A 144,179-nucleotide genomic window follows, 5' to 3' on the forward strand; every position below is an offset into this window, starting at 1 on the left:
TACTTAGCAGTAGCGCGGCTTTAAGAAACACGCTACTACTAATATTGCCTCACCGTTGCCGCCACGCTAGATTTAGTAGTAGCGCGCCCCAGATAATAACGCTACTGTCAACATAATAGTAGTAGCACGTGTTTTTGACCCGCGCTATTGCTAAGTGGGTGTGCACTTATATCGTCTTCGCCCCCGCACGCCCCTCTCTCTCACTCTCTCCCTCTCCACACTCTGTGTCGCCGCCGCCTCCCCTCACTCCCTCCCTCTCCACTCTGTGGCGCCGCCCCGCCCCTTACTCCCTCCCTCTCCCCCTCCTCACTATCTCCCTCTCTACTCTGCGCAGTCGCCCCGCCCCTCACTCCCTACCTCCCCCCTCCTCACTTTCTCCCTCTCCACTCTGCTCCGCCGCCGCCGCAGGTCCTCCCCGGTGACCTTCCCCGCGACCTCGACCCTGACGACCTCGACCCCGGCCCCAACCCCGACCTCAACCCCGGCGACCTTGACCCCTGCCCCGACCCCGACACCGACCCCGGCCTCTGGTGAGACATCCCCACGCCTAGGGTTCTTGCTAGGATTCTTGCTAGGGACTAGATGATGCCCCGAATGTTGTTGCGGGAATATTTGTAATATATATATACATATATATATATATATATATATATATACATATATATATATATATATATATACATATATATATATATATGAGGTGCCATATATATATATTGTGTTTTATTATTTTATATTTGCTTGATGAGGTGTCATACTTGCATGTTGAGAAAAATAGTTTAGTGGACGCTAGCTAAATTTAAATGAGATGATTGTTGTACAAATGATAACTAGAAAGTAAAACATTAAATGATAAGAAAAAATTTCTCATACGAATTTGTCTCGACGTCGAGGATGCTCGGCTCGCATCCTCATTGTCGAGTGGTCGGCGAGAGCCTGCTTGATAGGCGCCAGTCCGGAACTGGGCTCTGACAGGCTGGCACTTGGATGTGCTACCTTTCGGGGCGCGCACCTTGGTGAGGAATTTGGGTCTCGTCATCGACCCGGAGCTTCTTTGGTGGCGGTCGCGTGGGCCACTATCGGTGCGGAGGGAGCCCCCCCCCCCCACAGAGGTGGTACGTCGTCGTGTCAGGGAGGAGGACGAGCACGTCCGTTGCTACATGGTTGCGTTGGATGCCAGGTTCTTCAATACCTGGCAGGTTCTTCAGGGATATCACCCGAACTATGATCCGGTGATGGTTCCTTATCTTTGGGTTGCCACCGCATGCGTCATGAGATGTCAATTGGGTTTGTATTAGTGATATTATATGATAATATTCGAGATGTATTAGTGATATTATCTTTGGGTTGACTTTTGGTTTGTCGTTGCTCCTTGTGTGACTTTCATGTATGTTCTTGATCGAGGAATCCCGACTGTTGTCGTGGGGGGCACTTCCCCCTCTTCTCTTCTTTCGATATATACCTTGGTATAATGCGCAAGGAGATGAGAGGAGAAGCGACCATCATCGGCGGTCGAACTATTAGTGTGAGAAAGTGTCCACCAACATATATACACCACCATATTAGTGTGAGAGAGTGCGCACCAACACACCATGAGATATGAGAGTTATTTAAGTAAAGCCTCGACTAACCGAAAGTCAACCGATATTGAATTAGGTCTATTTGGACATTGTGTATGTTATTGCAGGGAACACCTCCTAGTGCTTAAGTTTTGCCGCAATGTTGATTCATTTCCGTTCTGAATTTTAGGCGCTCAATATGTCTTATTTTAAAAATGATCATGTCGAATTTTTGAACACATGAATGTATGACGATGATAGGATCCCTAAGTGTGAACTATGTGGCGGAGATTACGGTTTGTGCATCAGACCTCACCTGCGAGAGGGCAAATTCTTCACCATCAAGCTTGACGAGAGGGCATGCCTCACCTTACATTGCTAACTAGGCTACTATTATGTTCTTCAACAGAAATTGGCGAATGTTATTGTGCCTCCCTCCGTTGATGCAATAGTCAATGTAACTTGTATAGCTATATCATGATTATGATGTGATGACATGATTTGTGTTGGATGATATGATGCTATTATTATGTGTATGATAATCATATCATAAATTGGCAATATGCTCATCGTAGAATATTGTATAAAATCTGTACAAAAACAACACAAATACGTAGCAAAAAAAATATATAGAAATATAGTAGTAGCGCTCTTTAGCGTTGTACGCGCTTAGTAGTAGCGTCCAACGCCACTGCTAAGTAGCTATAGCAGTAGCACGAGCTGAAGCGCGCTATTGCTAAACGTTAGATGTAGCGCCGTATCAATAGCGCTATTGATAGATCTTAAAACCGCGCTACTACTAGGCTTTTCCTTAGTCGGACTAGTTATAGAGGGTGTTTGTTTTCAGGGACTTATTGGTTTAGGGACTTAAAAAAGTCCCTATAAGTCCCACCTAAACCAAACACAAGGGACTTATTGGGACTTATTGTGGTGATTTGGAACTTATCAAATAAGACTCTCAGGGAGGAGCTTATTGGGACTTATCCCGGGCCGTACCTACCCAGCGTCGCTCCAGGCTCGTTCCCCGCACGCCGCCCCGCCTCTCGGTCCAATCGCCGCCGCCTCCCCGCCTCTCGCCCCGTCGCCGCCCCGCCTCTCGCCCCGTCGCCGCCCCGCCTCGGTTCGTTCTGCCTCGGTTCGCCGCCCCGTCGCCGCCCCGCCTCGGTTCGTTGCAGCGGTGCCTCCAATCGCCGGACATGCCCTCTTCTGAGCCTCGTTGCAGCGGTGCTTATCCTGTGCGTCGTACGCGTTGGCTGATGACGATCCATGTGAGCAAGTGTTTTATTAGGTGTAACATGGACTTATAAGAGCAAGTCTAGTAGAACCCTCAAACCCTCAAACCCTTAAAAATAACCTTTTTTTACAGTTTTCGTCGACAAAACGACGTAGACTAGAACCCTTAAACCCTTAAACCCGTAAAAAAAATTAAAGGTCCAACCCGCAAACCCCTTCCCAGCCTGTAGAAGTAAGAGTTGGGAGGGAAAATTGCCCCCAACCCGCACTCCACTTTCCACCTCGTGTGGGAGGCAGTTGGTTCCCCGCGCGCGCAAGGAAGTTGCCTCGGCCGCCGCCGCCCCGCCTCCCCCCGCGCTCCGGCCGCCGCCCCGCCTCCTCCTGCGCTCCCTCCGCGCCCCGGTCGTCGCGCCCCCGTGCCCGCCCAGGCCGCCATCGCGCCCCGCCCGCCCCGGCCGCCGTCGCGCCCCGCCCCCGCGCCCGCCCCGCCCGCCGTGCCCGCCCCGCCCGCCGCGCCAGCCACCCCGCCCGCCCCGGCCGCCGCCGCGCCCACTGCGCCCGCCCCGCCCGCCGCGCCGGCCGCCCCTTCCCTTCCCTCTCCCTGCCGCAGAAGGAGCTCGTCGCGGCGGCGCCGCAGCAGCAGCAGCACGCGAGCGCCGGGAACCGGCGCGCGCGGTCCTGGCTGTATTCCGATTTTGAGGGTTGGGTTTGAGGGTTCTAGTCTTTGCCCCTGTTTTTCAACCCTTAAAAGTGTCAAAAATGGGCAATTCTCAACCCTTAAAACTGATTTTAGATTTAAGGGTTTGAGGGTTCTACTAGAGATGCTCTAAGTCCCTGTAAACAAACAGGTAGGGCTTCGGGACTTAAAAGTCCCTGTAAACAAACAGGTAGAGACTTATGACTTATAAGTTGGGACTTAAAAAAGTCCTAGGACTTATGAAACAAACAGAGCCATAGATGCATGAAAACTGAGATGGTGTTTGTTTCCAGGGACTTATTTGTTTAGGGACTTAAAAAAGTCCCTATAAGTCCCACCTAATCCAAACACAAGGGACTTATTGGGACTTATTGTGGTGATTTGGGACTTATCAAATAAGACTCTCAGGGAGGAGCTTATTGGGACTTATCCCTGGTCGGACCTACCCCGCGTCGCTCCATGCTCGTTCCCCGCACGTCGCCCGCCTCTCGATCCAATCATCGCCGCCGCCCCGCCTCTCGCCCCGTCGCCGCCCCGCCTCGGTTCGTTCTGCCTTGGTTCGCTGCCCCGTCGCCGCCCCGCCTCGGTTCGTTGCAGCGGTGCCTCCTGTTGGAATTATGCCCTAGAGGCAATAATAAATATATTTATTATTATAATTCCTGTATCAAGATAATCGTTTATTATCCATGCTATAATTGTATTGAATGAAGACTCATTTACATGTGTGGATACATAAACAAAACACTGTCCCTAGCAAGCCTCTAGTTGGCTAGCCAGTTGATCAAAGATAGTCAGTGTCTTCTGATTATGAACATGGTGTTGTTGCTTGATAACTGGATCACGTCATTAGAAGAATCACGTGATGGACTAGACCCAAACTAATAGACATAGCATGTTGATCGTGTCATTTTGTTGCTACTGTTTTCTGCGTGTCAAGTATTTGTTCCTATGACCATGAGATCATATAACTCACTAACACCGGAGGAATACTTTGTGTGTATCAAACGTCGCAACGTAACTGGGTGACTATAAAGATGCTCTACAGGTATCTCCGAAGGTGTTCGTTGAGTTAGTATGGATCAAGACTGGGATTTGTCACTCCGTGTGACGGAGAGGTATCTCGGGGCCCACTCGGTAATACAACATCACACACAAGCCTTGCAAGCAATGTGACTTAGTGTAAGTTACGGGATCTTGTATTACGGAACGAGTAAAGAGACTTGCCGCTAAACGAGATTGAAATAGGTATGCGGATACTGACGATCGAATCTCGGGCAAGTAACATACCGAAGGACAAAGGGAATGACATACGGGATTATATGAATCCTTGGCACTGAGGTTCAAACGATAATATCTTCGTAGAATATGTAGGATCCAATATGGGCATCCAGATCCCGCTATTGGATATTGACCGAGGAGTCTCTCGGGTCATGTCTACATAGTTCTCGAAACCGCAGGGTCTGCACACTTAAGGTTCGACGTTGTTTTATGCGTATTTGAGTTATATGGTTGGTTACCGAATATTGTTCGGAGTCCCGGATGAGATCACGAACGTCACGAGGGTTTCCAGAATGGTCCGGAAACGAAGATTGATATATAGGATGACCTCATTTGATTACCGGACGGTTTTCGGAGTTACCGGGAATGTACCGGGAATGACGAATGGGTTCCGGGAGTTAACCGGGGGAGGGGGGCAACCCACCCCGGGGAAGCCCATAGGCCTTGAGGGTGGCGCTCCAGCCCTTAGTGGGCTGGTGGGACAGCCCAAAAGGGCCCTATGCGCATTGGAAGAAAAATCAAAGAGAAAAAAAAAGAGGAGGTGGGAAAGGAAAGAGGGACTCCACCCACCAAACCAAGTAGGACTCGGTTTGGGGGGGGAGTCCTTCCCCCCTTTGGCTTGGCCGACCCCCTTGGGGCTCCTTGAGCCCCAAGGCAAGGTCCCCCCTCTCCCACCTACATATACGGAGGTTTTAGGGCTGATTTGAGACGACTTTTCCACGGCAGCCCGACCACATACCTCCACGGTTTTTCCTCTAGATCGCGTTTCTGCGGAGCTCGGGCGGAGCCCTGCTGAGACGAGATCATCACCAACCTCCGGAGCACCGTCACGCTGCCGGAGAACTCTTCTACCTCTCCGTCTCTCTTGCTGGATCAAGAAGGCCGAGATCATCGTCGAGCTGTACGTGTGGTGAACGCGGAGGTGCCGTCCGTTCTGGTACTAGATCGTGGGACTGATCGCGGGATTGTTCGCGGGGCGGATCGAGGGACGTGAGGACGTTCCACTACATCAACCGCATTCACTAACGCTTCTGTTGTACGTTCTACAAGGGTACGTAGATCACTCATCCCCTCTCGTAGATGGACATCACCATGATAGGTATTCGTGCGCGTAGGAAAATATTTGTTTCCCATGCGACGTTCCCCAATAGTGGCATCATGAGCTAGGTTCATGCGTAGATGTCTTCTCGAGTAGAACACAAAAGTTTTTGTGGGTGGTGATGTGCGTTTTGCTGCCCTCCTTAGTCTTTTCTTGATTCCGCGGTATTGTTGGATTGAAGCGGCTTGGACCGACATTACTCGTACGCTTACGAGAGACTGGTTTCATCGCTAGAGTAACCCCGTTGCTCAAAAGATGACTGACAAGTGTCGGTTTCTCCAACTTTAGTTGAATCGGATTTGACCGAGGAGGTCCTTGGATGAGGTTAAATAGCAACTCATATATCTCCGTTGTGGTGTTTGCGTAAGTAAGATGCGATCCTACTAGATACCCATGGTCACCACGTAAAACATGCAACAACAAAATTAAAGGACGTCTAACTTGTTTTTGCACGGTATGCTTGTGATGTGATATGGCCAACGATGTGATGTGATATATTGGATGTATGAGATGATCATGTTGTAATAAATAATATTGACTTGCATGTCGATGGTACGGCAACCGGCAGGAGCCATAGGGTTGTCTTTATACTAATGTTTGTGCTTGCAGATGCGTTTACTATTTTGCTAGGATGTAGCTTTAGTAGTAATAGCATGAGTAGCACGACAACCCTGATGGCGACACGTTGATGGAGATCATGGTGTGGCGCCGGTGACAAGAAGATCGTGCCGGTGCTTTGGTGATGGAGATCAAGCAGCACGTGATGATGGCCATATCATGTCACTTATGAATTGCATGTGATGTTAATCCTTTTATGCACCTTATTTTGCTTAGAACGACGGTAGCATTATGAGGTGATCTCTCATTAAAATTTCAAGACGAAATTGTATTCTCCCCGACTGTGCACCGTTGCTACAGTTCGTCGTTTTGAGACACCACGTGATGATCGGGTGTGATAGACTCAACGTTCACATACAACGGGTGCAAAACAGTTGCGCACGCGGAACACTCGGGTTAAGCTTGACGAGCCTAGCATGTGCAGACATGGCCTCGGAACACATGAGACCGAAAGGTCGATCATGAATCATATAGATGATATGATTAGCATAGGGATGCTTACCACTGAAACTATACTCAACTCACGTGATGATCGGACTTGAGCTAGTGTAAGTGGATCATGAACCACTCAAATGACTAGAGAGATGTACTTTTTGAGTGGGAGTTTAGCGTATAATTTGATTAAGTTAAACTCTAATTATTTTGAACATAGTCTAAGTCCACTTTGAATATATTTGTGTTGTAGATCATGGCTCACGCGACAGTCACCCTGAATTTTAATACGTTCCTAGAGAAAGCTAAGTTGAAAGATGATGGAAGCAACTTTGTAGACTGGGCTCGTAATCTTAAGCTAATCTTACAAGCTGGGAAGAAGGATTATGTCCTTGATGCTGCGCTAGGAGATGAACCACCCGCTACGGCTGATCAGGATGTTAAGAACGCTTGGTTAGCACGTAAGGAGGACTACTCAGTAGTTCAATGTGCAGTCTTGTATGGCTTAGAACCGGGACTTCAACGTCGCTTTGAGCGTCATGGAGCATTTGAGATGTTCCAAGAGTTGAAGTTTATCTTTCAGAAGAACACCCGGATCGAGAGGTATGAGACCTCTGATAAATTCTATGCTTGCAAGATGGAGGAGAACTCGTCTATCAGTGAACATGTGCTCAAAATGTCTGGGTACTCAAACCGTCTAGCTGAGCTGGGGATTGAACTGCCGCAAGAGGCTATCACTGACAGAATCCTTCAATCACTGCCGCCAAGCTATAAAGGCTTTGTGTTGAACTACAACATGCAAGGGATGAACAAGTCACCCAGCGAGTTGTTTGCGATGCTGAAAGTCGCAGAGTCTGAACTCCGTAAAGAGCATCAAGTGTTGATGGTGAATAAGACCACTAGTTTCAAGAGAAACGGCAAAGGCAAGAAGGTTATTCAAAGAAGAGCGGCAAGCCTGTTGCCAATCCGACGAAGAAACCCAAAGCTGGACCTAAGCCTGAAACAGAGTGTTACTATTGCAAGGGTATGAGTCACTGGAAGCGCAATTGCCCCAAGTATCTGGCAGATAAGAAAGCGGCCAAAGAAAAATCAGGTATATTTGATATACATGTTATTGATGTGTACTTAACCGGCTCTCGTAGTAGTGCCTGGGTATTCGATACCGGTTCTGTTGCTCATATTTGCAACTCGAAACAGGAACTACGAAATAGACGAAGGCTGGCGAAAGATGAAGTGACGATGCGCGTAGGAAATGGTTCCAAGGTTGATGCAATCGCCGTCGGCACAGTTTCACTTCAGTTACCATCAGGATTAGTTATGAACTTAAATCATTGTTATTTACTGCCTGTATTGAGCATGAACATTATATCTGGATCTTGTTTATTGCGAGACGGTTACTCTTTTAAGTCAGAGAATAATGGTTGTTCTATTTCTATGAGTAACATCTTTTATGGTCATGCACCCAATGTGAGAGGATTGTTCATATTGAATCTTGATAGCGATACACACATACATAACATTGAGACCAAAAGAGTTAGAGTTAACAATGATAGCGCCATATTTTGTGGCACTGCCGCTTAGGTCATATTGGTGTAAAGCGCATGAAGAAACTCCATGCCGATGGACTTTTGGAGTCACTTGACTTTGATTCACTTGACACGTGCGAACCATGCCTCATGGGAAAGATGACTAAAACTCCATTCTCCGTAACAATGGAGCGTGCAAGTGACTTGTTGGAAATCATACATACCGATGTGTGTGGTCCGATAAGCGTAGAGGCACGCGGCGGATATCGTTATTTTCTCACCTTCACTGACGATTTGAGTAGATATGGTTATGTCTACTTAATGAAGCACAAGTCTGAAACATTTGAAAAGTTCAAGCAATTCCAGAGTGAAGTTGAAAATCATAGTAACAAGAAGATCAAGTTCCTACAGTCTGATCGTGTGGGTGAATATCTGAGTTTCGAGTTTGGTGCTCACTTAAGACAATGTGGAATTGTTTCACAGTTGACACCGCCTGGAACACCACAGCGTAATGGTGTGTCCGAACGTCGTAATCGTACTTTATTAGAGATGGTGCGATCTATGATGTCTCTTACTGATTTGCCGTTATCATTTTGGGGTTATGCATTAGAAACAGCTGCATTCACTTTAAATAGGGCACCATCAAAATCCGTTGAGACGACACCATATGAACTGTGGTATGGCAAAAGGCCAAAGTTGTCGTTTCTTAAAGTTTGGAGATGTGATGCTTATGTCAAAAAGCTTCAGCCTGAAAAGCTGGAACCCAAAGCGGAAAAGTGCGTCTTCATAGGTTACCCAAAAGAGACAATTGGGTACACCTTCTATCTCAAATCCGAGGAAAAAGTGTTTGTTGCTAAAAATGGAGCTTTTCTCGAGAAGGAGTTTCTCTCGAGAGAATTGAGTGGGAGGAAGATAGAACTTGACGAGGTTGTCGAACCTCTCATCCCTCTGGATGGTGGCGCAGGGCAAGGGGAAACCTCTGTCGTTGCAACGCCGGTTGAGGAGGAAGTTAATGATGACGATCATGAAACTCCGGTTCAAGTTTCTGTCGAACCACGCAGGTCGACGAGACCACGTGCTGCTCCAGAGTGGTACGGTAATCCCGTCTTATCAATCATGTTGTTGGACAACAATGAACCTGCAAATTATGAAGAAGCAATGGTGGGCCCAGATTCCAACAAATGGCTAGAAGCCATGAAGTCCGAGATATGATCCATGTATGAGAACAAAGTGTGGACTTTGGAGGTACTGCCTGAGGGCCGCAAGGCTATTCAGAACAGATGGATCTTTAAGAGGAAGACGGACGCTGACGGCAATGTGACCGTTTATAAAGCTCGAATTGTGGCAAAGGGTTTTTCACAAGTTCAATGAGTTGACTACGATGAGACATTCTCACCCGTAGCGATGCTTAAGTCCGTCAGAATCATGTTAGCAATAGCTGCATTTTTTGATTATGAAATCTGGCAGATGGATGTCAAAACGGCGTTCCTTAACGGTTTCCTTAAGGAAGAATTGTATATGGTGCAACCCGAAGGTTTTGTCGATCCTAAGAATGCTAACAAGGTGTGCAAGCTCCAGCGATCCATTTATGGACTGGTGCAAGCATCTCGGAGTTGGAACAAACGCTTTGATGAGGTGATCAAAGCATTTGGGTTTATACAAGTGGTTGGAGAATCTTGTATTTACAAGAAAGTGAGTGGGAGCTCTGTGGCGTTTCTAATATTATATGTGGATGACATATTGTTGATTGGAAACAACGTGGAGTTTTTGGAGAGCATAAAGGATTACTTGAATAAAAGTTTCTCTATGAAGGACCTAGGAGAAGCTGCTTACATTCTAGACATTAAGATCTATAGGGATAGATCAAAACGCCTGATAGGACTTTCACAAAGCACATACCTTGAAAAAGTTTTGAAGAGGTTCAAAATGGAACAGTCCAAGAAGGGGTTCTTGCCAGTTTTACAAGGTACGAGATTGAGTAAGACTCAGTGCCCAGCAACTGATGAGGATAGAGAGCATATGCGCTCCGTCCCCTATGCTTCAGCCATAGGCTCTATCATGGATGCAATGTTGTGCACTAGACCGGAGTTAGCCTGGCCATAAGTATGGCAGGTAGGTTCCAGAGTAATCCAGGAGTGGATCACTGGACGGCGGTCAAGAATATCCTAAAGTACCTGAAAAGGACTAAGGAGATGTTTCTCGTGTATGGAGGTGACGAAGAGCTCGCCGTAAAAGGTTACGTCGATGCAAGCTTTGACACAGATCCGGACGACTCTAAGCCGCAAACCGGATACGTATTTATTCTTAATGGGGGTGCGGTAAGCTGGTGCAGTTCCAAGCAAAGCGTCGTAGCAGATTCTACATGTGAAGCGGAGTACATGGCTGCCTCGGAGGCGGCTAAGGAGGGTGTCTGGATGAAGCAATTCATGATAGATCTTGGAGTGGTGCCAAGCGCACTGAATCCAATAACCTTGTTCTGTGACAACACGGGTGCCATTGCCTTAGCAAAGGAACCATGGTTTCACAAGAAGTCCACACACATCAAACGACGCTTCAACCTCATCCGCGACTACGTCGAAGGGGAGGACGTAAATATATGCAAAGTGCACACGGATCTGAATGTAGCAGACCCGCTGACTAAACCTCTTCCACGGGCAAAGCATGATCAACACCAGAACTGTATGGGTGTTAGATTTATTACAATGTAATTCGCATGATGATGTGAGGGCTAGATTATTGACTCTAGTGCAAGTGGGAGACTGTTGGAATTATGCCCTAGAGGCAAAAATAAATATAGTTATTATTATAATTCATGTATCAAGATAATCGTTTATTATCCATGCTATAATTGTATTGAATGAAGACTCATTTACATGTGTGGATACATAGACAAAACACTGTCCCTAGCAAGCCTCTAGTTGGCTAGCCAGTTGATCAAAGATAGTCAGTGTCTTCTGATTATGAACATGGTGTTGTTGCTTGATAACTGGATCACGTCATTAGGAGAATCACGTGATGGACTAGACCCAAACTAATAGACGTAGCATGTTGATCGTGTCTTTTTGTTGCTACTATTTTCTGCGTGTCAAGTATTTGTTCCTATGACCATGAGATCATATAACTCACTAACACCGGAGGAATACTTTGTGTGTATCAAACGTCGCAACGTAACTGGGTGACTATAAAGATGCTCTACAGGTATCTCCGAAGGTGTTCGTTGAGTTAGTATGGATCAAGACTGGGATTTGTCACTCCGTGTGACGGGGAGGTATCTCGGGGCCCACTCGGTAATACAACATCACACACAAGCCTTGCAAGCAATGTGACTTAGTGTAAGTTACGGGATCTTGTATTACGGAACGAGTAAAGAGACTTGCCGGTAAACGAGATTGAAATAGGTATGCGGATACTGACGATCGAATCTCGGGCAAGTAACATACCGAAGGACAAAGGGAATGACATACGGGATTATACGAATCCTTGGCACTGAGGTTCAAACGATAAGATCTTCGTAGAATATGTAGGATCCAATATGGGTATCCAGGTCCCGCTATTGGATATTGACCGAGGAGTCTCTCGGGTCATGTCTACATAGTTCTCAAACCCGCAGGGTCTGCACACTTAAGGTTCGACGTTGTTTTATGCGTATTTGAGTTATATGGTTGGTTACCGAATATTGTTCGGAGTCCCGGATGAGATCATGGACGTCACGAGGGTTTCCGGAATGGTCCGGAAACGAAGATTGATATATAGGATGACCTCATTTGATTACCGGAAGGTTTTCGGAGTTACCGGGAATGACGAATGGGTTCCGGGAGTTAACCGGGGGAGGGGGGGCAACCCACCCCGGGGAAGCCCATAGGCCTTGAGGGTGGCGCTCCAGCCCTTAGTGGGCTGGTGGGACAGCCCAAAAGGGCCCTATGCGCATTGGAAGAAAAATCAAAGAGAAAAAAAGAGGAGGTGGGAAAGGAAAGAGGGACTCCACCCACCAAACCAAGTAGGACTCGGTTTGGGGGGAGTCCTTCCCCCCTTTGGCTTGGCCGACCCCCTTGGGGCTCCTTGAGCCCCAAGGCAAGGTCCCCCCTCTCCCACCTACATATACGGAGGTTTTAGGGCTGATTTGAGACGACTTTTCCACGGCAGCCCGACCACATACCTCCACGGTTTTTCCTCTAGATCGCGTTTCTGCGGAGCTCGGGCAGAGCCCTGCTGAGACGAGATCATCACCAACCTCCGGAGCGCCGTCACGCTGCCGGAGAACTCTTCTACCTCTCTGTCTCTCTTGCTGGATCAAGAAGGCCGAGATCATCGTCGAGCTGTACGTGTGCTGAACGCGGAGGTGCCGTCCGTTCGGTACTAGATCGTGGGACTGATCGCGGGATTGTCCGCGGGGCGGATCGAGGGACGTGAGGACGTTCCACTACATCAACCGCGTTCACTAACGCTTCTGCTGTACGGTCTACAAGGGTACGTAGATCACTCATCCCCTCTCGTAGATGGACATCACCATGATAGGTCTTCGTGCGCGTAGGAAAATTTTTGTTTCCCATGCGACGTTCCCCAACACCTCCAATCGCCGGACAGGCCCTCTCCCGAGCCTCGTTGCAACGGTGCTTATCCTGTGTGCCGTACGCGTTGGTTGATGACGATCCATATGAACAAGTGTATTATTAGGTGCAACATGGACTTATAAGTCCTTGTAAACCAACAGGTAGGGACTCGGGACTTATAAGTCCATGTAAACAAACAAATAGGGACTTATGACTTATAAGTTGGGACTTAAAAAAGTCGTAGGACTTATGAAACAAACAGGGCCTGAAGGTAATATATACTACTAGTGTAAAATAAACAATTTTTTATTTCATAAAACACCTTAAAAATGACCCATATCGCAAACAATACAACCTCCCGTGGATGAAAAATCAAATCCCAAACCCTCGATTCGCTTCCATCCCCAATTCCCAGACCGCATGGACGAGCTCGCCGGCGGCCGCCGCCGCGCCGATTCGTGTGCCCCGCTTCCGCTTCTCCCGGACGACATGCTCGCGGAGATCCTCCTCCGCCTCCCGCCGGAGCCCATCCACCTCTTCCGCGCCTCCTTCGTCTCCAAGCACTGGCGCCACCTCGTCCACGACGCCCGCTTCCTCCGCCGCTTCCGCGAGTTCCACGGTGGGACGCCTCCCGTCCTCGGCTTCTTCAACAACCAGCCGGGGCCTTCCCTCTTCGTCCCCACCTCCGACGGCTTCGCGCCCGCACGCCCGTCCAAGAGGTCCACCGACGGCTGGTGGGCCCTCGACTGCCGCCACGGCCGCGCCCTCCTTGAAAAGATGGGATCCAGAAAGCTCCTCGTCTGGGACCTCGTGACCGGAGACCAGCGCTACCTACGGCATCCCGCGGCCTATCAGGGGATTTACCACGGCACGGTTCTCTGCGCGACCGGCCATGCCCACCACGGCGACTGCCATTCGTGCCCGTTCCTGGTGGTGTACGTGTACAGTCGACGAAGTGATTCTGCCATCTGTGCTTGCGTCTGGTCGTCAGAGACCCGTGTCTGGGGTGAGGTCACCTCGATTGTTATACCATCTCTATCAGTTTATCCCAAATCTCCAGCTCTGGTTGGGAACACGCTCTATTGGCTGCTGCAAAACTCTAGTATCATTGAGTATGATTTGGGTAATCATATCCTGGGTCTAACTGAGGAGTTCCCATACGAAGCTCGCTGTAGTTACCAGGGGAATATTGTCCTCATGCCGACGGAGGATGGACTGCTTGGTTTGGCTGGAGTACAAGGACTCAATCTCCATCTGTGGTCACTGGTGGCGAGTGTTGATGGCCTGCCAACATGGACGCATCAAAGGGTCATTGATCTCAAGAATTTTCTTGCGCCGGAGGTGGTGGCGGGAACCTTTAATTATTTGGTGGAGGCAATTGGCTTTGCTCAAGATGCTGGGGTGATCTTCATTTATGTGCGCTCTAGCGTTTATATGATCCATCTCAAGTCCATGCAGATCGAGGAGGTCTCAGAGAAAGGGGACTATGCCAACATACTTCCTTACACAAGTTTCTATGCTCCAGGTACTTTAATTTGGTTTGCTTTGTAGGTTCTTTTAACTGTGAAGCATATGAGCCATAGTTCATTGCAGATGACAAACTAGATGATGAACTATTCATACTCTCTAGTCTGTACCTACAAATCGTTGTTTCTCACATCCTCCTGGCTTCTGCGGGCTCTCTTAAAGTTTGCTTATTAATTTAACATTCTTATCACTCCTGCACCAATTTACCAACAAGTCATTCGTGTGTGAGTGTAACATAACACTTTAACGGCTAAAAAAAGTGTATATGATGTCCTTGCATTCTTAGTTTCTTACTAGCAAAATGGCCCGTGCGTTGCCACGGAAGAAAAAAAACATAATCTTCAATGATGGTGACCACATTATGTTCACATATCATCGCTTGATTTAGAAATTTTGTGCACAAACGCAAGAAAATGTTTCTTCTTTTAAATTTATTCACAAGTTGAAGCAATCTTTACATTTTCAAAAAATATATATCATGGTTGTCAAAAATCTTGGTAACTCAAAGATTTATTCTGAATTTCAAGAAAAAAAATTAGAAAACATACAATAATAATCCGATCCATCCAACAGATAATTCTTCAAAATTCACACAGGTATATTGTCACAAAGACTTAGAAACATTAATGTTTAACTACATACATTATATCTTTCGTGAACAATTTTACAAATATGGAAACGATTTTAAAGTCGAGAACATTTTTTATAATTTACAAACATTTACTAAAAATCGTAAATATTTTTTATATTTCGAACGGGTTTAAATATTTTCTTTTGAATTGGCCACCAATTCAAGGAAAGACGAACATAACCTTTTATGTTGGAGGATTTTATTTTAAATTCACAAACATTTTTTGAAATGCATGAAGTTTTTCTGAATAAACAAACATTTTTATAAATCAGTAATATATTTATTAAATTCATGGACATTGTTTTGGAATTTGCAAAAAAATATAAAAATCCGGCGCTTTTTTTGAATCCTATTTTTAATTCAAAATAAAAATTTGTCGGCATTTTAATCCAAATTCCTATTTTTTAATATGCAAAAGATTTTGTAATTTTCTAAATTATTTAAATTATAAATAAACAAAAATGGAACGGAAAATTTTAAATAAAAAAAAAGAAACTATGAAAACAGGCATTAGCTATTTTTAAAATTTTAGGACATATTTTGAATTAGAAAGCATTTTGTTAAATGCATTTAATAGTTTTTAATACATGGAATTGTATTTGAGATCATGGACTATTCTTATTGTACAAACATTTTTATAAAGTTGCAAACATTTTAATGTATATGTGAGCATTTTTTACAAAACTCCGAGCAGTTTTTGAAGTCACAAACATTTAATTTTTTAAATATGTTGATTTATAATTTTCAGTTTATTAAAATTATAAAGATTAATTAAAATTCTAAATTATTTAAAATAAAAAAATAAAACAGAACTGAAAATAAATAAATAAACGGAACTAAAAGTAGGTGCCTGTGCATGGGCTGGCCCATACAGTGTGGTGGATATTCTCCCAGCGTGCAGAGCGTAATATAGGAGATTTTTACATGGGCCGGCCCAGTCCAAGATTTTTCGCTTTGTGAAACGTTTTCTATTACTTACCGGTGGCATGGTGGGTAATTTATGCAAACTTTAGGAGTAATTTTCAAAACGGACGACCAGAAACCGAATTTGCTTTATTATTACTAGCAAAATGGCTCGTGCGTTGCCACGGAAGATAAAAACATAATCTCCAATGATGGTGACCACATTATGTTTATATATCATCGCTTGATTTTAAAATTGTATGCACAAATGCAAGAAAATGTTTCTTCTTTTAAATTTATTCACAAGTTGAAGCAATCTTTACATTTTCAAAAAATATATATCATGGTTGTCAAAAATCTTGATAACTCAAAGATTTATTCTGAATTTCAATATTTTTTTAAAAACATACAATAATAATTTGATCCATCCAACATTTAATTCTTCAAAATTCACATAGGTATATTGTCACAAAGACTTAGAAGTATTAATGTTTAACTACATACATTAGATCTTTCGTGAAGAATTTTACAAATATGGAAACAATTTTAAAATCGAGAACATTTTTTACAATTTACAAACATTTACTAAAAATCGTGAATATTTTTTATATTTCGAACGGGTTTAAATATTTTCTTTTGAATTGGCGACCAGTTCAAGAAAAGACGAACATAATTTTTTATGTTGGAGGATTTTATTTTAAATTCACAAACATTTTTTGAAACGCATGAAGTTTTTCTGAATAAACAAACAGTTTTATAAGTCAGTAATATATTTATTAAATTCATGGACATTGTTTTGGAATTTGCAAAAAAAAAAATATAAATCCGGCGCTTTTTTTGAATCCACAAACATTTTATGTTTTCGTCAGCATTTAATTCAAAATTCCTCTTTTTTAATATGCAAAAGTTTTTTGTAATTCTAAATTATTTAAATTAGAAATAAACAAAAATGGAACGGAAAATTTTAAATAAAAAAAAAGAAACTATCAAAACAGGCATTAGCTATTTTTAATATTTTAGGACATTTTGTAAATGCATTAACATATTTTGAATTAGAAAGCATTTTGTTAAATGCCTTTAATAATTTTTAATACATGGAATTGTATTTGAAATCATGGACTTTTCTTATTGTACAAACATTTTATTGTATATGCGATAATTGTTTACATGGTGGGTAATAAATGCAAACTTTAAGGGTAATCTCCATGACGGACGACCAGAAACCGAATTTGCTTTATTATTAGGGAGAGACATGCATATATTTCACCTGATTACTCTTGATCCATACCCAAATCGTACCATTCGTGTGCATCATAATGAAAAATAAATTAGTTCTTTCGTACTGGGAAGAAATCAACTTCTTGATGTTTCACCTGTGATACATTTTTTTTAGAATAATTGCCGGTCATACTTTTAGATCTAAAGAGTTAAATCATGTTAGTTGCTAAAGTTTGGACTTGTAGATTTAGTCAATATGGCTCCATATACAGTTAACAGGAAGAGCATCGCTATTTTGGAGTACCAGTTTATAATTGTTCTGTCCTTGTTGCCTTGCTGTGGTATTGGATGATATAATCTCACGGCTGCATGAGAGTTAATGGATTAAGGTAACCTATTTGACAATGGTATGGATTTCGTTTGTGTTGCATAATATAATGACAACGAATTAGCAAGTCATCGCAAGGCTCGTTTATCTTTCAGTCCAAGCTAGTGGATTCAAATGTCTGGGCGGTGTTTTATGAATCAGTTGAGTCATATTTGGATTCAAGGTGGGGTAACTTTGTTCCACAGAGTAGGAAACATGCCATCCCTTCTTGTATTCCTGTAATCTATTGTGCACATAAAACTTTAGCTTTGTTCGGTAACCCTCCACTCCTCCACTCGGGAGCGGAGCGGGCGGAGCACCATATTAGCCGCTCCCTAAATTAGACCTGCATGCCGCTCCGCTCCGGAGCGGAGCTGCAGAGCGGAGGGAGTCCGAACAGGCTCTTAGTATATATGTATGCTCTGTAGTAATGAAGAAGCTCACAACAAAATAATTCTTAAAATATTTTCTGGTCAAATAAATTACTGAATATCACATCCTTTGTTCTAAGGTAGATGGTCTATAGTGTCTCGATGAATCATTATAATCTTTTGTTGCATGTCATTCCTTGAATACCCCCCTTAATCTCTTAGCAAAGGCAAATGTTTTTTCCAAGGTGAGATATATTACAATGGCTTCATTGGTCTCCATCTCTCATCAGTCGTTACCTTGCCCACATTTGTCATTGGTTTGTTGACTCATTCTTCTCCTAGGAATTACTATTGGTGGTGGAGATGATCAAGCTGAAATGTTGAACAAGAGTTGAGACGATATTGTTTTGTCACATTTGCAGAGATGCTTTGTTAGGTAAGGAGGTGATGTGATGTTTCTCTTGCTGTATTGCTATTGTTTTGCGTGCATGACTTAACACTTTGCAGCCCATATGCTTGGAAATCAATGGGTCGATATACAGAATATAGTCTGAACCTCGAACTATGTGTTTTAGTTATATTTCACTACTCACTAGCACTATACATCTGCTGCTATCTGATCGACCTTATTTGGCTTTCCTCTTGGAGCTATGAAACACTTCCTCCTAGATCTACACACTTCATAGTTCACTGTGCTGATGTGCTACCACCATGCAATTTTATCATGTCAGGCATTTTGTCATCATATTTCTTCAATATTCTTGTGCTGTATATATAGTTCCTAAGTCACGAGCTGGAGTCTGCTTGAGAAAACACAATGTCTGGAAAGATTGAATTCAATCCTTAAAATATGAACCCATGCTCCTGCTGTGTGGCTTGAACAAATTTCAACTTGCGCCAAAAATACAACTAGAAATCAGATGTTTTTCAACCTGCCGTGTCCCTGGTATCTACTCCCTCCGTTCCTAAATATTCCCTCCGTCCCAAAATAAGTGTCTTAAGCTCTAGTACAAAGTTGAGACAGTTATTTTGGGACGGAGGGAGTATAAGTTATTTTAGAGATTCCACTATGAACTACATACGGATGTATATAGACATATTATAGAGTGTAGATTCACCCATTTTGCTCCGTATGTAGTCCGTAGTGGAATATTTAGGAAGACTTATATTTAGGAACGGAGGGAGTATATGATATTACCATAGTCTTATAAGAAATGTATCACCACACATTACTGGTATGCATTCTTTAATCCTGGTAGTAAAGGTTTCTCTCTGGTCAGATGTGCAAAGAGACGTGAGAAAATGTTTAACTGGTAGAAACTGTTTTCCTAGTGATGATTGAACTTACAAATACTGTTTTGTCTGAATTTTGCCCCTCACATCGACTCATTTAATAAGATTGCTTGCTGTGCAGGTGCCTAGGTTATCGGTCCTTTGTCTCTGTGAAGCACAACTTACTCATCTCGGCTGCTCAATCTTTTGCTTGTTGATGCCCTAAATGTTAGGCGCTTAATACGTCTGAATTCTTTCTATGCAAGGAATGGTGCCAATTTTTCTTGTTTAACTAAAATTATATGCTCCGTGGTTCAATGGTTTGAAAATTGTGAACCACTTGATGCTTCAGTCTTTCGGAAGGATTTAGAGTGTCGGGTGCATCTTAAAGGCGCTGTCATTTCACCTTCCTAGATACATCCGCACCTGTTTGAACCACAGGCGAACCAAGCTTTGCCATCTCAGGTTATTTGAGCAGCCTGTGTTGTCTCTAGGCAGGTGCAACTAAGAGTGGAATACTCACGATTAAATATAAGATGCTGGAACTAGCGTTTTGCTGGTACAAATTCCTGAATTTTTCTTTTGATCTCCTGAAGCATGGTTATTCACTCTGATTATCCATGTCTGTCCTCCTGAACTGTCAGGTTAACATCTTTTTGTTGTTTTTTGTTCATTTCAAATCCTTCTTTGTGGTTTTCTTTGATGGAAATTGGTTGCAACTCGAATGGAGATTTGCACAACACACACAATCAATTGATGATGTCAACATGCTTGATCACCATCTGTTCACCAAAAAAGGGATAATCCCACACAAGGCGAAATTGCAACTTGGATATCAAAAGGCTGATACTTATTGCATAGTGTAAAACCTTTTTATTTTTCCTTCTTTTTATCGTTGCTACATGTATGGTTTTCAGCCCGGTTTTTCTCATAAACGGGTCAACTTGTTCAGGTTTTTGGTCCAGTTTTCCTTATTAACTGGATCAATCTCTTGGCATTAGGGGCACTTTGAATAATATATTTGGGTGGAACAAGCACCCCGGTGATTCTAAAAAATATCTATTTAGGTATATAGGATGACAAAATGCAGCGTCGAGACTAAAATCAATATTCTGGCTTCCGGCGATAAGCATTTGGGAGAACTATTTGCAGCTTGATTTTTTTTTCATTTTGGGAGAACTATTTGCAACTTGATCACCACACAAAACCTGCTATTCACAATAGACTAGAACTCCCCTCCCATCTGCCATACCCCATAGCTTCAATTCCTCAAAAAATTGTGATACCAGCGTGATCTCAGAGACACATTGTCATGTGTTACCAAACACTGGCATTTCTTTGCTACCGTAAGCTCCAACAGATCAAAGTAACCACCAAGTCAAAACCTTTACGGCGATCCTTAGAAACTATTTTGTGGGATGTACACCACCAATTCTCCAGCCGATCAGCCACCGTATGGAGGATAACAAGCTGAATGTTAGCTCTTTGGAAGCACCTGAACCATGCCTGCCAAGAGAAAACACGTTGCGGCAGTATGTGATCGACACTGCCACGCTCCTCTTCACAGAGAAACAAGGTGACAGTTCCTCCTGCGGTCCATGTCTCATCCTTCTGTCTGAGGTCCACACTACCACATGAATATCTTGCAAGATAGTGGTGCCCAACAGCGCCAAGTCGCCTTCTCATAGGAGACCCGGATGCCCCCTTCACATAGCATGGCATCAGCAGTTTTCGAGGAGTAAACCCAGTTGGATGCCACCTCCAGATAGCCTCGCCTTCGGTCACCGGCTCCAGGATAACTTCAACCATAATTTGAAGGTGCTTTAGTCTTTTAGCGGGATCTGGAGTGTTGGATGCATTTTGAAGGTGCTGGAGTTTCAGCTTCAGAGATATATCCACGCCTGTTTGAACCAGGAGTAAACCAAGCTTCATCACCTCAGGTTATTTGAGCAGCCTGTCTGTAGACAGGTGCAACTAAGAAGATTGTCCCTTTTTTTATGGAAAACCGGGTGAAACCATCACAACCGCTGAGTGACACATAGATATATCGTGCACAACACTCTAAAGAGGGCATGTTCGAGACATCACACATGCGTCATCGTCGTCACTCCTTCCTTAGAGGCGTCATTGCCATCTTGGAACCTCGATCAAATGACTCCGACTTTGCCACATGTGAACGTTGACTCAATCTGCACTATAGAGGCAGCGTGTAGTTGTATGAAGATCCGCGTCAAACTTAGCCACCTATGACCAATTAGCGAAGCTCCGACTTTTACGGAGAGCTACCAAGGACAAAATCAAGCACAACTGGGGATTTGTCGAATGAGCCACCTGCATCAACCAGTCATCACACACTGTAGGGCCCTCCCATCGCATCTTTGACTTCACAACAATAAATAAATCGAGTCAATCTTGCGGATACATCAGAGAAGAGCTGACTAACTCAACCATTATCGCGTCATCGACATCGCTTCCACCATCATTGTCATAGAAGTCTGGACATCACAACAGCCATCATCCATCGGTGCCGCTAGCCCATGCGGAGCTCCCAAGACAAAGCCCCAAGAAGAAATACAACGTCAAGGTGTCGCCATCGTCCGATCACAGATCAAGAGTTTCCTCGGAAAGGCCCAGATAACCGAATCCGCGTGGGAGGCGTGCGGCCACAAAGCAACGATGCCTTCACGAAGATCAACGTCGTCCGAAACCGCACAGGCCAAACTCCAAAATGAAGCACTAGACCCATCAACAATCGTACAAACACAACGCGAGCCGCTGTGCCATGCCAAGCACCACGCCGACAACATAGTGAGATCGACCAGTTTGTCAACGAGGTCTCTACCGTGTCCTAGATTGTCCACCACAACATGGTGAATCTCTTTCGGTGCTGCCTCGATTCTGAGGTGCCACTTCTCGTGTGCGACTTGATCTCCAACGGCACGCTCGATAGCCTCTTCCATGGCGACCGGGGCCAAATGCTTGCTGACAAGGGACGATCGTATCAGGGTTGCTCTGGAGGCTACAGATGCGCTTGCATGCCTCCACTCATTTGCCGTGATGCCAATCTCCCACAGAGATGTCAAATCGACCAGCATACTCCTGGATGACACTTTCACCACGAAGGTATGTACTTTGGCCCCCTAGGTCCATCTTCATCGACCACACTCACGTGGTCACAATCGTGCAGGGTACATTTGGGTACTTAGACGGTTAGATCCAGAGTACTACTAAACCGGACAACTCACCGAGAAGAGCGATGTCTATAGTTTCGACGTGATACTCGTTGAGCTGCCATGCATATAATGCATGCGCAAGTTGTGGAGGTGGCCAGCCAGCGCGAGATCGACGAGACCGCGTTGGTCCCGGCGATGTGCTTGAGGACTAGAGGAGGACAGAGACCTAATAAGATGAAAGAGGTTGAGCTAAGGCATGCAGTAAGGCTGCAGCTGCTACGAGCTAGGAGGTGACCTACTACTCCTAGAACACACGAACAAGAGTTGCAAAGGCACGACAGGACCAAGCCGTTGTTGTCACCTTGAGTGAAGTCTAGATCTACTTGTGTGGCCATGGCCAAGAACGTTAAGCTTGGCGTCATCGTGATAATCTGTCGTCGCGGGCTCTCACGACGTGCTACTCCATGGAGCAAGAGATGGCGGCTTCATCGGAGTTTCCTCGTTAGATGGTGGGTGTTGTTACGAAGAGGACTTCCCCGTGCGCCGTTTTGTTTATCTAGACTGATGCAACACCTTTATTTTAGTTTGAGGGTATTACCAAATTCAATCCTTGCAACTAGTATGAGTAGTGACTAGTGGAAGATGGTGGATGAATGTGTGCACACATACAGTGTACGAATGTGTGCACACCAGATTGGGTGTAAGAGTCTTATTGACGTTTTCTTTTTACCCTTCAAAATTTAGGTAGCCATCTATGTGTGTACAGATAAATAAATTTCCTGTTAGTTTGTTCTATTTTTTAGCTCATGATGAACTGGAGCGTCTGTCTGGATGGGCATCTTGGCTTCTGCCCAGTGTGGATGTCATACATGAATTAAAAGGTTTAGTTCCACTCTCTGGACGTCAAAGGTCGATATGTCCGAGTGGTTAAGGAGACAGACTCGAAATCTGTTGGGCTTTGCCTGCGCAGGTTCGAATCCTGCTGTCGACGCTTTTTCTCTTTTTATTCTTCTGCGTTGACCATTTTTTTTCTTGCGAAATGACCATTTTTTACTCTACCTGACTACACATTTTGCAGCTTCTACCCCTTCTTTTATTTCTGCGTAATTTTGGTTTCTGTTAGGGGTAAGAGAGAGCTTTGCAATCACTTTGACAAAGGGGTATCAAATGGGATGACATGGCATGGCAAACACTCACTGGCAGATTACGCTAAAAAAAACACTCACTGGAAGGAAGAAATCTCCATGAATTCTGATCATGTGCTACTCGGTTGCTCTCTCTAAGCTCCAATTGCTCGCTTAGCTTTCACATATACCACCCACCGGTTTGATCTATTGACTTCAGGGGCATTGATAGCATCAACAAGTGCAGAGCAATCAGACTCAAGTTTTCAGGTAAGGTCATATCATCTTAATAGGCAGTTACATCGGTACACGGAGCTAGTAACACGAGAAGCTAATCTGAGCCCGCGTGGGAGAACACATATGATGTTCTTCCGGCAAGGACCAATCCTTTCTCATGGTTGTATGCATAGCCTTATCTTTAGCCCATTGGACGACCGCATGATATGCATTCTCAGTTTCAAAACCACAGATGTTGCAAATATCATCGTGTTCCGGAGTACGTTTTCTTTCATTCTCCTTTGTAGGCAGCGAATCAGTTGCAACGTGCCACGAAAAAGATTGCGGATTTTGCGAGGCACGTGGGCTTTCCAGATTATGTTCCAAAGGCTATATTACGAGTTTACGACCTAATTAACAAACCAGCCGTCGAGGATCCTTCTGTTTCTTGAGAGTTTCTTTATGTTGATCCCCAGCCTGTAAGCGCTCCTAACTGTAAGCATGCCATTCTTCTCATGGTTCCATGCTATGTGGTCATCTGAGGGTACCCAAGTGAGTGAGATCTTATATATCATATCAGCATCAATACTATGAAAGAGGGAGTCAATCAAAGTTTGGTTCCAGTCATTTGTTTGAGCAGAGATTAACTGATTCACCCATGTGATTCTGGTTCTGCTCTTAAGCGAGGTGACAGTAAAACCGGCATCTCTAGGTAGCCAGTTGTCCCAAAAATCTGAATACTCCTTCCGTTGCCAATGCGCCAAATGATACCCTTTTTTAACAGCTAGAGGCAAAGTTCAATACCTCTCCAATCTCCACATAGGTGAGGTTTCCGAGCTAAAGACGGTGTCCAGAACTAGAAGGTTTGCCCTAGAGAAATATTTAGACTTAAATACCCTAGCACAAAGACTCTTCGGTCTCTGAATCAATCGCCAGGCTTGTCTCGCTAAGAGGGCTTGGTTAAAATCCCCATAGCTCTGAAACCAATACCCCCATTACCTTTAAGTTTTGTCATATTATCCTACAACATCCAGTGAACTTTGCGATGATCTTTTTGGTCTTCCCACCAAAAATCTCTTATTTGTCTCTCATATTGTTCACATAAGCTAGCAGTCATTTTGAATAAACTAAGTTGTCCTTTACTCCATGTGACATGAATCTTTACTCTCACTTAGTGACCCTCTTCCTAAGTCTCTCCATTATGGGCTGAAAATGTGAATCCTTCATCCGCCCCTCTGGAGTGGGGAGGCCTAATTTTTTTTTGCTCGAAACTGACAGAAGTTATGCCCAAAACCTTCTTCATTTTCTCCTGACTCAAAACCGGGCAAACCTTGCTAAATAGCATAAAATATTTATTTACGTGGACTTCAGAGTAGGCCGGTTCCTTTCTGGAAAATGTTTAGGGCATGCGTCACACTATGGGCTTGATACACATCCGGTTTAAAGAAAAATAAACAGTCGTCAGCAAACAAAAGCTGTGAGATACCCGACCTGCCTCTCGTCACCTTGATAGGGGTAATATTCCCATTTGCACTAAGTGGGCCTACCTGTCTCAAGCATCTCCGACGGGTAAAAGTACTCCAGTAGCTCAGCAGTGAACCTGACTACATATCTTACTGATTTGACACAATTCATCACCCATGAGGTCCATTTCCTGTGAAAACCAAGTTTGGAGAGTGCACCTTCCAGGAATTTTCACTCAATCTGATCACATTCTTTCTTCGGATCCAACTTATTACGCGCAATGAAAACATGTGGTTGGATGGTCTAACGCCCATGAAAATTATTAGCAATACCGACGGTCCAAAGCCTAGATTCAAAATATTAATATATTTTTACGAATCAACATGTGTTTGGATAGTTAGGAGGACACGTTTTCAAAGAAATGATTTTGGTTCAGTGCTACTGGCGGATCCCGTTGGTAACCTCAGGATTTGGCTATGGTGATAATTTCTTCAACCACATTCAATGTTGACCCGATAAATGAAATGTTATCTTCATGCAACATGAATTACATTCGCTGAGGTCTTGAAATCTTCAAATCAAGTTGCTGCATTTGATCAGTCACCGTTCGTTGCTGCTTCCCTTCCATTAGCATTGAGAACCTTGGTCCAGCCATCCAACACCGGAGGGATGGCCAGGGTGATGTCCTTGTCATTGGTCGGTTGTGTGCTCTTTGAGCCATGCATATCTATCCCCTCTCACCAACAATGAGGAGGATAAGATTTTTTGGCGAGACGTAACTTCCGCCTCCGCCTCCGGATCGCTGCTTGGCGATTCCGAGGCGTCCCAGCCGCCGTCCTCCGAGTCCTCTCCTAGCCAGATCCGCTGGCCGCCGCCGTCACCAGCCACCCCGACGGCGGCGGCCGGCCGCCCTTCTCGCGCGCATCCCCATCCTCTCCTCCATCTCCGTCCAGATCCGCCGTCAGGCTCGTCGCGTGTACAGCGATCTGGACTTTGGTTGGATGGTGTGGTTGGAATGACAGCAGGGGGTGACACCAATAAAGCGGTGCCTGGACGGCGGCGCCCGGGGCGGCGGTGGCTTCGGCTACCGGGGCGGCGGCTGCCGGTGGCGACGGGGCTCCCGGGGTGGCGTCGCCTGGTACTGCTGGACGTCATGTGCGCGAAGGTACAACGGTGGTAGCCGATCCGGCACGATCCACCGCGCCAGCGACTGGTTCCAGGTGCCTTCTCCTGGTGCTTGCTGGCCGGATCTAATCCGGTCTTGGCGGTGCCGACGGCGACGGCTAACCCGGGACCATGATGGTGGCGGCGTCCCCTCCGCCGGGGATGACGGGTCTGATGATGGGGAGACATGGTTGCCGGTGAAAACCGAGCCGATGGCGGACGATGGCGGCTTTCTGCGCCGTTACCTTGATGAAGGCTTCGTTCTGTAACTACTGTTGATCCACTCATGCTGCTCCGGGGGAAACCCTAGGATCTGGTTTTCCAGATCGGACGATGGCGGCATTGCGGTGTCGTTCCTCTCTAGGGAGCATCGTTTGTGGAGCAGCGCTGGAAGACGGAGGCAGAAGTGGAGCGTCTTCGTCCTGCACGGAGCTTCGGTGGTGATGTCAGGTCATGCCTGGCCGACAGGTGCTACGCTTTGTCATGCCTGGTCGGCAGGTGCTACGCACAACAGATCTTACTGAGTCTTCGCGTCTGGATGGACGAGCGCAGGGAGGGGGTGCCGTTGGGCGGCGTGGTGGCGTCGACGGATGGCCGGACTGACAAGGATTATGCGGATCTCTATCCTGAAGATGGTTCAACGGTTCGATGATGATGGCGGCTTCTAAAACGTGTGCATGTGGTGTACGCTTTAGGTCTGCTGCACCGGCTGTGAGTTCCGATACGTCATGTGGATGGATCGGAGACGACACCGGATTTAGATATGGGAAGTGGGTGCACTTCACATTATCACGGTTTGTAGGTGTGAGAGGGGGCTTCGGGTGGTTTGATGTATGTTCTTATCAGACCTTTGTTGAATAAGTAATAAAGATGGCTGCATGCATCACTCGATGCAGAGGCCAGGGCTCAGCCACCTTTTCTAAAAAACCAACAATGAGGAATACATGTAAGTGGTCTAGAGCCAAAGTCTTGATAGTGCTAACTGCTAAGCCACGGCGATGTCCATTTGTCGCCTTGAAACTCAAGACAGGCCAGTATTGTCGAAGATGAACCGATTACTCAAGCTTGTCATTGTCAGGAAAGTCATCACTGTCCACCTTGAGAGCTGCATACCAGAAGTGAACCATCTCTTGGAATCAAGATTCTCATTTAGTCCGGATGAAAATACAGGAACTACAGGAATTCCTTTATCACTTTGCTCAGCTGCCAAGTCTGCTAATTAAGTTCAGAATGTATATCTTTAGCGTGAATTGTGATGACCAGTAGCAGTTAATTAAGAATCTTTGCAAACTGCGAGTATTTGGACAACTTATATATGAAACTGAGTTGAGATAGGATTTTTAGGTCCCGGGGGTCGGTACCCCCGGTTATCCTGTACGTCCATTCAGAACATGATACCTAGAGATTTGTGACATTTCCTGTGATAGTGTTTTCCCTAGCAGGCCTAGTGGACAGTAATTCGGAAGGGCCCGTGGGATTCAAGTCTGCACAAACAAGAGGCAGATGGCAGAACTCGATAGTGGTCAATTTTTTGGACACTTCTTGAAATCTTATTTTAAATTGAAGAGATATGCTTCCTTTTTCGGAGAAGTGAGAGAGAACACTTTTTCTAATGAAGTGAGAGAAAACCTTGTGTGTGTGCATGTAGTTTTTTTTGGAAAAGGAGGTTAAACCCCCGGCCTCTGCATCAATCGATGCACGCAGCCATCTTTATTATTTATTTCACAAAGTTCTAACAAGAGTATACATCCATTCACTCAAAGCCATCACTCACACCTATAAACTCGATAATGTGGAGTGCTCTCACTCCACATATCTAAGACCGGTGTTGTTTTCAATCCATCCACATAACGTATCGGGAACAACAGCCGGTGCAGCACACCTAAAACGCACACCTCACACACACGTTTTACAAGCCGCCATCATCATCGAACCACCGATCCATCTTCAGAAAAGAGATCCGCGTCATCCTTGCCAGTCTAATCATCCGTCGACGCCACCACGGCGCCCAACGGCACCACCGTCCTGCGCTCATCCATCAAGATTACGAAGACTCCAGGAGATCTGTCGTGCATAGCACCTGCCAACCAGATTCAGTGTAAGAGTCTTGTTACCTTTCTTTTTATCCCTCAAATTTAGGTAGCCATGAATGTGTGTACAGAAAAATAAATTTCCTGTTAGTTGGCTCATGATGAACTGGAGCGTGTGTTGGGCATCTTGCTGTCTTTCCCGTGTACATTTCAGCACGGGATAAATAGCTTCAGTTTCTTGCATGAACATCGAAAGTCAATATGTCGAGTGGTTAAGGAGACAGACTCGAAATCTGTTGGGCTTTGCCTGCGCAGGTTCGAATCCTGCTGTTGACGCTTTTTGTGTTTCCACTTATTTTTTGTCAGTCCTACACCCAAGGAAAATGCAACGAGAACATGCGATATCTTGTACTCCCTCCATCTTAAATAAATGCAACGAGACAGTTATTTCGATACCGAGGGAATACTCGTCTAACAGACCTTTTTGCTGAAAATTATTAGCAAAAGCGATGGTCAAAAACATAGAATCAAACTATGTTTTTCCATACAAATTGTTTCCTAGTTATTGCAACATAAAAATAAAGACAAGAAAAAAATCATGCAACACAACCTATGTTATAAAAAAACTCCACAACACAACCTTTGTTATAAACGTCTCTATGACAAGATCTTTGTTGCAAAGTAGAGGAATTCTTTAGCCACTAGATTCTGTCAAATTCGACGGCTTGCGAGGCGGCGGATCTTTTGAAAAGATCCGTCTACCGATGCGTAACAGCCCTCGTAGCATTTGGCATGAGACGTAAATATTTACTAAATTTGTGCGTCAAAAAACACCCAAGGCAAGAATATGTCATCTCTCACTTGCTCGATGACCATTTCTTCCGCATCCTTCTCGGGGAACTTCAATGGCAATGCAGCATGAGTCATATTCTCCTCCTCCTTTCAGAATATTCATCAAAAAATATTTGGGGTGAGAATATGCCATCTTGAATTTGCCTCATGACCATTTCTTGCTCATCCTTCTTGGGGAATTTTGAAGGTAGTGTACCACGAGCAGCACATGAGTCATATTCCTCGTCTCCTTTCAAAACTATCTTTCGCAAATTGGGAGATCGCTGCAGCACAGATCTTATGAATGTAAATTGTTGTTGTAGTGACCAAAGCCGACGAATTCTAGCTCTTTTAAAATCAAATTCTTTGTGTCGACGAAATCCACCTCCCACTAAGTCCTTTCGGAGTTGGTCTGATGTCTGCACTCGTCTTTCACTTCACCCTCATTGGATACATGTTCCCATACCTATTGTTGGTGCAAAAAATTGATACACACGCAGTTGGATTTCAGTGTTAAACAACTTGTAGCTAAATTTGTAAAAAAAAACTAAGGCCTCTAAATTTGGAGAACGGAAAAAAGGAAACATAATTTACAATCGCGACACCTCGATATGTAACATCTCGATAGATGGTGCCGCTGTAAGAAAGGCCAACGTCCATAAAATGTCAAATTGAACAAAGATGCCACGCACAAACAACTTCCTTAGCTTGTTGAAAGCTCTGCAGAGTTGCTTCATTTCAGGTTGCATCAAATCTGATCAGAAGATAAACAAATAACAGTGGATAATTGCAAGCACGGAGATGAGGTTAATTATAAAAGGCTTTACAGCTATGCTTAATCAGTCATGGATAAACACATCTATGATATAACCCAGCTAGCTACATATGATAACCAAGGAATGCAAACAAAAATATGACCACTTTGCAAAAATAAACTACAACTTACGTTTTCTCCTTTGAAATCTAATGTGAGAGTATGTATGCATGTGGTTCCATGTAGAAGCTTACTTAATGTAAGTTCACCGTGAGAACATATCGCACCACATGTGAGTTCTAAACTTCTAATTCTCCAAGAGACGGGACGAAACCAAAGGCCAATGGAGTATAGTCATAAAACCAAGCATCCAAATGGAACTTCTCCAATTTCGGAAGGCAGGCCACCTCAAATGTCTCAAAGCGACACTTAGTGAGTTCTAGAATACGAAGATTTGAGTTTGGTGCATCGATCTTAAAGAGAGACTTATCACCAGTATCACTCTGACGGAGGGTTAAGTGCTTCAGTTGCTTGCAACAGTCAAATAGGACATATAGGACATAGTGCATGTCCAATTTATCGAAGCCTACGTTTTGTAGATAGAGCTTCGTGAGGCATCGGGGCACACTCGGGTAGGCACTGAAAAAGACATCTATTTCTTGAGAGCGCCGCAGCATATCCTCCTCACTACAATCCAAAATACCTTTCTCATGAAGGATGGTGAGGTCCAAGTCTTTCAACAAACCACTGTCGATCGCGTCACACACCATTGGGCCAACTTCATACAACAAAGTTTTGTTCAAGTAGGCCTTAAGGTGCAGGCATGAGATGGTGTATTCTCTGTGTCGCTTGACCAAGAAACTTGTGGTTGCTTTGGCTAGAGAGTCACCATTGCTTCTACCACATCCTTGGCCCTGATAGGTTATGGGTGCGGGACAGATAGAAAATCCTTGACATTGATGCTGAGCTCTGACAGCAACCAAGGCAGACGCTTCCACTGTGTCGATAGCGCACTCATCCTCGCCGCCATACGTGGCCCTGCTCTCTTCAAGATAGGCAGTAAAACATCGTCAGTCAACATGCTGAGCCTATCTTCCTTCTACATTTTCTGCAACATATACAAATTTTGGATCCATTATTTAGCTGTCGGATAACTGAATTCAGATATCCCAAAAAGATAGGGGAAATAGCTAGTTACACAATGAAGACAAAATAAATACTCCTTTTCTTTCTTTCTTCATATATGAAGTTCACACAAACTAAAAATTTAAGCATGTCCGTTTATAAGGTTGAAAATCCCGGCCTCTACATCATTATGATCCACACAACCATCATCTGTAAACTGTTAGATTTCCACTCTAGTATGTATGAGTTGGAGCCTGGAGATCTCATCAAAAAAAATTGTATGAGTTAAAGGCCAGCTCCATACCGTACGTATTGTGTAAGAGCATGTTTAGTAGAAACCTCAAACCCTTAAATCTAAAACCAGTTTTAAGGGTTAAGAATTGGTCATTTTTGACACTTTTAAGGGTTGAAAAACAGGGCAAAGACTAGAACCCTCAAACCCAACCCTTATAACGGAATATCCTCTTCCTCTCCGCGATGTCCTCCTTGTAGTCCTTCCACCATTGCAATTGTTCTTGATCCATGTCCTTCTTGGACATCATCATGTGCTCCTTCTCTTCCACCATGAGTTCTTTCCATACCTTTGCCTCTTTCAGCTTGATCATCCTCTCCTCCAAGTCGGCCTTGCCCTTTGCTTCTTCACGCTTTGCTTCAACTTGTGCAAGCTTGACCTCTTTCTTCTTCTCGGTGATAAGAAGCTTCGTCTCCAATGTCTTCGTTGTCAATTCCTCTCTTGCCTTCATCATCTGCTCCATCTTCTCCCTTAGGCTTGACGCCTCTCCTTCCATCTTCACCCTTAGCTTGCCCTTCTTGGTTCCCTCGGGCTTGCCCAAGTTCCTCTCCTCCTCCTCATCTTCACTATCATCCATCCTAAGCATTGCCGACTTCTTGGGTGCGGTCTCTTGATCCCTCAACTTCCACTTGTCAAAGGTTTGAAGAATTGCCCAAGCATGCTTAAATGGGAATGGCTTGCCCTTGGAAGCGGCCATCTCCTTGTACCTCATGCCGGCAGTTGTCTCCTATCAACCACACATAATCATATAAGAACCCACCAATAGCATAGTACACACACAAAATCAAAATAGTGAAGAGATATGTACTCACATAGTCACTCTCCACGGTTCCACTAGGTGGTGCATCCCTCACTTGGTCCATGGCCGCACTCCAACGAGCACAAGCGGGCTTCATCAACTCCCACAGGCCTTGAAGCGACCGGTAAGTGCGAGAGATGAACCCACTATTCTTTGGCTTGATCCTACATTAGTTGTCCTCGATCCTTTGCCAATACCGTTTACCGGTTTGATCGGTGCCGGTGGTTGCATCCATCCCCACAGTTGCCGAAGCACAAACCAAGAGGATATCTTCCGCTTCGGTGTAGTTTGTCGACCGCGCGTGTAGGCGGGAAGCAGCGGTGAATGCCTCCCCCCTATCTCGGCCACCTCCTCGTCGTCATCCCCTTCATCCTCCTCATCTTCCTCCAAGTCGTCACCAACCCTAAAGGGTTCTAGAGGCGGAGCCCCGAGGTCCGCCTCCACGTCTCGGAGGAGGTCCATGAACGAGGATGGGGTTGCCATTTCCTCGAACACCTCGTGCGCGGCGGGAGGAGGTTCGGCGACGGCGGCGGGCGGGGCCGCGGGCTTCTTCTGCGCCGCGAGCTTCTTCCGCGCCGGGGACGAGTCGGCGACCTTGAAGGAAGCCCCTCGTGGCCCACGGGAGGACGCCTTCGGACGGCTCTTCTTGGGGGCGGGCGCGGCGGGGGGGGGGGGGGGGGGGGGGGGGCGGGCGTCGGGGCGATGACGGGGGCCGGGGAGGCGGGAGGAGGCGGTGCGAGGCCCGCCCGCCGCCGCTTGGCCCCGACGTGGGTCGCCGCCACCACGTCGGCCACGGTCGGGTGCAGGGCGGGGGCAGGCACGGCGGCGGGCGCGGCGGCGGGGGAGGCCTCCATGGCGGCGAGGCGGCGGCAGGAGCCGGGAGGCGGGATGAAATCCCTCCCGCGCGAGGATGGAACAGGAGTGCGGGTTGGGGGGAGTTTTTCCTCCCAACCCTCACTTCTACAGGTTGAGAAACAGTTTGAGGGTTGGACCTCTAAATTTTTTTACGGGTTTGAGGGTTTAGGGGTTCTAGTCTACCATTTTGTTTCGACGAAAATTGTAAAAAAAAAGATTTAAGGATTTGAGGGCTCTACTGGACTTGCTCTAATATCAAGAGAAGAGAGGAGACCGGGCTAAGGGAACTTACCTGGCTGTGGCTGTGGGAACTGCTGCTATGAGTGTTATTCGCCTCCATGGCCGGAGATCAATCCGATGAGGCTCCTCTGATTAAGGAGAGTCTTGCAGTACGCTTGACTGTTCGCAGGGGTGACTGATTCCAGTTGAATGATTAGAATTGTCTGTGTACTTCTGTTAGAGGTTATACAAGCTAATATACACGGCAGGAGGAACCGAACTCCCGCTCTACCAGGCACGCAGGCCGTGGGGATCGTCGATCCTACTTCCCAGGAGATGTAACTAACTGAAACAATATACAACCTGTGTACAAATACAGGTTAACAATTCCTCTCCTTGACGAAATTAGTTAAACCCAAGACCGGTAGCAGCAAGCAAAACCGCGCGCTGGCGTTAACTCCCTCGCTTTCTGCTCTGCGGCAGCTCAACACCGTGGGATGTGGAAGAAGAAGGGTGTAGTGTAATGTACAGGAAGGAAGGGGGGAAGACTCCGGCAAGTCGCCATTGTCGTTTGACGGGAACCATCGATGCCCTCTTCTCAGTATCCTCCTTTTTTTTAGAGCGAACTCCTCCGTGTCCTCCTATTTATTTTTGAGAATCTACCTTTTTTAGCAAATTTTGATGCTTCCTGGAGGTGTTGGGCACGCAACGAATAAGAAGCCCAAGCAATCTAAATTACGGCCCAGGCCCAGGTATTAAAAGCCCAGTTGGTCCAGCCTAATTCCAATTAGGCTGCATAGGGTGGAAAGGTAAATCCTACTCCCTCCGTCCTAAAATTCTTGTCTTAGGTTTGTCTAAAAATGGATGTATCTAAATACTAAAATGTAACTAGACATTTTTATATCTAGACAAATCTAAGACAAAAATTTTGGGACGGAGGGAGTATTTAGGACCACACACGCCGGTTATAGGCAATTTTTGCTTAACCAGCGCCTACAGCACTTCCGTGATGGTCCGGCCCATCTAGGGTTTCTGTATGAGTTTAGTCCGTGAACTTTTTTTAAATTGATGATTTATTTTTAAATCGGTGAACTCTTTTAAAGATTGATGATTTTTTTTTAAAACGATGGACTTTTTTCAAAAACGGTGAACATATTTTAAAATTCGTGAACTTTCTTCAAAATCAGTGAACTGTTTTAAAAATTGATGATTTTTTTTTCAAAATCGATAAAAAAAATTATTCTGTGAACTTTTAAAAAATTCATGAACTTACTTTAAAAATCGGTGAACTTCTTATCCTAATCATTATCTGATTAATTGCTTTCTAATCCGATGAACTTTTTTCAATTTCTTTTTCTTAATTTGAACACCGTGTGACGAGCTGCAGGCGCCACAAGCGTGAACCGGCGTGTGGATAACTGCCAGAGGTGTCTCGCTTACTGCGAGGCGTATGCTCATCTCGCAAGGGCTACGTTTCGCTCATACTGATTCCTATTACGAATCGCCTACAGCGCGCCAGCTATTAAGTCGGCGTCATACTGCAGCTGAGCATGAGTATTTTTCTCTGCGGGTTTTTGTTGGTTTTTCAACTGTTTTAGCATTGGTTTTCTTTGCTGCATTTTGTTTCTTTCTCTGGTTTTGTTAATTATTTTCTTTTTCTCATTTTTATAATACATGTCTAGTTTTTTCACAGGCACGGTTATTTTTTTATACAATTAGAATATTTTTATACATATTTAACCTTTTCAGATAATTGATTAAAAAGTTTAATACATATTTTGATGTCTATTTCACACACATTGTATATTTCTTTTATACATCTAATTTTTTAAATATGTGTATACGATTTTTTTATATACATGATTAAAAATCAAATATAAGCTGAAACATTATTTTTTATTGATACGAAATATTCTTCCTAAACTATGCTAACATTTTATTACAGTGTATCAATATTATTTTTAAATGTCACAAGCATATTTTTTATACTTGTGATTTTTCGAAATGTAACCTACCCCCTCTGTAAATTATTGGAAGACATTTTAGACCTGATCTAATATGTCTTATATTAGTTTACAAAGGTAGTAATATTGAAATGTAAAGTACATTTCTAACTTGAATGGTAAGAAACACATATTTTAATTATACAAACATTTTTACAATGTATAACATTTTTTAAAACTATTTGTACATGTTTTTTAAAACACGTGAACATTATTGAAATATGTCGTATTAACTAAAAAAATTTAAATGATACGAAATATTCTTCCTAAACTATGCTAACATTTTATTAAAGTGTATAAATATTATTTTTAAATGGCACAAATATATTTTTTAAACTTATGATGTTTCGAAATGTAACCTACCCCCTCTATAAATTATTGGAAGACATTTTAGACCTGATCTAAAATGTATTATATTAGTTTCAAATAGTAATTTTAAAATGTAATGCACATTTCTTTCTTGAATGGTAAGAAACAAATACTTTAATTATACAAACATTTCATATTGAAATTTAGTGAGGGGTCATCTTGTAATGTTACCTCGTCCTAAGCAAAATAAAAAGCATAATAGGATAAACATCACATGCAAATCCGAATAGTGACATGATATGACCATCATCGTCTTGTGCGTTCGATCTTCATCTTCAAAGCATCGGCATGATCTCCATCGTCACCAGCATGACATCATGATCTACATCACCATCATGTCATTATGTGGTTGTCACACCAACTATTGCTTCTGCAACTATTGCTAACTCATAGCGATAAAGTAAAGCAAATGGCATAAAATAAATTAAAGACAATCTTATGGCTCCTGTCAGTTATCGTACTCATCGATATACAAGTCGTGATAACTACTACAAAACATGATCATTTCATACATCACATATATCATAAACCACACCTACACATATGCAAACTAAGAAGTTAATTTGAGATCAGATTGCATATAAATCAAATAAACTCCCACAAATTACTCCCAAACTAAAACCCATAAATCACCATAATTATAGAGCATTGCACAAGCTAATCTACCAATGAGGGATGTAAGGACAAAGTTGCTAACCTTTGTGAACACTTGGAGAGATGGGTGCCTCAAATCTTGACAGATATTGGCAAAAAATGGACGACGAACTTGGGCTAAGGGGAAGAACAGAGAGGAGAATGGAGAAAACAAAGAAATAGGCTCGGTTTGGACGAAGGGCTTATATAGGGACATCTTTAGTCCCGGTTGGTTATACAAACCGGGACTAAATGACTACCTCTAGTCCCGGTTTGTGATACAAACCAAGACTAAATGGGCTCATGGGGGCCCGAGCCTGACGCCAGCCTGCAACCATACCTTTAGTCCTGGTTTGTATCACAAACTAGGACTATAGGTATAAAATGAACCGGGACTAAAGATGTCCGTGCCCCGACCGCTCCTAGCCGTTGGAACCGGGACTAACAGTCACATTGGTCTCGGACCAAAATCAAACCGGGACTGATGATCCAAACATAAGGTTTGTTTTCTACTAGTGTATGGAATTTATGGAACAATTTATTGGATGGAAAGGACCAAGTTTCGATAAAAATATCAGCCGACTTTTTTAATAGCTATCTGAACACTTTATGGCATGCAAAAAGGCACAACACGGAGAAGATGATCAAAGGTAAAATGGTAAAGGGAGAGGGGTGGTTAGAACGCATGATCAAGGAAACCGCGTCCTTCACACCATGGCCTGCTCCTGCTTTGGGATGGGTCACCCTTTCGGTCGACGGTTCATTCTCCTGAGACAAGACTGTCGGTTCAGGGATGGTCCTCATGAATCCGGATGGAAGCTTGATCTTTGCTGCTTATCGACACCTCTTCTTCTGCAACGATGCCCTTGAAGCGGAACTACAAGCAGTTAGGGAGGGTCTACCACTAGCTTTGGAGCGATCAGACCTTCCCGTGCTAATCCAAACTGATTCTTCGACGGCACTTTCTTCATTTTCCTCAGATATTCTTGAACGATCAACTTATGGTCATTTAGTCACGAAGATTAAGCACCTTTTAGTTGGTAGAGTTTTTCCTATGAAAATTTCTAAAGATCAAATCAGAGTAGCAGATCGCCTAGCGAACCATGGAAGAGTGTAGCACGGCTTGTTTCCTACAGAATTGCCCACCTTGTATCGCTGAGGTTTTGCCAGCTGAGTGTAACTCTGCATCTATGCAATAAGACTCTTGTACCCCGCAAAAAAACATCCACAGAACATGCATGCTTCATTTCAAGTATCATAGCAACTCCAACGGCGCCAACGCGCATTTTGTCTGCTTTTCTTCTATTTTGGGTCGGTGTTTCGGATGGTGTCCGGCCCTGTCCATGTTTTACTGGTCAGCACATCCAACGCACCGACACATTTTCGTTCACATGGTCATTATGGCCATATTTTTTACATACATATCAAATATTGCTTAAAGTTCAAATGACAATCAAATAAAAAAATCTTGTAGTTTCTACAACTAAATAAAGTAGGTGAAATTTGTCCTCCACAGGCCATGGCTTGGACACATCTTCGTTTGAATGGGTTCTTCCCTCATCCTTCTCATAGCTTCCTGATGGCATCGTCGGAACGAAAGGATTCATCGGAATAAATGATAATGACTGACAGACACTTTTCCTATAGTTTTCTTATGTGCTCCTCCATGTGTGGTTTACCTTTGCTCGTGCCCGAGGAGGATCACCACTATGACCGAAGATGATGGGAAAGATAGAAATTGGGGGGGGGGGGGGGGGGGGTCCACCGAATTTGGTCAGACGAAGGTCGGCGGGGTTGCAGAGTGTCGGACAACATGTGGAATGGTCGCGGAAGGGAAGTAACATGGCGGGAGAGAGACGGAGAGAGAGAGTCAATGGAATTTAAAAGTCACTCATGTGTTGTCATCATCACTTTTCTGTGATCCCACTGGCTACATGCAATGCGACCCTAATTTTCTGTGATCCCGCCGCCGCTTCATAACCATCCCATCTGCCTCAAGTCGTCATCCATAATTTATCTCACCGACCAAGTCAACCACTGGATAAGAGAGATGAACCCTTCTAAAGACCTTTTGATGACCACCGCCGTCATGGACCTTTTGATGACCTCCTGACAGGCAGAAGGACACGTAGGCGTAGCTGGCGCTGGTGATGAGCCGCTTCTTTTTGCTCCGGCTGCTGCTCCTACTGGAGCCGGCGCGGGCAGTGAAGCAGCTCCTCATCCGCTGTGACGTGATGTCCATGTTGGGGAGGCGCCTGGCCTCGGCGATCCACACCTCCAGGTCGCCGTAGAGGTGCACTGGCGCTTCGGCGTCGGCGGTAGAGCCTTCCCCCATCGAGCACGATGAAGGAGGACTTGGTGAGGTACATTGCGTCGCCAGTGGGTGGGGTGCGACTGTTCAAAAGGTGGCTTCGTCGAGACGGCAAATGAATCGTCGACGTCGCCTTCCTGGCTGCCATGTTGATCTGGCTGCACGCCTGGGCCGTACTCACTTTGCTTTCGGCAGACAGTACTAAAACACGAAGCACATGTACATTGCCGCGTGCTTTCGTATGCACCAATCTTGTCTACCCGCTTGCGTTTCATGTGGAAATTAACTCAACCTGGGAGAATTGACTCGTATGAGATAGTGTGGCCAATTGCCACAACAGAACTACCCACACTGGGTTCAATTCGCTTACGAAACAGCAACAGCAACACCACACCACAAACGTTTTCGACATTTTTCTTGCCAGGCAGGGCTGCAAGCAAAACGCCCAACCATGGATGAGGTCCTTTGCTAAACAGATAATCAACATCAAGCAGGCAAATACGATCAAACCACCAAGATTGCAAGCGTAAAGTATAGTAGTAGCGCAGCCGCAGCATTCAACGACAAGTTCACATACAGAAAATTTATTGCCGGACATAAAAACCTCAGGACTGACCAAGCTCACGCAGCCATAGGGTCATCATCAGACCGCAGTCAGGAATGGTTTTCGGTAATGTGTGAAGAAAATTCACGAGGGCCACATGCTAACTTTCAGGAGATACTATGACAAGTGGCGATATCAGCCATGAAACGGCAACTAGGTTCAATCAAGACACTCCAAAACTCCACCAAGATTGGACTACACTATTGGTCCAGCCCACAGTGTTTACTTGTCTCCCCCCTGTTGAAAGAAAAGGAGAGAGAGCAACATTAGTATAAAGCAACTACTATTTTTATTTTTATTTTGAAAATTATAAGCAATTACTATTTCATTTCAAAGGGGACATATTTTGCTACTTACATCCTACAAGGGCACAATCACCAAGAGAACATGGAAGCGCATCAACAAATTGTTGATAAATTTACCAACACACAAAAAAATGTAACACTACTGGAATGCAAGCACAGACTCAGCAACAGCTAATAGACCAGACAAGCATGCAAGTTGACGAGTTACTCTCAACCACACCATATTCAGAGCTTGTGTTTAAACCAGTGCTGGCATGAAAATATGTTTGCAATTGCCCAAAATGTTTAAGGGTTAAGAAACTGGCCATAAATAAATGACTTAATATAAACTACCTAATCTATTTATACTATAGAAAGTACATTCTCCCTGCGATGTTTTTAACATATAAACCTGCTACGTGCCTTAAGTTTAGTCGCAAAGTATTCAAGCCACAAATGAGAAGACGTATGTTCTTGGCAGACTAACCAAACTAAAAAATTGTGTTTCAAAAATATAATGATCTGGTAACCCTACCGTAAACTACCATAATGATAGTATACTGGCATCAAGGAGAAATAAAATGAATACATATTGGGGAATTTGGTATCAAACACATGGACATACTGACCATGAATTTTAACCAAACAGCAACAAACTAACAGTACATAAGGACAAAGTGAGAAAGCAATTACTTCAGAATGAGCAGCAACAGTCGCAGCTTTGGCCGACCACTTTGGAGGAGAACCATTGAATATGTATGAGCATTCAGTGAACGCAGCCCCTATCCCCACACCAGCTCCAAGTGCAACTGATGCCCAGCGGGTTGTTGGGCTACCTGTATAAAACAACACAATTCGAACATGTATTAACATTAGATTTGGTGACAGTTACTTCACGAAGTGTAATTTGACTTCTTCTCAAAGTGTTTCTTTCAGGATATGCCAACTCTGAATAATTTATAAGTAAACAAGATTATCAAATTTGAGAATGTTCAAGAGAAAATGTACAATACTTGCTAGGCAAACTCATAATTATGGATTATCAGGTGGAAAAAAAAAACAATTCACATAGCTAAACAACTGTTTTAGTAGTTGGATAAACAACTTCAGATAATCAGCTGGAAAATAGGCAGTACAGAGTAACAAGTTGAACTGTTTACATTTTAAAGAATTTCCAGAAAACAAACTCATTAAAGATACAAGTAAAAGCACTCCATGTTTTTCGACAGAACAGGATAAAGGGAAAAAGTTAGAGATTAGCTGATAATAGTCACGTAGACTCGCTGTTTCAACATAACAGATGTAGCAACTTTGATGATGATCAGATTAAGCAAAACTATCATTTCACAATTTACGTTAGCAAAGATCAAACAAAATCATATGACAGCCCTATCAACTCATGCTTAACAGTTGGAACGAACAGCATCAAAACCAAACTCGGGAATCAGTAGGTCCATGAGTTCACCATCAACCATATTCGTAACAGATCATACGCATCTCACATGTTACACTAAAAATGGAAATTATGCAGATACCCCCCCCCCCCAACACCACTTTTTTGCGCCGGTTCTAAAAAAATGCCCCAGTCGTGCACCCAAAAACTCGTTTTCCGCCGGATTTGGCCAAAGTTTCAGCCGGCCCTCCCGGCCGAACCCAGCGCACTGGGGAGACCGGCGCTATTTTTCCGCATGCAATTGGCCCACAGTCAGCCGCCTTTTCCCTCTCTTTCCTCTCTTTCCACCAACCCCACGCACCCAACGTCCTCTTTCTCTCCTCTTTTTCTCCAAACAACCGGCAGCCTCTCTGCTCTCATGACAGGCGGAGGGAGATAAAATTACTCCACCACGGAGGAGGAGCCAGCAGTCCTCGCCTCCATCTGAATCCACCGCAGCCTCCCGAGCAGAGGAGGAGGAGGAGGCCGGCGCCGGCGGCGGAAGCCATGGAGGAGGAGAAGGGGTTCCAGCCCCACCTGATGGGCGGCAGTGGGAGGATGAGGGGCACGACAGGGGAGAAGGGCCTGCAGAAGCAGAACTCGTGGTCAGGGGCCGTCGCTCGCCGCTGCAGCGCGCGCGGAGCGTCACGGACGACCAGCTCGTGTGGTGGCTGGGGGTGCAACGACTGGAAACTTTTCGCCCCCAGAGCAAAATTAGCGCCGGCAAATCTCAATCCGGCGCAAAAAATCGTCGGGGGGGGGGGGGGGGGGGGGGGGCATAACGGCTGGAGATGCTCTTATGCTTGAGCACTAACAGGAAACATGGTGTCATTTTGAAGAACAGATCAGTATTCAAATCCCCCACAGACCACAATCCCAGTCAGACATAGCATTGTCCTTTATCCAAATTACCAAACACCGGAAAATGGTGACAAGACTGAATTGTTTTGAGAACCAGAATTCACCATAATCGGTCCGAGAGCATGACTACCACCGGGAAAGCATCCTCACACCAACTAAAATCGCACACAAAAATGTCCCTGCCTACCACTCAAAGCCATGACATAACCTATAGCCAGCAATTCAAGCACGTCTTGCTCTTCCGACGCCGGTTGACGAGTGAATTGAAATGAGACTCGGGCCTCTACAGAATACAAACATACAGCAAATGAAACATAAGCAAATTTTTCGCTTACATTCATTGGAATCTCGCAGCACTCAACGGAAATCGCCTAGAGAGACTCAACTCCCGTCAACCTTGGCGTTCCAATAGCACAGGAAACAACCAATCTACCTACCTACCTAAAGCAGGGCATGCGCGTTAGCCCCGTCCCCAAACGATTCCCCCCGGAGGAGCGCGCCCTACCTACCTACGCGGCTAGGGAATCCCGCATCAGATTAGGCCGATCGAGATGGAGCACGAGCATTATGTTGGCGCAACCCTAGATCAACACGGAGGCGCGGCGAACAGATCTCGCGACGCGGCGAAGGGGGATGGGGAGGCGGGGGGAGCTTACGGAAGAGGATGAGGCCCCCGAAGGCGCCGGCGAGGGAGGAGTAGGCGACGCGGCGGATGGAGAGGTCGAGGCAGGCGTCCCACTTGGCATCCAGGTCGTACCGCGGCGGGATCCCGGAGCTGGCGGGCGGGGACGTCTTCGGCGCCGGCGACGGGACCGGGGCCGGGGCCGGGGCGGCGGGTGGCGCGGGCGCCGCGGCGGCGTTCTCGGACGACTCCGCCATGGGAAGGAGGATAGGAAGGGACGAGGGTTTCTCGCGACAATGGGGAGGAGGAGAGGGGGTGGGGTGGGGTGGAGACGCGAATGGGGGAGAGAAAGGCGGAGGAGGGGTGGGGCCGTGGGGGTAGGGGTGGGGTGGTGGAGAGAGGCGACGCGAATGCTTGCCGCTGCGGTCTGGCCTGGATTCGATTTCGATGCGGTGCGGCGGAACGGTCGGGTCGGGTCGGGTCGGGTGCGCCGAGCCAGTCGCTTCCGTGCTTGGAGAGCACGACATTTCAGATACAAGTCCAAGGAGTGAAGTCTGAAACAAAACCATGTGTTTGTAGGCACAGTCGTAAATGAACCTCCACCTTTAAATCCCTGAAGTCCATGCCCTGAACTCTCTAATCCCGGATTTTTTAATCCTTCTGTGCTTATCCAAACGCCAGGATTCCTACATGGCTCGGGAAAGGCTGGGAACAGGCTGATTCAACACCTGCAGGTGGGGTCTCAGACCATTACCTGGTCAAGCTGGACCAGCTCGCCTCTGTTCGTCTTCTACTCCGTCTCTTCCTCTGCACGAACCCCGATGCGCCTCTGTTCCTCCTCCTCTGCGGCAACGGCGATGACCACCTGATGATCGCGGCGACCGTCGGCAACAACTCCGGCAGCAAATAGAAAGGTATGCCTGGTCTATCCCCCTCTCCAATCGCAGGTGTTTTCTTCGTTTCAAACTTGGTTAGGTTTAGGGTTTTTAATGGTGAAGCTGCAGTTTTTGTAGTTCGAAATCAGTGTATTTGTTGGTGATTTTTGTTGAGCAGTATAGTAATCAGTTATGATGCTTGCAATGTAGGTTTTTTTTGGGTGAATCCATGGACCCGACTGAGATGTTGAACGTCAGATTTCATATAAGGGGGCAATTTGTTCGAATTGGTCCTTCTATGGACTATGTTGAAGGAGATGTAGCCTACTCTGTGATTGAGAGAGATAAGTTGTCTTTGCAGGAGGTCAAAGGTTTCCTTGCAGATCATCTGACAGTTAAGGAAATCATGAAGTATTATTTTCTTATGCCCGGCAGAGACTTGATTAATGGGTTGTTGTTTCTACATGATGATGTTAGTTGCATGAGTATGTCGGATCATACAACAGATGGTGGAGTTGCTGATATTTTTGTGGAGTACAATGGGGAACAAGATGAAGTAGAGCAGGAAAGTGGTTCTGACTTTGAGGATGAAATTGAGGAACACATGAACAGTGGAAGTGAAGAAGATATGCCTGGTATCATGACTGCTCAAGAAGAATTTCTAGAGCAAGTGTTTGTCCCCAATGACAATGGTGTTATTACTACAGTCATAAGCAGCCCCTTGAAGAGAAGAAGTTCTGAAATATTAAATCTTTCTCAGATTTCTCGAGTTTGCAATCCTTCCCAGCCTTCAACAATGCCTGCAGATGCAGTTTCAGAAAGAAAAAAAGAAAGAGTAGAAGGAGCAGAAACACTACCTGGAGCAGATATTGCAGCAACACCACCTGGAGCAGATATTGCAGCAACATCACAAGGATCAGAGCAAGCAAAAGAGGAGTCTGATTCAGATGATTCAGAGGATCTTGAGTATATTCCACATACTGATGATAGTGGAGAGGAATCAGAGGTAGTTGAATTAAGAAAGCATGCAAGGAAGTTCACAAAAAAGATGAAAGACTCCAGGAAATGGGTTACTTTAGATGCACCAGGGCCTGTTCCTATTGATTTCATTGCAAAATGTTGAAGAAGTAGTAGAGGAAATAGAGTTTGAGTCCGGTGATGAAGATTATTCCTATGATGAAGATGAGGAGGGGCACTTTGTTAGAAGGAAGAGCAAATACCCTGTATTTGACTCTCACACTGATATTCCACATTTTAGTTTGGGGATGGTTTTCAGAAGCAAAAATCAATTTGTGAAAGCAATTAAGAGATATGGTCTGGCTACAAAAAGAAGCATCAAGTTCTTAAAGTCTGAGGAGGTGAGGGTTAGAGCCAAATGTGCATCCACACCCTGTCTCGAAGATCTCCCAGCAATACACGCAGAAATGCAGATGTTGGGCCATCGTGCCACTGAACGAACCCATGCTGCTCAAACAGAGAAATGAGGAGAAATCAATCACACAAACATCCAAGAACACAGAGGAGGAACAGAGAGCACATACAAGAACACAACCTACCTGAGCTTCTATGCATGCATAATATCTTCTTCCAGGGTTCGCCTCACTCCATGAAATCCACCGCGACGCCTTCCTCCCGCAACGCCTGCAGTAAATCGCCGGCTCGTAATCCATCGGCTGCTCACGATAGGCCACCGGCGACCTGGCCGCAGCGCCCCTCCGTCGAATCCCTCGTGAAGCGGCGGAACCAACGGAGAAGGACGACATAGCCGTCCTCTCTTGCTCGCCCTCTCGCCCCCTCTCGCGCCCTCTCTTGCTCGGAAGAACCCTAGAAATCCCCACATGCGCCCCCTATTAGAAGAAAAGGAGCTGCCCGAGCACAATTCGCAATCCTGGCGCCACGTCAGCAAATCCTGGTATAAAACGAGCTTAAGGATTAAAAAATCCGGGATTAGAGAGTTCAGGGCATGGACTTCAGGGATTTGGAGGTGAGGGTTCATTTGCGACTGTGCCTACAAGCACAGGGTTTGTTTCAGACTTCACTCCAAGTCCAAGTATGCGCCCGTCCGGGTCGGTTTTTTATTTTATTTTGAAAACAGAGTACAAGTCGCTCACATATACAGTACAACCTATCTTTTTTTTTTTGGAGATCAAAAGGGTTTTCTTCCGTCATGATAGAGCCACAATCCTTGAACAAGAGATCCTCAATACATGGATGCCCTCTGCGGAGCCACAGAATTATAGCTCGCTCACAACTTGCCAAGCAATCCCCAACACTATTCTGTGACCTATGAAGTTTTTGCGGAACGAAAAACCCTATCAATCATTAGAGCCTTAATTTCAACCACTGGTTCACCATACACTAAACGATCTAAACTATAACTAGAAAGACAAGATAATGCAGTCATTGAATCTGACTGAACCAACATCGAAAGCTATGTATGTATGCTGTGTAGCTAGCCTAATACCAATCATATCAATAAGCTGCAATTAAATATATATCAATAAGTTGCAAAGATGACCGGCCATCATATCTCTGAAGTATCATCCCCACTGTTGCAGTGCCATCCTCCTCCAAAAAGGAATCATTCACAGACAATGCCAACATATTATTCAGAGGTGCCGGCCACTGTTGCACTTCAGGAATACAATGACATTTTGGTCTTTTCTATACTTCTTTTACTACCATTTTTCCTTTTAACATTTCTTCCGTTGTGAATTACTGAGCATCTAAGATCGCCCTCATGTAGCTTTCTAAAAATTATCCCGACACCTAGACAGGGGCGGCCTCTTTTTCATGTGTGATGTCAACACGAACTTTTCATATGCGCCACACCAGCATCACAATCATGCTACCTGCAATGTCCGAGCAGCTTGCCAAGAGGAGCAGAAGCCAATCCTTGCCAGTGTCAAGCACCTGGTTTTTGTGCGGAATAGGCCAAACACCACTCATCGCATCAGATCATGGCCACATGCAACTAGGGAATGGAATGACCCTTCGAGTTCCCAATCGCAAATGGGACATGATGCCCGAGTCGACAAGTGCCTGTACTGTTTATTTTTTGAGGTGGCCAACACCCGTGACACCACTTTCCAGGCTAAGATTTTCATCTTGAGAGGCCCTATAGTACGCCAAATATTACTCCACAACGGACGCTCCCCGCCTGGGTAAGCGCTGCTAGCGCCCCCACCGAACAATTCCGAGAGACTGAACCGACAACATCATCTTAATAAGATTAAAAAAGTCAACACAGACGTTTTCGTAGTCGACCAAAACGTCTCCTCATACTAAACGCACATCGCCGGTGAAAGTGCGTTATATCGACTAGAGGGGGTGAATAGGAGATTTTTAGAATTTCATCGCTGAGGAAATTTGTTTTGTGGAAATTCCTCATAGATGAATAACTTGCAGCGGAGACAGCAAAGGATCAGGAGTGCAAAATATTACTACAGCAATTTTATCGATGAGGATTATGAAAAACAGTTTGCACAGTACGCAGGCACAGAGTAAGCAGGTGAGGATTAACTAGTGTGGAGAATTTGAGGTTGAGGAAATTCAGAGAAAGTCTTCAGCAAATTTTTCAAACAGAGACAAGGAAAATCTTCAACATACAATATTGAGGAATTTAAAGAGTTAAAGAAATAGAACCCGTATCACAGTGAAGACAGTGGTTGATGACCCAGTTTCAACTGTTGTGACAGTCGTACGTCTGGTTTGGAGCGGCTTGGTATTGAAACCAAAAGACACACAGTCCCGGGACACACAGTCCCTATCGTATTCTCCTTGAGCTAAGGACACACAGTCCTCACCAAACACTCGTGGTAAGTCTTCAGGGCAGACTTTCAAACCCTCAGAAACTCTGTCACACGGCGATCCACAATTGACTGCTAGATCGCTCTAGACCATGACGCCTAACCGTCTGGAGGATGCACAGTCCTCAAAGGTAAGAGGCTTCAGTTCCACACAGGAACAAATTCTTCAGTGATGCTCATCACTTGGTTTGTAGTTTGTGGTTTGGTGTATTTCCTCACTGATGATTTACTCTCGAAGACTCTGAGGAATTTGGGTTGCTCTAAATGACAAGTATTAGTTTCTCGCGGAGCAGACAACCAGCTAATGGTTGTGGGGGGGGGGGGGGCTATTTATATCCTGGGAGCATCCCGACATGATTTGACTTTAATGCCCTCAAATATTATGACCGTTGGTGTGGATAAGATCGGTGAGGTGGCGCTAATTGTGGCAACAGTTGGGACTCTCAACTGTGAGAGTCCTCATGTCTCTCATATTCCTCACTTGAGGCTTTTGTAGTATTAGGCTTGGGTTGAGCATCATCAGGAAATTCATTCCGTAGTGTCACCTTGACCCCCTTTTACAGTACGGTGTTCCTATGACTCAAGAGTGAAGAAAATGAAACAGAAATAATAAATCTTCACGCTTCAAAGTCTTCGAACTGATTTTCTTCAGGACACACCGAATTCCTCATCTTCAATATCTTCATGAGGAATATCAATTTCATCGCAATTTCTTCGCGATCAAAGTCTTCAGCATAAGACCAATTTCTTTAGCCAAAGATATACATTTTTAGGGGTCGATATTCATCGTATAACTCAAGCTCCTCAGCGACTTATAGATCCTGTATACACTCATGAACACATTATATACTTAACCTATAAGTCTTCAAACCACCAAAATCACTAAGGGCACTAGATGCACTTACAACTCGAAAGTCCGGAATAAATCCAGGAAAATGCAAGCATCAATGTCAAGTCTAGGACTTGAATTTTTGTGGGCAATGAATACCATTGTCCTTTTAACCATCCAACCACAATTAGTGTAAGCCGGCCAATTCAAAGGTAAAATCCAATGTAATCTATATGACAGATACCTACAACAATTACGGTGTTGAAGCATTCAAATTACGGTGTAAAACTATAGTAAATTACAGTGTAAACTATCTCATAGATACCTATAAAAAATACATGTTAATGTTGGGTAACGTAGCATAAATTCAAAAAAATTCCTACGCATATTCAGATCTTCCTATGGAGAGACTAGCAACGAGAGAGGGGTGAGTGCATCTTCATACCTTTGAAGATCGCTAAGCGGAAGCGTTGCTAGAACGTGGTTAATGGAGTCGTACTCGTGGCGATTCAGATCGCGGTGTGGTTCCGATCTAGTGCCGAACCACGACACCTCCGTGTTCAACACACATGCAGCCCGGTGACGTCTCCCGCACCTTGATCCAGCAATGAGTAGGGAGAGGTTGGGGAAGATCTCCGGCAGCATGACGGTGTGGTCTCGATGGAGAGACGAGGTCTCCCGACAGGGCTTCACCAAGCACCGGCAGAGAGGAGGAGAAGGAAGAGCAGGGTTGCGCCGAGGGAGAGGAATATTGGTGTCCCCAACAACCCAAAGTGCCCACTATATATAGGGGGAGGGAGGGAATGCGCCCCCTTGAGGGTTTCCCTCTCCTGGGAGGGGCGGCAGCCCTAGATGGGGAGGAGGTGCGTCGGCCAGGAGGGGAGGAGGGGTGGCGCACCCTTCTGATGGGCCTTAGGCCCACCTGCGCTAGGGTTCCCCCCCTCTCCCCTCTTCTTGCGCCATGGGCCTCCTTGTGGGAGGCGCACCAGCCCACTTTGGGCTGGTTGCCCTCCCTCTTTTGGCCCATTCTACCTCTTGGGGCTGGTGGACCCCCGGGCCACTTTCGATGGTCCCGGTGGTCCCGGTATGTTACCGGCGACGCCCGAAACACTTCCGGTGTCCAAAACCATCCGTCCTATATATCAATCTTTACCTCCGGGCCATTCCGGAGCTCCTCGTGATGTCCGGGATCTCATCCGGGACTCCGAACAACTTTTGATAACCTCGTATAACAATTCCCTATAACCATAGCGTAATCAAACCTTAAGTGCGTAGACCCTACGGGTTCGGGAGAAAGGCAGACATGATCGAGACACCTCTCCGCTCAATAACCATCAGCGGGGTCTGGATACCCATGGTGTCTCCCACTTGCTCCACGATGATCTCATCGGATGAACCACGATGTCAAGGATTCAATCAATCCCGTATACAATTCCCTTTATCTGTCGGTATAGAACTTGCCCGAGATTCGATCGTCGGTATACCTATACCTTGTTCAATCTTGTTACCAGTAAGTCTCTTTACTCGTTCCGTAGCACGTCATCGTGTGACTAACTCCTTAGTCACATTGAGCTCATGATGATGTTCTACCGAGTGGGCCCAGAGATACCTCTCCGTCACGCGGAGTGACAAATCCCGATCTCGATTCGTACCAACCCAACAGACACTTTCAGAGGTACCTGTAGTGCACCTTTATAGTCACCCAGTTACGTTGTGACGTTTGATACACCCAAAGCACTCCTACGGTATCCGGGAGTTGCACAACATCACGGTCGAAGGAAAAGACACTTGACATTAGAAAAGCTTTAGCATACGAACAATACGATCTAGTGCTATGCTTAGGATTGGGTCTTATCCATCACATCATTTTTCCAATGATGTGATCCCGTTATCAATGACATCTAATGCCCATGAAAAGGAAATCATGATCATCTATTGACTAACGAGCCAGCCAACTAGAGGCTTGCTAGGGACACATTGTGATCTATTTATTCACACATGTATTACTGTTTCCTGTTAATACAATTATAGCATGAACAATAGACGATTATCATGAACAAGGAAATATGATAATAACCATTTTATTATTGCCTCTAGGGCATATTTTCAACAGTCTCCCACTTGCACTAGAGTCAATAATCGAGTTACATTGTGATGTATCGAACACCCATAGCATTATGGTGTTGATCATGTTTTGCTCGTGGAAGAGGTTTAGTCAACGGGTCTGCAACATTCAGATCCGTATGTACTTTACAAATCTCTATTACTCCACTCTGGACATGGTCCTGGATGGAGTTGTAGCGGCGTTTGATGTGCTTCGTCTTCCAGTGAAACCTGGGCTCCTTGGCTATGGCAATGGCCCCAGTGTTATCGCAGAAGAGTGTCATTGGACCCGACGCGCTTGGAACCACTCCACGGTCGGTGATGAGCTCCTTCATCCAAATTCCTTCATGAGATGCTTCTGAAGCAGCTATGTACTCCGCTTCACATGTAGATGCTGCCATGACTTCTTGCTTGCTGCTGCACCAGCTCACTGCCCCACCATTCAAAACATATACGTATCCGGTCTGTGACTTAGAGTCATCCGGATCTGTGTCGAAGCTAGCGTCGACGTAACCCTTTACGACGAGCTCTTCGTCACCTCCATAAGCGAGAAACATTTCCTTTGTCCTTTTCAGGTACTTAAGGATATTCTTGACCGTTGTCCAGTGTTCCATATCGGAATCACTTTGGTACATCCCTACCAAACTTATGGCAAGGTTTATATCAGGTCTAGTACACAGCATGGCATACATAACAGAGCCTACGGCTGAAGCGTAGGGGACAGAACTCATCTTCTCTCTATCTGCTGCCGTGGTCGGCGACTGAGTCTTACTCAATCTCATACCTTGCAAAACTGGCAAGAACCCTTTCTTTGAGTTTTCCATATTGAACTTCTTCAATATCTTGTCAAGGTATGTACTTTGCGAAAGACCTATGAGGCGTCTCGATCTATCTCTATAGATCTTGATGCCTAATATGTATGCAGCTTCTCCAAGGTCTTTCATTGAAAAACTCTTGTTCAAATAGGCCTTTATGCTCTCCAACATCTCTATATTATTCCCCATCAATAATATGTCATCCACACACAGTATGAGGAAAGCTACAGAGCTCCCACTCACTTTCTTGTACAGACAGGCTTCTCCGTTGCGTTTCGGTGTGTACAAGAAAGTGAGTGGGAGCTCTGTAGCTTTCCTGATACTGTATGTGGATGACATATTATTGATGGGGAATAATATAGAGATGTTGGAGAGCATAAAGGCCTATTTGAACAAGAGTTTTTCAATGAAGGACCTTGGAGAAGCTGCATACATATTAGGCATCAAGATCTATAGAGATAGATCGAGACGCCTCATATATAGGTATTTCACAAAGTACATACCTTGACAAGATATTGAAGAAGTTCAATATGGAAAACTGAAAGAAAGGGTTCTTGCCAGTTTTGCAAGGTATGAGATTGAGTAAGACTAAGTCGCCGACCACGACAGCAGATAGAGAGAAGATGAGTAATTTCCCCTACGCTTCAGCCGTAGGCTCTCTTATGTATGTCGTGTTGTGTACCAGACCTGATATAAACCTTGCCATAAGTCTGGTAGGGAGGTACCAAAGTGATCCCGGTATGGGCCACTGGACAGCGGTCAAGAATATCCTTAAGTACCTGAAGAGGACTAAGGAAATGTTTCTCGTTTATGAGGTGACGAAGAGCTCGTCGTAAAGGGTTACGTCGATGCTAGCTTCGACACAGATCTGGATGACTCTAAGTCACAGACCGGATACGTATATGTTTTGAATGGTGGGGCAGTGAGCTGGTGCAGCAGCAAGCAAGAAGTCGTGGCAGCATCTATATGTGGCTGCCACTTCCGGTGGTCCCGGTACGTTACCGGCGATGCCCGAAACACTTCCCGTGTCCAAAACCATCCGTCCTATATATCAATCTTTACCTCAGGACCATTCCGGAGCTCCTCGTGACGTCCGGGACTCCGAACAACTTTCGATAACCTCGTATAACAATTCCCATTAACCCTAGCGTCATCGAATCTTAAGTGTGTAGACCCTACGGGTTCGGGAGACAGGTAGATATGACCGAGACACCTCTCCGGTCAATAACCATCAGCAGGGTTTGGATACCCATGGTGGCTCCCACTTGCTCCACGATGATCTCATCGGATGAACCACGATGTCAAGGATTCAATCAATCCCGTATACAATTCCCTTTGTTTGTCGGTATAGAACTTGCCCGAGATTCGATCGTCGGTATACCTATACCTTGTTCAATCTCGTTACCGGTAAGTCTCTTTACTCGTTCCATAGCACGTCATCGCGTGACTAACTCCTTAATCACATTGAGCTCATGATGATGTTCTACCGAGTGGGCCCAGAGATACCTCTCCGTCACGCGGAGTGACAAATCCTGATCTCGATTCGTACCAACCCAAAAGACACTTTCGGAGGTACCCGTAGTTCACCTTTATAGTCACCCAGTTACGTTGTGATGTTTGATACACCCAAAGCACTCCTACGGTATCCGGGAGTTGCACAATCTCACGGTCGAAGGAAAAGACACTTGACATTAGAAAAGTTTTAGCATACGAACAAAACGATCTAGTGCTATGCTTAGGATTGGGTCTTGTCCATCACATCATTTTCCCAATGATGTGATCCCGTTATCAATGACATCTAATGTCCATGACCAGGAAACCATGATCATCTATTGACTAACGAGCTAGCCAACTAGAGGCTTGCTAGGGACACATTGTGATATATTTATCCACACATGTATTATTGTTTCCTGTTAATACAATTATAGCATGAACAATAGGCGATTATCATGAACAAGGAAATATGATAATAACCATTTTATTATTGCCTCTAGGGCATATTTCCAACAGTTAAACCATACAAATTATAGTGTAGAAACTTGGAGTACTGCACTTTAAGCCGTACAACAATTCAGACAAAAATCACTGTAATCTATATGAAGCATATAACAATTATAGTTCTGTAGCTTATAAGTTACGGTACACTACCGTGATGAAGCATTTGAAAGTAATTTATCGGACAAAAGCTGAAAGCCTTACAACAATTACAGCGTTGAACCATGCAACAATGCAACAATTACAGTCCTAAAGCATAAAAAAACACAGTGAAAATACGGGTTAGTAAAATTACAGTGCAATTTTAGGCATGTTACAGTGCAGTCTGGGCTAAATTACACTATAACTATAAGGTATATTGCAATGTAATTACAATAAAGAAGCATGGACATTACACTCAAATTATGTGATAAATTATTGTGATTATGAGGAAATAAAACAAGAAAAATCCATTTGACTAACACTACAACAACACTACAGGCCTAGTACACAGAAATTCAAAGAAATTTTGTGGTATATTAGCATGGAAGCAGAGAAACTATACACCTACATCTAACAACATATTTCAAGAGGACTCTAGAACTTCAAGAACTAAGAGTTCCACTATAGCCACTTACGTTGCCAAATTGCCACGAATAGAGCAGAATTTGTATCCCACTATAGCCTTTTTTTCTTTTTTTTCCTCCGGTCCCGGGAGAGCCCGTCTCTGGTCACGGCGTGCCTCGCCCCGGCGTGGTCCGTTCCTGGCTTCGTGTGAAGTGAAGGAGCCACGCTCCGCCCACCCCGATCGCATGCTCCCTGGCGCATTGTGTGCGAGGGTGTGGAGACTTATCCAAAACCCGGATGGATCAAAGGTGAACATCTGGCGGGACCCTTGGATCCCGAGGGCCTGGTCGCGGAGAGTCATTACGCCAAGAAATGGGAACCTACTCGAGAGGGTGAATGGTCTTATTAGCCCCGTTGATGGGAGGTGGGACACACAACTGGTGCGTGACACCTTTCTGCCTGCTGATGCTAATGTTATTCTGAATATTCCACAGAGGGATGGTATGGAGGATTTCATCGTGTGGCACTATGACTCAAAAGGGCTACATTCAGTGAAGATGGCATACAAGTTGCATGTGCAGATTTCAGGGCTGAATAATGATGAGAGGGGCAACACCAGTTCTGGAGGCCAAAGAGACTTAAGGGCGGGCACTGATAGGTTCTGGACGAGAATACGAAAATTGGCATGTCCTGGAAAGATCAAAATGTTTGTCTGGCGACTAGCACATGATTCTCTTGCAGTTCGAGCCAATCTATAAGGAAGGGAATGGTGTTGGAGGAGGAGTGGTGCCCAATGTGTGTGTACGTTCGCGAAGATAGTGCACACCTGTTCATGAAGTGCAAGAAGGTGAAAGAGGTGTGGCGGGACCTGGAACTGGAGGGCACCAGGATGCGGATGGAGAACACGGTCACGGTTGGAGAGGCTTTAAACATCATCTGGGAGCTACCAGAGAGGAAAATTATGGAGGGGCTCCACTTTATGTGGCATTGGTGAAACAACCAGAATAAAAAGTGGAATGAAGAGTAGGTGAAATCTGGGCAGGTGATCGCTCAGGATGCTCGGGCGAGCACAACCGAGTACATGCAGCTGTGGCCGAAGAAGGAGAGGAGAAGGAACACGGAGGAGAAGAAGTGGCAAAGCCCACGACAGGAGAACCTGAAATTCAACGTTGATGTGTCTTTTGTCCCTCAGACAAATACTACGGCGTGGGGTGTCATCGCCCGAAACCATGCAGGGACTATGGTAGCCTGTAAAGGTAAAGCAGGACGAACTTTCAGTGCCTCTGATGCATATGCGGCTGAGCTCTGGGCTATGACCCGTGCCTTTGATCTCGCTTCTGAGCTGGGTGCTTCTAGGGTGAAGATGGAGTCAGACTCCGAGCTGCTTGTCAATGCGGTGAATAGTCCCTGCATGGATTTCTCCAAGCATGCGGTGGTGCTGGACGACCTGAAGATGCATATGCGGACGTGGTTCTTTTTCTGTGAAGTGAAAGCGTGTAGCCGGAAGTGAACATGGCTGCTCATAGTTTACCTAAACTAGGTGTTGCTTGTGATGCTGACTATGATATGTACTGGGAGTATGGTGTTCCGGCACAGGTTGCCTAGTTTGTAAGGGGCGATTTGCACATGTCGTATTAATGCAATTGCATAACTTAAAAAAAACACTGCCGATAGACCACCTCGGCACTACAATCCGCCATGATTGCGTGAACCACCCCCAAGTGTGAGCACCATCTCGCTACCATCCAGATCCGCAGCATACCGTCACCGTCATGAATCATCATCGAAACTATCGGAGGAGAGCCTGCGACAATGTCTCCGGGTCGTTGCCCCGACATCCATCCACTCCACCAACCGAACGAGGAGCAGCCAGCCAGCCACGCAGAACCCCCGGCCAACACGTGCCACCACCGAATCACATGGTTCATTTAGATCATCTCCGAGGTGCACACGCCATCTGGACCGCCCAGCCCAGATGCGCCTTGCCCCGGCGACCACCACACGCTACGACGACGCCCCTAGCCGAACGACCACCAACCCACCGCACCATTGTGCTTATTGCATTTGCAGGGCCAAAACTTTTATTTACAAGAACGATGAATATAAAATGCAATTTTAGTTGAGAACAAAATAAAAGTGTCGATATATCGAATTATGAAAAGATCAAGAAGTTTTAATATTTATGAACTTAGCAAATTTAAGAAGGAATGAAAGAAGACTAGAAAATGCATTTTTTGTTGAGAACAAAATAGAAGTGTCGATATATCGAATTATGAAAAGATCAAGAAGTTTTAATATTTATGAACTTAGCAAATTTAAGAAGGAATGAAAGAAGACTAGAAAATGCATTTTTAGTTGAGAACAAAATAAAAGTGTCGATATATCGAATTATGAAAAGATCAAGAAGTTTTAATATTTATGAACTTAGCAAATTTAAGAAGGAATGAAAGAAGACTAGAAGCTGCATGTTTGTAGTGATCTGGGAAGAATAAAAAGAAAAAAAGCGTCGAAGACTAGAAGCTGCATGTTTGTAGTGATCTGGGAAGAATAAAAACAAAAAGAATCGTCGACAGCAGGATTCGAACCTGCGCAGGCAAAGCCCAACAGATTTCGAGTCTGTCTCCTTAACCACTCGGACATATCGACCTTTCGTGGCTATGGTAGAAAGAAATCGAACTTCTTTACCTGCATCCTTACATCCACACTGGGCAGAAGCAAATATGCCTTATCCAAACAGACGCTGCAGTTCATCATCAGCACCTAAATAATATAGCAAACCAACTGTAAAATTATTTTTCTGTACACATGTTCATGGCTACCTGAATTTTTAGGGGTAAAAAGAAAGGCAACAAGACTCTTACACTGAGTCTGGTGTGGACACTCTTACATTGAATATTAGTGTTCACATTCCTACAATGAATTTGTGCATCAACACATTCTTCCACCATCTACCATTAGTCACTACTCCTACTAGTTACATGGATTGAATTTTGATACCCTCAAACAAAAATCAAGGTGTTGCAACAGTCTAGATAAACAAAACGGCGCTTCTGCATCTAACGAGGAAACTCTGATGAAGATACCATCTCTTGCTCTGAATCTTCTGTAGGCATTCTTACACTGAATTTATCAACACATTCTTCTACCATCCACTACTTACTAGTTGCAGGGATTGAATGATAAAATCAAGGTACCGCGACAATCTAGATAAACAAAACAGGGCGCAGGGGGGAGTCCTCTTCGTAACAAAACCCTCCCACTAACGAGGAAACTCTGATGAAGCCACCATCTCTTGCTCCATGGAGTAGCACCTCGTGACAGCCTGCGACGACGGATTAGCAGCAACGACGCCAAGCTCAACGTTCTTGGCCATGGCCAAAGAAGTAGATCTGGACTTAATTGGAGTTGACAACAACGGCTTGGTCTCGCCGTGCCTTTGTAGCTCTTGTTTGTGTGTTCTAGGAGGTCGTTTCCTAGCTCGTAGCAGCTGCAGCCTTAGCTCCACCTCTTTCATCTTAGGCCTCTGTCCGCCTCTAGTCCTCAAGCACATCGCCGCGACGGACGCGGTCTCGTCGATCTCGCGCTGGCTGGCCTCCTCCACAACTTGAGAATCAATAATATCCATGGCAGTTTCATCTTTTAGCCGTCCAAGGAAGTAATGACACAAGTTCTGTTTCTCACCAAGACTGTCCAGAAAAATTGGCTTCTTCCTTGTCAAGAGCTCGACGAGTATCACGCCGAAACTGTAGACGTCGCTCTTCTCGGTGAGCTGCCCAGTGTAGTAGTACTCTGGGTCTAGGTACCCGAATGTCCCCTGCACGATGGTGACCACGTGAGTCTGGTCGATGGAGATGGACCTGGAGGCGCCGAAGTCCGAGACCTTGGTGGTGAAAGTGTCATCCAGGAGTATGTTGGCAGATTTGACATCCCTGTGGAAGATCGGCATCGCGGCGGACGAGTGGAGGTAGGCAAGCGCCCCTGCAGCCTCTAGAGCAATCCTGATACGATCGTCCCACGTCAGCAAGCATTTGGCACTCGGATCACCATGGAGGAGGTCATGGAGCGTGCCATTGGAGATGAACTCGTACACGAGGAGCGGCACCTCAGACTCGAGGCAGCACCCGAAGAGCTTCACCACATTGCGGTGGATGATCTGGGACAGGATGGACACCTCGTTGACGAACTGGTCGATCTCACTCTGCTCCACCATCTTGGACTTCTTGATGGCCACCACCCGCTGGTCAGATAAAATCCCCTTGTAGACGGTGCCATGGCCTCCGTGCCCGAGTACACGCGTTGGGTCGAAGTTGTTGGTTGCTTTCTCTAGCTCTTCCAAGGAAAATATCCTTGTGCTGTGAGTGACGCTTTCACTGGTTGATGAGATCAGCTGCTCCAGGAGCAGGCCTTTGTTTTTTCTGAAGAACGCCCTTCGGATTTTCCTTTGAGCGCCTCTCTTCAATCTCCTCACTAGTACAATCGCACCCAGTGCAAGGGCTAGCACTCCAAAACCACTGCCAATCCCAGCAGAAATTCCTGCAAGAGTAATTGCAACAGATGAAGATTTGTTTTATTTTCTGACAATGGGAATGCACAAGACAACAAACAGGTAAGGAAGAGTTGGCAGCATACCCAAAATAAGATTTTGCCGCTTATTGAGAGAGCACTGTTTTCCTACTGGATCAAAGAACATGCCATGAGGGCAACAACGGAAGCTTCCTTTCAGGTTATAGCATGTCCCATTACAGTTATTGGGTATCAGGCACTCGTCAATATCTGCAAGCAGAAGGCTAAAATGTAAACTGGAGTGGATGATATCTCATTTTGTACTCCTGTTTGCTTTCTACCTGTTAAACAATCGTTAATATCGGCAAACAACATACATAAAATTGTACAGATAGCATGCCACTCTCATGAAAATTCCATGTTAAAGCTCCATATTTCTGCATACCATAAAAAAGAATACACTAAAATACAAGAGCACATACCTGTGCATCCATTTTCGACATAGGGATTTCCTTCAAAGCCAGGAGAGCACTTGCATCGATAACCAATGTAGAGTTTTCCATGTGTGACACCAATACACTCACTATTCGCGCTGCGGCATCCATATGCACTGTCGTTTCTTGCATTTTCACATGTAAGATTGGCCGCTGACCACCTCCAGACACCATATTCCTCAGATAAATCAGACTTATCCAATCCATATACTAGTTGCTGACCAAAGTATCCAGAGCCACGATAGTATATTGATAGATAATTCATGTTGGCACCTTCAAAATCTGAAAGCTTATTAACATATAGGAGTCCATCATCTAATGAAATATTCGTCACTTCATATTTCACAGGTGGTCTGCCAATAAGAGTGCGATTGGATGCGCAATTCAGTTGAAATCTCCTTGTAGCATAACACCCTGGTTCAAACCCAAAAGGGAAAGGAATGTTTGTGCTGCCGCATGATCTAGAACAGTTCAATTTTGGGGTAGGATTATACCCTGTTTCAGTGAAGAAATATCATCAACCAAACATATGTAATGAGATAACAATCAATGAACAAATAAAGCACTTTATACACCATTTTTTGTTCAGGTTCGTGATTATCATTTCCAGATTCCAGTATGCTCTTCTTTGTTCAGAGAGATTTTCTAGTATGTTCTTAAAACATCTGACAAAAATACTGGATGTGGAAGGAAGGGTGTAGTTAACAAATAAGTAGTGGATTCTTTTGTAAGTACCTTGTTTGCAATCATCAAGAATGTAGGGATTGCCATCATCAGAACTGCCAGAGCAGGAACAGGAGTAGCCTCCATTTGCCACATCCACACAATCGCTACTGCCACAAGCATACCGCGTCCTATCATCCGACCAAGCTTTTGTACAATTGGGTTTATCCGTGATCACAGTCGAGAGGTAAGCAGCAGAGGAAGCACCAACGGTGCTCGCATTTATCTTATCAGACAACAGGTCTGCGATACTAAATATATACGAGCGGAATGTCAAGAAAGCCTTGATGGTGATATTAGCAAAAGGCTGTGGTACCGTCTCGTTGTTCTTCACGATGGTCACCCTAAAGCCTCGGAACGGCACGGAGAACGTGACAGTGCAGCAGCCCATGCCGTTGCAGACCCCTCCTTTCGTCGCTAGGAGCATGCTCGCCATGGAGGCACACTTCACCGTACAGTGGCCGACGAGGTAGCCCGTGTCAGGGTGGTACAGGTAGACCCCAACGCCGCAGCCGAGGAACGCCAGGTAGTTGTAGGTCGCGATGTTGAGGTTCCTCCCTGGAGACTCCCAGGACAGGTTGTAGGTGCCAACACCCGGCACCATGGGGATGGTATACATGATAGAGGCAAGGACAGTTCCTGAAGGGAAGAGGCTGATCACCTGGGTGGTGGTGTTGCCTAGGAAGAGCTTGGGAGGCTTGGTGGTGGCGTCGCAGATGAGGTCGAAGCCTTGCCGGAAGCAGCCTGGCCCGACGCCGAAGGGGTACGAGATGCTCACATCCCCACAGGTTTTGGGGCAGTGTGCGAGGCTAGGTGCTGATGGAGGATCAGGGGCTGCAGATGCCACCTTGATGTTCATGGAAATGGGTGCCAAGCTCCACAACCACACCAGCAAGATCACCAGCCGCATGCTGGCTAACAGAATTCTGTTTGTTGAACCCAAAAGGTGGGAGAGAACAGAGCACCCTCCATGTATTGTATATCATAAGAAGCCAATCACTATCAGAGATGTGATTTGCAGAGCAACCGGAAGGCTTCACGGCTCTCTCCCGTGGGAACCCCGGAAGACTTTCGTGCATATAATAAAGAAAAAGTTGTAGACCGCGCTGTCGTCAACCAAGCGGAGCACGCCATGGCAGATTATTATTATTTTTTGTTCCAAAAAAGACAATACGGAATTCAATTTGGTCATGAATTGGTGGTCTGGGTGCATGCTATACATCAACATCTTGAATACAGGTTTGCTGACTTGTGTGGTCTTGTGCAAGACTTGCTGGCCTCTGTTTTTTCTTGGAACCCCATCATATATGAACTAGTAACAATTTTCATAAGATTCTTGTTAACAGAAAAAATTCATCAATGGAGGACGGAACGCCACCTGTGGTTTGGTGACGCAGGGAACAAGCTTGGGCAATACTCATTTGACTTGTGCTAGTGGTTGACAGCCACTGGATGCACAAGAAAGCAAGATGGAAACGATACCACTGTGAATGGGGCTAAATTGTCGACGCGGCATCAAAGAAATGTAGATACCATGCGTGATTGGTGAATTTGTAAGGTGGAGCATCGATGGACGGAGACATCATACAACAGGCTTGCTGACTTGTATTGTGTGGTCAGTCTATGGCAAGACTTGCTGACCTTGATCTGCTTGGGTGACAGACAGACAGACACATGAAGGTGCACAAGCTTGGGCAAGGCTGTTGTGACCTGTGCTAGTAGTTGACAGATGGTCAATTCAGAAGTAGCAAAGATCGATACGATTGCGAGGGCGGCTAAATGTGGTCAATTCAGAAGCAGCAAAGATGTGTTCATTTTTTATAGAAAAGGAGAATTATCCCCGGTCTCTGCATCAGTATGATGCATACGACCCCTTTATTAAACAAATAAACCAAGTAGAGATCCACATAGTCTCGAAAAAAGAAAAGACCGAAAATAAGATCAAAAGTGCCACAACCGGCAAAATAGGCCTAGATGTCTACTCATCTATCCTATTAGTGGACCACCATCCAAACCGGTTGAAGATATCCCGCGCTACCGTCTCCCATCGGGTAGACCCAGTAACCAAAGGCTCCCTGGTTTTCGCAGAAGTGAGTAAGAACCAAGTATGGATCAATGCCGATGCTCTCTGTAGCACCTGCAAAAAATGTATGTTCGTATGTCTGTTAAATACCATGTCGTTCCTACAGTTCCAAATCGCCCACAAAAGTGCACAGACTCCAATACGAATGTGTCTAGCAATAGTCGAATTAACTCCATCCAGCCACGTTCCAAATAACGTATCGATGCTGTCCGGAGGTGTAATATTAAAGGCTATGCGAACAATCTGCCAAAGAACTTTCGCGAGAGGACATTGGAGAAAGAGGTGTGACACATTTTCCTCATTATCACAGAAGCTACAAGTAGTATTACCTTCCCAATTTCGTTTAGTCAGGTTGTCCCTGGTTAGAATCACCTTCTTGTGTACAAACCACATGAAGACCTTGATTCTTAATGGGACCTTTACTTTTCCAAATGTTTCTGGTAATTGGGATTAAAATGGTATCAATAAGATCGAGATACATTGACTTAACTGTGAAAATCCCACTATTTGTAAGCTTCCAACGCATCCTATCAGGTTCATTAGAGAGTTGTACGTCCATGAGTCTTCTAACTAGGTGAAGCCAATCTGCACATCGGTGTCCTACCAATGCCCTTCGGAAATGTATATTTAGAGGGTTAGATTGGAGTATTGTGGACACATACGCATCCTTGCGCTGTACAATATTATAGAGAGCTGGATATTGAGTGGCTAGAGGCGTCTCCCCCAACCACGAATCCTCCCAGAATCTAGTACCCTCCCCATTTCCGATAATGAATTTTGTTCTATAAAAGAAGGCTGATCTAACTTTCATTAATCCCTTCCAGAACGGTGAGTCATTGGGTCTTACATTTACATGTGCTAGGGTCTTGGAATGTAGGTACTTATTACGCATAATTTGTGTCCAAATTCCTTCTGTCTCTACTGACAGCCTGAACAACCACTTGCTCAGCAGACACCTATTCTTCACCTCTAGATTCTCAATTCCCAGACCACCTTGGTCTTTGGATCTACAGATAGTGTCCCATTTGGCTAACCTGTATTTCTTCTTGTCCCCATCTGCCTGCTAGAAAAATCTAGACCGATAAAAATCCAATCTTCTTCGTACCCCCATCGGTACCTCGAAGAAGGACAGAAGAAACATGGGCATACTCGTGAGAACTGAGTTAATCAAAATTAGTCTACCTCCATAAGAAAGCAGTTTGCCTTTCCAGCAACTTAGCTTTTTCTCAAATCTATCTTCAATACATTTCCACTCACCAGTGGACAACTTTCGATGATGAATAGGAATGCCTAGATAAGTAAAAGGTACACTGCCCATCTCACAACCAAACAATTGCTTATATGTGTTTTGTTCCTCTTGGGCTTTCCCAAAACAAAACAATTCACTCTTATGGAAATTAATTTTTAAGCCAGAAAGTTGTTCAAATAAGCAAAGATGTGTTCATACTTCATACCATACCGTGTGTGATTTGTGAAGTTGTAATTAAGGTGGAGACGCGCCAAGATCGATCATCCTAGCTAGGAAAGATCCAAGAAACTCAAGGAGTCAGTCAGTCACACAGGGCACAGGAGGGCCGTTCCTTGAACACCTACGGGTTCATGATTCACATGGGGGAAATGAGGAAGAAGACACGGTGGGGGCATGGGCTTGGAGAAATTACCTGTGGCGGAGAAGCTGCCGTTGAAGAAGACACGCTGGGGGCGGAGAAGCTGCCGTTGCGGACGGAGGCGATACACCGAGCCGTACCCACCTGTCTGAGGGGAGGCGAGTCGAGCAGAGCAGCCGGAGAGGAGGCGAATAGCTCACCCGGACGCGGTGGCCAGAACCGGGGGAGGAGGGGGAGAGGGGGATCCTCGGCTCGCCGCCGGTGGGCGCCCGCGACCTGCTCGGCGGAATGCGCACGCGCTCTCCCCCTCTCGGTTCCGGCATTTCCTATTTAGCGCCACAGGCGCCAGTTTTTCTCTTTTCTTTTTTTCTTTTTTTACATGCATTTTTTTGTTAACTCGCGTCTGTGGCGTTCGAACTGGCACGCCCATGTAGGCTTTGTAACGCTTTAAAATAAAATTATGAACTTATTTAAATATCGGTGAATTTTTTTCAAATTTCAACGAATACTTTTTAAGATTGATGAACTTGTTTGAATATCGATGAACTTTTTTGAGATTAGATGAACATCTTTTTATAAATGGATGAACTTTTTAGAGATTTATGACCCCTTTTTCCAGTTTAATGAATTTCTTTTTAAAAAAATATGAACAATTCTTTTTCTTATTTTTTCCAGTTTTTTGAACCTTTTTTCCCAGTTTAATGAACTATTTTAATTTTTCCAGTTTAATGAACTATTTAAAAAAAAATATGAACATCTTTGAATTCTGTGAATCATTTTTTTATATTTTTGTGATCTTTTTTTGTTAATTGTTTTTTCACCGAATGTCAACTGGTCAATGGGCCTGGTCCACCAACCTGGTCGAATTTGCCAGTAAATTACAAGCAAAGACCAGCGTGCTAGCGAGCACATAAGCACTTAATAGGCCTCGGCCCGCTTAACACGCGCGTGAGCACCAGGCTCGATAGTTGGCGCCAAAGCTGCTGACTAGGAGGCATTTCTTATTTAGCGACACAGGCGCCAGTTAACGTGCATTTTGGTTAACTCGCGTCTGTGGCGTTCGAACTGGCCGGGCCATCCAGGCTTGTGACGTTTTTTTTCAAAAAATCTATGAACTTATTTGAATTGGTAAAAAATTTCAAATTTCAACAAATACTTTTTCAGATTGATGAACTTGTTTGAATATCGATGAACTTTTTTAAAATTTGATGAACATCTTTTTGAAAATGGATGAAATTTTTAAAGATTTATGCACTTTTTTAATTCAATAATTTTTTTCAAACATACATGAACGTTTTTAATTTTTTATGATTTTGTTTCAAATTTATTGAACTTTTAAAAATTTAATAAACTTTTCCTAAATTGGAAGAACCTTTTTTCATTTTCAATGGTTTTTTCAAATTGATGAACGTCTTTTGAAATTAATGAACTGTTTTTCAAATTCATGAAGTTTTCTTTAAAATTGATGAATTTTTTTTAAATGTACAACCTTTCGTTGAATTCTGTGAGTTTTTATTTTATTTTTGCGATTTCTTTGTTTTTTTTACCGAATGTCAACTGGTCAACGGGTCTGGTCGACCAACCTGGTCAAATTCGCCAATCAATTACTCGCTCCGTTCCTAAATATAAGTCTTTTAGACATTTCACTAATGGGCTACATACGGAGAAAAATGAATGAATTTATACTTTAAAGTATGTCTATATACATCTGTATGTAGTTCTTTCAATGAAGTCTCTTAAAAGACTTATATTTAGGAACGGAGGGAGTACGACCGAAGACATGCGAGCCAGCGAGCACATAAGCGCTTAATGGGCCACTACCCTGTTAACACGCGCGTGAGCGCCAGGCTCGCTAGTTGGCGCCGAAGGCGCTGACTTGGAGGCATTTCCTATTTAGCATCTTAGGCGCCAGTTAACGTGCATTTTGATTATCTGGTGCCTGTGGTGTTCGAACTGGTCGGGCTATCTATGCTTTATGATGCTTTTAAAAAAAATCTACAAACTTATTTGAATATCAGTGAACTTTTTTTAAATTTCAACGAATACTTTTTAAGATTGATGAACTTGTTTGAATATCGGTGAACATTTTTGAAATTTGATTAACATATTTTTGAAAATGGATGAACTTTTTATAGATTTATGAACCTTTTTTTTTCAGTTCAAGGAAATTTTTAAAAAGTACATGATTTTTTTTATGAACTTTTGAAAATTTAGTGAACTTTTCCTAAATTGGATGAACTTTTTTTTATTTACAGTGAACTTTTTTTCAAATTGATGAACTTTTTCGAAATTAATGAACTGTTTTTCAAATTCGTGAAGTTTTCTGTAAAATTTATGAACTTTTTTTAAATGTGCCAACTTTCGTTGAATTTTGTGAGCTTTTTTTATTTTTGCAATCTTTTTTTGTTGATTTTTTTCACCGAATGTGAACTCGTCAACGGGCCTGGTCCACCAACCTGGTCAAATTCGCCAGTCAATTACGAGCGAAGACCAGCGAGCTAGCGAGCACATAAACGTTGGATGGGCCGCGACCCGCTTAACACACGCGTGAGCGTCAGACTCGCTAGTTGGCGCCAAAGGCGATGACTAGGAGTTCCCATCGGCTCCTCCCGTCCATTGGTCGCGACAACCTTTTGGGCCAGATGTGTTTCCAACTGTCCAGGCCCAAAATCTCTCTCAAAAGAAAAGTCGAATTAATTGTTCTAACAAAATCCCCTAAAAAAATTGTTCTAACAGAAAATGTTCTCGATTTTCAAAAAATATGTTCTCCCCCTAAAAAAACTCACTCTAAAAAAATATCCTAAAAGTTTGTGTTGAAAAAAAAGATCAATACTAGTCATAGGATACAAACGATGCCAGGATATAATGGCTGGCTAACTCCTTTTTTGATGGAATAATTTTATTTTATTTTGCATCGATTTCAGATGGAATAATTGACCGACTCTAGTAGTATTACCTTGGTAAGCGAACTGTCAATGTATACTGTACAGTTGTAGGATTGTTTTTTTCTTTTTGGCAAAAAGGTTGTAGCATGTCTGTACAGTCTTCAAAGGCTTGATTAGTCTTGCTGACGAACTCAACTTATTATACAATGAGATTGTTTCCGCTCCTTGAGAGAAAACATATTATGATATGTTTGAACTCTCTGGACAACAAAAGTTGAGAACTAGTGCTGTCATCCAAGAAGATGCAACTGTCAATACATCTCATCATGTGTTTGAATGCTGTCGTTGAGAACTAGTGTTTGTGGCGCCTTTTCGAAGTGGCATTCAACAGCTCACGACCATCCTTGATGGCTCTGGTGAATCTGAAGAAATGTTTGATGGCTCTGATTAGATGCGCGGGCATCGACCTTGATGAGGCGCTTCAAGACTTCCCGGCGGTGCAGACGACTTTCCTTATGTGCTATTTTGGGTTGCGTTTGCGTGTGCATAGGTTCAGGAAGATCGATATCTAGCATGTGATGGACAAGGCGGCTGGGAGGTTGGTTCCTTGGCATTGCAGGTTGATCACATCCGTGGGCCGGGCCACCCTTGTCACGTCCGTTCTCACGACGCAAACCAGACATCATATCACCCACTTGTCCATGTCGGCACCCCGGAGGAGATTAACAAACTTGAGACGGATTTTCTATGGGCCGATAAGGTCGGGGGGGGGGGGGGGGGGGGGGTGTGGGGGGTGCAAGGTTAGTTTTTTTTTATAGAAAAGGAGGCTTAGCCCCGGCCTCTGCATCGGAAGATGCATACGGTCATATATTAAAACAAGCTCAAGTCTCGACCGAGTACAACTGATTCAAGAAAAACTGGAAAAAAGAAATAAAAAAATACAAGACGCCATACGCGTCCAAAACCGGCGATGACAATATATCTAGATGCCTAAAAACCTATCCGATTAATATGACGCCATCCAAACCGGTTGAAGATACCCTGAGCTACCATCTCCCAACAGACACATCCAGTAACCATAGGCTCCCTGGCGTCCACATGGATGAGTAATGACCACGTACGGATCAGTGCGGTAACCCTGAAGATGACCTGCAAGAAGTTAAAATCACGTCGGCGGTTAAAAACTATGTCATTCCTGCAGTTCCAAACGGCCCACAATAATGCACACACTCCCACGCGAATACATTTAATAGTTAAAGTATCAACCCCCTGTAGCCACATCCCAAACAACGTGTTTATGCTATTAGGAGGAGTGATATTGAAAGCAATGTGCAGCGAGCGCCAAACCAACTTTGCCATAGGACAATCAAGAAAGAGGTGCTGAATACTTTCATTATTAGGACAGAAACTGCATCGAAGATGCCCATTCCAATTCCTCTTGGCAAGATTGTCCTTTGTTAAGATAACTCCTTTGTGGACGAACCACATGAAGATCTTAATTCTAAGAGGCACTTTGATCTTCCAAATATGTGCGGATTTTGGAATAGGCGTAGAATCTATGAGATGCAAATACATAGATTTAACCGAAAAAACTCCATTCGTAGTCAGCTTCCACTAAATATGATCGGGTCTGTCAGAAAGGTTGATGTCCATCAACCTTCTGACAAGATGCAGCCAACTAATCCATCTGTCAGCAAGTAGAGACCTACGAAAATGAATATTTAGAGGTGTCTCACGCAATATTGAAGCAACGGACGCTTGTCGACGTTGCGCAATATGGTACAACTGTGGATATTGAATGGATAAAGGCGTCTCCCCTAACCAAGTATCTTCCCAGAATCTAGTCAATTCACCATCTCCTATGATGAACCTGGTTCTGTGGAAGAAAGCGGTCTTTACCCGCATCAAACCCTTCCAGAAAGGAGAGTCTGTAGGACGTGCTATAACCTGAGACAAGGTTTTGTTTTGTAAGTACTTATTCGTCAGAATCTGTACCCACATACCTTCAGACTCCCCGGATAATCTAAACAGCCATCTGCTGAGTAAACATCTGTTTTTGGTCTCTAAATTTTCAATTCCTAAGCCCCCTTGCACCTTAGGTCGACAAATGATATAACATCTAGTAAGCTTGTATTTTGTCTTAACCTCATCACTTTGCCAGAAGAACCGGGATCGATAAAAATCCAATCTTTTCCGCACCCCAACAGGTACTTCAAAAAAGGATAGAAGAAACATAGGCATGCTTGTTAGTACAGAATTAACAAGAACCAGTCTCCCACCATATGATAGAAGCTTGCCTTTCCAGCAACTCAACTTTTTTTCAAAACGATCCTCAATGCATTTCCATTCCTTATTTGAGAGTTTGCGATAGTGAATGGGAATCCCTAAATAAGTGAAAGGTAAATTCCCGCTTTCACAACCAAACAATTGATTGTACGTGTGTTGTTCAATTTTGGCCCTACCAAAACAAAACAATTCACTTTTATTAAAATTAATTTTCAGTCCGGATAACTGCTCAAAAAGGCAAAGGATAAGCTTCAGGTTTCTGGCTTTAACCAAATCATGATCCATAAAAAGAATCGTATCGTCTGCATATTGTAGAATAGAGACACCCCCATCCACAAGACGTGGGACTAGTCCCCCTACGAGGTATTTCTCGTTAGCTCGTTTAATCAAGAGAGCCAACATGTCAGCAACAATGTTAAATAAGACAGAAGACATCGGGTCCCCTTGCCTAAGACCCTTCAGTGTCTGAAAAAAGTGACCAACGTCATCATTCACCTTAACACCAACACTGCCTTTCTTAATAAAACAATCAACATGCTTTCGCCAAAGCTCGGCGAAACCCTTCATGCGTAGGGTTTGCTGCAAAAAGGACCATTTAACTTTGTCATATGCCTTTTCAAAAATCCACTTTGAAAATCACACCATCTAGTTTCTTCGAATGAATTTCATGCAATGTTTCATGCAAGACAACAACCCCTTCTAAGATATTCCGCCCAGGCATGAAAGCTGTTTGCGTAGATTGCACGACAGAATGTGCCATCCTCGTTAGTCTATCAGTTCCCACCTTCGTGAACATCTTGAAGCTAACATTTAGCAAACAAATGGGACGAAATTGCTCAATACGTGTCGCCCCCTCTTTCTTTGGCAGCAACGTAGTGGTACCAAAATTCAAATGAAAGAGTTGTAAGTGACCATCATACAGATCCTGAAACATAGCCATGAGATCATTTTTAATAATGTGCCAACATTTCTTGTAAAACTCAGGCGGAAACCCATCTGGCCCCGGAGCTTTACTGTTCTTCATGTCGCCAATCGCTTCTAGCACCTCTTTCTCTGTGAATGGGGCGGATAAAAACTCATTGTCGGCCTCTCCAACTTGAGGAATATCCGCAACTTGATGCTCATCCATAGTCACATGACTATGATCAGACGCACCAAATAACTTTTTATAATAGTTAGAGATGTATAATTTTAGATTCTCATGACCTACTGTTGTACCCTCATCTTGCTCTAAATGCAGAATTCGCTTTTTCCTATGCTTGCCATTCGCAATCAAGTGAAAAAATTTAGTGTTGTTATCCCCGAGAACTAGAGCCCGTACATTAGCTCGAGAGGCCCATTTCAATTCCTCCTCTCTCAGGAGTACTCGAAGGCGGTGTTCAGCCTCATTCTTCAAGGAACGCTCGTTCTTATCCAGAAGAATAGTCTCAGCCTTACGGTCCAGAGCATCTATAAATTGGATAAGCCTATCCTGCTCATCCTTATAAATCCCGGAGGCATTCTTCGCCCAACCACGGAGGTATTGCCTAAGGTGACGGATTTTGTGCTGCCATCGCTCAACGTTTGATGACCCACCTGACACCTTATTCCATTCCCTAGCAATGACATCTATGAAACCCTCCATTGAGAACCAACTTAACTCAAAGGAGAATCCATATTTGTTACCCACATAGCTTGCATTACCAGAGTCCAATAACAGTGGTGTGTGGTCAGAAATCGTTCTTTGAAGCGCACGCACCGTTACTAGAGGAAATTTCTGTTCCCACTCCGTACTAGAAAGAACCCTGTCCAACTTTTCATAAGTTGGGTTTGGTAGGGAATTAGCCCAGGTAAATTTGCTACCAGAGAGTTCTAACTCCCGTAAATTTAGGCTTTCAATGATAGTATTAAACATAAAAGGCCATCGGCCATCAAAACTATCATTACTTTTTTCATCAGCCCGCCTGATGATGTTGAAATCACCCCCTACCAAAATAGGTAATTTGTCATCACAAATCCTAACTAAATCAGCGAGGAATTCAGATTTAAATTCAGGTTGAGCAGCCCCATACACAACTATAAGAGCCCATTGGAAACCATCCCTCTTGGATGTCATTCTGAATTTAACATCAAAATCTCCGAACACCACTTCATTGACGTGAAGGGTATCACAACGGACTCCAAGTAAAATCCCATCGGATCTTCCTCTTGGAGGCAGACAGTGCCAGTCAAAATCCACCCCTGCTGATATAGAACTCAAAAACTGGGACGTAAAATTATCCCTCCCAGTTTCCAAAAGAGCAATAAAATCAAGCTGATGCTCCATAGTCGCCTCTGCCAGAAATCTTGTTTTAGCCAAGTCACGGAGACCTCTGCTATTCCAAAAAATTCCTCTCATCTATCATCATAAAAAAAATTAGCAGTCTTAAATCGCGCACTCCTTCGAACTGCCAATACTGGATAGACTTTCCGTTTCCAAGGCCTTTTAGTCTTCTCCCCAAATCCTTGATCCATATAACCAGGGATTTGTGAGTCATCCAGCAAGGGCTGCTCCACAACAGCACACTTCTCAGTACTAAACCCTGGTGTAGCGATAGGTTGCACTTCGTCATGACCCCCATCGGACAGATGTTCTTCATCCTCCTCTGGTCCCTCATTTGGGACTAAATTCTCACATAGAGAATTTAAATCTCCCAAAACCGAAATCTCCTTTTCATTCATAGGTTTGAGAGCAGCCATGTTCCTAATGATGTCTAAAGCCCTATCCACCTCTAGGTCAAGCAAATCGTTAATAGATTTCTCCACCTCCTTACTTGTGTTGGAATTATGCCCTAGAGGCAATAATAAATATAGTTATTATTATAATTCCTGTATCAAGATAATCGTTTATTATCCATGCTATAATTGTACTGAATGAAGACTCATTTACATGTGTGGATACATAGACAAAACACCGTCCCTAGCAAGCCTCTAGTTGGCTAGCCAGTTGATCAAAGATAGTCAGTGTCTTCTGATTATAAACAAGGTGTTGTTGCTTGATAACTGGATCACGTCATTAGGAGAATCACGTGATGGACTAGACCCAAACTAATAGACGTAGCATGTTGATCGTGTCATTTTGTTGCTACTGTTTTCTGCGTGTCAAGTATTTATTCCTATGACCATGAGATCATATAACTCACTGACACCGGAGGAATGCTTTGTGTGTATCAAACGTCGCAACGTAACTGGGTGACTATAAAGATGCTCTACAGGTGTCTCCGAAGGTGTTAGTTGAGTTAGTATGGATCAAGACTGGGATTTGTCACTCCGTGTGAACGGAGAGGTATCTCGGGGCCCACTCGGTAATACAACATCACACACAAGCCTTGCAAGCAATGTAACTTAGTGTAAGTTGCGGGATCTTGTATTACGGAACGAGTAAAGAGACTTGTCGGTAAACGAGATTGAAATAGGTATACGGATACTGACGATCGAATCTCGGGCAAGTAACATACCGAAGGACAAAGGGAATGACATACGGGATTATATGAATCCTTGGCACTGAGGTTCAAACGATAAGATCTTCGTAGAATATGTAGGATCCAATATGGGCATCCAGGTCCCGCTATTGGATATTGACCGAGGAGTCTCTCGGGTCATGTCTACATAGTTCTCGAACCCGCAGGGTCTGCACACTTAAGGTTCGACGTTGTTTTATGCGTATTTGAGTTATATGGTTGGTTACCGAATGTTGTTTGGAGTCCCGGATGACATCATGGACGTCACGAGGGTTTCCGGAATAGTCCGGAAACGAAGATTGATATATAGGATGACCTCATTTGATTACCGGGAATGTACCGGGAATGACGAATGGGTTCCGGGAGTTCACCCGGGGGGGGGGGGGGCAACCCACCCCGGGGAAGCCCATAGGCCTTGAGGGTGGCACACCAGCCCTTAGTGGGCTGGTGGGACAGCCCAAAAGGGCTCTATGCGCCAAGAAGAGAAAATCAAGAGAAAAGAAAAAAAAGGAGGAGGTGGGAAGGAAGGGGGACTCCCTCCCACCAAACCAAGTCCAACTCGGTTTGGGGGGGGGAGTCCTCCCCCCTTGGACTCGGCCGACCCCCTTGGGGCTCCTTGAGCCCCAAGGCAAGGTCCCCTCCCTCCCACCTATATATACGGAGGTTTTAGGGCTGATTTGAGACGACTTTTCCACGGCAGCCCGACCACATACCTCCACGGTTTTTCCTCTAGATCGCGTTTCTGCGGAGCTCGGGCGGAGCCCTGCTGAGACAAGGTCATCACCAACCTCCGAAGCGCCGTCACGCTGCCGGAGAACTCTTCTACCTCTCCGTCTCTCTTGCTGGATCAAGAAGGCCGAGATCATCCTCGAGCTGTACGTGTGCTGAACGCGGAGGTGCCGTCCGTTCGGTACTAGATCGTGGGACTGATCGCGGGATTGTTCGCGGGGCGGATCGAGGGACGTGAGGACGTTCCACTACATCAACCGCGTTCACTAACGCTTCTGCTGTACGATCTACAAGGGTACGTAGATCACTCATCCCCTCTCGTAGATGGACATCACCATGATAGGTCTTCGTGCGCGTAGGAAAATTTTTGTTTCCCATGCGACGTTCCCCAACAGTGGCATCATGAGCTAGGTTCATGCGTAGATGTCTTCTCGAGTAGAACACAAAAGTTTTTGTGGGCGGTGATGTGCGTTTTGCTGCCCTCCTTAGTCTTTTCTTGATTCCGCAGTATTGTTGGATTGAAGCGGCTTGGACCGACATTACTCGTACGCTTACGAGAGACTGGTTTCATCGTTACGAGTAACTCCGTTGCTCAAAGATGACTGGCAAGTGTCGGTTTCTCCAACTTTAGTGGAATCGGATTTGACCGAGGAGGTCCTTGGATGAGGTTAAATAGCAACTCATATATCTCCGTTGTGGTGTTTGCGTAAGTAAGATGCGATCCTACTAGATACCCATAGTCACCACGTAAAACATGCAACAACAAAATTAGAGGACGTCTAACTTGTTTTTGCAGGGTATGCTTGTGATGTGATATGGCCAATGATGTGATGTGATATATTGGATGTATGAGATGATCATGTTGTAATAGAAATATCGACTTATACGTCGATGGTACGGCAACCGGCAGGAGCCATAGGGTTGTCTTTATACTAACGTGTGTGCTTGCAGATGCGTTTACTATTTTGCTAGGATGTAGCTTTAGTAGTAATAGCATGAGTAGCACGACAACCCCGATGGCAACACGTTGATGGAGATCATGGTGTAGCGCCGGTGACAAGAAGATCGTGCCGGTGCTTTGGTGATGGAGATCAAGAAGCGCGTGATGATGGCCATATCATGTCACTTATGAATTGCATGTGATGTTAATCCTTTTATGCACCTTATTTTGCTTAGAACGACGGTAGCATTATGAAGTGTTCTCTCACTAAAATTTCAAGACGAAATTGTGTTCTCCCCGACTATGCACCGTTGCTACAGTTCGTCGTTTCGAGACACCACGTGATGATCGGGTGTGATAGACTCAACGTTCACATACGACGGGTGCAAAACAGTTGCGCACGCGGAACACTCGGGTTAAGCTTGACGAGCCTAGCATGTGCAGACATGGCCTCGGAACACATGAGACCGAAAGGTCGATCATGAATCATATAGATGATATGATTAGCATAGGGATGCTTACCACTGAAACTATACTCAACTCAGGTGATGATCGGACTTGAGCTAGTGTAAGTGGATCATGAACCACTCAAATGACTAGAGAGATGTACTTTTTGAGTGGGAGTTTAGCGAATAATTTGATTAAGTTAAACTCTAATTATCTTGAACATAGTCTAAGTCCACTTTGAATATATTTGTGTTGTAGATCATGGCTCACGCGACAGTCATCCTGAATTTTAATACGTTCCTAGAGAAAGCTAAGTTGAAAGATGATGGAAGCAACTTTGTAGACTGGGCTTGTAATCTTAAGCTAATCTTACAAGCTGGGAAGAAGGATTATGTCCTTAATGCTGCGTTAGGAGATGAACCACCCGCTACGGCTGATCAGGATGTTAAGAACGCTTGGTTAGCACATAAGGAGGACTAATCAATAGTTCAATGTGCAGTCTTGTATGGCTTAGAACCGGGACTTCAACGTCGCTTTGAGCGTCATGGAGCATTTGAGATGTTCCAGGAGTTGGAGTTTATCTTTCAGAAGAACGCCCGGATCGAGAGGTATGAGACCTCCGATAAATTCTATGCTTGCAAGATGGAGGAAAACTCATCTGTCAGTGAACATGTGCTCAAAATGTCTGGGTACTGAAACCGTCTAGCTGAGCTGGGGATTGAACTCCCGCAAGAAGCTATCACTGACAGAATCCTTCAATCACTGCCGCCAAGCTATAAAGGCTTTGTGCTGAACTACAACATGCAAGGGATGAACAAGTCTCCCGACGAGTTGTTTGCGATGCTGAAAGTCGCAGAGTCTGAACTCCGTAAAGAGCATCAAGTGTTGATGGTGAATAAGACCACTAGTTTCAAGTGAAACGGCAAAGGCAAGAAGGGCAATTCAAAGAAGAGCGGCAAGCCTGTTGCCAATCCGACGAAGAAACCCAAAGCTGGACCTAAGCCGGAAACGGAGTGTTACTATTGCAAGGGTATGGGTCACTGGAAGCGCAATTGCCCCAAGTATCTGGCAGATAAGAAGGCGGCCAAAGAAAAATCAGGTATATTTGATATACATGTTATTGATGTGTACTTAACCGGCTCTCGTAGTAGTGCCTGGGTATTCGATACCGGTTCTGTTGCTCATATTTGCAACTCGAAACAGGAACTGCGGAATAGGCGAAGGCTGGCGAAAGATGAAGTGACGATGCGCGTAGGAAATGGTTCCAAGGTTGATGCAATCGCCGTCGGCACAGTGTCACTTCAGTTACCGTCAGGATTAGTGATGAACTTAAATCATTGTTATTTAGTGCCTGCGTTGAGCATGAACATTATATCTGGATCTTGTTTATTGCGAGACGGTTACTCTTTTAAGTCAGAGAATAATGGTTGTTCTATTTCTATGAGTAACATCTTTTATGGTCATGCACCGAATGTGAGAGGATTTTTCATATTGAATCTTGATAACGATACGCATATACATAACATTGAGACCAAAAGAGTTAGAGTTAACAATGATAGCGCCATATTTTTGTGGCACTGCCGCTTAGGTCATATTGGTGTAAAGCGCATGAAGAAACTCCTGTTGAAAATATGCCCTAGAGGCAATAATAAAATGGTTATTATCATATTTCCTTGTTCATGATAATCGTCTATCGTTCATGCTATAATTGTATTAACAGGAAACAGTAATACATGTGTGAATGAATAGATCACAATGTGTCCCTAGCAAGCCTCTAGTTGGCTAGTTCGTTAGTCAATAGATGATCATGGTTTCCTGATCATGGACATTGGATGTCATTGATAACGGGATCACATCATTGGGAGAATGATGTGGTGGACAAGACCCAATCCTAAGCCTAGCACTAGATCGTATTGTTCGTATGCTAATGCTTTTTTAATGTCAAGTATCTTTTCCTTCGACCGTGAGATTGTGCAACTCCCGGATACCGTAGGAGTGCTTTGGGTGTATCAAACGTCACAACGTAACTGGGTGACTATAAAGGTGCACTACGGGTACCTCCGAAAGTGTCTGTTGGGTTGGCACGAATCGAGATCGGGATTTGTCACTCCGTGTGACGGAGAGGTATCTCTGGGCCCACTCGGTAGAACATCATCATGAGCTCAATGTGACTAAGGGGTTAGTCACACGATGACGTGCTACGGAATGAGTAAAGAGACTTACCGGTAACGAGATTGAACAAGGTATAGGTATACCGACGATCGAATCTCGGGCAAGTTCTATACCGATAGACAAAGGGAATCGTATACGGGATTGATTGAATCCTTGACATCTTGGTTCATCCGATGAGATCATCGTGGAGCTAGTGGGAGCCACCATGGGTATCCAGACCCCGCTGATGGTTATTGGCCAGAGAGGTGTCTCGGTCATGTCTGCCTGTCTCCCGAACCCGTAGGGTCTACACACTTAAGGTTCGATGACGCTAGGGTTATAGGGAATTGTTATACGAGATTACCGAAAGTTGTTCAGAGTCCCGGATGAGATCCCGGACGTCACGAGGAGCTCCGGAATGGTCCAGAGGTAAATATTGATATATAGGACGGATGGTTTCGGACACCGGAAGTGTTTCGGGCATCACCGGTAACGTACCGGGACCACCGGGACCACCGGAGGTGGTCCCGGGGGACCACCGAAGGGGGGTGACGACCCTGGGAGGCTAGATGGGCTAAGTGGGGAAGGGAACCAGCCCCTAAGTGGGCTGGTGCGCCCCCCACCCAGCCCATGTGCACCAGAAAAAGGGGGAAGGGGGAACCCTAACTGAGGTGGGCCTTAGGCCCACCAGACGGGTGCGCCACCCCTCCCTCCTTGCCCTGGCCGCCACTTCCCCCCATCTGGGAGGGCTGCCGCACCCCCTAGGGTGGGAACCCTAGGGGTGGAACCCCCTCTCCCCTTCCCCTATATATAGTGGGCACTTTTGGCCTTTGGAGGACACGGTTTTCCCTCTCCCTCGACGCAGCCCTGCACTTCTTCCTCCTCCTCTATGCCGGCGCTTGGCGAAGCCCTGCCGGGAGACCTCGTCTCTCCACCAACACCACGCCGTCATGTTGCTGGTCTTCTTCCCCAACCTCTCCCTCCTCCTTGCTGGATCAAGGTGCGGGAGACGTCACCGGGCTGCACGTGTGTTGAACGCGGAGGTGCCGTTGTTCAGCACTAGATCGGAATCGCTGCGAGTACGACTCCATCAACCGCGTTCTAGCAACGCTTCCGCTTAGCGATCTTCAAAGGTACGAAGATGCTCTTACCCCTCTCTCGTTGCTGGTCTCTCCATAGGAAGATCTGAACATGCGTAGGAAATTTTTTGAATTTATGCTATGTTTCCCAACAGTGGCATCCGAGCCAGGTTTTCTATGCGTAGATTCTATGCACGAGTAGAACACAAAAGTTGTGGGCGATGGTTTGTCAATTTGCTTGCCGTTACTAGTCTTGTTCTTTTCCGGCGGTATTGTGGGATGAAGCGGCCCGGACCGACCTTACACGTACGCTTACGTGAGACTGGTTCCACCGACAGACATGCACATCGTGCATAAAGGTGGCTAGCGGGTGTCTGTCTCTCCTACTCTAGTCGGATTGGATTTGATGAAAAGGGTCCTTATGAAGGGTAAATAGCTTTGGCATATCATCGTTGTGGCTGTCACGTAGGTAAGAAGGCGTTCTTGCTAGAAACCCAAATCAGCCACGTAAAACTTGCAACAACAATTAGAGGACGTCTAACTTGTTTTTGCAGGGTTTGACATGTGATGTGATATGGCCAAAGTTGTGATGTTGCATGTATGATGTATGAGATGATCATGTTATTGTAATAGGTTTCACGACTTGCATGTCGATGAGTATGACAACCGGCAGGAGCCATAGGAGTTGTCTTAATTTATTGTATGAGATGCAACGCCATGTGCTTACTATTTTACTTCATTGCTAACGGTTAGCCATAGTAGTAGTGATAGTAGTAGTTGGCGTGACGACTTCACGGAGACACGATGATGGAGATCATGATGATGGAGATCATGGTGTCACGCCGGTGACAATGATGATCATGCGATGCCTGAAGATGGAGATCGAAAGAGCAAAGATGATAATGGCCATATCATGTCACTATATGATTGCATTGTGATGTTCATCATGTTTTACATCTTATTGCTTAAAACGACGGTAGCATAATAAGATGATCCCTCTTAAAATTTCGAGAACGTATTCCCCTAAGTGTGCACCGTTGCGAAGGTTCGTTGTCTCGAAGCACCACGTGATGATCGGGTGTGATAGATTCTAACGTTCACATACAACGGGTGTAAGCCAGATTTACACACGCGAAACACCTAGGTTGACTCGACGAGCTTAGCATGTACAGACATGACCTCGAATACAAGAGACCGAAAGGTCGAACATGAGTCGTATGGTTGAATACGATCAGCATGAAGTTGCTCACCATGGTGACTAGTCCGTCTCACGTGATGATCGGACACGGGTTAGTCAACATGGATCATGTATCACTTAGATGACTAGAGGGATGTCGATTTAAGTGGGAGTTCATACTTAATTTGATTAAATGAACTTAACTGTCATGAACTTAGTCTAAAAGTTGTCTTTATAAATATTGTAGATGTCCAACGTCAACCTCAACTTCAACGCATTCCTAGAGAAAAACAAGCTGAAAGATGATGGTAGCAACTATGCGGACTGGGTTCGCAACCTGAAGCTCATCCTTGAAGCAAGTAAAAAGGCTTATGTCCTTAATGCGCCGCTAGGTGACCCTCCCGCTCCCGCAGCAGCCCAGGACATTCTAAACGTCTGGCAAGCGCGGAGTGATGACTACTCTCTGGTCAGGTGTGGCATGTTATACAGTTTAGAAACGGGGCTCCAAAGACGTTTTGAGCAACACGGGGCATATGAGATGTTCCAAGAGCTGAAGCTAGTTTTTCAAGCTCATGCCCGTGTCGAGAGATATGAAGTCTCCGACAAGTTCTTCAGCTGTAAGATGGAGGAGAACAGTTCTGTTAGTGAGCACATACTCAAAATGTCTGGGTTACACGGTCGTCTAACTTCACTTGGAGTCGAACTTCCGGATGATGCTATCATTGACAGAATCCTCCAGTCTCTCCCACCAAGCTACAAAGGCTTTGTGCTTAACTACAACATGCAAGGGATGGAGAAAACCATTCCCGAGTTGTACTCGATGCTCAAGTCTGCAGAAGTAGAAATCAAGAAGGAGCATCAAGTGTTGATGGTCAACAAGACCACTAGTTTCAAGAAAGGCAGGGGTAAGAAGAACTTCAAGAAAGACGACAAAGCTGTTGCCGCGCCCGGTAAGCCAGATGCCGGGAAGAAGAAAAAGAACGGACCCAAGCCTGAGACTGAGTACTTCTATTGCAAGGGAAAGGGTCACTGGAAGCGGAACTGCCCCAAATACTTAGCGGACAAGAAGGCCGGCAACGTTAAAGGTATATTTGATATACATATTATTGATGTGTACCTTACCAGCGCTCGTAGTAGCTCCTGGGTATTTGATACCGGTGCTGTTGCTCACATTTGCAACTCAAAGCAGGAACTGCGGAATAAGCGGAGACTGGCCAAGGACGAGGTGACGATGCGCGTCGGGAATGGTTCAAAGGTCGATGTGATCGCCGTCGGCACGCTACCTCTACATCTACCGTCGGGATTAGTTTTAAACCTTAATAATTGTTATTTAGTACCAGCTTTAAGCATGAACATTGTATCAGGGTCTTGCTTAATGCGAGACGGCTACTCATTTAAGTCAGAGAATAATGGTTGTTCTATTTATATGAGTGATATGTTTTATGGTCATGCTCCGCTGGTGAATGGTTTATTCTTGATGAATCTCGATTGTGATGTTACACATATTCATAGCGTGAGTACCAAAAGATGCAAAGTTGATAATGATAGTCCCACGTACTTGTGGCACTGCCGCCTTGGTCATATCGGCGTTAAACGCATGAAGAAGCTCCATACTTATGGACTATTAGAGTCTCTTGACTTTGAATCATTTGACACATGCGAACCGTGCCTCATGGGCAAGATGACTAAGACTCCATTCTCAGGAATAATGGAGAGAGCAACCGACTTATTGGAAATAATACATACTGATGTGTGTGGTCCGATGAACGTTGAAGCTCGCGGTGGTTATCGTTATGTTCTCACTCTCACCGATGATTTGAGTAGGTATGGGTATATCTACTTGATGAAGCACAAATCTGAGACGTTTGAAAGGTTCAAGGAATTTCAGAGTGAGGTTGAGAATCAACGTGACAGAAAAATTAAATGTCTACGATCTGATCGTGGAGGAGAATATTTGAGTCACGAGTTTGGCACGCACCTAAGGAAGTGTGGAATCGTTTCACAACTGACGCCGCCTGGCACACCGCAGCGCAACGGAGTGTCTGAACGTCGTAATCGCACTTTATTAGATATGGTACGATCTATGATGTCTCTCACCGACTTACGGCTATCATTTTTGGGATACGCATTAGAAACTGCAGCATTCACTTTAAATAGGGCACCGTCTAAATCCGTTGAGACGACACCGTATGAACTGTGGTTTGGCAAGAAACCTAAGTTGTCGTTTCTTAAAGTTTGGGGCTGCGATGCTTATGTGAAGAAACTTCAACCAGAAAAGCTCGAACCCAAAGCGGAGAAATGCGTATTCATAGGATACCCTAAGGAAACTATTGGGTATACCTTCTATCTTAGATCCGAAGGTAAAACCTTTGTTGCCAAGAACGGATCCTTTCTAGAGAAAGAGTTTCTCTCGAAAGAAGTAAGTGGGAGGAAGGTAGAACTTGATGAGGTAATTACACCCCCTCTCGAACAGGAAAGTAGCGCAGCGCAAGAAGTTGTTCCTGTGGTGCCTACACCGACTGAAGAGGAAGTTAATGATGATGATCATGAAGCTTCGGATCAAGTTACTACTGAACCGCGAAGGTCCACAAGGGTACGCTTCGCATCAGAGTGGTACGGCAACCCTGTAATGGAAATCATGTTGTTAGACAATGGTGAACCTTCGAACTATGAAGAAGCGATGGCGGGCCCGGATTCCAACAAATGGCTTGAGGCCATGAAATCCGAGATAGGATCCATGTATGAGAACAAAGTATGGACTTTGGTGGACTTGCCCGATGACCGGCGAGCCATAGAAAATAAATGGATCTTCAAGAAGAAGACTGATGCAAACGGTAATGTAACCGTTTACAAAGCTCGACTTGTCGCAAAGGGTTTTCGACAGATTCAAGGAGTTGACTACGAAGAGACTTTCTCTCCCGTAGCGAAGCTGAAATCAGTCCGAATCATGTTAGCAATTGCCGCCTTTTATGATTATGAAATTTGGCAAATGGACGTCAAAACGGCGTTCCTTAACGGGAACCTTAAGGAAGAGTTGTATATGATGCAACCAGAAGGTTTTGTCGACCCTAAGGGTGCTAACAAAGTATGCAAGCTCCAGCGCTCCATCTATGGGCTGGTGCAAGCATCTCGGAGTTGGAACATTCGCTTTAATGAAGTGATTAAAGCGTTTGGGTTCATACAGGTTTACGGAGAAGCCTGTCTGTACAAGAAAGTGAGTGGGAGCTCTGTAGCTTTCCTCGTACTATATGTGGATGACATATTATTGATGGGGAATGATATAGAGATGTTGGAGAGCATAAAGGCCTATTTGAACAAGAGTTTTTCAATGAAGGACCTTGGAGAAGCTGCATACATATTAGGCATCAAGATCTATAGAGATAGATCGAGACGCCTCATAGGTCTTTCGCAAAGTACATACCTTGACAAGATACTGAAGAAGTTCAATATGGAAAACTCAAAGAAAGGGTTCTTGCCAGTTTTGCAAGGTATGAGATTGAGTAAGACTCAGTCGCCGACCACGGCAGCAGATAGAGAGAAGATGAGTTCTGTCCCCTACGCTTCAGCCGTGGGCTCTCTGATGTATGCCATGCTGTGTACCAGACCTGATATAAACCTTGCGATAAGCTTGGTAGGGAGGTACCAAAGTAATCCCGGTGCGGAACACTGGACAGCGGTCAAGAATATCCTTAAGTACCTGAAAAGGACTAAGGAAATGTTTCTCGTTTATGGAGGTGACGAAGAGCTCGTCGTAAAGGGTTACGTCGACGCTAGCTTCGACACAGATCCGGATGACTCTAAGTCACAAACCGGATACGTATATGTGTTGAATGGTGGGGCAGTGAGCTGGTGCAGCATCAAGCAAGAAGTCGTGGCAGCATCTACATGTGAAGCGGAGTACATAGCTGCTTCAGAAGCGGCTCATGAAGGAATTTGGATGAAGGAGCTCATCACCGAACTTGGAGTGGTTCCAAGCGCGTCGGGTCCTATGACACTCTTCTGTGATAACACTGGAGCCATTGCCATAGCCAAGGAGCCCAGGTTTCACCGGAAGACGAAGCACATCAAGCGCCGCTACAACTCCATCCAGGACCATGTCCAGAGTGAAGTGATAGATATTTGTAAAGTACACACGGATCTGAATATTGCAGACCCGTTGACTAAACCTCTTCCACGAGCAAAACATGATCAACACCATAATGCTATGGGTGTTCGATACATCACAATGTAACTAGATTATTGACTCTAGTGCAAGTGGGAGACTGTTGGAAATATGCCATAGAGGCAATAATAAAATGGTTATTATCATATTTCCTTGTTCATGATAATCGTCTATCGTTCATGCTATAATTGTATTAACAGGAAACAGTAATACATGTGTGAATGAATAGATCACAATGTGTCCCTAGCAAGCCTCTAGTTGGCTAGCTCGTTAGTCAATAGATGATCATGGTTTCCTGATCATGGACATTGGATGTCATTGATAACGGGATCACATCATTGGGAGAATGATGTGGTGGACAAGACCCAATCCTAAGCCTAGCACTAGATCGTATTGTTCGTATGCTAATGCTTTTTTAATGTCAAGTATCTTTTCCTTCGACCGTGAGATTGTGCAACTCCCGGATACCGTAGGAGTGCTTTGGGTGTATCAAACGTCACAACGTAACTGGGTGACTATAAAGGTGCACTACGGGTACCTCCGAAAGTGTCTGTTGGGTTGGCACGAATCGAGATCGGGATTTGTCACTCCGTGTGACGGAGAGGTATCTCTGGGCCCACTCGGTAGAACATCATCATGAGCTCAATGTGACTAAGGGGTTAGTCACACGATGACGTGCTACGGAACGAGTAAAGAGACTTACCGGTAACGAGATTGAACAAGGTATAGGTATACCGACGATCGAATCTCGGGCAAGTTCTATACCGATAGACAAAGGGAATCGTATACGGGATTGATTGAATCCTTGACATCGTGGTTCATCCGATGAGATCATCGTGGAGCTAGTGGGAGCCACCATGGGTATCCATACCCCGCTGATGGTTATTGGCCAGAGAGGTGTCTCGGTCATGTCTGCCTGTCTCCCGAACCCGTAGGGTCTACACACTTAAGGTTCGATGACGCTAGGGTTATAGGGAATTGTTATACGAGATTACCGAAAGTTGTTCAGAGTCCCGGATGAGATCCTGGACGTCACGAGGAGCTCCGGAATGGTCCGGAGGTAAAGATTGATATATAGGACGGATGGTTTCGGACACCGGAAGTGTTTCGGGCATCACCGGTAACGTACCGGGACCACCGGGACCACCGGAGGTGGTCCCGGGGGACCACCGAAGGGGGGTGACGACCCTGGGAGGCTAGATGGGCTAAGTGGGGAAGGGAACCAGCCCCTAAGTGGGCTGGTGCGCCCCCCACCCAGCCCATGTGCACCAGAAAAAGGGGGAAGGGGGAACCCTGACTGAGGTGGGCCTTAGGCCCACCAGAGGGGTGCGCCACCCCTCCTCCTTGCCCTGGCCGCCACTTCCCCCCATCTGGGAGGGCTGCCGCACCCCCTAGGGTGGGAACCCTAGGGGTGGAACCCCCTCTCCCCTTCCCCTATATATAGTGGGCACTTTTGGCCTTTGGAGGACACGGTTTTCCCTCTCCCTCGGCGCAGCCCTGCACTTCTTCCTCCTCCTCTCTGCCGGCGCTTGGCGAAGCCCTGTCGGGAGACCTCGTCTCTCCACCAACACCACGCCGTCGTGTTGCTGGTCTTCTTCCCCAACCTCTCCCTCCTCCTTGCTGGATCAAGGTGCGGGAGACGTCACCGGGCTGCACGTGTGTTGAACGCGGAGGTGCCGTTGTTCGGCACTAGATCGGAATCGCTGCGAGTATGACTCCATCAACCGCGTTCTAGCAACGCTTCCGCTTAGCGATCTTCAAAGGTACGAAGATGCTCTTACCCCTCTCTCGTTGCTGGTCTCTCCATAGGAAGATCTGAACATGCGTAGGAAATTTTTTGAATTTATGCTACGTTTCCCAACAACTCCATGCTGATGGACTTTTGGAGTCACTTGACTTTGATTCACTTGACACGTGCGAACCGTGCCTCATGGGCAAGATGACTAAGACTCCGTTCTCAGGAACAATGGAGCGTGCAAGTGACTTGTTGGAAATCATACATAGCGATGTGTGTGGTCCGATGAGCGTGGAGGCATGCGGCGGATATCGTTATTTTCTCACCTTCACTGACGATTTAAGTAGATATGGTTATGTCTACTTGATGAAGCACAAGTCTGAAACATTTGAAAAGTTCAAGCAATTTCAGAGTGAAGTGGAAAATTATCGTAACAAGAAGATCAAGTTCCTACGGTCTGATCGTGGGGGTGAATATCTGAGTTTCGAGTTTGGTGCTCACTTGAGACAATGTGGAATTGTTTCACAGTTAACACCGCCTGGAACACCACAGCGTAATGGTGTGTCCGAACGTCGTAATCGTACTCTATTAGAGATGGTGCGATCTATGATGTCTCTTACTGATCTGCCGTTATCATTTTGGGGCTATGCATTAGAAACAGCTGCATTCACTTTAAGTAGGGCACCATCAAAATCCGTTGAGACGACACCATACGAACTGTGGTATGGCAAAAGGCCAAAGTTGTCGTTTCTTAAGGTTTGGGGATGTGATGCTTATGTCAAAAAGCTTCAGCCTGAAAAGCTGGAAGCCAAAGCGGAAAAGTGCGTCTTCATAGGTTACCCAAAAGAGACAGTTGGGTACACCTTCTATCTCAAATCCGAGGGCAAAGTGTTTGTTGCTAAAAACGGAGCTTTTCTCGAGAAGGAGTTTCTCTCGAGAGAATTGAGTGGGAGGAAGATAGAACTTGACGAGGTTGTCGAACCTCTCATCCCTCTGGATGGTGGCGCAGGGCTAGGGGAAACCTCTATCATTGCGACGCCGGTTGAGGAGGAAGTTAATGATGATGATCATGAAACTCCAGTTCAAGTTTCTGTCGAACCACTCAGGTCGACGAGACCACGTGCTGCTCCAGAGTGGTACGGTAATCCCGTCTTATCAATCATGTTGTTAGACAAGAATGAACCTGTGAATTATGAAGAAGCAATGGTGGGCCCAGATTCCAACAAATGGCTGGAAGCCATGAAGTCCGAGATAGGATCCATGTATGAGAACAAAGTGTGGACTTTGGAGGTACTGCCTGAGGGCCGCAAGGCCATTCAGAACAAATGGATCTTTAAGAGGAAGACGGACGCTGACGGCAATGTGACCGTTTATAAAGCTCGACTTGTGGCGAAGGGTTTTTCACAAGTTCAAGGAGTTGACTACGATGAGACATTCTCACCCGTAGCGATGCTTAAGTCTGTCAGAATCATGTTAGCAATAGCTGCATTTTTCGATTACGAGATCTGGCAGATGGATGTAAAAATACCGTTCCTTAACGGTTTCCTTAAGGAAGAGTTGTATATGATACAACCCGAAGGTTTTGTCGATCGTAAAAATGCTAACAAGGTGTGCAAGCTCCAGCGATCCATTTATGGACTGGTGCAAGCATCTCGGAGTTGGAACAAACGCTTTGATGAGGTGATCAAAGCATTTGGGTTTATACAAGTGGTTGGAGAATCTTGTATTTACAAGAAAGTGAGTGGGAGCTCTGTGGCGTTTCTAATATTATATGTGGATGACATATTGCTGATTGGAAACAACGTGGAGTTTTTAGAGAGCGTAAAGGATTACGTAAATAAAAGTTTCTCTATGAAGGACCTAGGAGAAGCTGCTTACATTCTAGGCATTAAGATCTATAGGGATAGATCAAAACGCCTGATAGGACTTTCACAAAGCACATACCTTGATAAAGTTTTGAAGAGGTTCAAAATGGAACAGTCCAAGAAAGGGTTCTTGCCAGTTCTACAAGGTACGAGATTGAGTAAGACTCAGTGCCCAACAACTGATGAAGATAGAGAGCATATGCGCTCCGTCCCCTATGCTTCAGCCATAGGTTCTATCATGTATGCGATGCTGTGCACTAGACCGGATGTTAGCCTGGCCATAAGTATGGCAGGTAGGTTCCAAAGTAATCCAGGAGTGGATCACTGGACAACGGTCAAGAATATCCTGAAGTACCTGAAAAGGACTAAGGAGATGTTTCTCGTGTATGGAGGTGACGAAGAGCTCGCCGTAAAAGGTTACGTCGATGCAAGCTTTGACACAGATCCGGATGACTCTAAGTCGCAAACCGGATACGTATTTATTCTTAATGGGGGTGCAGTAAGCTGGTGCAGTTCCAAGCAAAGCGTCGTAGCAGATTCTACATGTGAAGCGGAGTACATGGCTGCCTCGAAGGCGGCTAAGGAGGGTGTCTGGATGAAGCAGTTCATGACGGATCTTGGAGTGGTGCCAAGCGCACTGAATCAAATAACCTTGTTCTGTGACAACACTGGTGCCATTGCCTTAGCAAAGGAACCACGGTTTCACAAGAAGACCAGACACATCAAACGACGTTTCAACCTCATCCGCGACTACGTCGAGGGAGAGGACGTGAATATATGCAAAGTGCACACGGATCTGAATGTAGCGGACCCGCTGACTAAACCTCTTCCACGGCCAAAGCATGATCAACACCAGAACTGTATGGGTGTTAGATTTATTACAATGTAATTCACATGGTGATGTGAGGGCTAGATTATTGACTCTAGTGCAAGTGGGAGACTGTTGGAATTATGCCCTAGAGGCAAAAATAAATATAGTTATTATTATAATTCCTGTATCAAGATAATCGTTTATTATCCATGCTATAATTGTATTGAATGAAGACTCATTTACATGTGTGGATACATAGACAAAACACCGTCCCTAGCAAGCCTCTAGTTGGCTAGCCAGTTGATCAAAGATAGTCAGTGTCTTTTGATTATAAACAAGGTGTTGTTGCTTGATAACTGGATCACGTCATTAGGAGAATCACGTGATGGACTAGACCCAAACTAATAGACGTAGCATGTTGATCGTGTCATTTTGTTGCTACTGTTTTCTGCGTGTCAAGTATTTATTCCTATGACCATGAGATCATATAACTCACTGACACCGAAGGAATGCTTTGTGTGTATCAAAGTCGCAACGTAACTGGGTGACTATAAAGATGCTCTACAGGTATCTCCGAAGGTGTTAGTTGAGTTAGTATGGATCAAGACTGGGATTTGTCACTCCGTGTGAACGGAGAGGTATCTCGGGGCCCACTCGGTAATACAACATCACACACAAGCCTTGCAAGCAATGTAACTTAGTGTAAGTTGCGGGATCTTGTATTACGGAACGAGTAAAGAGACTTGCCGGTAAACGAGATTGAAATAGGTATACGGATACTGACGATCGAATCTCGGGCAAGTAACATACCGAAGGACAAAGGGAATGACATACGGGATTATATGAATCCTTGGCACTGAGGTTCAAACGATAAGATCTTCGTAGAATATGTAGGATCCAATATGGGTATCCAGGTCCCGCTATTGGATATTGACCGAGGAGTCTCTCGGGTCATGTCTACATAGTTCTCGAACTCGCAGGGTCTGCACACTTAAGGTTCGACGTTGTTTTATGCGTATTTCAGTTATATGGTTGGTTACCGAATGTTGTTCGGAGTCCCGGATGAGATCACGGACGTAACGAGGGTTTCCGGAATAGTCCGGAAACGAAGATTGATATATAGGATGACCTCATTTGATTACCGGAAGGTTTTCGGAGTTACCGGGAATGTACCGGGAATGACGAATGGGTTCCGGGAGTTCACCGGGGGGGGGGGGGCAACCCACCCCGGGGAAGCCCATAGGCCTTGAGGGTGTCACACCAGCCCTTAGTGGGCTGGTGGGACAGCCCAAAAGGGCTCTATGCGCCAAGAAGAGAAAATCAAGAGAAAAGAAAAAAAAGGAGGAGGTGGGAAGGAAGGGGGACTCCCTCCCACCAAACCAAGTCCAAGTCGGTTTGGGGGGGGGAGTCCTCCCCCCTTGGACTCGGCCGACCCCCTTGGGGCTCCTTGAGCCCCAAGGCAAGGTCCCCTCCCTCCCACCTATATATACGGAGGTTTTAGGGCTGATTTGAGACGACTTTTCCACGGCAGCCCGACCACATACCTCCACGGTTTTTCCTCTAGATCGCGTTTTTGCGGAGCTCGGGCGGAGCCCTGCTGAGACAAGGTCATCACCAACCTCCGGAGCGCCGTCACGCTGCCGGAGAACTCTTCTACCTCTCCGTCTCTCTTGCTGGATCAAGAAGGCCGAGATCATCGTCGAGCTGTACGTGTGCTGAACGCGGAGGTGCCGTCCGTTCGGTACTAGATCGTGGGACTGATCGCGGGATTGTTCGCGGGGCGGATCGAGGGACGTGAGGACGTTTCACTACATCAACCGCATTCACTAACGCTTCTGCTGTACGATCTACAAGGGTACGTAGATCACTCGCCCCCTCTCGTAGATGGACATCACCATGATAGGTCTTCGTGCGCGTAGGAAATTTTTTGTTTCCCATGCGACGTTCCCCAACAACTTGTACTTCCCAAAGAAACCCCAATAGAAGTAGCATTTTTAATAATTACAGGAGGCGAAAAATGCGAGATAGAATGTGCCTGGTTGATAGACATACCTGTCGAATCTCAGCACTCCTCATCTTGGCCATGCGCATAGCTCGGCCCAACTGCAAATCATCCACGTCAGGCTGTTCTTGGATCCTTTGACTACACCTCCGATCAGCTGTCATCGGATTAGCAATGCCCCCGAACGCTATGATTTGTTCCTCATAAATACAATCCAGTTTGTCTCGTGAGTCCGGCCTCTCGGCACAACCCACCATCTCTACCTGCAGCGGCGGCACTGGAAGGGTCTGTGGAGGAGGCGAAACCAACAACCCTTTTGGACCCTGCTGGACAACCTCCCTGACCGGTTCAGCAATGCAAACCGCCGCTTCCGCAACAGGAGTAGGCACAACAGCTACATGGGCGCCCCTAGATGCGGCGCTGGTCAGCCTTCCAACACCTGGCAGCACATTCTGCTGCTCCAAACCTGTCGGTACAGGCAAAACGGGCGAAGTCTGCAAACTCTCCACCGGTTTCAAATCAGTAACGATGGCAGTGGTATGAGGCATCTCACGCAGCACATCCCTGGCTAGCACTCCCCCTCCCGAAAGCTCACTTGGCTGCTCCACATCATCATTAGTCAACATAGAATCATGTACAAACACTTCCTGTATTGCAGATTCATTGTTACCACCATGCTTAGCCACATCCTCAGACCGCGCTGCAGCTAGATACTCAGAAAGCGACACAGCCGGCAAAGCAGGCATCAGTTGGTGAGGACACATCTCTACTGTCACCGGAGCAGGCATTGCTGGAGCTTTTCCCAGCGACACAGCCAGCAAAACAAGGCGCCCCCCTTAGTAGCAGCCATCCGGGAGAGCGCCCCCTTAACCGACACCGACGCTGGCTCGAAAGAACCGAACTTGAGTTGAGACATTGGCGGCATAGTGGAATTCACATTCCCTCCACCTTCTTTATTAGATTGATTATTCATCCTATTTGAAAAATTGGAGGGATCATCCTTCCTTTCAGCTTCCTTAGAACCATCCGCGTCGTCACCATCATGCATAGTAACATCTTCATCCGTGGGCGCGTTCTCGAAAAAAGGTGGACTTTCGATCGCAAGTTGAAGTGTGTATCTCATACCAGCGTAAGTCCAAGTAACCTCATCCGGCACCAGATCAATACTCAACACACTAACTAGGATCCTCGCCACTCCTTTGGCACGCATGAACCTCATATCCACCTTCTCAGTCTTGCCAATGAGAGAACCCAAGCTCCAAGTGATCAGAAAATCATTAAGCGCCTTCGAAGGTATTCCAGAAATCTGAACCCAAATCTGAGGCAAAGGAATCCCTACCGGTTCCTCTTTTTTCCAAGCATCAAACTCCAAAACGCAGGATGTGCTAGGAACTCTACACATGCCAAACTTAAGCAAGCGAGCAAGATCCTCCTTGGTAGGAAACACCACTTTGAAGACATTGTCTCGATCAACAAGGGTTCCCACCTAAAAGCTGAAGACAAAAGCTCTCAAAGCTGCTTCACAATCTGTTCAGCAGTCATGGTGCCTCTCGCGACAGTAATCGTCCCAACATAAGATGTATCCGCCATATGAGTAGTAGTAGCACAATTGGGCGACTCAAAAAACATCAACTCTTGGCAACACACTCCATAAATATTCATGCCCGGCATTGGTCCAACTGTAAGCGGGCATTTAGCAGTACCATGTGCTGGCCTGAGACAAATCTCGCAGAGCTCAGCCTTGCACTCAGATACGAAGTGCCCCGTCTCACCACAACGATAACACGTCATCTTTTCTTTCTTGCGAGCCCACTTGGTAGGTCGCTCTCCCCCATCAGGCTTGACAGCAGACAACTTCTCAGCCGGAATAGGCTCATTACCTGTCCCTTGACCAAGGCCCACATCCTTGATGAGCTCCGTCGGCCTTCCATCGGCCTGGGCATCAGACCCCTGAGGCCGACCCACATCGGCCCCTGCTGGAACAGTCACATGCGAAGGGACAGGAGGAGGTGGCTTTCTCCCGCCTCCTCTGCCAGCCCAGTTCGGGCGGCACGCCCCCCTCCTATTAGGAGGCCCCGCCACCCCGGGGACGAATTTGCCCGGCGGTCCAGAGAAACCCCTGCCATTGCCAGAGTTACCGTGCCATGCATAACCGCGGCCTCCTCCCGCGGAAGAAGAACCCCTGTGATGACCGTCACCGTACGCGTCAACCCCGTCGTCTCCCCATCGACCACGCGGCTGCATCCTGTTGATTTCCTGCCTGGCAGCCCCATGGACTTGGAGCGGTCCCTTGACAGGAGGCTTATCCTGTAGCAGCGGCCGAGCCCCCTGACTTGGAGGTTTCTTAGACGATGGCGCTGAGTTCATCTGGCCTTTCCCCGCCATGCCACACCGCTGAGAACGGCCGAAGGATCCACTCGAGCCGCTCGCCCCTTCCCCAGCGATGGAAACCCAGGTTTTGCAACCCTAGGCGCCGGAAGCGGAGATCCATGTCGGCGACGGGATAGGATGAAGAGGAGGTTTGTGGCAACCACCATCATGCTCGGCGACGGGAAGAGGACACCTTTTTGGCACTCCGCATTGCTTGAAGGGGAGAAGCCCAAGGATATTGCGCCTCCATTTTTCAGCTTTCCCCATGAAGAGGGGCCATGGTCCATGACGCGCTACAGGACCATGCTTGGATATAAAGAATCAACACCTCCAATGGTCCAAATGTTTCTCACCTGCAATAATTCTTTGTCCTTTAGGGGAAAATTTAGCAGGTCCACCTCACGGAGGAAGCCCCGGATGACATCTCTTCGAAATTCATGGCTTGGACAATATCTTTCTCGAAACAAACAAAAAGGACGGAAGTCTACTTGGCCTCCTCTCCTACACGACACCCTTCGCTGGTGCAATCGCCATTAGCATGAGACCCCTGGCGTGGAATAATTGGCCGCCTCCAAAATGCATTTTTTTGCTTGGCTTATAATCAAGAGGGTGTCCAAACTGTGGCGTGTGCCAACTTTGCAAGCGAGAGCCTGAGACGGTGACACATCTACTATTTAAGTGCAGGTACTCCCTGAGGGTGTGGCGCGAGATTAAACTTTGAATTGGTATGTATGTGCTGGAGAACGATACTTGGTATGGGATGCTTTCCGTCGAGAGTGGTGGGAGCGAACAGTTCTACATATGGGGCATAGGCGCAAGGCAACGACCCCTCTACTTTTGTCAGTGGTCTGGAAAATTTGAAAAGAGAGGAATGCGAGGATTTTTGGAAGCAAAGCGTCCATGCCCACTAGAGTGGTTGCCTTTATACAAAGTGAAGCGTGGATTTGGATAGTCGCCGGGGTAGAGAAATTGAGTTCGATCATGCCGTGAGAGTAGTCATTTTGATGCAGGCCATCTGTGGAGTAATAATGGACTTCATCACTATGTTTCAAACTCCTTTATTAGTGATTTGCCTCTGTTTTGAAAAAACATATATATCCTTATCGTCTCTATATACAAGGTGTGATGGTTATCTCATTTTATTTTATCTTATCCATACGATTCCATAAAAACATCGGTTCCACCGTCAAGAGAATGTGATGCAAACATAAACGCCCAATAACCGTCACGGCATTATCATGTTGCCTGTGAAATGAAATAGCCCTTCTTCATACTGACGTTGACAAGTAAACACGGTCGGCTGCATCAGTTGTCCAATCCAAACTTGGTGGAGTTTTAGAGTATCACCCTCGAAGTTAGCATGTGTTTTGATAAATAAATTGTAGCAAGGCATATATCTAAGCCAAATATTCTTTGATGTGTGAGTTGTAGGTTTGTATAGAAAAACTATTTTGATGCTATGTTTTGGACGTCTCTGTTGCTAATAATTTTCAGCAAGAAATGGCGGTTCCGACTTAGGCGAGTTATAGACGGCATGTCCTCGCTACGAATAATTTTTGCCGTGGGGTGTAGGATTGGCAACAGAAATCTAGCAAAAACATCACAGAGTTTAGCCCATGGGCGCCTGGATATGTTTTGCGCCATCAAGAAAATTTGTGAATTTGTTCACTGTGAAATATAGGGAGCACTAGTGGGGACAGGGCCTATAGCCCCGGCCTGTAAGGAGCTTTAGTCCCGGTTCACCAACCGGGACTAAAGGGGCGGAACTAAAGGCCTAACCTTTTCGTCCCGGCCCTCTTACACGCCGGGACTAAAGGTGCTCCACGTGGGCGCCTCGTAGCGCCCCAGGGGCAGGCCCTTTAGTCCCGATTCGTTACACGGACCGCGACTAAAGATTTTCAGATTTTGCTGGTTTTTGGATTTTTTTTTGAATGAAATTATTTTTGGGTTTTAGGGTTTTAGGGTTTAGGTGTTCGGGAGATTAGCGTGATGCCTCGTTTGGTGTTCGGGAATTAGTTTTCATATAATTTAAATAGAAATGATTATGCATATATATATATATATATATATATATATATATATATATATATATATATATATATATATATATATATATATATATAAGATTAACTTATCTTACAAGCGATCATATATATACAATTATATGGAGATCTGAATTATCGGGACTAGAGCCCGTATATTCGATTACATGGACGAACATCAGTAATGGCCCTTAGCTACACTAAATCGTCATTTGTCTTCTATTGCTTCCGCCCTCAGAAATCCCGCAAGCTCCTCTGCAACAACAATAGCGCGTTGCTCTGGTAGGACCTTCGTCCTCATGGCCGTGTGCTATATAAGAAGAGGAGATGAATATGAATATCAATCATGATAACAAAGAATGACGGGTAAAAATAGAGGTGTGAATGTCCATTGCTTACGTCGAATCTGTGATCCTTGAACTCAGAGGTAAACGTGCGAATGGTCTCGCAAACATAGTATCCGCATAGATGCGTTCCCCGTGGCCGCTGGTCGCACTTTACGAGAATAGAATATATATAATCAAAATAATAATCTAGCATCATAAATATATTGAAAATTAATAGAAGTATATCATACTACTACTTACCTGAGCCGCTCTAAAGGTCAGCTTCTCAGGAAAGTTACCGGGAGTCACGCACTTGAACCGCTTCCAAACCCTGCCCGACAAGGATAATGATTTGCTAAGTTTTTCATTAATTGATATATCATAAAATCATCAAAAGAGACCGATAGAGCGCAAGAATGATTAAAATTACCCTTGGAGCATGTCCTGCAGGCTTTGGAACTGTTCCAAGGGTCTCGATAATGGGTCGAAGGCATCAACTCTTCCCTTATCAATTTAATGTCCAACAGAATCCAATGGAAGCTGCACATGTATATATATATATATATATATATATATATATATGTGTGTGTGTGTGTGTGTGTGTGTGTGTGTGTGTGTGTGTGTGTGCGCCAGTAACTTATCAATTACACTTATAAGTGAATGGACACAACAGAGTAAAGACCCTCACCTGAAGTTGTATGGAAACAATATGTGGTCACAGAAATTTTGATCTGTTAGAAACCTTAGAAGGTTTTCCTCCGTCTCCTTGGGTTTGTCAGTTAGCGTCGCTATATGTATTTTATCTGGGTCAATAAACCCAATATTTAGGATGCTCTTACTTTTACACTCCAGAATCTTCATTCTGCATAATAGAGTACAAGTTATATATAGACAATGAATTGAAATAACTAAGCAAGTTATATGTAGACAACGAATTGAAAAACTTACAGACAATAGCAACTCATAAACGATTTTTCGAGGGCGTCGCCATTGTACATCTGGAAGAGTTCATCAAAGTCGATATGGATTTCTTCGGAGCGGCCGTAGTACTCCTGTGGGACACTCAGCACGATCATCGTTCTCCCATTCTTTGATTCACTTAAGTACCATTTATGCAAGTAACACATATTTGTTGGGAGATCATCTTTGCTGACCAAAGGCTCTCCCATGACAAACTGTGGCTTAGGGCTACCACAGCCTTGGGTATCCTGTCGTCTTGGGAAGCCAGCAAATCTTCAACCGAGATACCACATTCATCCGCCAACCCCTTTGCTTTTCCAAAAGCTTGCACCTGCACCGGAGGGGGAACATTCTCGGTTAACACCTTGAGGGGTGGGATCGACTGTTTGGCCTGTTGTCCAAGCTGAGGAACGTCTGATTTTTTCTTGCTTGTAGTTGAACTTGATTTGCTCCCACTTGCACTTGCACGTGAGCTGCTCTTTTTCACTTCCTTCTGCAATGTGCGTGTATAGTCATCAGGCTTATAGTGTAAGTCATACTGTGATGGAGTGGTTATGAAGTCTTTTGCCCATGCTATCTGCTTCTCGGTGTATTCCGGGCGGGGCTCGTGTTCCTTCCTTTTCATCTGCGCATCATGCTGTTCCTTTGCTATCCTGGCGTTTTCCTCGGGGGTACGATCATAAGGTCAGATAGGAAGATTAGCATGAGGTACCTCTGGGAGGGGCGTCAGTTTGCGCTTTGGGGAGCTCCGTCGGTTAGAAATCATCGACGGAGCATTCTTGCTGGCACGCTTCCGCTTAGTATCATGTGCGGGCGGCGGCGGAGACGGACGACCCAAGTCCGGCGGCGGTGATCGAGATGGACTCGTGTTGTGCTGGCCGACGTTATGTGGAGGGCTTGGAGGTAATGGAGGTGTAGGTGACCTGCGACGACTCGGAGGCGGTGTTGTCCTTGGGGCCGAGCCTGGAAGCTTGATGTAGTTCTTGTCCCATAGGATGACTCCACCCAGTACTTCTCCGAGTGTCCTCTCATCCTCGGGTCCAGCTATGTCGAGCTCCATATCATTAAACCCCGTCATGATTTCATCCACCCCGACTTTAGCAAAGCCAGCTGGAATCTCACGGCCATGCCAGCGTGCATCAGGGCCAGAAGGTAAAGCTTGTCCGACGGCCACCTTCATGGATATGTTCTTGAATTTCTGATGGAGTTCACATGATGTTGACTCCTTGATTCCATCCACGGGGTAGACGGGACCGCCCTCTATCATTCTTCGTTCATCGTCGGGCGGGGCCTCAGATTCAGCCACGCTGCTTTTTCGCTTAGATGGGGCGCCGGTAATATCAACTGCAGGATCTTCCTCGCGCGGTACTCCTCTAAGATCATCAATCTGCTTCTGTTGCTCGTTAATCCTGGCAAGCAACTGGTTGAACTTGTCATTCTCCTCATCCTGCTGCCGCTTCTTTGCTCTCTCTCGGCTTCTGTAAGTGTCTTGGTCTCTGGCAAACCCAAGCCACCACGGGTAAGAAGGACCGAAGCCTCGCGTTCGTCCTCCATGTTCGTCATTGCCGAGGACCAGTGTGAGCAAATCTTTATCTCTATCTGCAGTGAACTTTCTTTGTCCCTCCTTAATTTCTTTCACTATCCTTTTCTAATTCTCCCTGGGTATCCTAAGATTGTCATTGCAGATGAGGTCCCCTGTTGTTTCGTCGTACGACCCATCATGCGCAAGGAACCAATTTCTTGCTCTCAATTCCAACTCATCACGGAGTGGTTCAGGTACGACGCCTTTATCTATCAGATCTTGCTCTTTCTTATCCCACTTTGGGATGGCAGTCTCATAGCCCCCTGGCCCCAGCTTGTGGTGATATTTCTTCTTGTCGGCATTTATCTTGTTCTTTTCTGATAATGCCTGGGCATCTTCTGACTCCTTGTACTCTTGAAATGCCTTCCAGTGATTCGCCTGCTTGGCTAGATACCCCTCGAATACTGGCACTTTCTGTGTCTTCAGATAGTTTTTCCATAGCTTCTTCTTCCAGCTACGGAACAGTTCGACCATCTCCTTCAGAGTCCACTGCTTGACTTTGGCCCTCAGTTTGTCTGCGGCGTCTTCATTCTCACATTCTGGCAGGTTGAAATGTGACATGAGATCATTCCAAAGATTATCTTTGTACCTTTCCGCGACATAGTCACTATCGGCTGCCCCTTTGCGCTTGTTCCACTCCCGAACGCTGATCGGGACGTGATCCCTAACGAGAACTCCGCATTGCTTCTTGAATGTGTCAGCAGCATTCTTAGGAAGCTTGCGTTCGCCCGTAGGAAATATCACCTCAAATGTGTAATGCGTCCGTGCATCCAACTTTCTAGTCGGGCCTCGTTTCGTAGTTTTGCTCGATGCGGAGGCCTAAGAGGGAGAAACATTTGTCAAATGAATGTATATGTATACAATATAGAGCTATCTCCAATATTTTTCACATATTACAAGTGATTGTCGAACTTCATATGTATAACTCGCCGGACTTCTCCTCTTCACCGGCTTCTCCATCGGTGGAGCTATCACCTTCTCCGTCATTGGACCTATCTCCTGCCCCATTGGCTTCATCTTCGTGTCGCTCGACCTCCATTCCAACGTCCTGGTTTAGATATGACGACGGAGATTCAGCTGGTTCAATGTCGGGGCCGTCTTTGATTATATCTTCGAGAATTTCTTCCTCTTCGAGGTTCCTGATATGTGGATCCATAGTTCTGCAAAAAACGAATTCTCAAAACCTTTGTACCAAAAAAGAATTATTCTATCAGGAACTCCGTTCCAAAACAACTTAAGTCCCGGGTCGTGGCTCCACCCGGGACTCCTAGATTTCTGCATAGTATTCAAAGTAGGAGTACTTTTCCAATTTAAGCATTCAATAAGCAAAACCAAATCGTAAAATAAAGTAGTATTCAAATTAGCATGCATTCAATTATAAGATAATACATCATCACTTTTGTGCGTACATCGTCGAATATTATCACTAATACTCCTCGAATACTATCATACATATAACATCACTAATACATCTAGAACCGTAGCGCCCGATGGGTATCGGCGCGGGCGGTGGACACCCACAGAGAAGGAACCATCACAGGATCATAGCTCCAGTGAGATTCCCGAAGAACCTGCCAGGTATGCTCGAACCTGCCCTCCAACGCAACCATGTAGCAACGGACGTGCTCATCCTCCTCGCTGACACGGTGACGTACCACCTCCGCGGTGTCCGGAAGCCTCGGCACCCTCACTGGCCCACGCGACCGCCACCAAACAAGGATCGGGTCAACGACGGGCTGGCTCCTCACCAATCTACGCCCCCCGGAAGGTAGCACCTCCCAATACCAGCCGGGCGGAGCCCAGTCCCGGACAGGGCTCCTCTGATCAAGCAGGTGTCCTCCGCCGAGTCGACGACGAGGATGCGGGATAGGCATCGTAAAATGAACTAAAAAAATAAACTAGTTCTATTAATTTTCTTGCTAAAAATAAACTATTAACACTTAAGCATATACAATAGCAAAATTAAACTATTAACACTTATTTTCATTTTTCTTCTCCTCCTCTTCTTTTCTTCTCTTCTCCTCCTCTTCTTTTCTTCTTTTTTATACACTATACACTATAGCAAAATTCCTCCTCTCCTTATACACTATACACTATATACACTATACACTTAAGCATATACACTATACAATATACACTTTTTCTTCTTTTCTTTTCCTCCTCTTCTTATTTTCATTTTTCCTAATCTTATTTTCTTATTTTTGTTCATATTTCTTCTTCTTGTAACCCTAACCTAATTCTAAATATTACTAACCCTAATAATCTAGCACAAACCTAATAACAATAGGAATTAAATGACAAAAAAAATCTTTTTCTTTTTCTTCTTTTCTTCTCCTTTTTCTTCCTTTCTTCTCCTTTTTCTTCTTCTCTTCTCCTTTTTCTTCTTTTCTTCTATACTGGCCGGAGTGTTGGGGAGGAGGGGGTGGGGGGCTTATCGGCCGGAGGTGTCGATGGCGCGCGGCGAGGAGGACGGCGAGGCGGCGAGGAGGACGGCGCGGCGGCGAGGAGGACGACCGACGGCGAGGAGGACGGCATGCGGCGGCGAGCAGGACGGCAGGCAGCCTGACGGCGTCGGTTAGTTCGTCGCTGTGCCGCGCCGGGCAGGAGAACGAGAGGAAGAAGAAGACAAATGAACGAATTGGGTTGGAAATTTTCGAAGTCCCGCTTATATTGGTGGATCTTTAGTCCCGGTGCGTGGCTCGAACCGGGACTAAAGACCCCCTTTAGTCCCGGGTGGAGCCACGCCCCGGGACTAAAGGCCTCTTTTCGGGCAGACCAGGAGGCGGGAAGCAGGGGGTCTTTAGTCCCGGTGCGTGGCTCCAGCCGGGACTAAAGGGTGTCTTTAGTCTCGGGGCGTGGCTCCACCCGGGACTAAAGCCCCTCCTCGGCTGCACAATAAGTTTAGTCCCACCTCGCCCAGCGAGGGGGACTAACACTTGTTTATAAGCCCCGTCGCAGCTTCTCCATCGAGCTCCTCTCTAAAGTAGGCTTACGGGCCTAAACTTACTGAAAATTGGAACTATATTCGAAATTGTGGATAAAATTCAATCTGAATTCAAAGTGAATTCAGGTCGAATTTTGTCCATGATTTCTCATATAGTTTCAATTTTCTTCTATTTTCAAAATTAATTATTTTGACTATCCAAACTATTAACTTATTTTGTTATTTTCAATTAAAAACTATGTTTATTAAAAATTCTTTTTGCATATTTGAGAATTTGACAAAACTATGATAATGAAAAGTGCTTCAAATTGAATAAATAATGCAAAACTATTTTTATTTTCATAATTAATAATTTTGACTATCCAAACTATTAACTTATTTTGTTATTTTCAATTAAAAACTATGTTTATTAAAAATTCTTTTTGCATATTTGAGAATTTGACAAAACTATGATAATGAAAAGTGTTTCAAATTGAATAAATAATGCAAAACTATTTTTTATTTTCATAATTAATAATTTTGACTATCCTAACTATTAACTTATTTTGTTATTTTCAATTAAAAACTATGTTTATTAAAAATTCTTTTTGCATATTTGAGAATTTGACAAAACTATGATAATGAAAAGTGTTTCAAATTGAATAAATAATTCAAAACTATTTTTTATTTTCATAATTAATAATTTTGACTATCCTAACTATTATCTATTTTTTTATTTTCAAACCAGAACTCATCTCTTACAAAGGGATTTCATTTTTAATTGACCCTGAAATTGAAAAGCACTACAAATGAACTTTGCAAATGTTGAAAGTTGGCATGCTATCATCATTTCACCCACATAGCATGTGTTAAAAAGTTGAGAGGGCTACGACAAAAACTGGATGCAGTTCGTGTACAAAACTGACAATCTCTCTCGAAGTAGCAGGGTTTCGAACCAGAACTCATCTCTTACAAAGGGATTTCATTTTTTTGAACTTATTTGAACTCCATACTTTTTGTGTGTTCAAAATGCACCATTCAAAGGCACATCACAAAATTTCAACAATTTCTGACTTCATTTCGTATATTTCGTGCATTTACTTATTTTTTTTGAGCTAGTTGACCCTGAAATTGAAAAGCACTACAAATGAACTCTGAAAATGTTGAAAGTTGGCATGCTATCATCATTTCACCCACATAGCATGTGTTAAAAAGTTGAGAGGGCTACGACAAAAACTAGATGCAGTTCGTGTACAAAACTGACAATCTCTCTCGAAGTAGCAGGGTTTCGAACCAGAACTCATCTCTTACAAAGGGATTTCATTTTTTTGAACTTATTTGAACTCCATACTTTTTGTGTGTTCGAAATGCACCATTCAAAGGCACATCACAAAATTTCAACAATTTCTGACTTCATTTCGTATATTTCGTGCATTTACTTATTTTTTTTGAGCTAGTTGACCCTGAAATTGAAAAGCACTACAAATGAACTCTGAAAATGTTGAAAGTTGGCATGCTATCATCATTTCACCCACATAGCATGTGTTAAAAAGTTGAGAGGGCTACGACAAAAACTGGATGTAGTTCGTGTTAAAAAGTTTGAACTTATTTGAACTCCATACTTTTTGTGTGTTCAAAATGCACCATTCAAAGGCACATCACAAAATGGACAATATCTCTCGAAGTAGAAGCGACCCCCACAATAAGAGACGACATTATTCTTCTCTCATATATGGTGGACACTAGCTCACCTGGTTTTTAAAGCATTCAAAAGTAGCAAATGAAGTTAGAAAGGGCTAAACCATTCAAATTTGGAAACTATAATGGCACAAACAGAAACTAGACATATATAAATTGGTCCAAGAAGTACATGATACTAGTCCAAACAGTACATAATAATAGCTACCATAGATATATATACAAGTGTTCGACGTTCAGAACACTACTCGTCTGAATCGTCTGAATCATCTAAATCAGAATGTCCACGTTCCTCGAGGTGACGCTGGCCATAGTTGAGGACTCGAATCTTGCGGTACAACTCGTATGAAACGTATGCATCTTTTGCTGCATACTCAATGTTGATATCATCAAGTGGGCCCTTCTCCCAAAGTTGTGCTGATACTTTGGGAAACTGGTCTTCATATCACCATATGACTCGTCGATCAAGGCAACTGCCATATGAGCCATCGAAGTCGTGTCATGTCGAAGCCTGAATATCGTTTGGAGATCAACGAGGCAACCAGCTGGTATCTCAATACCGAAGCTGTGCCTCATCTTCAGCTTGTCGTTCCTTATGTCAATGGAAGCAAAAGTGATGCCGCTACGAAGGAACTCCATGAGTTTTGGACAATGCTTGTCACTCCTGCAACAGAGACAAATTAAAATGGAACAAATGTTACATACTGCTGCAATAAGGAAACATGTTTCACTACAACTAAAGAGAAACTTATCTTTAGGATTCAAATAGAACATATGCAATGGAACCTAGAGAGATCACTATAGCTATCCAATGGAACCTAGAGAGATCACTAGCTATATGCAATTTTCATGACTATGACATATCATATTGCTATCCAATGGAACCTAGAGAGATCACTAGCTATATTCAATTTTCATAACCTTGGATCAAAGAACACTGCATAAAATTGTATCACTACATCTATGATTTCAATGGAACATATTGAACCAATCAGATTTTTCAGATTATGGAACACTATTCCAATCAGATTGTGTTCCCTTCAACTAATCAAAATTGTTTCACTACAACTATTTGAAGCGAACCAACTATGATTTCAATGGAACATATTAAACACTAGTTGATTCTAATACGATTTTTCAGATTATGGAACACTATTCCAATCAGATTGTGTTCCCTTCAACTAATCAAAATTGTTTCACTACAACTGGAACATATTAAACACTAGTTGATTCTAATACGATTTTTCAGATTATGTAACACTATTCCAATCAGATTGTGCTCCCCTTCAACTAATCAAAATTGTTTCACTACAACTATTTGAAGGGAACCAACTATCATTCCAATGGAACATATTAAACACTAGTTGATTCTAATACGATTTTTCATATTATGGAACACTATTCCAATCAGATTGTGCTCCCCTTCAACTAATCAAAATTGTTTCACTACAACTATTTGAAGGGAACCAACTATGATTCCAATGGAACATATTAAACACTAGTTGATTCTAATACGATTTTTCAGATTATGGAACACTATTCCAATTAGATTGTGCTCCCCTTCAACTAATCAAAATTGTTTCACTACAACTATTTGAAGGGAACCAACTATGATTGAAACAAATAAACTTACAATGTCATTATCTTGGATCAAAGAAAGCCTCAAAACTTACCTCGCCCATTGGAAGATCAAGACATGGCTTGCGAAGCATATTTGGATGACGGCAACACCGCGTTGATCGGCCGTGTACTCCAGATCAAGCCCGAAGAACTTCTCATGATCCGCTGCGTAGTCAAACCATCGTTCCTTCAACTGTTGAAGAAAAAACGGCACCTCCCTGCTCAGGTTCGTGTACACGACACGGAGCTTGGTCGTGCCATGTGCGAGCACCTCACGAAAGATAGTTGGCATGGTGGAAGAAGAGAAGGGAAGAAGAGAGGAGAAGAAGAGAGGAGAAGAACAGAGAGGGCGACGCGAGAGAGAAGAAGAACAGAGAAATGGCGACTGTACGCTTCGGTTCGTGCTTTTCATCGCCCGAAACGACGCGGGATGCAAACCGTTTGGGCCTTTAGTCCCGGCTTGTTCCACCAACCGGGACTAAAGAGGTATACCAAACGGTTGCCATCACTACGACATGCCACGTGTTAGGCCTTTAGTCCCGGGTTGGTCCACCAACCGGGACTAAAGAGGTATACCAACGGTCGCCACCACTACAGCAGGCCACGTGTTAGGCCGTTAGTCCCGGGTTGAGCCACCAGCCGGGACTAAAGAGGTATACCAACGGTCGCCACCACTACGGCAGGCCACGTGTTAGGCCTTTAGTCCCGAGTTGAGCCACCATCCGGGACTAAAGGGGGATACGAACGGTTGCCACCACCACTGCCCGCCGCGTAGCCCTTTAGTCCCGGTTTGGGACACGAACCGGGACTAAAGGCTCCTTACGGACCGGGACTAAAGCCTCGAGGGAGGCATTGAGAATTGGGGCGACGTGGCCGGCCCTTTAGTCCCGGCCCAGAGGCAGGCCGAGACTAAATGGTCCAGGCCAAAGGCCCGTTTTCTACTAGTGGAGGAGACAAGTAAGTGAACACTGTCGGTCAGATGGATCACGTTCACACGTGACACACGTGCGCTAGCTGTTAATTGGCGACACAGATGCTGATATTTTCCTGAAGCTCAAATGCAACTACACTCCAGGATGCTCCAAAACTCCAAATCCAGCTGAAAGCCTGAAACGTTGTTTTGAATCTTAAAAAAAAACAATCACCATTTTCAAACATTCGAATCACAGAACATAGTGTGATATCCTAATAAGATTCTAATCAGTAAAAGATAACTGTGCGCCATCACACGAGCAGAGTACGGAACAACACATACCTAGAAAGTACAATGCACAAACAAAGGTCAATCAGAACTTATTCACTGATTCTCATCAGCAACACATTTCACAGTTTACCGTGCACCATTCCAGTTGGATAACATCTATAGGAATAACTAAAGGCAACATTGCATTATTAATTCGGCACGTTCAGCAAGATGATGCGACATTTGGCAGGACAAGTTTGTTTCAGCCAAAAAAAAAAGTTTGTTTCAGCCACGCCGATCGACCTAACATTTACGGAATCACCAGGCAGAAGATTGAGTGTCTTGCGAGTAACTTGCGTGCCACGGAAACAAAGAACATGAATGACCTAGGTACCTGCATGAGCGAGCAACTTGATCAGCAAAGCCTATTCTGTCTACTCAGGAGGAGCAAATTAAAATTCAAGGGCTTCAAATTATGCATTATGAATATGATGCACACAAATGGTAGATGTCGGGTCTGGATGAAAAGAAACATATATATTATGCAAGTAAAATGCAAGGGCTTCGTAATATCATATAGATTTGTTAGCTGCGAAAGGGTTATCTTCCACTCAGACATGAATGACTTGTTGGTAAAATGGTGCAGACGATAATTTTGACAGGTAAAGGCGGGCGTTTTGCCGTTGCAACTGTACAAAGCTGCTGAAAGCCCAGCCTGGAGGCAAAACAAAAATACAGGGCACACACCTAGCTGAAAAGAAAAAGAAAACGCTAGTGTACCTAAGACCCAACAACCAAATCCCTGCAGACGATAATAATAGTACGTACATCGGTACATGAATAAGCACAATGAACCATGGGCCGGGTTAAGGTAAAGCGTACGTGCAACATTGGGCACAATGGCAATACCTGGAGCATAGAAACTTGAGTAAGGAATTATGTTGGTGCCATAGTACCCTGTCTGTGACACCTCCTCGATCTTCCTGGACTTGAGATGGATCATATAGATCCTAGGGCGCACATAAAAGAAGATCGCCCCAGCTTCTTCAGCAAAACCAACTGCCAGGCAGGTCCGCTCCGGTTCTGGCGCAATATATTTCTTGAGATCTATGACCCTTTGAAGTGTCCATGTTAGGAGCCCATCAATGCCTGTCATCAGTGACCACAAATGCAGACGTCGTCCTTCAAACCCGGCCAAACCAAGACGTCCGTCCTCTGTCCTCATGATGACCATATCAATGCCGCGCCTAGTCACAATGTTTAATGGGAGCTCCTCGGTTCGACCCAACGTACGATTATCCAAATCGTATGTATGATAACACGGTATTCCAGCAGCCAGTAGAGTGTGTTCCCAACTAGTGCTGGCGGCATCGGCTCCATTCTCCCGAATATTTCCATGGAGGTGATCTCACTCCAGACGCCCGTCTCAGACGACCAGACGCACACACAGATAGCAGATTCATCTGGACAGAACACGTACACCACGAGGAATGGGCACGACCGGCAGTCGCGGTGGTCGGTGACGGTGTGGCCGGCCGCGCAGAGAAGCGTACCGTTGTGCTGGTACGAGCTGTCATGGTCCAGGTGGGGCGAGGGCAGGTGGTGCTTGTCGCCGGTCACGAGGTCCCAGACGAGGAGCGTTCCGGATACCAAGCTTTCCAGAAGGGCGCGGCCGTGGCGGCTGTCGTGGGCCCTCCAGTCGGTGTGGGACATCTTGGCAGCGGTGGAGGCCGCGAAGTCGCCGAAGGTGGGGACGAAGAGCGGACGCGGCGGCTGGTCGTTGTTGACGCCGTCGTAGATGGATTTCGGATTGTTGCCGAAGAAGCCGAGGAAGGGAGGCGTCCCACCGTGGAACTCGCGGAAGCGGCGGAGGAAGCTGGCGTCGTTGACTAGGCCGCGCCAGCCCTTGCAGACCAAGGAGGCATAGCAGAGGTTGATGGGCTCCGGCGGGAGGCGCAGGAGGATCTCCAAGAGCAGGTCAACCACGAGCTCCTGGATCTTCATGGGTTTGGGTTTGGGTTTGGAAATTGTCTTATGCACAGTTTCTATGTATTTAGTTGGACAATAGAAAGATATGTTTTGCCGTGGTTAACACCAGCCGGCCTCCTGTCTATTTATATAGAAGCTGCCTTGTACATTACGTACATAGGCTTGTACAACACGTACACAATAATCAGATGAATCGTTGATTGATACAAGTGAACCTAGGATCTTCTATACATGGTAACTACTGATTACATCAGATCATATACTGGATATGCTAGGAGATATTCTCGCTAACATTATCTTTGTAGCAGGTTGAGATTGCGTCGTAATTTCTCCAGCATTATCTTTGTAGCAGGTTTAGTGAAAGCATTTGCCACTTGATCACCGGAGCACACAAAACGGACATCTAATGCTCTTTGCGCCACTTTTTCTCTGGAAGTGGAAATCCACATCAATATGCTTCGTCCTTGCATGAAATACTAGATTTGCACTCAGGTAGGTGGCGTTTAAATTATCACACCATAAAACCGGGGGTCGTGGTAGGGATACTCCCAATTCCTTAGGCAAAAATTGCACCCAAGTAGCTTCAGCTGCACCATTTGCAAGGGCCTTGTATTCTGCCTCGGTACTAGATCGTGACACTGTGGGCTGTTTCCGAGCACTCCATGAAATCGGGTTAGGTCCAAAGAAAACCACAAAAACGCCAGTGGAGCGTCTGTCATCGAGACATCCGGCCCAATCAGCATCCGTGAAGACACTCAGAAGTGTGGAGCTTGACCGACGATGTGAAGTCCAGTCGCCACAGTACCCTTCATATACCTTAGGGGGTGTTTGGTTACAGGGACTTATTAGGGACTTAGAACTTATAAGTCCCATCTGAACCAAACAGGAGGGACTTATAGGGACTTAAAGTGGACATTTGGGACTTATGAAATAAGACTCTCAAGGAGAGTCTTATAGGGACTTATAGTTGTAATATGGTCTTTTAGTCAATGTTAAGTCCTAGGAACCAAACAGGTAGGAACATTTTAGGGACTTAGGACTTATAAGTTGAGACTAAAAAAAGTCTTAGGACTTATGAACCAGGGCCTTAGTATCCGCTTGACAGCTTCCCAATGCACATCAGTGGGCTTGAATAGATATTGACACACCTTGTTTACAACAAATGAAATATCAGAACGAGCGAGTGTGAGATACTGCTACCCTCCAACCATACTCTGATAGCTGAAGGCGTCATCATCGGTAAGTGGAGTGCCAAGGTGTGCTGCCAACTTGTCTGTGACTGACATGGGAGTAGAAACCTCCTTGCAATTCTCCATATGTGCACGATGAAGAAGGTCATTAGCATACTTTTGCTGAGAGAGCACTATTCCCCAGAATTGTAGGTGGCTTCAATTCCAAGGAAGTAAGCAAGACGGCCAAGGTCTTTGATGGGAAAAGACAAAGAGACTGTGCGAAGCAACCGGTCTACTGCTTGGGAACAAGAGACAGCAATGACAATATCATCAACATAGACTAGCATGTAAATGATCACAACTCCTTGCTGAAAAATGAAGAGGGAGGTGTCAGCTTTGGAAGAATGAAACCCAAGTTGTTGGAGCCGATCACTAAGGCGAGAATACCAAGCCCGCGGAAACTGTTTCAACCCGTAAATAGACTTCCGAAGCTTGCAAACATGGTGAGGGTAACGAGAGTCCTCGAAGCCAGGTGGCTGCTGCATATACACGTCCTCATGAAGTACACCATGAAGGAATGCATTGCTGACATCAATTTGCCGCAGACACCACCCCTATGAAACAGCAAGCGAGAGCATAAGACGAACCATAGCTGGTTTAACAACTGGACTAAATGTGTCAAGGTAATCAATACCATATTCCTGAGTAAACCCACGAGCAACCAGTCGAGCCTTGTATTTGTCAAGGGAGCCATCAGGGTGTTGCTTTACTTTGAAAATCCACTTGCAACTGACAATGTTCGTGCCGAAGGGACGTGGGAGGAGCAACCACGTTGCAGTAAGTTGCGGAGCAGAAAACTCCTCCTGCATAGCTGCTTTCCACGCAGGATCAACAAGAGCCTGTCGATGCATGGACGGAGCGGATACACGACACTGAAACTGCGACAGGTTGTACCGGACAGTGCCGTCAGTGCGGACCTTCGGGCAACGGACATTGTTCTGCAGCCCCGTGAGAGCACGCTCGACAGTAGGGGCTGCCGAAGGAGCCGGCGGTGCGGCCGGTGGCGTCGAAGAGGCCGGCGACGTCGAAGAGGCCGGTGGTGCGGCCATCGGAGGAGCCGGCGGCGCGACCGGCGACGTTGGAGGAGCACACCTGAAGCGGAAGCTTGATTTAGTGGGGCGCCCAATCCAGCCCAATCCAACGACCCCACCGGCAACAGCACAGAGTTTGCTGCGCGCGCAAGCCGGCACACCAAATATGCTGCGCGCGATAGAGCTTTTCAGCGCGCGCCCAAAAGTTTTTAGCGCGTGCACTGTTTTGCAGCGTCTATTGAAGCTGTCCGGCGGTCAAAAAACGAATATTTTAACGCGCGGAGCATTTTTTGGACGCCTGTTGGGCGCATGCACGTGGGACGTGTCTTGTACGTAAATTGTAGATGGACGCTGCTCCTCTGAACCTGCACCTGTAGGACAAGCTTCAGGAAACAAAAAAGACAGATTGTAGTGTCACGTCCAAGATGCGACCCTATCCTCAATTTGGCACGAGGGCCTCGTCATGGATAGAAGCGCATCTCGTCGTGTCGCAAGAATGGATATCGTTACAAGTACATGTACTGAAAAAAATAGTTATATAAAGAGTTGGCTTACACTCGCCACAAGCTACATCAGAGTCACATCAGTACATTACATAATCATTAAGAGTAAGAGCAGGGTCCGACTACGGACGAAAACAAACGACAAAAGAAGAACGACGTCCATCCTTGCTATCCCAGGCTGCCGGCCTGGAACCCATCCTAGATCGATGAAGTAGAAGAAGAAGAAGAAGCAACTCCAAATGAACAATCAACGCGCTCGCGTCAAGTAACCTCTACCTGTACCTGCAACTGGTGTTGTAGTAATCTGTGAGCCACAGGGGACTCAGCAATCTCATTTCCAAAGGTATCAAGACTAGCAAAGCTTAATGGGTGAGGCAAGGTTAAGTGGTGAGGTTGCAGCAGCGGCTAAGCATATATTTGGTGGCTAACTTACGAGTACCAGAAATAAGAGGGGGAAGATCTACGCATAGTGGACGTGAACTACAGATGATCAAATGAATGATCCTGACACCTACCTACGTCAGACATAACCCCACCGTGTCCTCGATCGGAGAAGGAACTCACGAAAGAGACAATCACGGTTACGCACACTGTTGGCAAGTTTTAATTAAGTAAACTTCAAGTTATCTAGAACCAGTGTTAAACAAAGCTTCCACGTTGCCACATAACCGCGGGCACGACTTTCCGAAAGATTTAACCCTGCAGGGGTGCTCCAAGTAGTCCATCACAAATTACCACAAGCTGCATAGAAATCCTCAATCACGAAGCTCGCGATCTCGTCGGATTCCCTAGTGGAAAACCTCAACTCTGAGATTACCCAAAGCATTGTTGGGGAACGTCGCATGGGAAACAAAAAATTTCCTACGCGCACGAAGACCTATCATGGTGATGTCCATCTACGAGAGGGGATGAGTGACATACGTACCCTTGTAGACCGTACAACAGAAGCGTTAGTGAACGCGGTTGATGTAGTGGAACGTCCTCACGTCCCTCGATCCGCCCCGCAAACAATCCCGCGATCAGTCCCACGATCTAGTACCGAACGGACGACACCTCCGCGTTCAGCACACGTACAGCTCGACGATGATCTCGGCCTTCTTGATCCAGCAAGAGAGACGGAGAGGTAGAAGAGTTCTCCGGCAGCGTGACGGCGCTCCGGAGGTTGGTGATGACCTTGTCTCAGCAGGGCTCCGCCCGAGCTCCGCAGAAACGCGATCTAGAGGAAAAACCGTGGAGGTATGTGGTCGGGCTGCCGTGGAAAAATCGTCTCAAATCAGCCCTAAAACCTCCGTATATATAGGTGGGAGGGAGGGGACCTTGCCTTGGGGCCCCAAGGGGGTCGGCCGAGTCCAAGGGGGAAGGCTCCCACCAAACCGAGTTGGACTTGGTTTGGTGGGTGGGAGTCCTTCCTTCCCTTCCCACCTCCTCTTTTTTTTTCTTTTCTCTTTGATTTTCTTTCCTAGGCGCATAGGGCCCTTTTGGGCTGCCCCACCAGCCCACTAAGGGCTGGTGCGCTACCCTCATGGCCTATGGGCTTCCCGGGGGTGGGTTGCCCCCCCGGTGAACTCCCGGAACCCATTCGTCATTCCCGGTACATTCCCGGTAACTCCGAAAACCTTCCGGTAATCAAATGAGGTCATCCTATATATCAATCTTCGTTTCCGGACCATTCCGGAAACCCTCGTGACGTCCGTGATCCCATCCGGGACTCCGAACAACATTCGGTAACCAACCATATAACTCAAATACGCATAAAACAATGTCGAACCTTAAGTGTGCAGACCCTGCGGGTTCGAGAACTATGTAGACATAACCCGAGAGACTCGTCGGTCAATATCCAATAGCGGGACCTGGATGCCCATATTGGATCCTACATATTCCACGAAGATCTTATCGTTTGAACCTCAGTGCCAAGGATTCGTATAATCCCGTATGTCATTCCCTTTGTCCTTCGGTATGTTACTTGCCCGAGATTCGATCGTCAGTATCCGCATACCTATTTCAATCTCGTTTACCGGCAAGTCTCTTTACTCGTTCCGTAATACAAGATCCCGTAACTTACACTAAGTTACATTGCTTGCAAGGCTTGTGTGTGATGTTGTATTACCGAGTGGGCCCCGAGATACCTCTCTGTCACACGGAGTGACAAATCCCAGTCTTGATCCATACTAACTCAACTAACACCTTCGGAGATACCTGTAGAGCATCTTTATAGTCATCCACTTACGTTGCGACGTTTGATACACACAAAGAATTCCTCCGGTGTCAGTGAGTTATATGATCTCATGGTCACAGGAATAAATACTTGACACGCAGAAAACAGTAGCAACAAAATGACACGATCAACATGCTACGTCTATTAGTTTGGGTCTAGTCCATCACGTGATTCTCCCAATGACGTGATCCAGTTATCAAGCAACAACACCTTGTTCATAATCAGAAGACACTGACTATCATCGATCAACTGGCTAGACAACTAGAGGCATGCTAGGGACGGTGTTTTGTCTATGTATCCACACATGTAAACGAGTCTTCATTCAATACAATTATAGCATGGATAATAAACTATTATCTTGATACAGGAATTATAATAATAACTATATTTATTATTGCCTCTAGGGCATAATTCCAACAGTCTCCCACTTGCACTAGAGTCAATAATCTAGCCCTCACATCACCATGTGAATTACATTGTAATAAATCTAACACCCATACAGTTCTGGTGTCGATCATGCTTTGGCCGTGGAAGAGGTTTAGTCAGCGGGTCTGCTACATTCAGATCCGTGTGCACTTTGCATATATTTACGTCCTCTCCCTCGACGTAGTCGCGGATGAGGTTGAAGCGTCGTTTGATGTGTCTGGTCTTCTTGTGAAACCGTGGTTCCTTTGCTAAGGCAATGGCACCAGTGTTGTCACAGAACAAGGTTATTGGATTCAGTGCGCTTGGCACCACTCCAAGATCCGTCATGAACTGCTTCATCCAGACACCCTCCTTAGCTGCCTCCGAGGCAGCCATGTACTCCGCTTCACATGTAGAATCTGCTACGACGCTTTGCTTGGAACTGCACCAGCTTACTGCACCCTCATTAAGAATAAATACGTATCCGGTTTGCGACTTAGAGTCGTCCGGATCTGTGTCAAAGCTTGCATCGACGTAACCTTTTACGGCGAGCTCTTCGTCACCTCCATACACGAGAAACATCTCCTTAGTCCTTTTCAGGTACTTCAGGATATTCTTGACCGCTGTCCAGTGATCCACTCCTGGATTACTCTGGAACCTACCTGCCATACTTATGGCCAGGCTAACATCCGGTCTAGTGCACAGCATCGCATACATGATAGAACCTATGGCTGAAGCATAGGGGACGGAGCGCATATGCTCTCTATCTTCATCAGTTGCTGGGCACTGAGTCTTACTCAATCTCGTACCTTGTAAAACTGGCAAGAACCCTTTCTTGGACTGTTCCATTTTGAACTTCTTCAAAACTTTATCAAGGTATGTGCTTTGTGAAAGTCCTATCAGGCGTTTTGATCTATCCCTATAGATCTTAATGCCTAGAATGTAAGAAGCTTCTCCTAGGTCCTTCATAGAGAAACTTTTATTCAAGTAACCTTTTATGCTCTCCAAAAGCTCTACGTTGTTTCCAATCAGTAATATGTCATCCACATATAATATCAGAAACGCCACAGAGCTCCCACTCACTTTCTTGTAAATACAAGATTCTCCAACCACTTGTATAAACCCAAATGCTTTGATCACCTCATCAAAGCGTTTGTTCCAACTCCGAGATGCTTGCACCAGTCCATAAATGGATCGCTGGAGCTTGCACACCTTGTCAGCATTTTTAGGATCGACAAAACCTTCGGGTTGCATCATATACAACTCTTCCTTAAGGAAACCGTTAAGGAACGCCGTTTTGACATCCATCTGCCAGATTTCATAATCGAAAAATGCAGCTATTGCTAACATGATTCTGACGGACTTAAGCATCGCTACGGGTGAGAAGGTCTCATCGTAGTCAACTCCTGGAACTTGTGAAAAACCCTTTGCCACAAGTCGAGCTTTATAAACGGTCACATTACCGTCAGCGTCCGTCTTCTTCTTAAAGATCCATTTGTTCTGAATAGCCTTGCGGCCCTCAGGTAGTATCTCCAAAGTCCACACTTCGTTCTCATACATGGATCCTATCTCGGATTTCATGGCTTCTAGCCATTTGTTGGAATCTGGGCCCACCATTGCTTCTTCATAACTTGCAGGTTTATTGTTGTCTAACAACATGATTGATAAGACAGGATTACCGTACCACTCTGGAGCAGCACGTGATCTCGTCGACCTGCGTGGTTCAACAGAAACTTGAACTGGAGTTTCATGATCATCATCATTAACTTCCTCCTCAACCGGCGTCGCAACGACAGAGGTTTCCCCTTGCCCTGCGCCACCATCCAGAGGGATGAGAGGTTGGACAACCTCGTCAAGTTCTATCTTCCTCCCACTCAATTCTCTCGAGAGAAACTCCTTCCCGAGAAAAGCTCCGTTCTTAGCAACAAACACTTTGCCCTCGGATTTTGAGATAGAAGGTGTACCCAACTGTCTCTTTTGGGTAACCTATGAAGACACACTTTTTCGCTTTGGGTTCCAGCTTTTCAGGCTGAAGCTTTTTGACATAAGCATCACATCCCCAAAATTTAAGAAACGACAACTTTGGCCTTTTGCCATACCACAGTTCGTATGGTGCGTCTCAACGGATTTTGATGGTGCCCTATTTAAAGTGAATGCAGCTGTTTCTAATGCATAACCCCAAAATGATAACGACAAATCAGTAAGAGACATCATAGATGGCACCATCTCTAACAAAGTACGATTACGACGTTCGGACACACCATTACGCTGTGGTGTTCCAGGCGGTGTCAACTGTGAAACAATTCCACATTTTCTTAAGTGATCACCAAACTCGAAACTCAGATATTCACCCCCACGATCAGACCGTAGGAACTTGATCTTCTTGTTACGATGATTTTCCACTTCACTCTGAAATTGCTTGAACTTTTCAAATGTTTTAGACTTGTGCTTCATCAAGTAGACATAACCATACCTACTCAAATCGTCAGTGAAGGTGAGAAAATAACGATATCTGCCGCGTGCCTCCACGCTCATTGGACCACACACATCGGTATGTATGATTTCCAATAAGTCACTTGCACGCTCCATTGTTCCGGAGAACGGAGTCTTAGTCATCTTGCCCATGAGGCATGGTTCACACGTGTCAAGTGAATCAAAGTCAAGTGACTCCAAAAGTCCATCAGCATGGAGTTTCTTCATGCGCTTTACACCAATATGACCCAAGCGGCAGTGCCACAAAAATATGGCGCTATCATTGTTTACTCTAACTCTTTTGGTCTCAATGTATATGTGTATCGCTATCAAGATTCAATATGAACAATCCTCTCACATTCGGTGCATGACCATAAAAGATGTTACTCATAGAAATAGAACAACCATTATTCTGTGACTTAAAAGAGTAACCGTCTCGCAATAAACAAGATCCAGATATAATGTTCATGCTCAACGCAGGCACTAAATAACAATGATTTTAAGTTCATCACTAATCCCGACGGTAGCTGAAGTGACACTGTGCCGACGGCGATTGCATCAACCTTGGAACCATTTCCTACGCGCATCGCCACTTCATCTTTCGCCAGCCTTCGTCTATTCCGCAGTTCCTGTTTTGACTTGCAAATGTGAGCAACAGAACCGGTATCAAATACCCAGGCACTACTACGAGAGCCGGTTAAGTACACATCAATAACATGTATATCAAATATACCTGATTCTTCTTTGCCCGCCTTCTTATCTGCCAGATACTTGGGGCAATTGCGCTTCCAGTGACCCATACCCTTGCAATAGAAACACTCCGTTTCAGGCTTAGGTCCAGCTTTGGGTTTCTTCGGCGGATTGGCAACAGGCTTGCCGCTCTTCTTCGAATTGCCCTTCTTGCCTTTGCCGTTTTTCTTGAAACTAGTGGTCTTATTCACCATCAACACTTGATGCTCTTTACGGAGTTCAGACTCTGCGACTTTCAACATCGCAAACAACTCGCCGGGAGACTTGTTCATCCCTTGCATGTTGTAGTTCAACACAAAGCCTTTGCAGCTTGGCGGCAGTGATTGAAGGATTCTGTCAGTGATAGCTTCTTGCGGGAGTTCAATCCCCAACTCAGCTAGACGGTTTGAGTACCCAGACATTTTGAGCACATGTTCACTGACAGACGAGTTTTCCTCCATCTTGCAAGCATAGAATTTATCGGAGGTGTCATACCTCTCGATCCGGGCGTTCTTCTGAAAGATAAACTCCAACTCCTGGAACATCTCAAATGCTCCATGACGGTCAAAGCGACGTTGAAGTCCCGGTTCTAAGCCATACAAGACTGCACATTGAACTATTGAGTAGTCCTCCTTACGTGCTAACCAAGCGTTCTTAACATCCCGATCAGCCGTAGCGGGTGGTTCATCTCCTAGCGCAGCATTAAGGACATAATCCTTCTTCCCAGCTTGTAAGATTAGCTTAAGATTACGAGCCCAGTCTACAAAGTTGCTTCCATCATCTTTCAACTTAGCTTTCTCTAGGAACGTATTAAAATTCAGGATGACTGTCGCGTGAGCCATGATCTACAACACAAATATATTCAAAGTGGACGTAGACTATGTTCAAGATAATTAGAGTTCAACTTAATCAAATTATATGCTAAACTCCCACTCAAAAAGTACATCTCTCTAGTCATTTGAGTGGTTCATGATCCACTTACACTATCCCAAGTCCGATCATCACGTGAGTTGAGTATAGTTTCAGTGGTAAGCATCCCTATGCTAATCATATCAACTATATGATTCATGATCGACCTTTCGGTCTCATGTGTTCCGAGGCCATGTCTGCACATGCTAGGCTGGTCAAGCTTAACCCGAGTGTTCCGCGTGCGCAACTGTTTTGCACCCGTTGTATGTGAACTTTGAGTCTACCACACCCGATCATCACGTGGTGTCTCGAAACGACGAACTGTAGCAACGGTGCACAGTCGGGGAGAACACAATTTCGTCTTGAAATTTTAGTGAGAGATCACCTCATAATGCTACCGTCGTTCTAAGCAAAATAAGGTGCATAAAAGGATTAACATCACATGCAATTCATAAGTGACATGATATGGCCATCATCACGTGCTTCTTGATCTCCATCACCAAAGCACCGGCACGATCTTCTTGTCACCGGCGCCACACCATGATCATCCATCAACGTGTTGCCATCGGGGTTGTCGTGCTACTCATGCTATTACTACCAAAGCTACATCCTAGCAAAATAGTAAACACATCTGCAAGCACAAACGTTAGTATAAAGACAACCCTATGGCTCCTGCCGGTTGCCGTACCATCGACGTGCAAGTCGATATTTCTATTACAACATGATCATCTCATACATCCAATATATCACATCACATCGTTGGCCATATCACATCACAAGCATACCCTGCAAAAACAAGTTAGACGTCCTCTAATTTTGTTGTTGCATGTTTTACGTGGTGACCAAGGGCATCTAGTAGGATCGCATCTTACTTACGCAAACACCACAACGGAGATATATGAGTTGCTATTTAACCTCATCCAAGGACCTCCTCGGTCAAATCCGATTCAACTAAAGTTGGAGAAACCGTCACTTGCCAGTCATCTTTGAGCAAAGGGGGTTACTCGTAACGATGAAACCAGTCTCTCGTAAGCGTACGAGTAATGTCGGTCCAAGCCGCTTCAATCCAACAATACCGCGGAATCAAGAAAAGACTAAGGAGGGCAGCAAAACGCACATCACCGCCCACAAAAACTTTTGTGTTCTACTCGAGAAGACATCTACGCATGAACCTAGCTCATGATGCCACTGTTGGGGAACGTCGCACGGGAAACAAAAATTTTCCTACGCGCACGAAGACCTATCATGGTGATGTCCATCTACGAGAGGGGATGAGAGATCTACGTACCCTTGTAGACCGTACAGCAGAAGCGTTAGAGAACGCGGTTGATGTAGTGGAACGTCCTCACGTCCCTCGATCCGCCCCGTGAACAATCCCGCGATCAGTCCCACGATCTAGTACCGAACAGACGGCACCTCCGCGTTCAGGACACGTACAGCTCGACGATGATCTCGGCCTTCTTGATCCAGCAAGAGAGACGGAGAGGTAGAAGAGTTCTCCGGCAGCGTGACGGCGCTCCGGAGGTTGGTGATGACCTTGTCTCAGCAGGGCTCCGCCCGAGCTCCGCAGAAACGCGATCTAGAGGAACCGCCCGAGCTCCGCAGAAACGCGATCTAGAGGAAAAACCGTGGAGGTATGTGGTCGGGCTGCCGTGAAAAAGTCGTCTCAAATCAGCCCTAAAACCTCCGTATATATAGGTGGGAGGGAGGGACTCTCCCCCCCAAACCGAGTTGGACTAGGTTTGGTGGGAGGGAGTCCCCCTTCCTTCCCACCTCCTCCTTTTTTTTTTCTTTCTCTCTTGATTTTCTTCTCCTTGGCGCAAAGGGCACTTGTGGGTTGTCCCACCAGCCCACTAAGGGCTGGTGTGTCTCCCCAAAGCCTATGGGCTTCCCCGGGGTGGGTTGCCCCCCCCGGTGAACTCCCGGAACCCATTCGTCATTCCCCGTACATTCCCGGTAACTCCGAAAACCTTCCGGTAATCAAATGAGGTCATCCTATATATCAATCTTCGTTTCCGGACCATTCCGGAAACCCTCGTGACGTCCGTGATCTCATCCGGGATTCCGAACAACATTCGGTAACCAACCATATAACTCAAATACGCATAAAACAATGTCGAACCTTAAGTGTGCAGACCCTGCGGGTTTGAGAACTATGTAGACATGACCCGAGAGACTCCTCGGTCAATATCCAATAGCGGGACCTGGATGCCCATATTGGATCCTACATATTCCACGAAGATCTTATCGTTTGAACCTCAGTGCCAAGGATTCATATAATCCCGTATGTCATTCCCTTTGTCCTTCGGTATGTTACTTGCCCGAGATTCGATCGTCAGTATCCGCATACCTATTTCAATCTCGTTTACCGGCAAGTCTCTTTACTCGTTCCGTAATACAAGATCCCGCAACTTACACTATGTTACATTGCTTGCAAGGCTTGTGTGTGATGTTGTATTACCGAGTGGGCCCCGAGATACCTCTCCGTCACACGGAGTGACAAATCCCAGTCTTGATCCATACTAACTCAACTAACACCTTCGGAGATACCTGTAGAGCATCTTTATAGTCATCCACTTACGTTGCGACGTTTGATACACACAAAGCATTCCTCCGGTGTCAGTGAGTTATATGATCTCATGGTCACAGGAATAAATACTTGACACGCAGAAAACAGTAGCAACAAAATGACATGATCAACATGCTACGTCTATTAGTTTGGGTCTAGTCCATCACGTGATTCTCCCAATGACGTGATCCAGTTATCAAGCAACAACACCTTTCATAATCAGAAGACACTGACTATCATCGATCAACTGGCTAGCCAACTAGAGGCATGCTAGGGACGGTGTTTTGTCTATGTATCCACACATGTAAACGAGTCTTCATTCAATACAATTATAGCATGGATAATAAACTATTATATTGATACATGAATTATAATAATAACTATATTTATTATTGCCTCTAGGGCATAATTCCAACAGAGGTCTCATACCTCTTGATCCGGGCGTTCTTCTGAAAGATAAACTTCAACTCCTGGAACATCTCAAATGTTCCATGCCGCTCAATGCGACGTTGAAGTCCCGGTTCTAAGCCATACAATACTGCACATTGAACTACTGAGTAGTCCTCCTTACGTGCTATCCAAGCGTTCTTAACATCCTGATCAGCCGTAGCGGGTGGTTCATCTCCTAGCGCAGCATTAAGGACATAATCCTTCTTCCCAGCTTGTAAGATTAGCTTAAGATTACGAGCCCAGTCTACAAAGTTGCTTCCATCATCTTTCAACTTAGCTTTCTCTAGGAACGTATTAAAATTCAGGGTGACTGTCGCGTGAGCCATGATCTACAACACAAATATATTCAAAGTGGACTTAGACTATGTTCAAGATAGTTAGAGTTTAACTTAATCAAATTATTTGCTAAACTCCCACTCAAAAAGTACATCTCTCTAGTCATTTGAGTGGTTCATGATCCACTTACACTAGCTCAAGTCCGATCATCGTGTGAGTTGAGTATAGTTTCAGTGGTAAGCATCCCTATGCTAATCATATCATCTATATGATTCATGATCGACCTTTCGGTCTCATGTGTTCCGAGGCCATGTCTGCACATGCTAGGCTCGTCAAGCTTAACTCGAGTGTTCCGCGTGCGCAACTGTTTTGCACCTGTTGTATGTGAACGTTGAGTCTATCACACCCGATCATCACATGGTGTATCGAAACGACGAACTGTAGCAACGGTGCACAGTCGGGGAGAACACAATTTCGTCTTGAAATTTTAGTGAGAGATCACCTCATAATGCTACCGTCGTTCTAAGCAAAATAAGGTGCATAAAAAGATTAACATCACATGCAATTCATAAGTGACATGATATGGCCATCATCACGTGCTTCTTGATCTCCATCACCAAAGCACCGTCATGATCTTCTTGTCACCGGCGCCACACCATGATCTCCATCAACGTGTTGCCATCGAGGTTGTCGTGCTACTCATGCTATTACTACTAAAGCTACATCCTAGCAAAATAGTAAACGCATCTGCAAGCACAAACGTTAGTATAAAGACAACCCGATGGCTCCTGCCGGTTGCCGTACCATCGACGTGCAAGTCGATATTTTCTATTACAACATGATCATCACATACATCCAATATATCACATCACATCGTTGGCCATATCACATCACAAGAATACCCTGCAAAAACAAGTTAGACGTCCTCTAATTTTGTTGTTGCATGTTTTACGTGGTGACCATGGGTATCTAGTAGGATCGCATCTTACTTATGCAAACACCACAACGGAGATATATGAGTTGCTATTTAACCTCATCCAAGGACCTCCTCGGTCAAATCTGATTCAACTAAAGTTGGAGAAACCGACACTTGCCAGTCATCTTTGAGCAACGGGGTTACTCGTAGCGATGAAACCAGTCTCTCGTAAGCGTACGAGTAATGTCGGTCCAAGCCGCTTCAATCCAACAATACTGCGGAATCAAGAAAAGACTAAAGAGGGCAGCAAAACGCACATCACCACCCACAAAAACTTTTGTGTTCTACTCGAGAAGACATCTACGCATGAACCTAGCTCATGATGCCACTGTTGGGGAACGTCGCATGGGAAACAAAAAATTTTCTACGCGCACGAAGACCTATCATGGTGATGTCCATCTACGAGAAGGGATGAGTGATCTACGTACCCTTGTAGACCGTACAGCAGAAGCGTTAGTGAACGCGGTTGATGTAGTGGAACGTCCTCACGTCCCTCGATCCGCCCCGCGAACAATTCCGCGATCAGTCCCACGATCTAGTACCGAACGGACGGCACCTCCGCGTTCAGCACACGTACAGCTCGACAATGATCTCGTCCCACTACAAGAAATATGTTAATACATGACGGATTCAATCCGTCACGGACCTGCACAAAACTGTCGTGGAAGGGTAAACATGACGAACGTGAGTTCCGTCATGTATATCGCGTCATAATTTGACCACGGCACGCTCCATGACGAACATCCAAATCCGTCACGTACCATGACGGTTTTTAGCCGTCATCGATGGTAGTCAACTCACATGCACATAACCGCGTTAACTTGTGTACCACATCATCATCTGACATGGATCTGACGTGGCAGCCCATGTAGCAATCACGTGGCAGCCCATGTAGCAATCAGCCCATCTAAAATTTTGGCCCATTAAATTTCAACTCGTTCCAAGAGTGGTGGCCCATACAATATTCAACCCAATTACAACTTAAGTCCATTAATTTTAAGTAAGGCCCACTAATTTCATTCGAGTGTATTATCCCATCTCTCATTTCTCTTGGTCTATGGAAATTTAAGTGAACAATATTTTCACAGAAAAATATATGTTGATGTCATTCAGATAAAAAAAATAAACACACCCAAAAAACACACGTACATGAGAGAAAAAGACCCAAAAAAGATTAATTTTACAAGCATGTCTTAGAGGACACTATGCTACTCTACGACCAGCACCACCCAGTGCTCCTCGAACGTCAGCCAAGGGTCATCCGGCGTTCCTCGTCGTAGATCCAGCCATCCAAACCGAAGTCATGAGAATGCATGTCTTTGCTGAAAATGCTCCCATAAACCTATATGTGCCACATGATGAAAATTATGTGAGACTAGAATATTATAGTCAGTAGGTTAAACTCGAAGTAGCTTATACACTTTATCAAGTTCTATATTTTTCACTCCCACGATGCAAAGTAGTGAAACTAATCAATCATATGAAAATAAACAGGTAGTGGCAACAAAAATGATGAGCATGCATAGAACAAAAGCTGGTAGTAAACTCCACTATGCTTATTTGACATGAAGTTCTAAGCTATCACTACACTAAACTCAAATCAAGCTACGAAAATATCCTGAATAACGTGTGTGAAACTTTAAAAAAGTTACAAAAAGTAATTCAAGGGGAGGCACTTTGTTCTACATTTAGAGCTCTAAGTTGCTGATGATAAAAGTACAGTTTTCAGGTTTGCTCTCTAGTACTACATTCACGCATCTGTAGAACAAGTCCATTCTAGCAAGATATAGAGTCGCAACTGAATTTATATCTAACAAGTTGCTTCCAAATTAATTCCAAAGACCAATATGACAGAAACTTGAAGGCCAATGCACGTTAGACAAAAATATTTATATCAAAACATGATTTGTATTTAGATAGCAAGTATCATCCAGATTTGGGGTAAAGTGAGGAGAGGCTCACCACAGTAGGAGGCAAGGACGATGTAGCCGTCAATGGGTCGTCCAAGCATTATACGATAAGATGCAGGGGCCTAGGGGGTGCTGGACTTGCTGTTGCAATATATGTCGCTGGAGTAGCTAAAGTTTAGCTACTCCAGCGACATATATTTCGGTATAGAGGGAGTAGTAGGTAAGCACAACATCTGCAAGATCCCCACAAATTCTCAGTAAAAAAAGATTTTTGTCTGGAACCACTAATCTGATTGACAACCCATTTCACTATTGACTTCAGATATTTGAAATTATATCCCATGTTGATATATTTTAATGAATTATTTTGACAGTAATTGCCAGTTTAATGTCACTTATTTGACTATAAATAACTTAGTTACCAGGTTCAGGAATGTCATTATCTACTCATGTAAACCTTATTTTGCCCAAACAGAGATTGCACTATTTAATACATTGAATAAACTATATGGTATAGTTAACTGCTCAAGAGATAGCGGAAAAGTTCAAGGCATGGAGCTTGGTTCAGAAATTACTAGGGGAGGGGTGCATCCTTCATCTTATCGAATCTAGCATATGGCCATGATCATTAATTCAGAATTAAATTATTATAAAAAGATTGTTTGTTCGTACATGCTGCTCTTAGCAGGTCTATATAAAAAATCTAGCAGTTGTGGACCACCACCCACAGTGTCCAAGAGTAGGATTCTAGTGGCTGAGTACAACTCAAGTTAACTCAGTCGAAGAGCCCATCATTATAGCTTACAAAGAGAGTACAGTTAAGAGGAGAATCAAATATTATCAGTATACAGATTGAATGTAGTGGCAGCAGGGTGAGCTGTGAATATGTTAAGTTGGATTTGTGATGCATAATGGATTCAGTTGAATCTAGTGATCACATCATTCTCGCAGAACTAAATTCAAAGAAGTTCAAGCAGCCAAAAGATTCAGATTTAATAGTGCTTCAGTATTAGAAAGGCCATAGATCTGGCAATTCTCCAGAAATAAAAATCTATTTCAGGATCTAAAAAAAACAACATGTTGTGCTTCATCCGCATGAACATAGCAACTACAATAAGATCAATGCTGCATGTTGTAGCTGACTCGTATCAGCCTACAACTAATCACATCGATTTAAGGCGAGGAAGCACACTGTGTGTTACTGTAGTGTAAGAAAAACCAGTGAATAATTAGAACTTGTGAAGTACCTTTGTAAGGAGGCTCATTTTCTCATTATAGGATTTCTTTATGTTATGCACTTCTTGTTCAAGGGAAGCAACCAATTGTTTCAGCTGAAAAAGATGTTAGTTATTAGATAAATTTTTATTACATCAACTATCATAATGTTTATATAATGAAACAGCAACAGATAGCCAAATAGCAGTATACACTTGGGCTGGTGTTAATAATGGCCTGCTCGGTACAATGGAATCTTGAGTCATACATTGTCTTTTCTATCAGAAGTCTCCTCGCATTCTTGCATACAAAGCAAAGACCGAGAACTGTGTCCTCGACCAAAGAAGAAATTCTTGAGAAATGACCGATTGCCTCTAATATCATGACTAGTGTATGTAGAGCACTAATTTGGATATTTAAGTCTTTAGGACTCTCCTTTGTGTAGACAAGAAAACATAGCCAATTATAACTATAAGACGCAAGAGAACGATAGAAGGTGTTCTATCATATATCACAAATATATAAGATAAAATTCATTTCAAATGTATGATTAATCATTTTACTTATTATTTAAAATATAATTCAATGCAAACGAACAATGGCGCCATCAGAAATAATTGGTAGATGGTACCAAAGTAGACGGTACACACATCCACATCTATCTTTACCATCAACTTTACACAAATAATTAGTAGACAGTACCAAAGTAGAATCAAGTTTTTTTCTTCTGAAGATGCAGATTTCAACTATATGTAGATGTTGATACAACAGTGTCTAGTGATTTAGCATCACAACAATGTGCATAGGACAGCAACGAGAACATCAATCAGTACAAATAGCAGCATTCAATCATCATTGAATAACCAGCAATCACACATAGCAGTAGCAGCAGCAAGCACTCTCTCAATCACAGATGTAGTAAGCAGCACCCATCTATCTCCCAACAAATTAAACAACAATATCTCACTCATCTCAGCCCAAGCCTGTCCCATCCCATATCACCTGAAGCATCTCCCATCTCTCTGAAGTCTGCTCTCTGTCTCCCTGCACCTCTCTTTTTTCCTCCACGCCACCCGACCACAGTCTTCCCTTCCAGCAGCGACGGCCAGCAAGCCCACACTGGCCTCTTCCTCTTTCCTCTCTCTCCCACCCCTAAATCGAGCCCCACCGTCCCGTCATCCCCTCCAGCAACGCCGACAGCATGCCAACGACAACGAGTCTCGAACACATGCCCATCCCGCACCGCTCTCTCCCTTGGATCACCTCCCCGCGTGCATCCCCGGCTGCCGGGCTACCACCTGTATTTACCTCCCAGCGTCGCCGTCCCTCCCTCCCCCCAGGTTTCTCTGATTTGCCTGGTCTGAAAGAAAATCAAGGGAGGGACGAACCTGTGATGCGGAGGCCGCGCCATGGTGGCGGGAAAACGAGCTTCGGAGGCGGCCGTCGGCGTGGTCCGTCGATTGGGGAAGGGACCGCCGCCGCCCGGAGAAACCCGAGAAGGCCGACGGAGATGCACCAACGATGAAGGCAATGCGAGAATCCGAAACCCTAGCACGATTCTGAGTTTTGGGCGAGTGGTAGAGGCCGAGAGAGGAAAATCTCTTTAGAGGGGAGAATGGACCTCGACGAGGGGAGCTCGACGGTGTGCTCCACGGCGGCGATAGCCGCCAGACTCGCCGGAATCGGGGGTGGGTAGTTGTGGCGGCTGAGGGAGAGGAGAGAACGGGGATTAGGGTTAGATTGGGCGTGGATTCTGTGTTAAATAGGCTGGCTCGAAATTTTGCAGGGCCGCGTCCGCAACTTAAAACTTTGGTTGTCCACGCGCGGTCTCTCGAAATTTCTCGCGCCATATCAGCAGTAGCTATCGATGACGGTCTCGTGGTGTATAAAGAAATCAAAATGTAGGCCGAACAGATCTACCCGTGACAATTTCAATGACGTTCCATCTATATATGTCATAAAGGGGCTATCCTATTGAGAGGGGAGTCACACCCTGCTCACCCATGACGTTTTTCATGACAATTCAGAGAACGTCATCAGAAATCCGTCATGGATTAACAAATTTCTTGTAGTGGCCTTCTTGATCCAGCAAGAGAGACGGAGAGGTAGAAGAGTTCTCCGGCAGCGTGACGACGCTCCGGAGGTTGGTGATGACCTTGTCTGAGCAGGGCTCCGCCCGAGCTCCGCAAAAACGCGATCTAGAGGAAAAACCGTGGAGGTATGTGGTCGGGCTACCGTGGAAAAGTCGTCTCAAATCAGCCCTAAAACCTCCGTATATATAGGTGGGAGGGAGGGGACCTTGCCTTGGGGCTCAAGGAGCCCCAAGGGGGTCGGCCGAGTCCAAGGGGGAAGGCTCCCCCCCCAAACCGAGTTGGACTTGGTTTGGTGGGTGGGAGTCCTTCCTTCCCTTCCCACCTCCTCTTTTTTTTCTCTTTGATTTTCTTTCCTAGGCGCATAGGGCCCTTTTGGGCTGTCCCACCAGCCCACTAAGGGCTGGTGTGCCACCCTCAAGGCCTATGGGCTTCCCCGGGGTGGGTTGCCCCCCCGGTGAACTCCCGGAACCCATTCGTCGTTCCCGGTACATTCCCGGTAACTCCGAAAACCTTCCGGTAATCAAATGAGGTCATCCTATATATCAATCTTCGTTTCCGGACCATTCCGGAAACCCTCGTGACGTCCGTGATCTCATCCGGGACTCCGAACAACATTCGGTAACCAACCATATAACTCAAAATATGCATAAAACAACGTCGAACCTTAAGTGTGCAGACCCTGCGGGTTCGAGAACTATGTAGACATGACCCGAGAGACTCCTCGGTCAATATCCAATAGCGGGACCTGGATGCGCATATTGGATCCTACATATTCTACGAAGATCTTATCGTTTGAACCTCAGGGCCAAGGATTCATATAATCCCGTATGTCATTCCCTTTGTCCTTCGGTATGTTACTTGCCCGAGATTCGATCGTCAGTATCCGCATACCTATTTCAATCTTGTTCACCGGCAAGTCTCTTTACTCGTTCCGTAATACAAGATCCCGCAACTTTCACTAAGTCACATTGCTTGCAAGGCTTGTGTGTGATGTTGTATTACCGAGTGGGCCCCGAGATACCTCTCCGTCACACGGAGTGACAAATCCCAGTCTTGATCCATACTAACTCAACTGACACCCTCGGAGATACCTGTAGAGCATATTTATAGTCACCCAGTTACGTTGCGACGTTTGATACACACAAGGCATTCCTCCGGTGTCAGTGAGTTATATGATCTCATGGTCATAGGAATAAATACTTGACACGCAGAAAACAGTAGCAACAAAATGACACGATCAACATGCTACGTCTATTAGTTTGGGTCTAGTCCATCACGTGATTATCCTAATGACGTGATCCAGTTATCAAGCAACAACACTTTGTTCATAATCAGAAGACACTGACTATCTTTGATCAACTGGCTAGCCAACTAGAGGCTTGCTAGGGACGGTGTTTTGTCTATGTATCCACACATGTAAATGAGTCTTCATTCAATAAAATTATAGCATGGATAATAAATGATTATCTTGATACAAGAATTATAATAATAACTATATTTATTATTGCCTCTAGGGCATAATTCCAACAACAACTTATTCCTCTGAAAAGATTGAGGTGAGATATGAGCACAAACTAGAAGAATTGTTGCAAGAAACACCGGTAATAATTCACAATTGAATGGGGATACCAAGATTAATGGAGATACAAGAGAATGAAAAGATCATGAGCCACGTGAGAGAAAACTTGAACAAGGCACCGGATAATCGAGAGACGAACGAAGAGACAACAATGGATAAGAATTGAGGATGAAAGCTGAAAGCTGAGAACGAAGAATCTTCTGAAATGATGGCCTTCGGAGGAATGAGAAATAAAAACAACTCCGAAACGCACCGGATCGCAAGAAAAGGATTACTCATGATTGGGAACAAATTCAAGATGATAACATGAAGCTGAAATGGTGAATCTCCAAGAGAATGAACCAAGATTGAGAGAAACACTCCTTCGAATCTTCAATGGAGAAAATGACGAGAAGAACCTCACCAAGAGTAATTGAGCCACTCCGGAATGAAGAAGGATGCAAGGTTGAGCCAAATATGAGAATTAATTCAAATTGATCTTGAAGAAGGAATATGACTGATGAAAATCATACTTACGTCATAGTTGAAAATAATTAGAGATCTCTGGAAAGATTAGAAGAGACATATAAGATCCTGGGAAAGAACCTGTGGGTTATGGGCCCACTCAAAGAAACCACCGTTGAAAAGATTGCTAGAAAGAGGGATATTTCACCGGTATGAAGAGAACTAGATGAGGTTGGGAACCTCGAAATAATTAAAAGAATTGAGAACAAGAATTCTGAGATAACTTCAGCACTCCGGATGGAATAGAGAGAAATGACAATAAGAAGACTGATGAGAATTTCCAACATGGGAAAAATTACAAGGATGAATAGAATACAATGAACACGGATAACTGCATTGAATTCACCGGAAAAGATAACACGACTGAATAAGGATGAACACGAAGCTCCTGAGAATCTTCAGAATGAATCACCGGATAAGAGAGAAAAGAACAGACAGCGGAAGCACAAAGAAGAGAAAAATCTTGGATGAAAATTGAATTACTAAAGAAAAGGGTGGGAGGGCGGGGAAAAACAAAAATAGCTTGAGACAGATGAGATGAACTCCGGCATAAAATGAGAGAATGATCTTGCAAAAATTAAAGAGGATGGAATTCACTTGAAGAGAAGCACACCGGTTGAATGGAATTGAAATGACAACTCCGGTTGACAATAATTGAGAAGACGATCTGATTGAGCAAATAATTGCATTTACATAAAAATTATGAGAACACCTCTTGGACAGATCTGAAACACCACTTGACATCGAAGCAACTTGAATTACCATAATCAACAAAGAAAAGGATGAGGCTTATGAAACAAGCCAGAACAAACTCATGAGAAAGATTTCATCCGATATTTTCATGGACAGGATCGCACGGGCTCGATTTTACAGTAGACATCAAGTGCAAGGCAGTGCACCCGACATACGAAGCGTCCCCGAGTTGTAGCAAGCTACAAGGACTCTTTAAGACACAACGTGTACCGCTGTAAGTCGACCGTGAACAAACGAATCCACTAGATGTCGAACCCCAACCTAACATCATGTATTTGTTGGAAGATTGTCCTATAAGCAACTACTTGAATTCCCACCTATGAATTCTCGAAATATCTGGTCATGCAATCTAGTACACGGATACAAGGAGTAATAATCACACAACTCCTATGCTAACCCGTCACCTGTATCACATCCGTCAACACATGACCAGAATCTCGGACCTTCATCTACAACAGACCCTCGTGATCACAACGGTACAAAGTATGACAGTACTCCCGAACAATCTGCACCAGTACTGGAGACATCAGGGTTATCTCGCCACTACTAGTATTGAAGCAATTACGAACATCCTTCGTTCTGAGATACTAAGAAATCTGAATGATAATGATGTGCTCAAGAGTCCCCTAGAGCTCAACTCCCCGGAAGAAAATCAAGTCAGACAGGAGGCACCAAGACAGAACTCCGTCACATCGGCATCATATAGATTCCAAAAATATCCGCATGATCCTAAATTTTTTTTGAGTGGGAAGAGGAGTAGAGTAAATTATTACGTCAAGATTCCTCACCAGAGCATAGAAGAGGAGAAAAAAGAATCCTACTCTCCGATATATAACTAGACTCAAAGTATTTTTTATTAGACTCGACTCGGCCAAGTTCGATCAATCAAGGGGGCTCCTAGGTCGGTACGGATCTGATACCAACTTGTCACGCCCAAGATGCAACCTTATCCTCAATTTGGCAAGAGGGCCTCGTCAGGGATAGAAGCGCATCTCGTCGTGTCGCAAGAATGGATATCGTTACAAGTACATGTACTGAAAAGAAGAGTTATATAAAGAGTTGGCTTACACTCTCCACAAGCTACATCAGAGTCACATCAGTACATTACATAATCATCAAGAGTAAGAGCAGGGTCCGACTACGAACGAAAACAAACGACAAAAGAAGAACGACGTCCATCCTTGCTATCCCAGGCTGCCCGCCTGGAACCCATCCTAGATCGATGAAGTAGAAGAAGAAGAAGAAGAAACTCCAAATGAACAATCAACGCGCTCGCGTCAAGTAACCTCTACCTGTTCCTGCAACTGGTGTTGTAGTAATTTGTGAGCCACAGGGGACTCAACAATCTCATTTCCAAAGGTATCAAGACTAGCAAAGCTTAATGGGTGAGGCAAGGTTAAGTGGTGAGGTTGCAGCAGCGGCTAAGCATATATTTGGTGGCTAACTTACGAGTATCAGAAATAAGAGGGGGAAGATCTACGCATAGCGGACGTGAACTACAGATGATCAAATTAATGATCCTGACACCTACCTACGTCAGACATAACCCCACCGTGTCCTCGATCGGAGAAGGAACTCACGAAAAAGACAATCACGGTTACGCACACAGTTGGCAAGTTTTAATTAAGTTAACTTCAAGTTATCTAGAACCAGTGTTAAACAAAGCTTCCACGTTGTCACATAACCGCGGGCACGGCTTTCCGAAAGATTTAACACTGCAGGTGTGCTCCAACTAGTCCATCACAAATTACCACAAGCCGCATAGAAATCCTCAATCACGAAGCTCGCGATCTCGTCGGATTCCCTAGTGGAAAACCTCAACTCTGAGATTACCCAAAGCATCACCGGAACCCCGATGCACAAGATATCTCGTCAAAGGTAAAACTAATCCAGCAAGGCCGCCCTACGTGTCGACGATCCCGATAGGAGTGGCGTACCTCGTTCTCAGGACACGGGGGATGAGCTAGACGTCGGGATCGCTAAACCTCCGGGTGACGAGAGGGGCGCCGAACATCGCTCAGGTGGGACCAACACTCATGAGGAGCACTCGCCCGGGGGTTGATTAAATTAGTCCGTGGGTGCCGGTGGGTCCCTATGCATTATTATTAGGTTATTAGGCAAATGTAGTACCAAAGTTGGGCCTTGCTAGACCAGCTTTAATCTAAAATGAATTATCAAGGGGGTCCTCATAACAACCCCGATCGTGTTAGGAGCGCTCATTTATGGAACATAACACCGGTAGCCGGTAACTAAGGGGGCAAAGGTGGAACAAAACACCAGGCTAGAAAAGGCCGAGCCTTCCACCTTTTACCAAGTATATAGGTACATTAAATTAAATAACATTTAAATATGGTGATATAACAAGGAACCCATGTTTTCACATGGAAGCATCTGCACCTGCAACTAGCAACGCTATCAACAGGGTTAAGCAAGAAGTAACATAGCCAATCAGTGGTTTGCTAGGTTGAACAGGTTGAAAGTTTCATGGCATTGTTGAGAGGCTGATATTTAACATGTGGTAGGCAACGAGACATAACGATAGAAGCGGTAAAACTAGCATGGCAATGATAGTAATGGTATCTGGGGAAATGATCATCTTGCCCGAGATCCCGCTTGGAAGAAGAATGCCTCCGTGAAGCAGACGGACCGACGTAGTCGAACGGGTCCTCACATCCGACACGCTTGCGGAACTCTATCGAGACGAAGCAAACCGGAAACACAAATCAACACACGAGATTCACCACACGATGCACAACACATATGATGCATGAGCAGCTGGAAACATGCAAGGCACGGCATGACAATTCACACAATCAAACACTACACATTAAGTGAAATTCAATATGCAATGAGTTGCCTATTGACGAAACTCCACATATGAATTATTTAGTTCTATCCCGATTAAATACACAGCAATATTAAATGTGATTAAACATGGCAAGAGGTGAAGCGTAATTAATCTACCTATCTAGGCATTTTAAATGAGGTCGGAAATGACATATAGCACCTCCGAAACGACCTCACATGTTAATTTACAATTCTGTCCAGATCTGAATTAACACCTTTAATTAGTTGTTAAACAGCAAAAAAAATAGGTTCACGTGATTGTACGCGTCGAGACAAGCAATCTAGACATAAAGAACATCTCCAACGGAGCTACGGTTCAAAAGATACAAGCACCGCAAGATATGATGGCATGAATGCAATATGTATGCAACGATGGCTACGAGCACTTCGAAACATACAAACAGCAAGATAAAATAAAACTACATGAGATTCTAAGCAAGTTTCATGTAGGACTCGATCAAAACGGAGCTACGGTTCACAAACTACGAGCAAAACAAGAAATCTATACAATCTGCCAAAATCAGCCACATAACATTTTCTACGCCCCACAACTATGGCTACACAACTCCGATATGCTCAAGAAAGGCATGGCACGGAAGAGGGCAAGAAGAACTCCTACAAACTACTAACAACAACTAACATGGCAGCAAGGATCACTAGAGAAAGAAGTCACAAAATGGCATCCCACACACTATTTCAGACTTAGTGAAATTTACACCTCATGAAAGCGCAGTTTTCGATCTGAAGCAATATTGACAGTAGCAAAACCTATAGCTACAGGGATCCAAATGGCATGAAACTTTACAGCATGCTAGAGAAACACAAGGGGTACAACTAACTCCATTGGACCAACCTCAAAATAGCTACAGATCCCCAGATGCAAGCAAGACAGGACAGCAACAAAATAATAACAGATCCCAGACTTAGAAATATTTCAGCTCCTCCAAATCAGCACTATTTCTAGCAAATCGAGTGCAAGCAAAACACACCTAAACATGCATTTCTATTGCAACCAAAAATACCAGGGGCTAAACAAAACATCCAAGATCAACTCTCTAGTTGACAACTCCGTCAAACGACGCACGGAATAAATCCTACGAATTAATCAAAAGGGCAACACGTCAAAATATCGCGCGAACTAACTTGCTCTAATGCTAAAACTAATTGCACAGAAAAATCCATGGGATTTTTCTACCCCGGAAACATATAAAATATGTGGGGTTTGCAACACAAAATAATGCCACACATTAATGCGAGATAATCACCTATATACGGGAAAATAAACTACCGGAAATTCCTACACGTAAAAATACCAATGACCGTTCTAAAAAACATGGAATAATGGTCCCTAAAACACGGGCATTTCTAAAACGGCAACCGGGCAATACGGTCTAGTGCGAAAAATAAATATGGCGTCCATCCTATATAGACAGCACGGTAAACAGTACATTAGGCACGGCAAACCCCGTCAAACAAATATGCAAGATGGACCAACGTATTCTACACGCAAAACTACGCGAAATCCATATCTAATTCGTCGCGATCCGAATTACGGTTAAAAAGTTACAGCCGTTTGAAATATAGCCTAAATCTGAAATTAAACAAATCCCAATAAACCTAAAATAATTCTACCGGGCCTAATCTAATAACGGACCGAACTAGCAGCGGCGAGATATTGCTAAAATGCACCATGGCGCGGAATAGAGGGCAGGGGCTCACCTCGCTCCTGGGCCGGATCTGGTGGAGGGGAGGCTGGGCCGAAGCGGTGGGATGAGCTGGTGGGCCGCGGCGCTGGCGAGCGGGGCGACTGGGCCGGCTGCTGGGCGCACAGGCAAGGCGCTGAGGCGGGCGAGCGAGCAGCTCCTCCCGATCCAGATCGGGATCGAGGAGGGAGCTCGGCGGCAGTGCTCCTGCGGCCGGATCGAGGCGAGGCAGCAACGGAACTGGTCGGTGCTCGGCCTCCGGCGAGGTCCGGTCGCCGGAGGGGCGAGGCCAAGGCGGCGGTGAGCTCGAAGGTGAGGCGCGACGCGCGAGGACCCCGGGAGCAGCGCGGGGAGGCGAGGCCGGGAGTTGGCCGGCGGTCTCCGGCGAGGCCAGGGACGGCGACGGGGCGCCTAGGCCAGGGACGGCCAACTCCGGGGAGGCCCTCCGGTGGCGCTCCGACGAGGAGCAGCAGGAGGAGCTCGGCCAGAGAACGCTCGGGTGTGGCGGCGGCGCGGATGGGCATGCCCGGGCCCGATCTGGGCTCGGCGGGCCCGCGGCGGCTGGTGGGTGGGAGGAGAGAGAGAGTGCGGCTAGGGTTTGAGGGGCGCGGATCCCGAGGGAGAGAGAGAGGGTTTGTCTGAATAATGCACGGGGGGTCTATAAATAGACAAACGGGGGGGGGGGGGGGCTCGGTTAACCGGAATTTCGTTCCGGATCCAACCGCGGGGTCGGATTCGGACGATTCCGAACGCGGGAACGGGTACGTGGCCGTGTAGAGGGGATATCCAGAGACGAGAGGGAGAACGGGCGGCGCGGCACGAATTTTAAAACACCGACAGACGTCCGACGATAGATCGAATACGGTGCCGCTACGGCAACCGTTCGGGTACCAGACGGTCTCCGATCGCGACGAAATTCGACAGGCGGCCTAGCTAGAACTAATTACGACCACATGCCAAGTTTCACCCCGATTAGAGAAAGTTTCACGCACACTTTTTAAAACAGGGTTTCGATGATGCCGCGGGCGCGTGCGAGTGCGGTCGGGCTCAGAACGGACAACGACGGATACCGGCAACTACTAACGGATGCAAGTTTTGAAAACGGGCGGCAACGGAGACGCCGATGCAGTGCAGATGATGCGCATGATGCGATGATGATGCGACAAATATAAATAGACACACGACGAAAACGGAAAAAGAGGGGAATCTTCTCGAACGTTGGCATCGGGCTGTCACATGTAGTTTCTCACATTAGCATCCTGAAGTACTAGCTCAGTTGATGGGAACGACACGGGGGGATTTACGGATGATAAATCAGGACAAGCACTAGTTGCAATGGGAAACACTTGTTCATCAAAGACAACATCGCCGGAAATATAAATGCGACCGGTGGATTTATCAAGACATTTATATCCTTTATGAAACAGACTATATCCGAGAAAGACGCACATCTTAGAACGAAACTGAAGCTTTACGGGAGTTGTATTTGCGAAGACTAGGCCAACATGCACATCCAAATATATGAAGAAATGAATAATCGGGATTGATGTCAAGAAGGCGAGTCAGAGGTTTCATATTTTTGAGGGTCCGGCTAGGCATGCGATTGATCAAATAACATGCGGTAAGGAAGGCTTCATCCCAATAACGGAGAGGAAGATTGGAGTGTGCGAGGAGAGCAAGCCCGGTTTCAACCAAGTGACGGTGCTTCCGTTCAGCGATACCGTTTTGTTGAGAGGTGTGTGGACACGACATGCGATGGGAAATACCTACGCGTTGAAAAAAGTTATGTAAGCGATGGTACTCACCCCCCCCCCCCCCCCCCAATCAGACTGCACCGCCCGGATCTTTGTGTTGAGAAGTCGTTCGACATGAGTTTGAAAATTGTAGAAAACTTGTTCAACATCAGATTTATGCTTAAGGAGATAAATCCATGTAAAGCGGCTAAAGTCATCAACAAAGCTAACATAAAATTTAAAACCTCCGGAAGAGGCAAGGGCAGGCCCCCACACATAAGTATGAATAAGCTCAAGTGATTTCGAAGAAATATAGGAAGAATTATTATAAGGTAATTGATGACTTTTAGCACGCGGACATGCATCACAAATAAAAGTATCATTACTCGACGAACAAGGGAGTTTATTTGACCGAACGACAGACTCAACTACATTATTTGACGGGTGACCCAAGCGATGATGCCAATGACTCGATGAAGAACGAACTCTGGAAAAAGCTTGACGGGACGAAGACGGCGGCCGACCATACGGGACGGGATAGAGACCATTGTGGCTTCTACTGACAAGAAGGACCCTCCTCGTGATTTTGTCCTTCACACAAAAGAAATAACGATGAAATTCCACAAACACTCGATTATCCGAAACAAGTCGATAAACAGAAAGTAGATGTTTGTGAATTTCAGGAACATGCAAGACATTTTTCAAAATGATTGGATCACCTGAGCCAGCAAGTTTAGAATGACCAATGTGAGAAATTTCCAAACCTGCACCGTTTGCAACTTGAACTTGATCCTTTCCATCATAGCGCTCATGCATCGTAGGCGGTCGAGGTCGTTGGTGAGATGGTCAGTGGCACCGGTATCGAGGTACCAGTTGTTGTCGCGGTGGTCGTGCGTCGCCATGTTGCCGCTGCGATGCTCATCTGACTAGTAGGCGTGATTGTAGCGCTCGCGGCAGTCAAGGGCGTAGTGCCCCTCCTTGCGACATATCTAGCACCTCGGGAGACGGCGGTTTCTACCACCGCCGCGACCATTGTGGCGGCCACCATTGTTGCCACGGCCGCCGTTGCCACCATAGTGGCCACCATTGCCACCGTTGTAGCCGCTGTTACGGTTTCCACGGCCACCGTTGTTGTTGCGGTTGCCGTCCCGGGACCCGGAGCCATTGCCATGGCGCACGACGTTGTTGACCGAGGAAACCGTTGTTCGCGGCATGCTGCTCCTGAGGCCGCCTCGAAGCTGAGGAGGTAGGCATAGAAGTCGAAGAGGCTCACGTCTCCTTTGAAGATGGCGAGCTGAGGTCATGAGAGGGTCATACTCCTGACCTAGTCCATCAATGATGTGCCCAATGATCTCGTCATCAGACAATACATCGCCGACGGTGGCCAAGGCATCGACATAGCCCGTCAACTTGTGGAAATACTCCGCCGCCGACATGTCCTTCTTCTTTGTCTGGGACAGCTGCGTGCGTAGTTGGCGTCTGCTAGCCCGGTTTTGGGCGGCAAACATCGCGCCGAGGGCGGACCAGATGGTCGCCGAGGAGGTCGCTCGCGTCATTTGGGCAAGCACTTCCTCCTTCATGGAGGATAGGAGTGCCCCGAGTACAGCCTGATCGGTCCTCCGCCATGGCTCGTACGCGGGGTTGGGCACCGAGTGCCGCAGCTTCGCCGGTACCCTCGGTGATCATTTGCGGCGGCGCTGGGACGGTGCCATCAAGGTAGCCGAAGAGGCCAGCACCGGTGAGGTTGGGGACGACCTGCGCTTTCCATAGCAGGAAATTGGCGCGGGTGAGCCGGACAATGATGAGGCCGCGAGCGACGGCACGGTAACGGTGGGGGCGGAGACGATCGCGCCGGCAGTGGAGTTGACAATGGCGCCGACAGTGGATTTGACGGTTACACTGGCGGTGCCAGTCATGGTGGCGTGAAGATGGGATCGATGCTCTAGTTATCAAGTTGGACAATAGAAAGATATGTTTTGCCGTGGTTAACACCAGCCGGCCTCCTATCTATTTATATAGAAGCTGCCTTGTACATTACGTACATAGGCTTGTACAACACGTACACAGCTTGTACAACACGTACACAATAATCAGATGAATCGTTGATTGATACAAGTGAACCTAGGATCTTCTATACATGGTAACTACTGATTACATCAGATCATATATTGGATATGCTAGGAGATATTCTTGCTAACATATTTCTCCCTTCTTCAGTTTCAACATCGAAAATAGATATACTATTAGGATCAACAATAGGTTCTTCATCAATTATGGGATCATTGGAGTTGTCAGCTTTCTTCTGTTTCTTCTTCTTCTTCAGGGAGCTGACAACGTCTTCTTCCTGCAATTGAGAATCTTGCTCGATCCTCTTTGGATGCCCCTCCGAATAAAGGGGTCCTGGGTGTGTGTACCTCCTCGGGTCTTTATTGTTGGGGAACGTCGCATGGAAAACAAAAAATTTCCTACGCGCACGAAGACCTATCATGGTGATGTCCATCTACGAGAGGGGATTTCCGATCTACGTACCCTTGTAGATCGCACAGCAGAAGCGTTAAGAAACGCGGTTGATGTAGTGGAACGTCCTCACGTCCCTCGATCCGCCCCGCGAACCGTCCCACGAACCGTCCCGCGATCCGTCCCACGATCCGCTTCGATCTAGTGCCGAACGGACGACACCTCCGCGTTCAGCACACGTACAGCTCGACGATGATCTCGGCCTTCTTGATCCAGCAAGAGAGACGGAGAGGTAGATGAGTTCTCCGGCAGCGTGACGGTGCTCCGGAGGTTGGTGGTGATCTAATCTTAGCAGGGCTCCGCCCGAGCTCCGCAGAAACGCGATCTAGAGGTAAAACCGTGGAGGTATGTGGTCGGGCTGCCGTGGCAAAAGTTGTCTCAAATCAGCTCTAAAACCCAACTATATATAGGAGGGAGGGAGGGGAGAAGGCAGCCTCAAAACCTAAAGGTTTGGCCGAAATTGGAGGTGGAGGAGTCCTACTCCAATCCTACTTGGAGTAGGATTCCACCTTCCCACTTGGAAACTCTTTCCACCTTGTGTTTTTTCCTTCTCAAACCTTATGGGTCTTAGTGGGCACTTATTCCAGCCCACTAGGGGCTGGTTTATCTCTTCCCATAGCCCATGAGACCCCTTGGGGCGTGACACCCCTCCTTATGGTCCCCGGCACCCCTCCCGGCACTCCCAGTACACTACCGATGAGCCCGAAACTTTTCCGGTAATGCACGAAACCTTCCGGTAACCAAATGAGGTCATCCTATATATCAATCTTCGTTTTCGGACCATTCCGGAAACCCTCATGACGTCCGTGATCTCATCCGGGACTCCAAACAACATTCGGTAACCAACCATATAACTCAAATACGCATAAAACAACGTCGAACCTTAAGTGTGCAGACCGTGCGGGTTCGAGAACTATGTAGACATGACCCGAGAGACTCCTCGGTCAATATCCAATAGCGGGACCTGGATGCCCATATTGGATCCTACATATTCTACGAAGATCTTATCGTTTGAACCTCAGTGCCAAGGATTCATATAATCCCGTATGTCATTCCCTTTGTCCTTCGGTATGTTACTTGCCTGAGATTCGATCGTAAGTATCCGCATACCTATTTCAATCTCGTTTACCGGCAAGTCTCTTTACTCGTTCCGTAATACAAGATCCTGCAACTTACACTAAGTCACATTGCTTGCAAGGCTTGTGTGTGATGTTGTATTACCGAGTGGGCCCCGAGATACCTCTCCGTCATACGGAGTGACAAATCCCAGTCTTGATCCATACTAACTCAACGAACACCTTCGGAGATACCTGTAGAGCATCTTTATAGTCACCCAGTTACGTTGCGACGTTTGATACACACAAAGCATTCCTCCGGTGTCCGTGAGTTATATGATCTCATGGTCATAGGAACAAATACTTGACACGCAGAAAACAGTAGCAACAAAATGACACGATCAACATGCTACGTCTATTAGTTTGGGTCTAGTCCATCACATGATTCTCCTAATGATGTGATCCCGTTATCAAGTAACAACACTTGCCTATGGCCAGGAAACCTTGATCAACGAGCTAGTCAACTAGAGGCTTACTAGGGACAGTGTTTTGTCTATGTATCCACACAAGTATTGTGTTTCCAATCAATACAATTATAGCATGGATAATAAACGATTATCATGAACAAACAAATATAATAATAACTAATTATTATTGCCTCTAGGGAATATTTCTAACATTTATACCATATGCCTGCGTATCAACTTGTTTGACATTGTTAGCAAGCAAATATTTTTGCACATTAGAAATTTGTTCAAGCTGAGTTTGAACCATATGAAAATGATCCAGATCCATCCGGCGGCAGGCATGGATACAGCTCCACCCGACTGAGATCCAACGGGATTGAGTTCGGTTCTTCAGGTTCGATGTGGTTCCGATGTCTCAGATTTTCTTGGTCGAATCATGTGTGTGTAGCGCAGATGGTTTGGGGGCAGCGCACATGTCAGCTCTCCGGCGGGGTGCCGGTGCTGGTCGGGGTTGTCGAGGTCGAGGAACCTTGTCGTAGCCTCCACTGCAGCGTCGTCCCGCGCTCCGAGAGGGGCTGCCGCCGACGCATGCTGCCGGAACAAGCAGCATGGGAGCTTACGCTTGGTGCGCGCTTCTCCTTCCTTAGGCAGAAGCAGCAGGTACAGTAGTATTTACTGTCAAAATGTTACCATACTAAGACTGTTCCAATAAATTCCAAAATACTCCTAAGTAGTTACAACCTACAAGCAGTGGGAGAAGCGACGATTTTGTGGAGAAAGATTGCTCGATGAGTATTATGCTAGTATTCAGTCAGTTTTATGTAAAGAATGAGGTATTGTTTAGTGTTGGGTCGCTAGCGATTTTAAGTTTTTGTTTGTTTGAATCGGATGCTACAAATTTTCAGTGTAAATATTACTGTAGTGACTATTAGCCCCTCTTATGTTCAATTATGATGTCAACTTACTTAAGTTTAGATGCATTGTGGCACTGAATACAGTTGCAATGGCACGACGAGGCAAGTGAATTGACTCACTAGTAGGCAATGTGTCAAGTATTACACCAAAGAGAAAAATTTAATTTCATGCACATCTCACATATTAACCCCCACACGCTTCTCTGCTATTTGTTCACCGGGATTGAGTTCTTACACAACTTCTTATTTCTTTTGGGGATCTGCAGGTTAGTCTCCTGGGGATGGTCAACGACAAGGTGTAGCTGAACACGCACGTGCCCTTCACGCTTGATGATGGCACCGGCCGCTCGGTTTCATCACATGGTGAGTGCAGCTCGACAATGGTTTGTTTGTACTTGAGTTTAAGATGTATTTTAGGGGTACAGTTTTAGATTTTTGTTTAGATCCCATTGCTCGATGGTAGCTGTCATATTGTCCAATGCCACAACTTCAGTCTTCACTAGATTGAAATGTTGTTAGTTGTTAGTACGAAAGTGCAAGAAATCTAATAATGGGAGTTAAACCTGCAGGTTGTTAACCCTCTCGAATTAATTTAGTAACGCAGTTCCAAGCTGATCTTAGTCTCCTACAGATTTGTCAACGGTTTGAGATGTACCAGCAACATAAACATTAAGTTTCATGCAGTTGCTCATCGAATGTTCATTTTTGTTTTGTTACTTTGTCACTTATAGATTGACTTGGTTTGGCTTCGTGTCACACACTTCTCATGGATTAATATTAAGGAACCTCCTGTTTACTCTTGTTATATATATAGTAGATGCAATGTTATTTTCATTTGTAGGAACAATAAGATTAAGAATTTTGGACATGTAATTCATTTTTTTACTTTTGTTGTAATTTTCTTGTCTCTACTATTTATGAATCTGCAAAAATCTAACGTTCTCTTAAATATGCTAGGTATGATTGGATAGCGGGCTACTGGGTGCTACCCATCATAATCCGCCACAACATGATAGTTTCCATCAGGAGAGTCGACGTCAAGATCCTGAATAACACCCTTGAAAGTTTTGTTATGTAAGCCTTATTGTACTTCTTATTAACCTATGTTGTAAATTATCACTACATGATGTGTAAACTGATATGTTGTATATACATACAAATTCTTTTTGAGCAAAATATATACATGCATATTGTTGTATATTGTGTGAACTGGTTAGCAATACTTTCTATTTGGGCCAAAATTGGCTAAAGAATGTATTGTGTCAAAATTGGGCTGAAAGAAATGGATTGGACCAAATTTTAATTGTGTCTAAAACCATGACCAATTCTGTGGCGAAAAGTAATATCCACGTAGGCAGCGACATTATCCCAACTAGTAATCGAAAATCCAACGTGACATAAGGCCATGACGGATTGTTCCGTCACAACGGTTTGGGCCTGGGCGGGCCTGGGTGTGACAACCCGAGACCGACGTTCCAGAAGATTCCCCTTTTATTACGTTGCCGCCGTGTTATTATTTTGTTTGTTGCGTTCATCATCGCATCATTCGATCATCCGCATTGCATGGGCATCCTGTTGCCGCCAGTTTTCAAAACTTGCATCCTATATTAGTTACCGGTTCTCTACGTTCTCGTCGTTGCCCGTTTTGAGCCCGACCACACACGCACGCGCCCGCGGCATCGTCAAAACCTTGTTTTTAAAAGTGGGTATAAAATTTTCTCTGATTGGGTTGAAACTTGGCGTGTGGTCTTATTTTAATATAGATAGCCCGCCTGCCAATTTTCGTCACAATCGGAGTTTGTCTCGTACCCAAACGGTCGACCGTAGCGGCACCGTATTCGGTTATCGTCGGACATTTTTCGGTGTTTAAAAAAAATACGTTGCCGGGTGCCCGTTTTCCCTCTCATCCCCACCATAGCCACTCTCCACAGCCACTTAGCCCGTCCCCGCATTCGAGACCGTCCGATTTAGATCGCGCGGTTGAAACGGGGGTGAAAAACTGTTGAACCTAGCCCCCCATTGTTATAAATAGGCCTCCCATGCCATTTTTGGACAGCCAAACCCTTGCTCCTCGGGATTCGCGCCGCCCCACCTAACCCTAGCCGCCACTCCCAGCGCTCCTCTCTCCTCCAGCACACCCACTAGTTCCCTTTTGAGCTTTCATACACTTATAGCTCTAGTGAATCCGTTGCATGGCAATCCCTACTCATTCACATTGATATCTATTAATGGGCATCTCCATAGCCCGTTGATATGCCGAGTCGATGTGACCATCTCCTCCTTTTTGCCTCACAACCTCCACCATATTCTATTTCACCTATAGTGCCATGTCCATGGCTCACGCTCATGTATTGCGTGAGAGTTGAAAATGTTTGAGAAAGTAAAACTGTGGAAACAATTGCTTGACTAATATCGGGGTTGTGCATGATTTAAATATGTTGTGTGGGGAAGATGGAGCATAGCCAGACTATATGATATTATAAGGATAACTTTCTTTGGCCATGTTATTTTGAAAAGACATGATTGCTTTGTTAGTATGCTTGAAGTATTATTGTTCTTATGTCAATATTAAACTTTTTATCTTGAATCATATGGATCTGAATATTCATGCCATAATATATGTTAGGTAGCATTCCACATCAAAAATCTTGTTTTTATCATTTACCTACTCGAGGACGAGCAGGAATTAAGCTTGGGGATGCGTGATACGTCTCCAACGTATCTATAATGTTTGATTGTTCCATGCTATTATATTATCAACTTTGGATGTTTTATATGCACGAATATGTTATTTTATATTATTTTTGTGACTAACCTATTGACCTAGAGCCGAGTGCCAGTTTCTGTTTTTTTCTTGTTTTTGACCTTTTTCAGATAGGAATATCAGATGGAGTCCAAACGGAATAAAACTTTCGCCGTGATTTTTTATGGAAAATATCAAAAATACCAGAAGAAAAATATACCGGAGAGGAGTCCCGAGGAAGCCACGAGCCAGGGAGGCGCGCCCACCCCCTGGGCGCGTCTGGGGGGCTCGTGACTCCCTCGTGGGTCCCCCTGACTTGTTCTCGATGCCATCTGGTCTTATAAATACAGAAACCTCCAGAAATAAACCTAGATCGGGAGTTCTGCCGCCGCAAGCTTCTGTAGCCACCAAAAACCAACTGGGAGCCCGTTCCGGAACCCTGCCAGACGGGGAACCCATCTCCGGTGGCCTTCTTCGTCATCCCGGCGATCTCCATGACGAGGAGGGAGTAGTTCTCCCTCGGGGCCGAGGGTATGTACCAATAGCTATGTGTTTGATCTCTCTCTCGTGTTCTTGAGATGTCATGATCTCGATGTACCGCGAGCTTTGCTACTATAGTTGGATCCTATGATGTTCTTCCCCCTCTCCCTTCTTGTAATGAATTGAGTTTCCCCTTTGAAGTTATCTTATCGGATTGAGTCTTTAATAACACTTGATGCATGTCTTGCACGTGTCTATCTGTGGTGACAATGGGATATTCATGTGAGTACTTGATGTATGTTTTGGTGATCAACTTGCGGGTTTCGTGACATCGGGAACCTATGCATATGGGTTGGCACACGTTTTGCCAACCCATATTCTTAAAGAGATTGTGATGCATATCGTATAATCATGTGCTGTGTGTTATATCAAAATCCGGTAGAAACTTTGGGGCACTCTTTGAAGTTTTATGTGTTGGTTGAATAGATGATTCTGAGATTGTGTGATGCATATCGTATAATCATGCCCACAGATACTTGAGGTGACAATGGAGTATCTAGGTGACATTAGGGTCTTGGTTGATGTGTGTCTTAAAGTGTTATTCTAGTACGAACTCTAGGATAGATTGAACGGAAATAATAACTTCGTGTTATTTTACTACGGACTCTTGAATAGATCGATCAGAAAGAATAACTTTATGGTGGTTTCGTACCCGACAATAATCTTTTCGTTTGTTCTCCGCTATTAGTGACTTTGGAGTGACTCTTTGTTGCATGTTGAGGGCTAGTTATATGACCCAATTATGTTATCATTGTTGATAGAACTTCACTAGTGAAAGTATGAACCCTAGGCCTTGTTTCCACGCATTGCAATACCGTTCGTGCTCACTTTTATTATTAATTACCTTGCTGTTTTTATAATTTCAGATTACAAAAACCTATATCTACTATCCATATTGCACTTGTATCACCATCTCTTCATCGAACTAGTGCACCTATACAACTTACCATTGTATTGGGCATGTTGGGAACACAAGAGACTCTTTGTTATTTGGTTGCAGGGTTGCTTGAGAGAGACCTTCTTCATCCTACACCTCCCGCGGATTGATAAACCTTAGGTCACCTACTTGAGGGAAAATTGCTACTGTACTGCAAACCTCTGCACTTGGAGGTCCAATAACATCTACAAGGAGAAGGTTGCGTAGTAGACATCATTGACCACCCAGGTGGGCCGCCGCCCAGCTGGATCGACTCGGCCTTCTAGGCCTCCCCGCCGGCCCGTTTGCCTCGCCCTAGCGACAGCCGAGGTCCAGCTCCGCTCCGCACGCTGGCTCAGCCTCGCCGCCTCCGACCGACTTGGGCCAAGCCCCGCAAAGGTCAGCCTGCCCCCGAGCCAACTATCCCTCGCCCCAAGAGACATTTAGTTAAATTGCGCTTTGCCATGTTTAGCTCTGTTCCAGATTCGGCCCGTGGAGATTTTATTATTTTGGCGATTTATTAATTTCAGGAATTAGTAGATATTTCAAACGCCCGTAGATAATTAACCATGCGTCGTGCTGCGATGATTTAAATATGTAACTTGTGTAGTTTTTCACGTAGAATAATATTTTGCAACTTGCATGCATGTTTGGAGTCGTTTGTCCGTCGTTTGCCTAGAATAGCGTGCTGTCCTAATAGGTTATTTGTTGCGTAGTTATTTTTGTGTGTGTCCGGATTGTTCAAATACCATTGATAAAATGTTCATGTTGTTCAGGTCCATTTGCCATGTATTTTAGAGTAGTTGTTTGCATTTTTGCATGTAGGTTTCGTCGCTTGTTTGCTATGTCGTGTTTAGGACATTCTCGCATATACGTGTGGCGCTAGGTTATTTTTTTGAACCCCACATATTATATATGTTTTTGGGGTAGAAAAATCCATAGAATTTAACTGTTCATTTATTTTTGTCTTTCGAGTAAGTTAGCGTGCATGATATTTCTGTCATGTTGCCTCTTGTCTATTTTATGGGATTTATTCCGTGCATGATATGAATTAGTTTTGAACTAGAGATATGCCCTTATGCTAGCCCCTGGTAATTTTGGTTGCTTTAGAAATCCATGTTTAGGTGTTGTTTGCTTGTTGTCAACATGCTAGAAAAATAGTTCTGATTTGGAGATGCTGAAATATTTCTAAGTCTGAAATCTGTTATATTTTATTGCTGTCTTGCCACGAGGTTTGCTAGTGATCTATAACTCCTTTGAGGTTGGTGCAATGGAGTTATTTATAGTCCTTAAGATTATCTAGCATGCTATATATTTTCATGTCATTTGGTGCCCTGTAGCATATAGTTTTGATGCTGTCAATATGCCTTCAGATCGAAAACTGCACTGTCAAGACTGTTATTTTCTCTAAGTCTGAAACTGTGTGTGAGATGCCATTTTGTGAGTTCTTTTCCTAGTGATCCATGATTCCATGCTAGTTGTATTTAGTAGGGTGTTGTAGTGCATCTTGACCACTATTGCCTCATGTCTTGTTTGAGCATTTTGGATTGATGTAGCTTGTTGTTTTGGGGTGTAGAAAATGTCATGTTGTTGTTTTTGGCAGATTATGACTATTTCTTGTGTAGCTTGTATTTGTTGAACCGTTGCTCCGTTT

At 45.2% G+C, this 144,179-nt stretch overlaps 3 protein-coding genes and 3 non-coding genes across 7 annotated transcripts; 3 read left to right on the forward strand and 3 right to left on the reverse strand.

The window, feature by feature from the left end:
- The first annotated feature begins 13,338 nt into the window (after positions 1–13,338).
- LOC123394992 lies at positions 13,339–19,855 on the forward strand. Of its 2 annotated transcripts, none has more exons than XM_045089901.1 (3): positions 13,339–14,517; positions 18,352–18,445; positions 19,424–19,855. In XM_045089901.1, the coding sequence occupies exons 1-2, from the start codon at positions 13,413–13,415 to the stop codon at positions 18,402–18,404; spliced, it is 1,158 nt and encodes a 385-aa protein (XP_044945836.1). In that variant the 5' UTR covers positions 13,339–13,412; the 3' UTR covers positions 18,405–18,445; positions 19,424–19,855. The 2 variants fall into 2 exon arrangements, with proteins under 2 accessions (XP_044945836.1, XP_044945837.1); XM_045089902.1 differs by having other exon boundaries at positions 18,373–18,445.
- Positions 19,856–23,363: 3,508 nt separating this feature from the next.
- TRNAS-CGA lies at positions 23,364–23,445 on the forward strand. Its single transcript has one exon. It is a non-coding gene; the product is annotated as a tRNA-Ser (tRNA).
- A 5,262-nt stretch (positions 23,446–28,707) lies between these two features.
- TRNAS-CGA lies at positions 28,708–28,788 on the forward strand. The gene has a single exon. It is a non-coding gene; the product is annotated as a tRNA-Ser (tRNA).
- A 10,354-nt stretch (positions 28,789–39,142) lies between these two features.
- Positions 39,143–42,779, reverse strand: LOC123394993 (protein SPIRAL1-like 1). Its single transcript, XM_045089903.1, has 3 exons — positions 42,481–42,779; positions 40,225–40,367; positions 39,143–39,484 (listed from the first exon to the last, which is right to left on the reverse strand). The coding sequence occupies exons 1-3, from the start codon at positions 42,701–42,703 to the stop codon at positions 39,470–39,472; spliced, it is 381 nt and encodes a 126-aa protein (XP_044945838.1). The 5' UTR covers positions 42,704–42,779; the 3' UTR covers positions 39,143–39,469.
- A 13,203-nt stretch (positions 42,780–55,982) lies between these two features.
- TRNAS-CGA lies at positions 55,983–56,064 on the reverse strand. Its single transcript has one exon. It is a non-coding gene; the product is annotated as a tRNA-Ser (tRNA).
- Positions 56,065–56,275: 211 nt separating this feature from the next.
- LOC123394995 (wall-associated receptor kinase 5-like) lies at positions 56,276–60,603 on the reverse strand. Its single transcript, XM_045089904.1, has 4 exons — positions 59,151–60,603; positions 58,404–58,910; positions 58,048–58,191; positions 56,276–57,951 (listed from the first exon to the last, which is right to left on the reverse strand). The coding sequence occupies exons 1-4, from the start codon at positions 60,046–60,048 to the stop codon at positions 56,678–56,680; spliced, it is 2,823 nt and encodes a 940-aa protein (XP_044945839.1). The 5' UTR covers positions 60,049–60,603; the 3' UTR covers positions 56,276–56,677.
- Between the last annotated feature and the right edge of the window lie 83,576 nt (positions 60,604–144,179).

The sequence above is a fragment of the Hordeum vulgare genome, chromosome 5H, assembly GCF_904849725.1.
Source record: "Hordeum vulgare subsp. vulgare chromosome 5H, MorexV3_pseudomolecules_assembly, whole genome shotgun sequence".
Classification (NCBI taxonomy): domain Eukaryota; kingdom Viridiplantae; phylum Streptophyta; class Magnoliopsida; order Poales; family Poaceae; genus Hordeum; species Hordeum vulgare.

Excerpts from the sequence above, each read along its gene's own strand:
- LOC123394993 (XM_045089903.1), bottom strand. The coding sequence starts at position 42,703 with ATGGCGGAGTCGTCCGAGAACGCCGCCGCGGCGCCCGCGCCACCCGCC. Across the intron at positions 40,368-42,480 it reads CGGGGGCCTCATCCTCTTCC|GTAGCCCAACAACCCGCTGG; the intron begins GTAAGCTCCCCC and ends TGTTTTATACAG.
- LOC123394992 (XM_045089901.1), top strand. The coding sequence starts at position 13,413 with ATGGACGAGCTCGCCGGCGGCCGCCGCCGCGCCGATTCGTGTGCCCCG. Across the intron at positions 14,518-18,351 it reads CACAAGTTTCTATGCTCCAG|GAATTACTATTGGTGGTGGA; the intron begins GTACTTTAATTT and ends TTCTTCTCCTAG.
- LOC123394995 (XM_045089904.1), bottom strand. The coding sequence starts at position 60,048 with ATGCGGCTGGTGATCTTGCTGGTGTGGTTGTGGAGCTTGGCACCCATT. Across the intron at positions 58,911-59,150 it reads TCTTGATGATTGCAAACAAG|GGTATAATCCTACCCCAAAA; the intron begins GTACTTACAAAA and ends TCACTGAAACAG. Across the intron at positions 58,192-58,403 it reads TGTCGAAAATGGATGCACAG|ATATTGACGAGTGCCTGATA; the intron begins GTATGTGCTCTT and ends TTCTGCTTGCAG.